Source organism: Mobula birostris, chromosome 13 (assembly GCF_030028105.1).
Source record: "Mobula birostris isolate sMobBir1 chromosome 13, sMobBir1.hap1, whole genome shotgun sequence".
Taxonomy (NCBI): Eukaryota; Metazoa; Chordata; class Chondrichthyes; order Myliobatiformes; family Myliobatidae; genus Mobula; species Mobula birostris.
In genome coordinates this window covers 46,374,063-46,518,241 of record NC_092382.1, presented here as the reverse complement: position 1 = coordinate 46,518,241, position 144,179 = coordinate 46,374,063, and the positions used below count along the sequence as shown (strand labels likewise).

The 144,179-nt window shown below is 45.3% G+C and overlaps 1 protein-coding gene, 2 non-coding genes and 1 pseudogene across 3 annotated transcripts; 2 read left to right on the top strand and 2 right to left on the bottom strand.

The window, feature by feature from the left end:
- Positions 1-5,621: 5,621 nt before the first annotated feature.
- On the top strand, positions 5,622-5,703 carry trnas-uga (transfer RNA serine (anticodon UGA)). Its single transcript has one exon. It is a non-coding gene; the product is annotated as a tRNA-Ser (tRNA).
- Positions 5,704-10,940: 5,237 nt separating this feature from the next.
- On the bottom strand, positions 10,941-11,013 carry trnae-cuc (transfer RNA glutamic acid (anticodon CUC)). The gene has a single exon. It is a non-coding gene; the product is annotated as a tRNA-Glu (tRNA).
- Positions 11,014-41,445: 30,432 nt separating this feature from the next.
- LOC140206764 (uncharacterized) lies at positions 41,446-87,122 on the top strand. The gene is given in 2 exon segments (XM_072274969.1): positions 41,446-42,672; positions 85,499-87,122. Coding segments are annotated over 2 exon segments (2,406 nt in total). The 3' UTR covers positions 86,678-87,122.
- On the bottom strand, positions 65,364-133,950 carry LOC140206776 (uncharacterized; annotated as a pseudogene).
- Between the last annotated feature and the right edge of the window lie 10,229 nt (positions 133,951-144,179).

Here is a 144,179-nt window from a genome sequence, read left to right as displayed (position 1 = left end):
CTCCCTGTCCAGCCCTTCTTGCGCATGCCCGGAAAATGCATCGGCAACAGTGTTCCCACTTCCCGGCCGGTACTTCCGGCTGAAATCATAGACAAACAACGCCGTCAACCATCGGAGGCCTGTGGCATCCAATTTCGCCGAGGTCAGAATATAAATTAGAGGATTGTTGTCCGTCTTCATCTCAAACTTGGTACCATATAGATAATGTAAACAACAGGAATTCTGCAGATGCTGTAAATTTAAGCAACACACATCAAAGTTTCTGGTGAACGCAGCAGGCCAGGCAGGCCGGAAACGTCGACTGCACCTCTTCCTAGAGATGCTGCCTGGCCTGCTGCGTTCACCAGCAACTTTGATCTGTGTTGACCATATAGATAATCATAGCTTATCCACCACGGCCCGTTTCAATGCCAGGAACTCCAAACTGTAGGTGGGATAGTTTTGCTCAGAGGGTGACCGACTCCGGGTGACAAACGCGACAGGACTCAACCCTGTGCCCTAACCATGAAACAGAACATCGCCTAAGCCCGAAAAGTTGGCTCTTCGTTTGTCCGGATGCTGCCGACGTGCTGAGTTCCTCCAGCGTGCTGTGCGTGTTGCTTTAAAAACGTACTGTTGGTGGGGTGGGGGTTGTTAGTTGTGGAGGGGTGGCTTAGTGATTGGAGGTGTTGATCAGTCTTACTGCTTGAGGAAAGTAACTGGTTTTAAGTCTGGTGCTCCTGCTGTGGATGGTACGTCACTTCCTCCCTCACGGGAGAGGGGCAAACAGACCACAGGCAGGATTAGTGGGATCTTGATGCTGCTGGCCCTTTTCCGGAGCCTTTCTGTATATACGTCCCTGATGGAAGGTAGGCTGGGGGTGCCGGTGATGCGTTGGGCAGTTTTGATGACCTGTTGTAGAGCCTTCCAGTCTGTCACAGTTATGCAGCATGTTGGCCTGCCCTCTGCAGCACAGCTGTAGAAGGACGGGAGTGTAGATGTGAGTACAGGTTAGACAACGTCTGTGGAAAGGGGAGAAAGGGAAGATGCTACGAGTCTATGACTTCAAATACAAGTTTGAAAACCATGCTGATTGCAGGTCGGGGGGTGAAGAGGAAAGAAGAGACCGAGTAATTTCAGTAGCAGGTGGTACAAGATTTCAACTGTCACCGGATCTGCTTAGAACACAGAACGGCACAAAAATAGGATCCTCAGCCCACAACGTTATATTTTTTTTTTATTTTGACTGAATCAAGTAACGATTACTCTCGTACTCTCAAAGGAATACGGGCCCACCATATTTCGACATCAGGCCCTCCTCTCAACAACAGAAAGTGCAATGGGTTTTCCAACAATTAACTTTAAATAGCATCGGAGTTCAGTTGTGACACAATCTACGAATGTGGGCTCGTTGGTCCAGTTGTGTGGTTCTTGTTTCCAGTGAGAAAGCATATGCAAGAGGTCTCCGGTACAAATCTCGCACGAACCCCTTTACAGGATATTATCAACATTCGTTCCACGATTTTTGCATCGACGCACAGGATAATTCGCTATTTCAACAAAAACATGGAAGAAGCAACTGAAAATGTATTTCAATGCAGATAAGTTTGAGGTCGCGTACTTCTGAATGTCAAACCAGCGGAGTATATATACATTGGATGTTAGATTACCGGGGAGTGGAAGGGCATAGTTCGTTGAAAGCCGTGTGATATGCAGAGAAACTGTGGGAAAGCTGTTCCGCAACTCTGGCCTTCAGCGGTTAGGGCATTGCGTGTAGGAGTTGGGAGATTGTGTTGATGTTACAGTCTATTATAGAAAGACGTGTAAAATGGAAAGAGCACAGTAACTCTAGGGAAAACGATGGGTTTGTTTGTTGATGAGCGCTGTAGACATTACTGTGGAAGAACAACAAACTGGCAAGCGAACTTATATATCCTAAACTCTTCCCTCTTTCTGACCAGGGCAGAAGTGGCTCGACATTTCATGGAATTTCAAACCGGCGCGGACCGAAATTGGATTACAAACCTGAAACAAATGACATCGCTCACTTCGTTCACAAGGTGGTGTTCTACTTCGAGGCTACGGTTGTGATCATTAATTATATGCCGACTCTGTGAAGGATACCAGTAATATCTGACAACGTAACGAGCCAACACCCTCAGGCTATATTCTCGTGAAAGTAGCTAACTCAGTCCAGCTTGCTTGTGCAAGGAAATGTGCAAACTCTTTATGAAACGTGTCATTTCTCGTGACGCCGCACTTTACTCCATTCTGTAGATACTGAACCATTTCCGCAACGACCAAGGACTGATTACTCACAGTCACTCACATCGGGTAGTCCAGAGGAACAGCCAATGCGTTGATTGGACTGCTAAACAATGACTGGGACGGGTAGCGCTGAGGTGGCTGTGACTTTCCATGCTAACCAGACTGCACTCAGAACTTGAAGGAACACATGATTTTCGTGCACTGTGCAGGGAACCTCATGCCTAATGGAGCCGGTAGGCGTACAAGCATCAGATAGATATGCTGGTTGGGTGGAATCGCAGCAACAATTTTGCAATCAATGTCAGTAAGACAAAGGAATTGATTGTGTACTCCAGGAAAATACGTCAGATGAACAAACATCAATCCTTATTGAGGGTTCAGAAGTGTGAACATCTTCAGGTTCCTGTGCCTCAACATCCCAAAGGATACATACTGGTTCCAAGATGTTGACGTAGTCACGGAACAGTTGCGATAAGTGCTCATTGACTAGATTTAGTGCCGGCAAGTTATTCAATTAATTTCTATGGACCTATGTGGAGCACTTTATGAGTGGTTGCTTCACAGGCTGCTGTGGGGCGGGTATCCAATGCAGAGCATCGAAAGAGGCTGCTGAGTGGTGTAGCCGTCGTCACTTCAACCACGGGCACACGCTTCGCCACCATCGAGGATATGATGCTCAGAATACGATGCCAAAAGCAGGCTGAGTGCATCATTCAGGACCTACACCAGACCAAACTGCTCAGACACGTCTCAACACATTAACACTAAAGATTCCGTTTTAAATATCTATTTAATTTGTTGTATTGTAACTTATAGTGATATATAGAAAAGAAATCAAGTTCTTAGAGAGAGGTATTATAGAATCAGAGGAAGGGAGTTATATACAGGCCTCCAGCAGTATACTGTGAGTACAAATAACAACGGGAGATACACGGACATGTGAAAACGGCAGTATTGCCATGGTCATTGTAGCATTTCAATATGAAGATAGTTTGGGAAAGTCTAGTTGGCGCTGGATCATCAGAGAGGGAATCTGGACAAGCCTACTAGATGGCTTCTTAGAAAACGCTTTGGTTGAGCCCATTAGGAAAGAAAAAAACAATTGTGAATTGCGGGTTGTGTTGTGATTTGTCTAGGAAGTTTAAGATACTGGAATGCTTATGATATGATCGAATTCACTCTGTAGTTTGAGAGTGAGAGGCTAAAATCACACATGAGAATTACGTACAATAAGTAGAACTGCAGAGGCAGGAGAGAGGAAAATGACAAGGTTCACAAGGTTAATGTTATTGTCGAAGTCTGCATGTACAATACAACTCTAATATTTGTCTACTCCAGATAGCTATTAAATAGAGAGAGACCATGTTGTAGATGTAAAGGCAGACATCAACCCCGGCCCGAAAAAAAGAAAATAAACAAATCTCGCAGACCCCAAAAAACCTCCTCCTCTGCAGCAAAATAAATACCGAAAGTAACAGTCCCCGATCACGTCAATCGCAAAAATAAAATCACTGACGATAACTGTCCTCGACGCTTTCACTCGCAGAAGCGAACAGCGACCAAAGTCTGGAGATGGCCAAGTGGATTGGAGCAGGGATAACGGCAGATCCACAATGACTGGTGTTCCTGGGGGCAATTGCGATACATCCCAAATAAGAATAAATGTTCGAAAGGGAGGATGAGGCAACCGTGGCCGAAAATGGAAAGTAAAGTTAGCATAAAGGCAAAAGTGAGGGCTCATAATACGGCAAGCAGTAGTGGGAAGCTGGAGGTTTGAGACACTTTCAAAAACCAATGGAAAGAAATTAAAAATTGATAGAAAATAATAGAGATGAAAATACAAATTTTTCAGACATATGAATAAACGGGAGGCGAGAGTGGATATCAGAAAGCTGGAAAATGAGGCGGGAGAAGTAGTAATGGGCGAAAAATAAAAGATGGGCTAACTGAATGAATATTTTGCGTCAGTCTGCGCTGTGGAAGATAAAAGCATAATGGCACCAATACACGTGTGGGAGAGGACATAAGGGAGAGTGGATGTTAAGACAACGGAGAAGGTGCTGGTGAAGCTAATAGTACTGAAGATAGATGTCACCTGGACCTGACGACTACACCCCAGGGTTCTGAAAGAGGTAGCTGAAGAGATTCTGGAGGCATTAGTAGTACTCCTTCAAGTATCACTACATTCCGGAATGGTTCCTGATGACTGGAAAATTGCAATTGTCACTGCACTCTGAAAGAAGGGAGGGAAGCTAAAGAATGGAAATAATATGCTGGGTAGCCTGACTTCAACCTGTTCCAAGATTCAAGGGACTGTTGAGGAGAATGGGCGAAGATTTGTCAATAGATCATCGTGTAGTACGGTGATGCTCCTTGGAAAAAAGATAACAAACGTCTCTATGTGAGGATAGTTTTCCGAAACCAGAGGTGCAAGGAGACCTTGTGCAGTATTCTCTACTTGCCTACTTCTAGGCTTAGTCATAGGTAAAGGAATTTTAACATGCAATTTTAACATTCAGTTCAAGAGTAGAATATAAAAGCAACAATGCAATGTTGACAGATATAAAACGTTGGTCAGAAGACACTCGGAGGGTCCAGAGGAGGTTCACTGGAATGACACCGGGAACGCATGGGTTATCGTGTTCAAACGAGGGGAGTCTGATAGTTCCGTGCCTGTGCTCACTGCAGGGGCATCTCATTGAAATCTATGAAATATTGAAATCACTATTTAAAGTAGTACGGAGGGTGTTTCCTATAGTGGGACAGTCTAGGATTAGAGAGCGGGGCCTCAGAATAGAAAGATAATAGCTTAGAACAGGGATGAGGCAGAATATATTTATATAAAGGGTGGCGCATCTGAGGAATTAGATGTCACAGACGGCTATGGAAGCCAAGTCATTGGGTGTATTTGAAGCAGTGGTTGATAATTTCTTGTTTGTTAAGGACGTCAATGTCCATGCCCAGTAGAATGGGGTTGAGGGGATCATAAATCAGCGCTGCTACATTGGTGAAACAGACTCAATGGGGCGAATTCCTGTTCCTGTTCCTTTGTTTTATGGACCTATGGATCTTATATTATTATTCTATATGTGTTACACGGTACAGCTGCCATAAAACAACAAAAATACATATATCCGTCATTATAACTCTGATTCTAATCCTGACCTTTATCCCCAGCAGTGGAAATCTCCTTCATTGACGATACTGACGCCAGTGTTATCCCTCTACACTCACGTTCTGACCTACCTGTCCTGAAACAAATTCCCACATTGTCCAATCATACTATTTGTATTGGAATGGTGATTTATCATTTCCATCACTGAAAATAAATCACTTCAGGTGCAATGCTACGGTGAGTGATTAACATAGATGGAGCTGCGATGGCCGAGTGGTTAAGGCGTTGGATTTGAAATCCAATGGGGATTCCCCGCGCAGGTTCGAGCCCTGCTCGCAGCGGTCACTCTACAGGCACGAGGGACCAGAACTCCACCTGCCTGTCAATAACTCCCTGGCTGCTGTCTGAACGCTACATTCTCTGCCAAACCCAGGCGGCAAATGTTAAGATTCTTACACTCTTCAATACTCTTCCATTCTCAGTGCCAAGAGTTCATTTTCACTCCGACTCTGATCAATCTCGGTGAGGAATCTTAAACAACCCCTTCTCGCGGAGTTTACTTAGCGACGACATTGTTATTTTGCAACCGAGTATCTAACAATAGATTTCGGGTAGAAACAGAGCGATTGATGTCGGCGAGTTCTACAGCTGTATGGATACAGAGCACCTCACTTCGTTCACCAGTCTACTTCCTTCAGCTAGACTGGGGACGATTTATCGCACTGAACAGAATTCCTGCATCCAAATCAGCAGTAACTCTGGAATTTTAAGAATTAATGGCACCAATTTAAAGTTAATTGTCTTTATAATTGAAGAAACTGGGAGAAGTAACATCAATAAGTATAACGTAGCGCCGTCTCTTGCTCCCTCTGTTGGAAGATCATGTGTAAACGCATGAAGTATTTCCCTCCTCCGTCCGAACGGTGACAATACTTACGAGACCTCCAGCTTCCGAGTTTAAATGAAGGGACGGAAAGAGCCATTTCGTTTTCTCGCTGGGGTGAAATACTCTGATGGTCAAGAAAACACTATGAGGAAAACGATGGCCCAAAGTGAACATGAAATTGGTAAATCGCTGTGTAACTCTCTCTCTTCCACTGCCTTTCAAACTCCCCCGCTTATCTCTCTTGCCCTGTCCACGATGTGATTCTCTCCCCTGCTTCACTTCCATGTCTCACTCTTTCTCTATCTCTCTCTGTAACATACACAAACTCACACACATTCTCTCTCCCCCTCTCTCTTCTCTCTCTCTCTCTCTCTGTATCCCCTTTCTTCTCTGCACATACTTCTTTCCTCCTAAGTCCCGTACTCTCCTCTCAAGGCTGAAGCAAGCGTTTAGCAATCAATAATCAATGTTTGTGTTCAGTGAAAGGACTGCGTATTTGGGGTGGGAAGTTTATAGATATTCCTTTACAACACAGCTGGGGTGTAGGGTAGGAGACGTGAACTGTTGCGGCAACGTAGGGGCGAACAGGTAACAAGACATGCAGGAGCAGCGATTTTCCAATAAATCTATTCCCGGAACTTTGGTTCAGTTCTCCGTTAAGACACGACCACTATGTGAATTTTATCTAAAAAATAATTGCAATTTGAACCAATAAAATATTTTACTATTTCAATAAGAAATATTGTTCAGCCGAGGGTGGGAGGGGATTGAGATTATGACTCAGTCGCTGAACAGGGCCGACGGGTCCATGAAAGGGAAAAGCTTTCGCAGTTTCATGTCACTGGCTCTACAGACTCCCCATTGCACTCTTGACCAGCGAGCGACCGTACATGCCGTACATAAGCAGGTTGGCTGATTTTCCGTCAATATCACCCTCGCCGGTTGTGACTAATGTGGTGTAACGACTGTGCACACTCCCGTCATCAGCCAACAACCCACAAACCAACCCTCGTCAAAGACATGCTACATATCTGGCTCCCATTGGTGTGTGCAGATGTCAATCTAATATGTTAACCAATGGCGGAAAACGGTTTCACCCAGGGCTTGTTCTCTCCCACAGACCCTGACTGGCTCTGCTTCCCCAAAGTCCTCTCAATCCTGAGCAAAATCTGAGAACAATGTCCCGTTTTTAAACATTTATATCCATATGCTTCTATCGGAAGCTGGGGCCGTTGTCAGGGCGTAGAAATAAAGGCAGGCGACAGAAGTTTATCTCCTCTCACCTATGGAGAAGGAAGAAGATTTGGTGGAGAACCTTTGACCGGCAAGTGTGGCATGGGGAGTAGGATTGAGAGCAAGTTTGGACCAGCCTGATCTTATTGAATGTCATGGCTGGCTGGAGAGGATTAAAGTCTAGCCCTTCTTCCAGTTGTCTGTGTGTTTAAAGAAAAGGAATACACAGGCATTTCTTGGGCCGGCATGCTAACTCGGTGGATATAATCGGGACCGATGGGAGATCAGTCGTTCCCAATCTATATCATCAGTTTGCCCGAGGAATCATTTCCAAGTCTGAAAATCGCACAAGATTTATATCTAGCTTTTGTTAATGATGCAGAGCTGTATGATTTATGTTTGCGGGCTCTCTGTCTCTTCGAGCCCGCAATGATGCTGCAAGTTTTTCATTGTTCCTGTACCTCACCGTCCCGAATCACACGGCAGTAAACTCGGCTGGACCTGGCAATACTCACTGAGATTTGAGCAGTGATGCACACGTCCAGATGAGTCAAGGTGATGTAGTCAAACTGAGTGATTACGACTGGAGTCCAATATGGGAAATACATGGTCACCTTCTTCTACAGAGAGACAGCATCACTGAGTGTGTTTAATAGGCGAGGGATTGAGGTTCAGTGAGTCGTGATGAAGATCAAATTATACATTGTATTTATTGTAAGTTAATGTCTGTAAGACCTCACACAGTTATTTCGGGCTTTATTGAGACTGCATCTGCGATATTTTTTTTTCAAAGTCATGTTCTCCTTGTCTAACAAATGTCATACAGAACAAATAAGGAATCGCTGCAGGGATAGTGGACAGCGGGTCAGGTAACATCTCTGGACGATAGGAGATAGTACACAATTCCGACCCACACACTGCCGCTGAACTGAAGGTAGAGAGTTGATGACTGAAGTGGGGAGCTAAGAATGGGGAAGGAGTTGGGAAGGATCTGAAGGGCGCAAGTGAGGATGTGTGGTGGTCAGCTCGATGTGTCACTGTTGTTCGTTAATCCTTATTTATGTCGCTAATTTTGATGCAAAGTCGCGTCCTGATCAGGACGTTTCTGCATGACACAACATTAGGCGTTGCTGTTGATACTGAGGGAGATTACTCTTGATTACAAGCGTACCTGGTTCAGTTAAAGAACTGGCGGATGTGTTGTAAATGGATTCCAACGCAGATAATTATAACGTCGTACAGTTTGGAAATAAAACTTGCAAAGCACGTGTGCTGTAAATGGCAGGGCATTCCGCAGTACAGTTGATACGAGGGACCCAGAGGCACAGGCTCACTGTTCGCTGATTTCGGAAGTATAGTGAAAAGCCTTTTCTCATTCCGGCCTTCCTCATTCAGGGCAACAGGAAGGAATGAAAAGTAAGACATTATGATAGGTCGTTGTTGAGTTTGTGGATGGAGTGCCATATAGAGTTTCGGACGCTCCATTATAGAAAATAGGCCAATAAAATGGAAACAGTGCAAGTAAATTATACAATGACGTTTTCAGGACAAGAACTGGGTTATATAAAGAATTTGTCCAAGCCTGTCATTTTTTCATTCCAAGACGAGGAGAATGAGATTTAAAACAGAGATAAAATGAATGTTAACAGCCTTTTTTTTCTGTGCAAAAGAGACCAAATTATTTGAAATTGGAATATTTGAAAGGAACTTGGGCAGCAACGTTTCCATGAAGAGTTCAGTGAATATGTGGAATGAGCTGCCAGAAGTAGATCAGGCAGGTAGAACAGTTTCACAGAAGGGCGGGCCCTAGAGGAATATGGTCCGCACGCAGGAAACTGGGACTTACTCTGGTGGGAAGGTGGTCGGAATGGATCTTTGAGTCAAAGAGCCTGTATCAAGTCATATTACCTTCACGACTCGTATCAGTGGGTTATGTCAGATATCACTGGACAGACATGATATGAAGGCAAAGGCAAAGAAGAATGCATGGTTACTAAGCCGACTACCGCTATGACCAGGCGGTGGAGATACAGTCACATTGCTGAACAACCATATTGTCTCTGACTCACTTTTCACTTCTTACGGGCAATGCGGAACAATGTCATCCCGTGATGCGTTCACTGCCGGGACGAATGTGTAAACAAGAAGAGTTCGATCAACCACCAACAGTCAGAATCAGAGTAGACACTGGTGCGTTGACTGTCCTCTTTCTAATTAAACGTGTCCTGCTGGTGCACAGGCAGACAGATGACAAATAAATTAGATGAAGAAACTTACACGAGCGCTAAATGGGCACAGAATATTGTCATGAAACGGTTTTTGATCTCACCGGTAAAGCAGATGAAATTAATGAAACATTCCAACAGTTCCATTGCAGGGACCTGGAACCTGGAATAGTCGAATCACTCCACTCACCATGTACAGATTCTTCAGAGCGAAACGAGCAGGATGTCCTTCTCGGAGGTAGAGAGGGTACAGACGAACTTAGGCTGGGAGAATGGACAAAGAAGTGGCAGGTGGGATGCAGTGCAGGGAGATACATGGTCGAACACTTTGCTATCAAAAATGAAGGAGCACACTTTCTAAAAGGAGAGAAAATGCAAGGAATAAAACTAAGGCGCTAAGAGTCTTGGGAGTCCTTGTACAGACCTCCCATTGCGACGTACACAACCGCACCATAATGTCCCAAAGGCTAATTTGTAGGTTCAATCTGTGGTGATAAAGACACATGCGATGTTCGCTTTCATTTCAAGAGGACTAGAATATAAAGCAAGGATGTGATTCAGAGACTTTACAAAGCACTGGTGAGGCCTCGCTTGCAGTATTGTCAGCACTTTTAGTTCCTTTACCTGAGGAAGTATTGCTGAAACTGGAGAGGGTTCCAAGGAGATTCAGAGAAATGATGCTAGGATGGATTGGCTAGTGATATGAAGAGCGTTTGCCGGCGCCGGGCCCGCATTCACTGGAATTCAGTAGGTTGCGCGGTGACCTCATTGAAACCTATCGAATGGTGAAAGGCCTTGATAGGGCGGATGTTGAGAGGATGTTTCCTATGGTGGGAGAAAACAAGACCAAAGGACGCAGCCTCGCGATAGGGGACCATCCTTTTAGAACAGAGATGAGGAGTGAGTTCTTTAGCCATAGAGCGGTAAATCTGTTGGATTCGTTGCCACGGGCCCCTGTGGAGTGCAAGTCTTTTTGTATAATTGTCAGAGGTCGATAGGTTGATTGATCAGGGCATGAAATGATACAAAAGCAGGAGAATGGGGCACAGGGGAAATGTCGAAGCAAACCCGATGTGCCCGAGGGTCGAATTCTGCTCCTATATTTTGTGGTTTTATGGTGCTGAATCAGGCCAATGCAGGTTAAGCATAGACAGGAATGGGGTTATAGTGGAAGCAGGGTAATCCACACCATAATATAAAATTAGCACATTAAATTACAGCAGCAATATGTTAATTCCCTAACCGGGAATCGAACACCGGGCCGCGGCGGTGAGAGCGCCGAATCCTAACCACTAGACCACCAGGGAAGCTGATAAAGCGCTGCACACAGCAATAGACAACTATCAAATGGGCAAAATACTTTATACTTCATACTTTATTGTTGCCAAACCATTCATACTAGAACATACAATCATCACAGCGATGTTTGATTCTGCACTTCCCGCTCCCTGGATTACAAATCAATAGTAAATATTAAAAAAATAAATTATAAATCATAAATAGAAAATAGAAAAATGGAAAGTAAGGTAGCGCAAAAAAACTGAGAGGCAGGTACGGATATTTGGAGGGTACGACCCAGACGCGGGTCAATATGGAAACAAATCTTCAGGGAGCGGTGTCCCAGAAAGGCAGCGTCCGTTATTAAGGACATCCAGCACCCAAGACAAGCCATTTTTCCACTGTCACCATCCAGGAGCTACAGAAGCCTAAAAACACACGCTCGGTGATTCAGGAACATCTTCCTCCCCTCTGTCATCCGATTCGTAAATGGGCATTGAACCCGTAAACACAACCCACTTTTTAATATCTTATTTCTCTTTTTTGCACGATTTTTAACCTATTCAATATGCGTATACTGTAACTGATGTACTTACTGCTGCGTTCACCAGCAACTTTGATGTGTGTTGCTTGAATTTCCAGCATCTGCAGAATTCCTGTTGTTTACCTACGCCTTTGTTGCTATTGTTATAATTTATTATATTCGTTATATATTGCATTGAAGTGCTGTTGCTACTTTAACAAATTTCACGACACATGCTGGTATAACGGCCTTTGCCCCAATTGGCTCCCGTTGCCTGGGGTGAATAGCCGTCGACCCCACCAACAGTGCAATTGCTTTGGTGCGGATACGGTGTGAGGTACCCAATGATCAGCCACGACACAAATATCAAACAATATACCAAGTGCGAGTAAAGATTTATACGTTATAGCAAGTTTTGGTGATGGGTTAGTGGCAACAACTAGAAGAAAAGGTGCCACGTAAGTAACATATCAGTCCTGTGCGCATAATATTTTAATACTTTGGAGCTCACGCCTTCGATTCCATCCACAACGTCTTTCCGAGACTCCGGCCACCATCCGAACCCCCGAGGTCCGGTATCTGCCGCCCTGGAACCGCTATCCGTTCCCCGCACGTCTGTCCTCTCGGCTCGCCTCCCGAAAAAGACCGCGCTCCTCAACTCAGCACAGATATACAAGATAACATAATATGACTTGTATTGGCAAGCAAATGAATACAATTTCCATTATCACTAAGTATATTCCAAACACGCTGTACAGAGAACGCCTTGCTCAGCAGTTAACAGTACGATAAGCAATTAACAGTTAACAGTCAATCTAGTATACTGAGAACCGTACATTCTCCCCCGACCGAAATAAGTCATGCCGTCATGACATTCAGATAGTTCGCCACGCCTTCCTGCAAAACAAACAGCCCAATCCACGTGCAGAAAGCAGTGAAATAACTTTCCAAATCAGTAGAGATCACACCCTGCTCCCCGGGTGCAACATAGGCCAACTTCTCCGGGGGGTCCCGACTTTTATGAGACCTACGTATCCCCGCTTCTGACTCTTCCGCCTCGGAGACTACAGGGGACCTTTTGAAACTGCGAGGCGAACCCACCCCCGAGCGGTCACCCAAACCCCTCTGCGCCTTGGAACCCTCTATCTCTGGTTCAAACCCTACATACTCTCCTTCAGCGCCCCGCGGTACCACGGACTGCCTATCACTAGCCCCCCTTACCCCGTCTAGCGCAGTGGACGAAAGGCCAGGACTCTCTTCCTCGATCACGGGAGCATCAGCGAATGGCAGAAGGTATCAACCATCCCAGTCATCATCCTCCGAGTCAGTATCCCTGACAGGGTCTGGCCCCGGGCCCGTCTCTCCCGGGGTAGGCACTTCTTCCACCCTGCGGGATACTGGGTGCAGCCGCCCCGTCAGGCTCCCGCTCTACCTGTACGTCTTGCCCCAGGGACAAAAGGTGATTCTGATGGAGAATCTTGACAGGCCCCTTTCTATCCTCAGGCCGCACTCGGAAAACCAGAAGGTTTGGCATCTCACATCAAAGTTGCTGGTGAACGCAGCAGGCCAGGCAGCATCTCTAGGAAGAGGTGCAGTCGGCGTTTCAGGCCGAGACCCTTCGTCAGGACTAACTGAAGGAAGAGTGAGTAAGGGATATGAAAGTTGGAGGGGGAGGGGGAGATCCAAAATGATAGGAGAAGACAGGAGGGGGAGGGATAGAGCCAAGAGCTGGACAGGTGATAGGCAAAAGGGGATACGAGAGCATCATGGGACAGGAGGTCCGGGAAGAAAGACAAGGGTGGGGGAGACCCAGAGGATGGGCAAGAGGTATATTCAGATGGACAGAGGGAGAAAAAGGAGCGTGAGAGAAAGAATGTGAGCATAAAAATAAGTAACAGATGGGGTACGAGGGGGAGGTGGGGCCTTAGCGGAAGTTAGAGAAGTCGATGTTCATGCCATCAGGTTGGAGGCTACCCAGACGGAATATAAGGTGTTGTTCCTCCAACCTGAGTGTGGCTTCATCTTTACAGTAGAGGAGGCCGTGGATAGACATGTCAGAATGGGAATGCGATGTGGAATTAAAATGTGTGGCCACTGGGAGATCCTGCTTTCTCTGGCGGACAGAGCGTAGATGTTCAGCAAAGCGGTCTCCCAGTCTGCGTCGGGTCTCGCCAATATATAAAAGGCCACATCGGGAGCACCGGACGCGGTATATCACCCTAGTAGACTCACAGGTGAAGTGTTGCCTCACCTGGAAGGACTGTTTGGGGCCCTGAATGGTAATAAGGGAGGAAGTGTAAGGGCATGTGTAGCACTTGTTACGCTTACACGGATAAGTGCCAGGAGGGAGATCAGTGGGGAGAGATGGCGGGGACGAATGGACAAGGGAGTTGTGTAGGGAGCGATCCCTGTGGAATGCAGAGAGAGGTGGGGAGGGAAAGATGTGCTTAGTGGTGGGATCCCGTTGGAGGTGGCGGAAGTTACGGAGAATAATATGTTGGACCCGGAGGCTGGTGGGGTGGTAGGTGAGGACCAGTGGAACCCTATTCCTAGTGGGGCGGGAGGATGGAGTGAGAGCAGATGTACGTGAAATGGGGGAGATGCGTTTAAGAGCAGAATTGATAGTGGAGGAAGGGAAGCCCCTTTCTTTACAAAAGGAAGACATCTCCCTCGTCCTAGAATGAAAAGCCTCATCCTGAGAGCAGATGCGGCGGAGACGGAGGAATTGCGAGAAGGGGATGGCGTTTTTGCAAGAGACAGGGTGAGAAGAGGAATAGTCCAGGTTTGGCATCTGATTCTCCACCACATAGGGCGTAGCTGCCCAGCCATCAGCCAGTTGGTGATTTCCCGGTAATCCCAGATTCCTGATGAGAACTCGGTCTCCAGGCAGGAGTTGAGAGAACTTTACTTTCGTGTCATATCTCCTCTTATTTCCCCGATTCTGCCGGGCGGCCGCCTCCCCGGCTAACTCGTAAGCCCATTTCAGCTCTTTGCTCATATCAGACACATACTTCAAGTAAGGCTTTGGCGATACCTCACCCGCATCAGTCCCGAAACAGAGATCAATGGGCAACCTGGCTTCGCCCCCAAACATAAGATAATAGGGGCAGTAACCAGTAGCTTCATCCCGTGTACAGTTGTAACAGCGAACCATTTGCCTAATATGTCAACTCCAGCGGTTCTTTTTGCTGATCTCCAGAGTCCCGAGCATGTCTAGTAGCGTCCGATTAAACCTTTCTTGCTGTGGACTGCCCTGCGGATGATAGTGCGTGGTCCTTGATTTCTCAACCCCCAGCATACCCAGTCACTCATAGATGTGCTTACTCTGAAAGTCCCGTCCCTGGCCACTATGTATCCGCCGATGAAAAATACTTCTCTCATAGCATTTTCGCCACTGTAGTCGCTCTTTGATCCTTGGTAGGAAAAGCTTGAGCATACCTCGTGTTTTGGACCGTGGTGAACAGGACATTCGTCGTGTTGCTGGCATCGGGTTCTATGGCCAGGAAATACATGCACACCAGGTCCAACGGCCCCGCAATCTGCAAGTGGGAGAAAGGGGCGGCCTGCCCAGGCAGCGAATTCCGCCGTATGCAACAAATGCAGGATTAGCAGTACTCTTCAACCTCCGCCCTCATTCGGGGCCAGTAAAACCGGTCCTTGGGCAATCCTTAGGTCTTTTCCACCCCCACATGTCCAGAGCCACCATGGAGGGACTTCAAGACAACCTTCCGATACTTCTCAGGCAGGACCAGCCGCTAACACCGAGGTCGGTCCGAGAGTGACCTTACCCGCTATAAATTTTTGTTCTTCAAATTCAACCGTAGCTATTCGCTCAATAACAGAGACACTGAAACGTGTTCAGTCTTCTCCGCCTGTGTCACATCCCCCTCTTCCACGGCGTGCCAGACAGGGCCAATGCCTGGGTCATCTCGCTGAGCAGCGGCCACTTCCCCAGGGTTTAACTCCGGCAACTGCGTGGTCTTCAGAGCAGTCAGATCACTGTAAACTAGGGGCACGGCGTCATTGGACGCCCCGAATGAGTCCACTGCTCGATCTGGCCTCTCCTCCTCAGCCTGCACCGTGATAGCAAACTGGCACGTGGCCTTCATCCCGGATGCAGGAAGACTCTCCCACTCCTCGTACTTCTTCAGTTCCTCATGCCTCCGTCGGGACAGAGCATCCGTATCGACATTCCAGCTCCCGGAGCGGTACTTCAGGCTGAAATCATATACAGACAAGGCTGCCAGCCACCGATGGTCTGTGACATCCAGTTTATCCACCACCGCCCATTTCAACACCAGCAACTCCAACTTTTGAGTGGGATAGTTCCTCTCCAAAGGTGACAAACTCTGGCTGACAAATGCCACAGGCCTCAGGCCAGCTCCCTGATTCTGATATAGAACGGCCCCTAACCCTCATGACTGGCGTCAGTGTGTAGCACGTAGGGCAATCGGGGGTCTGCAAAAGCCAGCACCGGCGCCTGAGTCAGCATCTCCTTCTGTGACTGGAAAGCCGCTTAACATTTGTCATCCCATCTCTGTCCGAAGGGCTCTGACGGGTTCAAATATTCTCCCACCTCCCGTCCTTTCCTCCCCTTCCCCCTTTGTCCCAGGGGAGGGTAGCCACGCAGAAGCTGGTTCAAGAGATGACTCACCTGGGCGTAAGCTTTCACGAATCTCCGATAATACCCACAGAACCGCAGACACGAGCGCAGAGCACTTACGGTCTGGGGCCTTGGCCAGGTGGTCACTGCTTCGATCTTAGCCGGGTCAGTCTCTACACCAATCCGCGAGACAATGTGCCCAACATAGCTAACAGATCTGGCATTTGTCCAGGGAAAACTTCAACCCTTCCTGCTTCAGCCGGTTGAGCACCTTCATTAGCCTCGCTTCGTGTTCTTCCAAGATGGATCCAAATACTATGAGTCAACCAAATATACTAACATTTTGAGCAGGTTCCTATCCCCTACTGTCTTCTCCATAACCCTCTAGAAGGTACCAGGGGCCCTCTATATGCCCTGGGGCATCCTTTCGAACTGGTAAAATCCCAGAGGGCACATGAAGGCCGTCTTATCCTTATCGGCCTCACTCATCGGGAGCTGGTAATATCCACTTCTCAAATCCAACACGCCAAACCACTCCACCCCACTCAGACAGGCCAGCGCGTCTTCGACCCGGGGAAATGTGTACTGATCAGGGACCGTGCGCCTCTTCAGTGTTCTATAGTCCACACACATACGAACCTTCCCATTCTTCTTCCGGGCCACTACGATAGGAGACACATAAGGGCTTCAGGACTCTGTAATGATCCCAGCCTCCTTCAACTTCCCCAAATGCTGCCGCACGTCTTCCACATCTGCAGCAGCCAGTCGCCGCGCTCTTTCACTAAACGGAGTATCCTCAGTTACCCGTATGGTGTGGTGAATGCTCTTGGAACAGCCCACATCAAACTAGTCAGTGGAAAAAACACCTGTCAGCGTCAATATCTTCTGCACCAGCCTCCGCTTCCAACCTTCCGGGACAAGTGATGCCCCAAAGTTAAAAGCTTTCAGCGGTCAACTTAGGCCCTTGTCCCAACAGCAATCTCCCAACTGGCCTCACGGTGGCGCGATGCATCACCATCATGGAGAACAAATGTTCCAGAGGCATCTCTCGCTTAAAGGTGACATCCCGTTTCGTAGTGTTCCTGACGATCACTACCAGCCTGCGTGCCTGCACCACCGAGGGCTTCTGCAACTCTGGTCGCATCAGCACGCCAGCCGGGAATCTTGACTCCTCCTTGAGATCTTCCGGGATGTCCACTAAAAGGTCTTCACCCTCAGGCACTCCCGGGAATCTAAGGATCCCCTTCACTCTCGCTACTTCACCTGGAGTACCACCCTGGGCTTCGACTTGGCACACCACACAGCGCATCGTTCACACACCGCGTCCAGTCTAGAGCGACCCCACGCTTCCTCAAAAGCAGCTCGGAACACTGGGTGCACTGACAGGGTCTCCAAAAAGTCTTCACCCGCCTTCTCCTTACAGGCTCCCAGGAGTCTCCGCACAGTAGGGGTGCTGGTCCCCACCAGAACTAACGCACCCCCAGTCTCACCGGTGTCTGTGCAAACCAGTACCAGGGCCTCATGAGCCTCAGTCACCCCCGCCTCAGCTTCCAGGAACTCCAGTTTCACGGACAAATAACCATCGTACGGGTAATCACCAGCACTGATACCCCAAATTTCCAGTGCACTGAAAGGAGTCAAGGGTAAATGCGCCAGCTCCTGATCGTAGAACGAACGGTACAGTAATGCGACCTGAGACCCGGTGTCGAGTATGGCTTTTACATCTATCACCTCTATCCGTATCGACACGCCGGATCGGAATTCCAACAATCCTTCTGGGATAGGGACTTTTCCTCTCCAGGGTCCCGCCGCACATTGTTGGGAACGCATTTTCCCAAAGACTCCCGTCCGTTCCCTCATTGAGTCTCTTCTAACTTTCCCGACACCCCCTTCCTGCTGGGACACCGGTGGGCTCTCCCTCCGAGGGGCTCCCTGCCGTTCACAGTCCCGCCTGAAGTACCCCTGTTCCCCGCAGTTATAGCACACGCCTCGCCTCGCAGGACGCCGGCTTCCGCCTGGCCTCAGTACTGTCCGTCCCTTCAGGGAGGGGCCTTCTCCACTAGTCCCCTCCTGCGACCCCTTTATATGTCTCCCGCGTGGAGCTGGTCCCGGTCATTTCACCACCTAGAGCTACTAATGAGGACTGCACCGTACTAACAGAGCCCTCTTCCGCTCCCAATGCGTCCTCCTCCTCCATTACCTCTCTGAGCATCTGAACAAAAGATGGAGGCGGGGAAGGGACACGCTCTACGGGACTGCCGGAGACTCTCAGCGATCACATCATGTCTCTGCGCGCCCCTGGGTACCTGGTCGATTCTTATCCGATCCATCTCATTCCCTTGAATGACCACCCCCGCCCCCGGGGCCTCAAGCAATTTAGCCTTCGCTCCAGCCGGAAAGGATACTCAGAAAACTTTTCCCCTTTCTCCTGACGCAGATTCTGAATCCCACCTAAAAGCTCCACCGTGCGCCCCGTTAGCCCAAACGCCTCCTCTAATGCTTCTAGGCACTCCATTCAAGAATCCAAAGGCTGGCTAACTTCCACGCCTTTTAACACCTCAGCTGCCGCCCCTCTCAAACTTTCTCCCAATCTGTGCCGCTTCTCCTCCTCAGGACACTGCCACTCACCGAGCAGCTGAGAGGTATGTTCTATCCAGGTCTCATAATCATCTTCCCCTTCGGGGATGTGGGTCCTTCCTGAGGAAATTCTTAACTGCTGACGCGGACCCACCGCCTTGTTCACCAGGGAGTTAATGGCTGAGGCCAACTCAGAGCCTTCCCCTTTCCGTGGGGAATGAGAACCAATTACATTCTCCAAATCTGACCACTCCCTTCCTTCATCCTTCAGAAACGATTGGACCCGCTCGCTGAAATCCCCGCCCCGGCTTCGGGCAACTCCTCTGGTGTCCCTTCAAACCCTTCCCCCGCGACAGTGTGCACGCCCCATGGCCCCGCCTCACCCACGTCACCGACACACGGCTGCAGTCCCACCCCCTTGACGTCAGCACCCGTCTGTACCAGCACCAACGCTGAGTCCCCTGTTTAACCAACCTTTCTGCTTACAATCTCAACCTTACCGATAGCTCTGACCGTACTCAAACATCGAATTAACTCATCGTCCGGCGTACGCATATCCACCCCACTTAATAAGCAGGCATGATTAACCGGTACTTCCTCGATCTCACACCAAAGTTCAATCTTATCCGAGTCTATCTGACAGAATTCAAACCGCAGACGAGCAACTGGCAATGTAACGCCTGCGACCCCAACTGAGTCCCGTTGCCTAGGGTGAATAGCCGTCGAATTCGCCAAAAAGTGCAAATGCTTTGGTGCGGATGCGGTGTGAGGCACCCAATAATCAGCCCCGACACAAATATCAAACAATATACAAAGTGCCAGTAAATAAAAATACTTTACAGTAATTTTTGGTGATGCCTTTGTAGAAACAACTAAAAGAAAAGGCCCCACGTAGTTAAACTTAACAGTCTTGTGCACATAATATTTTAATACGTTGCAGCTCACGCCTCCGATTCCATCCACAACTTCCTTCCGAGACTCCGGCCACCATCCGAACCGCCGAGGCCCAGTATCCGCCGCTCTGGGACCGCTGTCCTTTCCCCGCACGTCCGTCCTCTCCGCTCGCCTCCCGAGAAACCCCGCGAGCCCCAGCTCAGCACATACACACAAGACAGCATAACATAGCTTCCATTGGTTAGTTCCTCCGTTATCTATAACTATAACCCACACATTTCAGCTACAGCTAACATGACTTCATAGTTAGCATTACAAAGAAGTCATTTAGTTATAAAACATCAGAGAAGGTATTTTATAATAAGCGGTTAACAGTTAAATGTCCAGTTAATATTACTCAGAACCCTATACTCATCTACGAATTCAATTAAATTCGTGAAGCACATTGAAGTTTCCAGGAATTTGATTATTGACAGCACTGACCATATCTGAGGGAACGCAATAAACTGAGTTCTCTGCTACATATACCAGATGTTTGCTCGCCATGATTGGCACAATGATATTACAACTTGTTACACATCAAGTAACAATTTGGGTATCAGATTAAGCAGTCTTGTGTGATATTAGAAATCTTACACTAATGAACAGAGTACTGGCTACATGTGATGATAGTAAAGGAAGGTTTTATGTCGTATGGTATTTTATTTTCCCCGGCATGGAAATAATTGAGCCTGCAATTTGAGAAGAGTTTGCATTGCGGGCAAATATCATGAAGAGACTTGTATTCTAAACTAACCCACCAACAGACGTTATTTTTATGAATGGTACCAACTAAGAAATAGATTCACGCAGAAGTCATAAAAGGAGAAAAACACTAGGCTTGTCCAGAAGTGATATCAAGACATAGACTTCTGGATTATGCTTTCAATGCTTATGAGAATTGTTTATTGTCTGTTCTGCCGATAACTAATGAGTTCTTCTTACGATGTCCTCTGGTGGAATAGTCATATCATAGCCACAGCAAAATCGAGTTACACCAACGGGTGGAAAGAGCGTCCTTTGGAAAGTTACAATGTTGTAATTGGGAGCATGACTTCAAAATTGGGGATAGGAGGACGAGACTTGCCTCATCCAGCAGGAAACAGAGCAATGAAGGGGAGCTTCAAGTTCCAACGCACTTACACACTGATACAGCCGATATTTCTGGGACAAGGTTCTTCCAGAGTTGCCAGCGATTACGTTTTTGATTGCAGATTGGACACGAGTTGTGGAGGAGGCAAAGGAGATAATCCATCAATGGACTAAGCACAATAACATAATTCATTTTAATTAATTATTAATAAGCAAATGATCGGGAGCAGGATTTGTGGAGTCCTCTCATGTGAGTTGATTGTTGCGGTAAGTTAAATTATCCCCTCTACTGGAGGAGCCTGATCATTTACGAGTAGAGGTATTGCTGAACCTGTTGCTATGGGACCTGACGCTCCTGTCACTCCTTCCGGACAGCAGCATGGAGAAGTGAGCATCACCTGGGTGATGGGCGTCCCTGGTGATGATGCTGCTTTCCGGTGATTTCACTCCTTGTCGATGTTTTCAGCGGTGGGTAGGGATACACATCTGATGGACTGGCTGCATCCACAACTTCTCGTTGTTTATTCTAATCAAGGAACTTGGTGTTTCCATACCAGACAATGAAGCAACGAGTCAGGGTAATCTCCACTGTACTACTCTAGAATTTGGCCTAAGTTTCAGATGACATGCTAAGTTTGTACAGACTGACGTAGTACAGACGGTGAATATCGCTCAGTCTTTCCAGAATTATGGCGAACAAATTCTTCTCCTCTGAGCCTCTACACTAAGGATCCCAGTTAATTTGAGGGATATTATAGTTACAGATGAAAACATACTCTAAGATCAGGCCTTTGTGTCAGAACCGGGAAGCAGGGGTAACAGATTCACCACAAGCTTCAATTTAATCGTGGTGTGTTTACAATGTTTACAATGTATAAAATGCCTTGGGATTCCCGTTAATACTCTTCGCTCTAGTCATTTCGTCGTAACTATTCACTCTGCTGATTCGCAATTTGACTTGCTTGTTGATTCCTCATGCTCCTCCGAGACCCAGTACAATTTTAGCATCCCAAACTTTCCTATAGTTTGAGAAAGAGGAGAAAACGAGGGTGAAAGAAAGGACGGGTTATGACGGGATCAGGAGTGGTTATTACCGACGAAAGTATACCCCATGATCAGGCAGTTCTGTTAGGACCGGGAAGCAGGGACAAATGATTTGCCACAACGTTCAATGTAATTGGGGCGTGAGGTAAGGTGCAAAGTGGATTTCACTGGGACGCCGAAGCCAGTGATACCGTCGGAATCAGCTGTAAACAGCTGGTTTGTTACTCTAAGGCAACACACACAAAATATGATGGAACTCAGCAGACCAGACAGCAATTAGAGAAAAGAGAAAATTATAATAATGTGTGCTGTTTTCTATTTCGAGCATCAGCAGATTTTCTCTCGATTTAGTTCTATAAGTCTGTTCATCACATTGTTTCCATTTATACACAGTGGGTTTACATAATAGGGATCATGAAGGCAGCTTGATTGTAATAATTTACAGTGTTTGTTTCTAACTTTTAATGAGTTTCAAAATCCGATTCAATGGGTTTTTCAATATATTCTTAATTTCTTCTCGGAATTTGCTCTGGGTCAGGGCGTAAATAAAAGTGTTGGTGCAGGAACCGAGAATCTGCAGCATTCCCGATATTTCTTCAGTGAGGTAGCGGGGATCTGTCACAGAATAATAAACAAAACTCATTGAAATCCGTTGATACATATAAAATGCCTGCCGTGTTACCCAGCACAGTATGAAACTACCGGTTATGCTGAAGAGCAAAACGATGGATTTGCGTCGATTCTCCATCTCCCGGTCCTTATCATTCTCTCCATCCCTTCGTCCCCGGAGCCCCCGGCGGGCTCGGCTGGCTGCTAGAATCTTCCTAACAGTTCGAATATTGAGCAGCAAAATCAGAAAGAATGGGACACAAGGGGTTAAAATGCGGTGAAACATTGCAAATGCCGCCCATGAGGGAGAACTTTTGTAACTCGGTGTATAAACACAATACCAGGGAACACCATCAATTACTACCAAAGGATCGTGTACAAATCCCCAGGGGACACACTCCAAACAGGCCAACACACTCACTGTCCCGATAACCACAGCCGCCGTTCTCTCGGTACAATATTTTGTTTTCAGCTTCTCACAGCAAATAGCCACAAATCGATCGACGGTGAAAGCGACAGTCAGCCAGACAGAGGCCGCGGTGCTCGAAAAAATTAACCATGTACCGAGTCTGCACACAGGAGTGATGAACCGGAATGATCGGCGAAAATAAATCCAAGCAGTCCAGGTCAGCAGCGGATAGGAGATAACCAGCAAGAGATCGGCGGCGGCCATTCCCACCATGTAACGATTGACGCATTTGGACAGACCGCACCTTCCCCGGGACACAATCACAATGGCTAGCAGGTTCGCTGAAAGAGAGACAGGGAACAGCAAGCTGAAAAAGTACTGACCGGGGCCAATGCAGCAGTGTGAGGGGATGCTCTAATAACTCAATGATATTGTTGCGCTTAGTCGTGGAAGGGTCCAAAGAGTGCGCAGATCTGGACGAGAGAGAGAAGGATTTTACACTGTAAAATAAAATCAATATAATTTATATACGGATTCATTACTGATGACCGAAATATGAAGTGGCAGTGGAACGTTAAAACGGGGTTATTACCTCCTCAGAGTCCATACTGGATGGAACATTTTCTAACGGCGCCTCCGCGTTTCGTGTCATAAACTGAATAAATCCGCACCCTGACTGCGGGATACTTCCGTGAGACAATCATCAACTTCCATGGCTCTCCCTGTCAGGACAACCGAAGGACGGTACAAAAATATACGAGAAATGCAGAAACACGCGACCAGACAAAACGGAATATGTGGAATAAACTGTTAAATTGTATCTCCTCATAAACGTTCTCAGAGGGGACCCTGAAAAACCTCTTAAAATTTCTCTTTCCATTCAAGCAGATTGGGGTTTAGTGTTTAAAGTATTGCCCAGTCTCTTTCTTAATCCAGCATTTGCCACCTCAGTGACTTTGCAACAGAATATTGACTATTACCACAATTACAACGCAATCTGAGACAACGTGAGAGAGAGATAGGACACCTCCCATTGAAACCATCACAGGGAAGCAGGGGAGAGGAATTTATCGTCCAGTATCCAACTCAGTGTCGCTTTTAGATAACTGTATCGGTGTCAAAAGTAGATAATATATAATACGTTTTAGAGTATTGATAACTATGAAGCCACACGTCTCTTGTGATAATTGTCTCAACAACGACTTCATTGTGTTGTCCATGAACTGCTTCACAGTCAGTCACAGCGCACACATTTACTAAAAATCCACAAGTTTCACGCTACAACGTGGAACTCCTCACATTTACGGAAGTGTTACTACTAGTCGAAGCTTTGGTTATTGCACCTCACACGACCGCTGACATACAAATGCAGACAATCAATCGCATAAACACTGGATGCAGCGTAAACACAATTTCTGCGATTTCAGTGCAGCCACTACCGGACCAAAAGCACAGAAACCCGAACATCACACTGTTGAACCGAAGCAGCTGGGAGAACTCTGCCTGATCCGTTGAATTCCAGTATCGCTGAATTCCAGCATCGGTTTGTTTTTAGATCCAGACCCCTAAATACACATTCCTGGTGTTCATTACATTCCTGAAATGTGGAAGACTGGGACTGGACATGTAGCAGTGGAATCCAGCGACAGAAACAATCACAACATTGGAATTCAACTTCAGTTCCCACCGACAGAGGCTGAAACGGCGGCTTACCGGGAATTCCAACGGCTGAAATAAAAGGATAGTAAACTTCCCCTATTCTCAAGATGACTGGATAACCCATTTCAGTGAGAACCTGACCTGTCGCTCCTGAATTCACAGCTCCGGCAGAAACTCTGCGCTGATGCATTCAAGACGTCCCTGATTTATACAAAGGATCAGTCTCCAGAGATACCTCTGACTAACTTCATTAGTTAAAATTACTTGAACAAACACTTTAAATCAACACCATTGACTCTGATGTAAATATTGGACAGTTGGAAGAGAAATATATCAAAATTCTTGGGTGTTACGTCAGCTGTGACTCATTTGGTGGAAATAATGTCGATGTCTGAGTTTTCTCTCAGAGCAGCCAATTTACAGCGTTCATGCTTTTGTTCATCAGCAAACAGATTTCACCGACACCGTGCTTCTGTCCCTTCGGTTTCCCATTTTCAACTGTCCTATTGTGCTTCAATTTCCTCCTGCCCCTACCCCCCCCCCACACACACACACACAGACACACACACACACACACACACACACACACACACACACACACACACAACACACACACACACACACACACACACACACACACACACACACAGGGATACCGACAGCTCATCAGTTCCACTGTCTCGGACAGAAGGCATTCAGTTTCACACTGAGCATAAGCCAAATACACATTCCACTGTTACACTGAACCACACACGTTCATTATTTTAATTGCATTCTGTATCACTGTGTCGTACAGGTGGAGAGACTGAACCAGATCCCAGATCCCCACAAACTAATCCATCCACCTGCATGTTGTCTATATCCCTTCGTTCCCTGTGCGTTTCTTTGCCGGTCTAAGAGCCTCATGAACGCCACTGTTTCACCTACCCCCAGCACCACCCCAGAAATGCATTACAGACACCCACAACTCTTTGTTTGCTTTCTTTTAACGACGTGTCCTTTGAACGTTTTTCCCTCTCACCGAACTGCATGCCTCCTGGTATTCGGTATTTTGATGCTGTGAGAATGATACCAGCTTCCTACTCTATTTACGAATGGTATAAACATTTCAGTCTCGGTTTCTCTTCTGGCACTCTGCGAAGAACAATACAAAATTGTGCAACTCCTCCTTCCCAAAGTTTCGGCATCCTTCCTATAGCGGGGCGACCGAAACTAAATGCAATATTACGGATGTAACCTGACCGAAGTTTTATAACGCTGCAGCATTGCTTCCTGACTCTTGAACTGAAACCCTTTATTAAAAAGGCAAAAATGTCACACACCTGGGGAATGAAGGAGAGTAATATATCGGTGTGATGCTGCAGAACTGGAAATGAAGAAAGAGAAAAAATAACGAGGGGCACGGAGATGGCAGATGAACCAAGTGAATATTTTGCCCAAGACTTCACTGTGGAAAGCCGGATGTTAAAGGCTGTGAGGGGGACAGACGTGAGTGCAGAGACTATAACAAGGAGAGTGTGCAGTAAAAGCTCAAAGACCCGAGGGTGCATATGTCAGCCGGATCAGATATTTTATACTTTATACTTCATTGTCGCCAAACTAATGATACCGGAACATACAATCATCACAGCGACATTTGATTCTGCTCTTCCCGCTCCCTGGAGTACAAATCGATAGTAAATATTAAAAATTTAAATTATAAACCATAAATAGAAAATAGAAAATGGAAAGTAAGGTAGTGCAAAAAAAAAACAAAAAAAAAAAACAAACAACCAAACAAGAGGCAGGTCCGGATATTTGGAGGGTCCGGCCCAGATCCGGGTCCGGATCCGTTCAGCAGTCTTATCACAGTTGAAAAGGAGCTGTTCCCAAATCGGGCCGGACGAGTCTTCAAGCTCCTGAGCCTTCTCCCGGAGGGAAGAGGGACGAAAAGTGTGTTGGCTGTGTGGATCGTGTCCTTGATTATCCTGGCAGCACTGCTCCGACAACGCGCGGTGTAAAGTGAGTCCACGGACGGAAGATTGGTTTGAGTGATGTGCTGCGCTGTGTTCACGATCTTCTGCAGCTTCTTTCGGTCTTGGACAGGACAACTTCCATACCAGGTTGTGATGCACCCTAGAAGAATACTTTCTGCGGTCATCAAAAAAATTAGTGAAGATTTTAGGGGACAGGCCAAATTTCTTTAGTTTTTGTTTCAGGAAGTAATGGCGCTGGTGGGGCTTCTTGCCAGTGGACTCTGCTTGGTTGGACCAAGTCAGGTCACTTGTGATATTGACCCCGAGGAACTTAAAGCTTTTGACCTGTTCCACTTGCGCACCACCGATGTAAATGGGGTCGTGTTGTCCACTGCTCTTTCTGAAGTCAACAACCAATTCCTTCGTCTTTCTGACGTTGAGGGATAGGTTATTGTCTTCGCACCATGCCACCAGATTCTTTATTTCCTCTCTGTACTCAAACTCATCATTACCCGAGATACGGCCTATAATTGTTTTCTGATCAGCAAACTTATATATTGAGTTCGATGGAAACCTGGCGACATAATCATGGGTGTACAGTGAGTACAGCAGGGGTCTGAGTACACAGCCTTGTGGGGCACCGGTGCTCGGAGTGATTGTAGAGGAGAGCTTGTGCCCTAGTTTTACCGCCTGGGTTCTGTCTGTGAAGAAGTTGAACATCCAGCTGCAGATCTGAGTGCTAAGGCCCTGGTTCCGGAGCTTAGGAATCAGTTTATTTGGAATGATTAGATTAAAGGCAGAGCTGTGGTCAATGATAAGGCGCCTTACATACGCGTCTTTATTCTAAAGAGGAATGTAGAGCCGGAGAGATGGCATCTGCCGTTGACCTGTTGCTCCGTTAGGCGAATTGCAAAGCGTCGTGGTTGACTGGTAGGCTGTGGTTGATCTGTGCCAAAACCAATCGCTCGATGCACTTCATAGCAATTAATGTCAGAGTCACGCTAAGGTTCTGAAGCAAGTAGCGCTCAAGATTGTGTAGGCATTAGTAATGATCTTTCAAAAATTAATCAGGCAGAGGACTGAAAATTGCAAATGTCTCTCTACTCTTTAAGAAAGCAGGAAGGCAGCAGAAAAGAAATTATAGATCAATTAGCCTGACAATAGTGATCGCCAAGGTTTTGGAGTCAATTGTCAACGAAGAGGTTGTGAAGTATTTGGACACACAGTTGAGTACAAGACAGGAGAAAGTCGGCATGGTTTCCTAAAGGGAAAATCCTGTCTGAGGAACCTGTTGGAACTTCTTGAGGAAATTCAACATTCGATACTAAAGGGGACATGGACGTCTATAGTTAGACATTCAGAGGGCCTTTGGCAAGGTGCCACACATGAGGCTGCTTACCAAGTTAAGGCGCCATGGTATTACAGGAAAGGACAAGGTGGATGATCTTAAAGGGAGACTCACCTACTGCAGGGAGATGCAGAACTGCTGTGTATTCTGTTTCACCGACACCTGGCTCTCCCCTGCCACCCCCGACTGTGCCATCCGACCGGAGGGATTTTCGATCCATCAGATGGACCACGCGGCGTCTTCGGGCAAGACGAGGGGAGGTGGTGTCTGCCTACTGATCAACACTGTGTGGTGCTCGGACACAGTGGCACTGACAAGCTCCTGAAGCCCGGACCTGGAACACCTGTCGGTGAAGTGTCGTCCCTACTCTCTGCCACGGGAATTCACTTCGGTCATACTGACAGCGGTCTACGTTTTCCCCAGGCGGACGTGGAGTGTGCTCTGAACATACTGTATGCCAACATCAGTGAACTTGAGTCCAGGTATCCGGAGGCCTTGCTCATTGCAGCCGGGGACTTTAACCAGGCCAACCTCAGAAAGGCGCTGCCAAAGTTATACCAACATGTCTCCTGCCCCACTAGAGGCCCGAATATACTTGACCACTGCTACACAGCAGTCAAGGATGCCTACCGTTCCGTCCCACGACCTCACTTCGGAAAATCGGACCATCAGGCCGTACTCCTCCTCCCGGCTTACAAACAGAAACTGAAGCGGGAGGAAACGGTGTCAAAAGTAGTGTCGCGTTGGACGGAGGAAACGGATGAGGTCCTCCGTGACTGCATTGAATCGGTGGACTGGTTAGTATTCAAGGACTCGGCAACTAACCTCGATGAGTATGCCTCAGCTGTCACGGACTTTATTTGGAAATGCACGGAGGACCGTGTGTCTCGCAAGACGATCCGGGTATTCCCTAACCGGAAACCTTGGATGAATTATGAGGTCAAGTCCCTTTTAAAGGCTAGAGCTGCTGCTTTTAGGTCCGGGGATACCAGTCACTACACGGAATCCAGGCGTGAACTCCGGAAAGCCATTAAGGGCGCCAAGAGGCAATATCGAACCAAGTTGGAAGCCCAGGCTAACCAAAGGGATGCAGGGTCTAAATGAGATTACTGGGCGCAAAGAAAAGGTTGGGAATATCAATAACTGTGGCGCTTCTCTTCCTGACGAACTTAACGTATTCTACGCAAGATTCGAACAGAAGAGGAGCGTCCCGCTCCCTCCGGATGATCCGGACCTGGTGGCATCGAGATTCATCGTCGCCGAGGAGGACGATAAAAGGGCCTTCATGAAGATAAATCCAAAGAAGGCGACGGGCCCAGATGGCGTCCGCGGACGGGTTCTCCGGGGCTGTGCAAGCGAGCTAGCTGGGGTGTTTGCTGACATCTACAACTGCTCCTTGCTTCAGTCTAAGATCCCCTCGTGTCTTAAGAAGGCAACGGTAATCCCAGTGCCGAAGAAGAGCAAGGTGGCATGCCTGAATGACTATCGACCTGTGGCTCTGACATCAATTGCTATCAAATGATTCGAGAGATTGGTTATGGCACACATCAACCACAGCCTACCGGTCAACCTCGACGCTTTGCAATTCGCCTACCGGAGCAACAGGTCAACGTCAGATGCCATCTCTCTGGCCCTACCTTCCTCCTGAGGACACCTGGAGAATAAAGACGCATCCGTAAGGCTCTTTTTTCATTGACTACAGCTCTGCCTTTAATAACATCATTCCAAATAAACTGGTTCCTAAGTTCCGATACTCAGCCCCCTGCTGTACTCACTGTACACCAATGATTGTGTAGCCAAGTTTCCATCGAGCTCAGTATATAAGTTTGCTGATGACACAACAATTGTAGGCCGTATCTCGGGTAATGATAAGTTTGAGTACAGAGAGGAAATTAAGAACCTGGTGGCATGGTGCGAAGACAATAATCTATCCCTCAACGTCAGCAAGACGAAGGAATTGGTTGCTGACTTTAGAAGGAGTAGAGGACCGCACAACCCAATTTATATCTGTGGTGCGCAAGTGGAACAGTCAAAAGCTTTAAGTTCCTCGGGGTCAATATCACAAATGACCTGACTTGGTCCAGCCAAGCAAAGTTCACTGCCAAAAAGACCGACCAGCACCTTTAATTCCTGAGAAAACTAAAGAAACTTGGCCTGTCTCCTAAAACCCTCACTATTTTTTATCGATTCACTGTAGAAAGCATTCTTCTACGGTGCGTCACAACCTGGTATGGAAGTTGTCCTGTCCAAGACCGAAAGAAGCTGCAGAAGATCATGAACACGGCTCAGCACATCACACAAACCAATCTTCCGTCCGTGGACTCACTTTACACCTGATGCTGTCGGAGCAGAGCTGCCAGGATAATCAAGGACACGACCCACCCAGCCAACACACTTTTTGTCCCTCTGCCCTCCGGGAGAAGGCTCAGGAGCTTGAAGACTCGTCCGGCCCGATTTGGGAACAGCTTCTTTCCAACTGTGATAAAACTGCTGAACGGATCCTGACCCGGATCTGGCCCATACCCTCCAAATATCCGGACCTACCTCTCGTTTTTTTTAGCACTACTTTGCTTTCCATTTTTCTAATTTATATTTATGATTTATAATTTAAATTTTTAATGTTTACTGATTTTACTATTTTTAATATTTAATATTTGTAATCCAGGGAGTGGGAAGCGCAGAATCAAATATCGTTGTGATGATTATACATTCTGTTATCAATTGTTTGGCGACAATAAAGTATAAACTATAAGTACTATTCATACAGTATCTGTGTATTGCTGGAGAGCCATCAATGATTGTCCTTGATCCCTTCTCCCACCTGGTTCTATCTGCTCATTTCTGCCCATCTTGTTCAAACTCTGTCCAGTCTCCTCACCCCACCTTCCTCCACTCCCCCCACCCCGCTTCAGTGATATACATCAACCTCGGTCCACCCTCGGTCCACCCTGCACCCCACCTCCTCAGCAGTCTTTCTTCTAACCTTTGTCTTCATTGTGAACTGTTCTTTTGCACCTTTTGCCTCGCTGAGTTATTTCCAAAATCGTTTTTTGGAATGCCTGAGGGTCATCAGGTACCAGTTCTGTTGTACATTGGTGTGGAGGAGCTAGTTTTTGACTGTGACTGGCTGACACACTGTAGCATTTTACTGGCAGCAAAGAGTACTGGGAGAGTTGGTGCTTGGGCTATAATCCTGTGATCTACATTCCAAGCATAATGGAATGTCGGTGTTTTGGCTTTGACTTTGGTTAGTGCTTCTACAGATGGGGCTGGATGGTTGTCCTTCTGCAGTGAAGCAGAAATTTCGAGCAGCTGGACATTGGTTGTGGGGAAATCCCAGATTGCACTACCCAGTGTGAGACGTGGGGACAATGTGTGAGACTCTCAGGGTCGGTGAGTGGCAGATTCAGCTGCGTGACTCTGTGAGCTTGGGTCCTGGGATATCACTGTTTTTGATCCAGGTCAAATGGACCCAGGGATCGAGCTGCTTGGGCTCATGAGGTGTTGAGCGAGTATTTCTGGTCTGGGTCAGATGTTTGTTTCTGGAGTTCCTTTGGAAGCAATGACTGCTAATCTGAGGAGAGGATGAGCTGCTAATCCATCCTCACAGGGAGAGGCTATGAGTAAATAGGCTGTTCTATAGACCCTTGAGTTTGGCGTTCAAACTGTGTTTGGAAATCCACCCCCTTCACTGTCGCTTGCCTGTCACTCCGTAGAAATCAAGCAGAATCTCAAGCTTATGGAGATCTGCACGAAAAAGTGAACATGTTTGAGGTCTGTTATGTACTCCTAGGAGGTGGACTGTCACTTTAAGATGCCGAGAGAAATGGTCTGACTTTTGGGACACTTTTGGATTTCTACTGTCTGCAGAATTGCTCGGTTGCTATGGAGAGCAGCTCATGTTATGGTTTCTCTGCAGCGTGTTTGTTTTTTTCAAGGGCACTTACAGACACGGAGAGACAGATGCTCAGAGTCAAGTTGGATTCGGTCAATGAAAGACATCAGTGAGTGAGGTCCTGGTTTAAACTTTCAGTAGCCCAAAGGGGTGAGTTGAAATCGATCTGGAGTATTGATAATTGACTCTCACAAGTGCTGCAAATGGAAGTTTGCAGAATAGAGAGGAGAGGAACGTTTGAAACAGAAGAAACCGAGTGACAAAGACGTCACTGTTTGGACTCTCTCTCCAAGTAGCTCGTAAGGGGTGAGTTTGAGTTCAATTCGAATGTGAAGGTGTGACTGTCACGTAGTTAATCCACAGGAGTGGGTTCTCTGGTGAGGGGAAACCTGCCACGTGTGTGTTACCCTTGTCTGGCTGTGGTAGTTCACTGAAGAAAGGCACCCCTGTGGAAAATCACTGTTGGAGGTGTTTCGTAATTCACGGAAATGGATAAGTGGCTATCACGTTGTGGGTAACCTTGTGGAATCTACCGGTGTGTCAACCTTTGCCTGGGTGGTGGTTCCCTAGAACAGAGTTCCCTTTGTGATAAGCTACTACTGGTGATAATCCATACGTGGATTCTGTTTGAGTATCCTGTGACCACCACTTTGGGATGACCCGTAGCTGAATTCTGGTGTGGTACCACTTGTGTTGAAAGGATATTCGTTGAAGATCACTGTCGGTGATACTTCGTGTGTGGGGTGGAACAACTTCGGAGATAAAACCTACTCTGCTGTTGTTATCTTGTATTGTTATTGTGGGATCTGTGGAATGTCGACGTAATTGCCTTCTCACAACATTCGCCTTTTGGGTCACAAATATCTCTCATTAATTAAACTGAGCATTGAACTGAACTGTCTTACCTTCCATCGTAAGACTGTTCCTTTTACCACCTAAGTTTGAAGAAGTTTGGGTTTTATATTTACACACCTGTATATATGCAGAAACTGTGCTAACCTGTTGGCTTTATCTCGTTTTTAAATCACTATATTGCGTAGTTACTAATAAAAATTAGAGTTTTTTCACAGCAGAACCAGTCTCCAACTGTGTTCCATTCCTGCTGGCTCCTTAAACTCATTACGGGGTACGTAAAAAGTCATTATGGCAAAACGTTATTAACCTGAATTGTAAAGTTTATTCCTTTCCCCACAGCTGTTCCTTACCTGCTGAGCGTTTGTGGTAATTCCAGTTTCTTTTTTATTACATTCACCCTGCAATGGTTTATATTTGCTGAAATGGACCTCATTTAACCTGGAAATGGAAATAGCTTGTTCTGTGATAGTCGAACAGTAAAGAAAGCACAGATTTTCCCTGTAAATTATCTTGGTACCAATTTGTTATTCCTGGAACTGTTGCTAACAAAGTTTACAAGGATAATCTCAGGAATGATCGGCATTATGTATGAGGAGCATTTGATGGTTCTGGACCTGTGCTCGATGGAGTTCGGAGGGACGGTGGGATGGTGGAGGGATGTATGGTTAAGAAAACCTACTGAAAACTGAAAAGCCTGGACACAGTGGACATGGAGAGGATGTTTCCATTAGACGGAGAGCCTTTGATCTGACAGCACAGTCTCAGAATAAAGATGCTTCCCTTTAAAACTGAGATAAGAAAATTTTTGGCTAAAAGATGTCTGATCTGTGGAATGTGTTGCCATTTGGGTATATTTGTGACAGAGATTAATATATCCATGATTGCTAAGTAGCTTTAGGGTTACAGGAGGAAGGCAGGAATATGGTGTTGGAATAAAACTCAGCCATGGTTGAGTGGTGGGGCAGACCAGATGGATCGAAACACCTAATTCTGTTCCTGCGTCTTATGTCTTACCATGTCTGAATGATGGCTCCTTCTTATCCCATATCGTTTTGTGACGTGTGAGGGACAATAAAAGATTGCTCACTGAGATAATTATACCTGCCTTCAACATTTAAATTTCAGTGAGTTTTGTTCTTAGCAACATTAAGCAGAAATGTTTGGTTCTCCTTTCTATTGTTAATGTGCTTAATTATCTTTCATGTTAAAGTTAGACCTGCGGTGAGAGATTTATTGGAAGAAAAACCCCAACTGGAAGCAAAGCACAACTGAAGACGAGAGAACAGCAACAAGTGAACCAGCCCGAGGATTGAGAGCCTCAACTAGAGAGAACCCATCTGACTTGGAAATTCCAGTGATTCAGTCAGGATAAAGTTTGGTGAGTCTCATTTACTCAAACACTGGTCCTGTAGACATTACATACCTGTACAAAGGAAGGTAGGAATGTCCCCAGGAGAACCAGCTATGCCTCTGGCAGATCCAGATGCAATCACTCCAGGTCTGGTAATGTGCTTCCAGCAGCACAGCCTTTTAAAACTATTCCCATTCTGTGGAAGTCGAATCCAAATAATGTCACTCAGAGACCGTATAAGTACAAACTCTTTATTCGAAGCACCCAGGACTTACTCAGTTAGTCACTTAAACAGGAACAGTCTATGATTGTTCCCGCCTAATCCACTAAATGACGAACAATTCCCCTTACACCTCAGATATATCTGCCCAGATAACACCACCCCCCCCACCCCCGCCACAACAAGACAGGCTGGAGCCAAAGTAATTTACTACATGACAGACCCTAAAGACAAATTACAAAATATTCATCATGGCTTAAACACAGAGAACAGACTGAAGCTGTCCTATCTCTACTCAGGAGTGCACATGGAGATAAGCATCCTGAAACCCTAGCTAGCGACCCTCAAGAAGAAATATGGCTCAGCATGGCTTTGCACATCTATTGATCCTCAGCAGTTTCATTCAGAAGAACAGGCTGCTATTGTTTAACGAAGTGTTAACTCTTTTACATACTTTATCATGCCCTCCTTTTGATCATTACATGATCAACAAAGCAGTAATTTATTTACAGAAAAAAGCAACCGAGTACAGCATTGGTTTATCAGTGGGTAAAAACAGCCTACAACAGTAATGTTAACAATGATATGTACAACTATTCGGCCATAATGCAATATCTCGCCCCACATATTACCGAACAGGCCTTCGAAGACCACCATTTCGACCCTTCGGTGAACCGGTGTAAATCCTGCCCTACTCTCTTGATGCTGTCAGTCTCCTTGGCAGTGTGCTCGGAGAGGGATGTAATGTTAGTAGATTCATGAGGGATATAGGTGCAGCATTCTGTGTCAATAATAGCACAGGTTCCCCCTTTCTCAGCCAGGATAAAATCTAAAGCCATACGATTCTGTGGGACTGTTTGCCGGATTGCAATCATTTCAGTGGATATTTCTGTTACTTGGGCCTGTGTTTCTGTCAGGGCCTCTGCAGTATTGTGGCCAGCTCCTCAAGTGCTGTTGCCAAATTGATTATCTCTCGTGAATTCCTGGCTACTCCATAGGAGAGAAAAGCGATCATCCAAAATCGCTCAGTCTCAGCTTCTCCGCGGCTGGGCACCTGCAAGTATGGCCAGGATGCATGTTTCCCAGTATAGGAAGTTCTGTTTGAGAGATACCATCCCTCAAAACACTGACAGCCACAGTCATCTCTGACTGGACCACAGTTCCTCACCTCACTTCCCCGGGTGTTATTTGAGAAAGCCCAGGCTGAGAGTTCCTCACTCTGGTTGAGCGGGATTACTGACATTGGACTCACAGTTTCACTATGCTGGGGAATTTCTGCACAAACCCAGCAGGCCCCAGTTCTACCTGTTTGGCATAGGTGTGACAGAGAGACAGAAAGGTGTTAACATGGGGGCCACCCGATGCTGGGGTGAGCCCTCTCAAAGTCATAAACACGTACACCAATACATTTTCCTTTAGTCCGAGAGAGTCCATCCACAATGTTCCTTCAGTAACACGTTTGTTGTCTGTTCGATGTATTCACCAAGATTCCCCCTTCAGTTTCACAGCTGTGGGAGTGGTCAGTAACACCTGATATGGTCCCCTCCACCAAGGTCCGAGTTTCCCTCGATCCCAGTTCTTGATCAGGACAAAATTCCCAGGTTCTATGGTGGGATAGTCACTCCTCTCTGCGGGGTAGTTCTCTTCCTTGTAAGCCTGTTGTACCTGTGAATGTAATGCTTGGAGAATTTTGCTTAGTTGGCATATATATTTCCCCATCTCTTCCCCTAGAGTATGCATATCCAATTCTGCTGGTAGCCTTTCTGGGAACAAGGGTACACAAGGTCTTGGTCCTCAGAGTGTCCTCATGGGCCGTCCATAAAATATTTCAGCTGGTGACAACCCTGTTAAACCCGGTGGGGCAACCCTCATGTGGAATAGGACTAGTGGGGCCTTCAACCAAGTGAGTCCAGTCTCCACCGTTAGAGTGCTGGTTTTTCTGTTGTATCTGGGGCCTGATTCATGATCATTATCATTTCCTGAGGCTTCCAGGGTGCAGACACAGGAATCACTGAGGGCTGTCCCTCCTCCTGCTCATGGATTGGGCAGCATTCGGGTCAGCAATTGTCTTTGTGGAGCCATTAACTCTGGGGTTTTATTGGATTCTTCCCTCCCTGTCTTGGAATAATCCTCAGTATTCCCTTTCTGGATCTCAGGGCACAGAGAGTCTCCCCTTCCCTGATGCCGCTGTTTTACCCGAGCAGCCACCGTATCTGAGTATCCCGAGGATTGGGGTTCACGGGCACTGGGTGCACTTGGCCCCTGGTAAGCTGGGGAGGGTACGGTGGGTGCCCATTCCTCATCACGGTGACTGCCCTCAAACAGGGTCAGTATGCCAGACATGGGTTCGGGATCCTTGTTTCCCTATCAGTTCGAACTTTAGACTGACGTTCCTGCCCTTCTCTCCTATCATGGCCAGCCTTGGTTTGCTTACATTGTTTTTCCTGCTCTCGTTTCCGGTGCCCATCCACCCATTCACACTCCGCTTTTTAGTGTCTCCCAACCTTTGGCGTTCCTTCTGCAGTACATACCTCTATCCCTTTGTCACATGCATTATTCCTCCAACTTGCTAATAATATACTGTTCCTCTTTACATCTGCCTTTTCCTTCCATTCCCTTTTTAACAATTTCCACTTCTTTCCACAGTTCTTTTTCCATATCGAATTTACTGCTTGTTCTCATGAGATAATATCCCACCACAGTCTGCTTGGCACTCCCGATATTGGGATCCTGTTCTTGACTCCAAATGTTAAAGTTGAATCTGAATAAAACTCGGGAGACCAGATCATCACCACAGTTTATTGCACGTTCTCCTGCAGGAGTTTGAGACCCAGTTGTCAAAGGGAAGGCACGTAAGCTCTGTCACCAACTGACAAGTGGAATGACTTAGTCAGGTTACAGCCATGTATTTATACATAGTAGCCCCATACATTACTATTCGAAGATGTTATTTAAACTGGTACGCCCACAAAGTCTGTTGGTGCGAAACTTAATTAACTAGATAAGAGCGTTCGCTAAATCAAGGTTTTAATTACAGATAGATGTACTGTCCAGTCTGTATCAGTCATTCCCTTTGCAAGGCCCTGATTTACTTACAGACAAATGTTCATTCCTGTTTTTATCGGCGAGTCCTCCTCCCTTTACTCAAACGAGCGTACAATACATAATGCTATCATCTAATGAGAATACAATGTATAATGTTATCAGCTCTCAGTCTGTCTCTCTGCAAGCTGCAGAGAACTGGTAATGAGCATGTCTTAGCTAACCGCTGAAGACAGAGTTTACTTCAGTTCAAACATTCCAATTCAGTCCCTAATATTCTTTTACCCAGAGGTTACATAGATTCAAAATGATTTTTTTATATATATCCTCAATTCCTCAGGAGGATTCAGGGGAAATATTTATGTCCAATATAGAAACTGCTGTTACCTGTGTGTATTGTGGCGATGCAAAAGTTTCTGGAGAATCTACAAGTGGGAAGAAGTGGAGTGATATTTGGAAATCTGACTATTTGAAACTTAACTTAGCAGGCAAACTTCATACGGACAGTGTGCAAAAGCTCTGGTGAGAAGATCATTCATTACCCGTTTCAGGCCTGCTACATAGGTTGTGTGAGAGTGCAGATTAACTCCATCGAACCCAGAGGAGATCAAAGTTCTTTTCGACAGTGAATTGCGAGCTGTTAAAATGAATACCACCCTATATAAAATTCACTGTGCACATTATGTCACGGCATAAAAAATACACAGTACAAGATATATGTCCACACTGGTCATTACAAATTAAAGGGGACATTGGTGGGAAGGTGGGGAGACTCCAGTGTCCCTGATGCCCTCACCTACAAGATATGCATCCAGCTGCAGCTTGTAACCCTGTACTTTAAGGAGTTAGAACTTGAAATGGATGAATTCCGGATCATCCAGGAGTTGGAGGGGGTGATAGATATGACATGAAGAGAGGTGAGTTACACCCAAGGTGCAGGACACAGGAAACTAGGTGAGAGTCAGGAAGGGGAATGAGTTTAAACAGCCATCGCAGAGTACTCTTGTTGCTATCCCGCAAAACATCAGGTGAACCACTTTAGAAACTGTTGGAGGGGATTACTGACAGAGGAAAGTCAAAGGGGTGAAATGGGATTTGTTAGTTAGCGGAACAGAACAAGAGGAGACTAATATCCCAGTGGTAAGGTTTGCTGGCGCTAGTGTGGGGGGAGGGGTGGTGATGTGGTTAAAATAAGTTCTTTGGGGAATGGGAGCCAGAATGACAGAACAGATAATGGACAGGGTGAATTGAATTGACTTTATTACAGACATCCTTCATATACACGAGGAGTAGAAATCTTCACGTTACGACTCCATCTAAATGAGCAATGTGGAACTTACATTAATTTATAATAGATAGCTTGTACAAAGAGCAGTGAATATAACATAGAAATCAATTAAACAGTCTGATGTCCTGGTGGAAGATGATGTCCCGAAGCCTGTTTGTCCTTTTGCTGTGGTACCGTTTCCCGGATGGTAGCAGTAGGAACAGTTTGTGGTTGTGGTGATTCAGGTCTCCAATGATCCCTCCGGCACGTTTTTACATACCTGTCTCTGAAAATGTCCTGAATAGTGGGATGTTCATATCTGCAGATGCGCTGGGCTGTCTGCACCACTCTCTGCAGGTTCCTGTGATTATGGGAAGTACAGTTTCCATACCAGGCAGTAATGCAGCCAGTCAGGATGCTCTCAATTGTGTCCCTGTAGGAAGTTCTTAGGATTTGGGACCCCATACCAAACTTCTTCAATCATCTGAGGTGAAAGAGGTGCTGCTGTGCTCCTTTCACAACACAGACGGTATGCACAGACCATGTGAGATCCTTGGTGATGTTTATGCTGAGGAACTTAAAGCTGTTTACCCTCTCAACCTCAGATCTCTTGATGCCAATAGGGGTTAGACTGTCTCCATTCCTCCTGTCGTCCACAATCAGCTCCTTTGTTTTTGTGACAATGAGGGAGGGGTTGGTTTCTTGACACCAGTCAGATGTTGTTCAGACCTCAGACAGAGTCAGCAATCGAATGGCTGAGCATGGTGCGATGAATGTGCTGAGCTGAGTATATCACAATGCAAGAAGCATCGTAGGAAAGCCAGATGAGCCCAGGGCATGGAATTATGATATTGTAGCCATTATTGGGACTTGGTTGCACCCAACAGTCTGAGAGATTTAGAGGAACAAATTTGTAGAGAGATTGCAGACCATGCCAAGAAGCAAAGCCTGATTCAGTAACTGATTTTGACTTTCCATATATTGACTGGGACTTCATACTGTAAAAGGACTAGATGGGGTAGAGTTTGTCAAATGTGCCCTTAAACAGTACGTAGAAGTCCTGACGTAAAAGTGTCCAATAATCTGTTAGGAAATGATCCAGGTCTGGTGACAGAAATTAGTGATCATAATGCCATGAAATTCAAAGTAAATTTGGAAAAAGAGAGGTCTGGACCACGGGTTGAGATTCTAAATTGGAGAAAGGTCAATTTTGATGGTATTAGAAAGGATCTGACAAATGTGGTTTGGGACAGGCTGTTTTCTGGCAAAGGAGTACTTGGTAAGCGGGAGGCCTTCAGAAGTGAAGTTTCGAGGGTGTAGAGTTTGTATGTGCCTGTCAAAATAAAAGTGGAAAGGTAACTGATGCAGGGAACCTTGGTTTTCCAGAAATATTGAGGACCTGGGTACTTTGTTCCTCTAAATACCTCAGAATTTTGAGTGCTACCAAGACTCATTAATGACTACAATATCATAATTCCACCCCCTGAGCTCAACTGACTTTGTTTTAGTCGTCTTCTGTTGGTTTCTAACAGCTTCCCAATAGTTTTTGCTCATTATTTTCCCTCTCTTTGGCTTTTATATTGGATTTGGCTTCTCATTTCAGCCACGGTTGTGTCCTCCTGCCTATCCAATGCTTCCACTTCTTTGGGATGTATCGATCACTCAGCTTCTGAATTGCTCCCAGAAACACCAGCCGTTGCTGCTCCATTGTCACTCCTACCTTATCTCTTCCAAACAAGTTTGGCTAGCTTCTCTGTCATAGAAACATGGAGAAGATCAGTATGGAAACAGGCCATTTGGCCCATCTAGTCAATGCCGAAAAAGCATTTAAGCTGTTTAATGCAACGACCTGCACCGGGACCATTGCCCTCCGTACCCCCACCATCCAGGATCCCATCCAACCTTCTTTTAAATTTTTCAACTGAGCTCACATTCACCACTTGTGCTGGCATTTCATTCCACGCTCTCATGACCATTTCAGTAAAGAGCTTTTCCAAATGTTCCCGTTAAATTTTCAACTTCCCCACTTACCCATGAATCGGGTTGTCATCCCACCCAACCGCAGTGGAAAAAGCTGCTTGCATTTACCCTATCTATACCTGCATAATTTTGTATACTTCTAACAAATCCTCAAAGCTATGTATAATTTCCTCATTTATGTTTAGAGCCTTTTTTTGGTGTATAAGATGTTGAGGAGCATTGTTCGTGTGGACAGCCAGAAGTTTTTTTTTTTTTCACAGGGCTGAAATGGCTAACACGAGGGGCATAATTTTTAGTTGCTTGGAAATAGATACTGAGGGGATGTCAGGGGTAACTTTTTTAGACAGAGAGTGGTGGGTGTGTGGAATTCACTGCTGGCTGTTCGTGTGAGAGTGTTTCAGTTACTGTGGGGCCAGGCACCCATGCCGTTCAGTGGGAACAGGGAATAATACCAATGGAGAGAGTCAAACTGAGCCAGGTCACAGATTGGAGATGGCAGAAATGCCCCATTCTCATAGAGACAGGAAGAGCATCAGAGAGTTTGATGGCCATTCCAGAAACCAGCACTGTGCCCAGTTAGAAGATGATATCTCTCTCCAACTTGGGTTAAACTTCACTGTAACAATGTGATGCCAGATCAGACCTTGGCAACTCAAGTGATCGCATCTGAAATATTGTCCTACAACCATTGATGGATTTTGTAAATCTTTTTACAGGTTAAAAATGACAAGGAATTTATCTACGGGAACCTCGAACAAAACACACCAGTTTTGCTGTCTCTGTCCAGATATTTAAGAAGTGGAGCAAGGGATTCACTCGATCATCCTTCCTGCTCAGACTGTGCGGAGGGATTACTCAATCATCTGACCGACTGGCATGCCTGTCATTTGACACAGCGGGGGACTCATTCATCTGTTCAGACATTGGGAATAGATTCAATCAGCAAGTTCACTCTGGGACAAGGCCATTCACCTGTTCTGTGTGTGAGAAGGGATTCAGTCAGTCTTCCCACCTGTGGACGCACCAGTCAGTTCACGGTGGGTAGAGGCTGGTTGTCTGCTGAATTTGTGGTGAAGGATTCACTTGGTCATCTGACCTAATGGCTCACCAGCGAGTTCACACTGGACAGAGGCCATTCACCTGCTCAGACTGTGGGAAGGGATTCACTTCGTCACCTCAGTTACTGAGACACCAGTCAGTTCACACCGGAGAGAGGCCGTTCACCTGCTCAGACTGTGGGAAGGTATTCACTCAGTCATCTCAGTTACTGAGACACCAGTCAGTTCACACCGGAGAGAGGCCATTCACCTGCTCAGACTGTGGGAAGGGATTCACTTGCTCAACCAAACTGAAGTTACATCAGCGAATTCACACTGGAGAGAGGCCATTCTCCTGCTCATTGTGTGGGAAGGGATTCACACAGTTAGCTAGCCTACAAGCACACCAGTCAGTTCACACTGGGGACAGGCCGTTCACCTGCTCAGACTGTGGGAAGGGATTCACTTTGTCATCTCAGTTACTGAGACACCAGTCAGTTCACACTGGGGACAGGCCGTTCACCTGCTCAGACTGTGGGAAGGGATTCACTCGGTCATCTCAACTGAAGGTACATCAGCGAGTTCACACAGGGGAGAGGCCGTTCACCTGCTCAGACTGTGGGAAGGGATTTGCTGAATCATCTCAACTGAAGGTACATCAGCGAATTCACACTGGAGAGAGGCCATTCTCCTGCCCAGACTGTGGGAAGGGATTTGCACAGTTATCTGGCCTACAAGTACACCAGTCAGTTCACACTGGGGAGAGGCCGTTCATCTGCTCAGACTGTGCGAAAGGATTCACTTGGTCATCTCAACTGAAGGTACATCAACGAGTTCACACTGGAGAAAAGCCTTTCACCTGCTCAGACTGTGGGAAGGGATTCACTTCATCATCTCAACTGAAGGTACATCAGCGAGTTCACACAGGGGAGAGGCCGTTCACCTGCTCAGTCTGTAGGAAGGGATTTATTAGGTCATTTAATCTGAAGCTGCATCAACGAGTTCACACTGGAGAGAGGCCATTCACCTGCTCAGACTGTGGTAAGGGATTCACTCAGTCATCTCAACTGATGGTACATCAGCGAGTTCACACAGGGGAGAGGCCGTTCGCCTGCTCATTCTGTGGGAAGGGATTCATTAGGTCATTTAATCTGAAGCTACATCATCGAGTTCACACTGGTGAAAAGCCTTTCACCTGCTCAGTCTGCGGGAAAGCATTCACTCAGTCATCTCATCTACTGAGACACCAGAGAATTCACACTGGAGAGAGGCCGATCACCTGCTCAGACATTGGGAAGAGATTCTCTCAACCAAATCAACCAAATGTGCATCATTAAGTTCACACTGAGGAGAGGCCGTTCACCTGCTGTGAATGTGGGAAGGGATTCATTCAGTTATCTATCGGTTGGCTAGCAGGTTAATATAGGGGGTAATTGCACCCCAGCCCAGCCAAACTTAAGAAATCTCGTTTGGGTGTATGCTGCGCGATGTGTCCCCTGTTACAAATCAGTACCCCGAAATAACAAACAGTACACAATATGTGATTAAATGATTGAGCCTTATAATTCTTACTTTGACTATAGGGTTAGTAAAGAAAATAAAACAAAAAAAAAGCAAAAGGGTCCATTCTCTCTGTTCGCATCTTTTTATCTACCCCTGGCAAAAGACCGAACTCCAAAACCCTGTTATCTCTAGTCATAACCTAAGCATTGCTGCTACAGAGAAACCATTATCTCAGCAGTGAAACATTGCTGAGAGGCCGTTACTTTAACAGTGAAACCCTACTACGTGTTACACTTGTGACACACTACCGGGTTCACACCGGGGAGAAAGTTTCAATAAGCTGCATGCTGAATATTTGTCCATCACCGTTGCTGAATGCAATTTCGAGAGTGACTGTTGGAGCTGAGCTCTGCAATTATTGCTGGTGTTCAACACACCCAGTTCTGCACCCTGGTCACTGGGTATGGGAGGAGTTTCTTCTGCTGCATATTCACCTTTAATGGGACTGGAGTTTAATATTCTGGATCTGACACAAACAAATCAGTTCTATTTTAAACACTGTCTTTGGTACTAGTGAATTTATAACACACCCAGTGTACAATAGAGAGTCAACTCAGGACGGCTGGACCCTGCCAGTGATTCTGTTCCACAACGGTCCTTTTAAATCCTCCCCTGCTGTTCCCCTCTCACTCTCCCTGTGGTGATGAGTTCCAAACAGTCACCACTCTGTGGGTGAAGAGGTTTCCCTTGAATTTTCTGCAGACTGAATAAGTCAATCTGACTGCAGTTCTGTCTGAGATGTTCTTCGTCCCTCTAATCTCTCTGCTGAGGAAGAATAACATTGGTAGTTAACCTCCTTAATCATGGCTCATTTCCACATCATGGGTCATTTTCCCTGCTTCTAAAGGGTTGTTAGAAAACACCACTGTCCTCTAAAGTTTGAAAGCAGAATGGGAAACCATTGGTTGGATGTTCAACAAAGCAGGGTCAGAAACCAGAGGCGGGTCTGCACAGGGCAGAGTTTGGGGCTCTAGACGATGGTCGGGGTAAGAACGTATGATGAGGAGAAGGGAATCAGCAGCGGGGCGTGGCGACGTATGTCAGAGGAGCAACATTTGGAAGCTGATTGACAGAGAAAACAATTTGGTTGTCTGACTGATGACACAAGCAATGCCTGTTGTGAGGTGCTCCTTTGTTCGAGGAACATGTGTGTGCTGGGATGGTTATATCTATTGAGGGAGTTGTTCCTGCTTGTTTATCCTGTAATATTATATCCGGGTGGTTATTATGGATTGTCCTATATGTAACAATGTATTTATTATCATAAAATTTGTAAGATTTTGACTCTAAGGCTGAACCAGGCTTGAATTTATGGTGCCTTAATGAAGTTTAGGTGGTCATTCATGAGTTTGTATTTTAAAGCAAGACTTTGGTGAATGATGTTTGCCACTTGATTTTACCTTTGTAAGTAATCAGATTGAGTTAAACTGCTGCAGGATTCTGGAATGTGTCGGATTGTGTCTGGTTTCTCTTGGCATTTTCTGCATTTATTGCCTTGTCTGTTTGTCTTTTATGTAGTTTTGATATATATGTGGTACATGGCATGGTGGTTAAGGCATCGGTCTAGTGATCTGAAGGTGGCTAGTTCGAGCCTCATATGGGCAGCGTGTTGTGTCCTTGAGCAAGGCACTTAACCACACATTGCTCTGCGGCGACACTGGTGCCAAGCTGTATGAGTCCTCGTGCCCTTCCCTTAGACAACATCAGGGGCGTGGAGAGGGGAGACTTGCAGCATGGGCAACTGCCGGTCTTCCATACAACCTTGCCCATGCGGCAGTCATAATCGAAAATTAATGGACAGCCGAAGATTTTTTTTTAATGTTTGAGAATGTTAACCACCTTGACCTGTATTTCCCCAAGGAAACCCTGTTTCTGGGAAGAGGTCTCCAACTCTGAGTCGGGCTCTCTATACTTCCTTGTCACCAGCTAATCTGCTGAGATCATTGAGATGCCTCCCATGGAGGGTCATACTCATTCCACCGGTTAACGTGCTCTTCCATAGTGATGATTCATTTTTCTGAGTTGGCCTCTCATTTAAGTTTTCTGGTCTGTATTTCTTCTCAGAATTGCATATACCTGCATGGAGTGCTGAATCCTTTTTATTTTGTATGAAAATATATACTTTAGAAATATTATCAGGTAGTTGGTTGATTTTTTTAAATGTCTGTTACAGCTCTTCCTCCTTCTGATCTACTACTGTACAGAGTCTTGTCATCTTCAGAAGTTTTCGGATGACTCTGCCATAGTTGGATGCAACAGCAAGGGAGATGAGGCTGAGTACAGGGCTACGGTAGAAAGATTTGTCACACGGTGTGAGCAGAATTATCTGCAGCTTAATGTGAAAAAGACTAAGGAGCTGGTGGTAGACCTGAGGAGAGCTAAGGCACCGGTGACCCCTGTTTCCATCCAGGGGGTCAGTGTGGACATGGTGGAGGATTACAAATACCTGGGGATATGAATTGACAATAAACTGGACTGGTCAAAGAACACTGAGGCTGTCTACAAGAAGGGTCAGAGCCGCCTCTATTTCCTGAGGAGACTGAGGTCCTTTAACATCTGCCGGACGATGCTGAGGATGTTCTACGAGTCTGTGGTGGCCAGTGCTAACATGTTTGCTGTTGTGTGCTGGGGCAGCAGGCTGAGGGTAGCAGACACCAACAGAATCAACAAACTCATCCGTAAGGCCAGTGATGTTGTGGGGATGGAACTGGACTCTCTCACGGTGGTGTCTGAAAGGAGGATGCTGTGCAAGTTGCATTTCATCTTGGTCAATGTCTCCCATCCACTACATAATGGACTGGGTGGGCACAGGAGTGCATTCAGCCAGAGACTCATTCCACCGAGATGCAACACAGAGCTCCATAGGAAGTCATTCCTGCCTGTGGTCATCAAACTTCACAACTCCTCCCTTGGAGGGTCAGACACTCTGAGCCAATAGGCTGGTCCTGGACTTATTTCCTGGCATAATTTAAATATTACTATTTAATTATTTACGGTTTTATATTGCTGTATTTATACTCTATTCTTGGTTGGGGCAACTGTAACGAAAATCAATTTCCCTCAGGATCAATAAAGTATGACTATGACTATGACTATGATCTCAGTGGTATTAATCTAAATGTGTTTGAGTGTGAATAGTCTTTTCTAAATATGTCATTTAAGTTCTTATTTTTATTTGTGAAGTTTCCAGATTGGAATGGGACCAAGATATTTTGCTGAAAGAAAACGCTAATAATGGGTATAACAAAGATGTATATTGCCTTTGTTATATTTGCTATGCCATGGAGATCAACTTGGGAAATCTTATTAAGCCCTGAAGTTAATTTTGTCTTTTTTTTCGTTTTCGCGGTATTTTCTATTTTCTTTGCCTGTTAATATTCCGGATACCTGGACCAAAACGGTGATTCCCATCGATAGATGCTGCCTGACCTGCTGAGCTCCTCCAGCACATTGTGAGTATGGCTTAAGACTTCCAGCATCTGCAGTATCTCTTGTGTCCCATATTCTTGTATGTTTCCGAAAAAGACATGCAGGTAGGCAGAGAGGGTGCTGTGGCTCTGTTGGTAAAAAAGTTAAATCAAATCATCAGAAAGTTGACATGGTGTTGGAAGGTGTTGAGCCATCGTGGATAGAACTAAGGAACAGCAAGGGTGAAAAGATCTTGATTTTTTTTGGAGACCCCCAAACAGTAGTAAGTATATTGTCTGCAACTTAGAACGGGAGAAAGAAAGTGCATGCCAAAACAGCAATGTTACAAGAGTGATGGGGATAGTCATGCAGATATATTGGGAAAATCAGGTCGGCGCAGGATCCCAAGAGGGGGTTTCCTAGAATGCCCACAAGATGGCTTTTTAGAGCAGCTCCTGATTGAGCCCAGCTGGGGATCAGCTATTCTCAACTGGGTGTTGTGCAATGAACGAGAATTAATTAGCACACTTTAGGCGAAGAACCACAGGGGCAAGTGATCCTAAAATATGGGAATTCATCCTGAAATGTGAGAAGGAGAAGCTAAAGTGAGATGTGTCAGTATAACCGTAGAATAAAGAGAATTACAGAGAGAAGAATTGTCCTTTTTTTTTTAGAAAACAACACTGGCCGGGATGACGACAGAATGGCTGGAATTTCTGGAAGCAATCCGGAAGGCACAGGATAAACCATATGTACCAAAGAGGAAGAAGTATTCTAAAGACAAAATGATACAATTGTGGCCAAAGAGAAGGCATAGCTGACATAAGAGCCAAAAAGAGGGCATATAACAGACCAAGCAATGGTGGGAAGTTAGTTACCACACTCCATTTCTGTAAACCCCCCGACCCCTACAGCACTCGCCATCTCTGCAAAACCCTCCACCATCCACCCGGGTGCATTCAGGTGACAGCTGACCGAGAAAGACACTGCCCGTGGCGGATGGCAGGGCTCATAAAACACCCTCACGTTGTTTGTTTATAAACCTACCGATTTGCACGGATATCTTGACTAAACCTCCTTCCACCTTGACACCTGTAAAAAAGCTATTTCTTTTCCTCAGTTCCTTTGTCTCCGCCACATTTGTTGACAGGATGAGGTTTTCCTTTCCAGGTTGTCAGAGATGTCCTCCTTCTTCAAAGAATACATTTTCCCTTCCACCACCATTGATGCCGATCTCACACCCAATTGCTCTATTTCCTGAAAATCCACCTTCACTCCATATTCCAGTCACCTCCACAACTTTTCTTATCTTCAATCATCAAACACATCTTTTCCTACACCCCGCCACAACTCTCTGCCTTCCTTGTCCATTCGTCTCCCCCCCACTAATCTATTTCCTGGAATGTATCCTTGCAAAGCGAGGGAAGTGCTACACGCTCCTAGTTACCCCTTCCTTCAGCACCATTCAGGATCACCAACAGTCTGTCCAGGTGAGGAACACTTCGCCTGTGGGTCTGCCAGGTTCATCTACTGTATCCAGCACTCCCAGTGTAGCCTTCTGTACCTCAGTGGAAAACCTCCTTGTCAAGCACATTCGTTCTGTCTTCAATAAAACATATTTCCCGGTGGCTAGTCCACTCTCGCTTCCCATTCCAACATGCCGGATCATTGTTGGACTGACGCGATGACAGCACTCCCAGGTTGGAGGAGCAGCACCTCATAATACATCTGTGTAGCTTCCAAGCTGACGGCATGAACATCGATATCCTTAACTTCTACCTCCACTTTTACTTCCACCCACACCCTGCCCTCTCGGTTCTGTCTCCCCTCTTACCTCCTCTCTTGCCCACTGCCGATCATCTCCCTATGATGCCTCCTTTCCATCCTTTTCTCCCATAGTCCGCTCTCGCCTCCTCTCAGATTCCTTATTTTCAGCCTTTTGCGTATTCTGCCTACCACCTCACTCCTTCTCACTTCATCTCCCCGTTTCCCCACCCACTCACCTTCACTCTTATCTGGCTTCACCTATCATCTGCCAGTTTGTTCTCCTTCTCCTCCGCCCAACGTCTTATTCTGCACACCCCCACCCCTTCCCTTCCATTTCCCAGGAAGAGTCTTCGCAAGAAATGTCTGCTATGCTTCCCCCTCCTTCTATGGATGCTACCTGACCTCCTCAGTTCCTCCAACAATTTGTGTATGTTACTCTGCATTTCCAGCATTTGCAGAATCTCATCGGGACAGAGTGGAGAGTGCAGAAACTACATCGGGTCTCACTAATGTAGAGGAGGCCACACCGGGAGAACAGAAAACAGTAGATGACCCCAACAGGCACAAAGCTGAAGAGTTGCCTCACACGGAAGGACTGTTTGGGACCCTGACTAGTGGTGAGGAGAGCGGTTTGGGGCAGGTGTAGCATTTCAGCCACTTGCAGGGTTGGCTTCCAGCCCCCTACAACCCTTCTTATCGCTGTAAACCTCTCCCTTTTGTGGACAACACTGCCACTTGGTGGTGATTTGCTACAATAACAGGCCCTCGTGATTTCTGGACACCGCTGTCACCAGCTTCTGCTCTGCCATATTAATGCTGAGAGAGAGAAATGTGATATTGCAGCCTGCTGAAATGTCCTTTCTTTTCAAATCTTTTTATTGTTATATTATACAAAAGAAATAACACCAGTACATCGAAGTAACAACACTTACAATGTCTCAAAGAAAAAAGACATTATTTTAAAGATTGAAAACAAAACGTTATAATAAAAAAACACTACTAAACAGAAAAAGTGGGGGGGGGGGGACCCATTAGGTGTACAACCCGGAGTCATGCGTCATACAAAAAGTTTCTAAAAATAAACATCAAACCGCAAGCAAGAAAGAAAAATATACCAGAAAATTTACAATTTGACCGTGGAGAAAATCTATCAATCAGCTCAAATGATAATAACGAGCAAATGAGCCCCACCTTTTCTCAAAATCAAATAAAGGTTCAAAGGTTCAACTTCTAATTTTCTCCAAACTAAGACATAGCATCACTTGAGAGAACCATTGTGACAAAGTGGGAGCTGATGTATCCTTCCACTTCAACAAAATGGCCCTCCTAGCTATCAATGTAACAAATGCAATAGCATGTTGGTCAGGCACAGAAATACCATGACTATTTTGAGGAATTACTCCGAAAAGCACAATTAATTTATTACGTTGTAGATTAATTTTAAGTGCTTTAGAAATTGTTGAAAAAACTGACTTCCAGAACTGTTCTAATATATAACAAGACCAAAGCATATGTGTCAGTGTAACTATCTCAGATTTACATCTGTCACAATAACAATCAAGATTAGAAAATATTTCAGAGAGTCTCTCCTTCGTCAAATGGTAATGATGTACAATATTAAATTGAATCAATGAATGACTTGCACTAATCGAAGAAGAGTTAACCAACTTCAAAATTCGCGTCCAATCGTCCATCATAAAAGTCAAATTGTGTTCTTTTTCCCAATCCTGTTTAATCTTAGATAAAGGACGCTTATCCCATTGTAATAATAAGTCATAAATTATTTCAATAAAACCCTTCGTCGAAGGGTTCATACTCATAATAGTATCTAACAGGTCAGTCTCCAATATATAAGGAAATGTTTATTCAAGATTCGAGGTTGTTTAATGTTATTTCCAGCAAACAAGTGTAAATTAGATCAGAATAATTATTACTCTGGCTCCGGTGCAGCAAAATAAAACACAATAATAAAAATATATATCTACAGCTTATACACTGCATATGGACTGTATGTCCATAAAGTGACACGAGGCACACGATGCCTGTCCATAAGAGGACTGACAGGAAATGATAAACTAGCGGTTTAGCGGTATGGAAGGGTGTATCAGTGGGTGGAGTTGTTGATCAGCGTTATTGCTTGGGGAAATTAGGTGTTTCAGAGTTGGTAGTCCTGGTGTTCATGCTATGTAGTCTCCTCCCTGATGGTCGCGGGACAAGCTGTCCATGAGCTGGGAGGGTGGAGGTAGATTGTGGAAATCAGGCTGGTGTTTGTTCTTGAGGGGGAATTTGGAGAATACCAATGAGATGGCTTTTTAGGACAGCCTGTGGTTGTGCCACGATGGAAAATGTAATTTTGGTTTGGGTGTTGTGCAATGAATCAAATTTGATTTGGGAGCGTAAGGTAAGGGAACACTGAGGAGTCAGTCATCTCAATATGATAGAATTCACCCTGCAGTATGAGAGGCAAAGCTACAAAAAGATTCATCATGATTAGTGGGGTAAGATGAACTGCAGATTCACGAGAGAGGAGCTCACCAAAGTTGATTGGAAGGAGACACCAACGGTAGAATCCCCTTATCTCAGAACAGATGTGCTCGATTTGAAGAGGGTCCAGAAGACGTTCATGCGAGTGATTCCAGGACTGACAGAGTTAAACCACAAGGAGTATTTGATGTCTCTGGGCCTGTTCCCGCTGGAGTTTAATGAGGTGGGGTGGGGGGGCTGGGGGGTGGTTCTCGAATATTGAAAAGCAGAGACAGAATGGATGTGGAGAGGATATTTCCTATGGTGGGGGAGTCTAGGACCAGAGGACACAGATAGAGTGGATGTGGAGAGGATGTTTCCTGTAGTGGGGGAGTCTAGGACCAGAGGACACAGATAGAGTGGATGTGGAGAGGATGTTTCCTGTAGAGGGGGAGTCTAGGACCAGAGGACACAGATAGAGTGGATGTGGAGAGGATGTTTCCTATGGTGGGGGAGTCTAGGACCAGAGGACACAGACAGAGTGGATGTGGAGAGGATGTTTCCTGTAGTGGGGGATCTAGGACCAGAGGACACAGATAGAGTGGATGTGGAGAGTATGTTTCCTGTAGTGGGGGAGTCTAGGACCAGAGGACACAGATAGAGTGGATATGGAGAGGATATTTCCTATGGTGGGGGAGTCTAGGACCAGAGGACACAGATAGAGTGGATGTGGAGAGGATGTTTCCTATAGTGGGGGAGTCTAGGACCAGAGGACACAGATAGAGTGGATGTGGAGAGGATGTTTCCTGTAGTAGGGGAGTCTAGGACCAGAGGACACAGATAGAGTGGATATGGAGAGGATATTTCCTGTAGTGGGGGAGTCTCGGACCAGAGGACACAGATAGAGTGGATGTGGAGAGGATGTTTCCTATGGTGGGGGAGTCTCGGACCAGAGGACACAGATAGAGTGGATGTGGAGAGGATGTTTCCTGCAGTGGGGGGAGTCTAGGACCAGAGGACACAGATAGAGTGGATATGGAGAGGATATTTCCTATGATGGGGGAGTCTAGGACCAGAGGACACAAACAGAGTGGATGAGGAGAGGATGTTTCCTACAGTGCAGAGTCCAGGATCAGGGGGACCACCTTCAGAATAGAGGGACCTCAATTTAGAACATGAAGAGGAATTCTCCTGCTGAATCTAATGATCGTGGTTGCTCTATTCTCCTTTGCCCATTCCCCCAGCTATCTGAAATGATTACTTATCTCCACCTTAAATATACCCAGCCAAGTGTCCTTCACACCCTGGGGGCAAAAAACCCCAAAGATTGTATACTCAGCTAGATAGATAGATAGACACATCACTGATCCCAAAACAAGTTATATGGAAGATGTAGAATTTCTGAAATTTCCATTCACCTCCAGTTAAAATGAGCGGCCCTTATCGATTCCTGTGGTGGCTCTCTCACCAAGAGAGATGTCAAACCTCTTTCCCTCATTTATCCTCCCCGTCTCCATCCCTGGTTTCTATCCCAGTTTAACTCCCCCCTTCCTCTCCCTCCACTATTCCTTCCCCCCTCTCCTTCGTCACTCTCTTTCTCCCACGTCTCTTTTTCCCCGTCTCTTGCTCCCCGTTCATTTCTCACTCGTGTCCACCTCATTTCCCGCTGTTCTCTTCCCTCCCTGTCGTCCCACCTCTCTCCTATCCCTGTTTCTCACCTCCGCCTCTCCACTCCCATCTCTCCTCAGTCTCTGCCGCTGACCTAGTCGCTCTCTCCCCAAGTCTCTCTCTCCCTCCCTAGTCTCCCAATCTTCCTCTACCACCACTCATCCTGTCTTTCTGTGGTTCCGCTATCCTCTCTCTCACTCCTCTCTCCCCCTCCTTAAGGATATATTTTCATCAAGGAAAACGGCAATCAACACTCAGTGTGGCCATGTGCTATTCTGTTAAGAAATACACACCACTGAACAGAAATGAAAGATCAGTCCAGAAATATGAAAAAAAACATCACCATTAGGCAGTGATTCGCATTCTGGGCGGTTACGTGTCCCGAGGGGGCTTTAGGGGCAAAAAACAGTGGTCGGGAGGGTTCGAGATTCACTGCAGGAAGAATGTGGATACAATAGAGAGAGTGCAGAGGAGATTTACAAGGTCATTGCCTTGACTGGAGAGCGTGCCGAATGAAAATAGTTTTAGTGTACTTGGCCTTTTCTCCTTGGAGTGACGGAGGATGAGAGGTGACCTGATAGAGGTGTATAAGATGATGAGAGGCATTGATCGTGTGGATAGCCAGAGGCTTTTTCTCAAGGCTGAAATGGCTAACACAAGGGCGCATAGTTTTAAGGTGCTTCGAAATAGATTTCGAGGGGTTGTCAGCGGTAAGTTTGTCACGCAGAGAGTGGTGTGTCTGTGTAATGCACTGCCGGCGGCGGTGGTGGAAGCAGATACAATAGGGTCTTTTAAGAGCCTCTTAGATAAGTACATAGAGCTCAGAAAAAGTACAGCGCTATGAACTAGGGAAATTCCAGGCAAATTCTAGAGTAAGACACATGGGCGCCCCAACATTGTGGGCTGAAGGGATAGAGCTAAGAGCTGGAAAATTAATTGGGAAAACGGTTACAAGGCTGGAGAAGGGATAGTATTATGGGATGGGAAGCCTGGGGAGAAAGAAAGAAAAGTGGGGGAGGGGAGCCTGGAGGGTGGAGAGCAGGTAAGGAGTTATAGTGAGAGGGACAGAGGGAGAAAAAAGGGGAGGGAATAAAAATTAAAATATATATTCTTCCGTTACATTTTTGTCTAATGCGACGCACAAGTGCAAGGTTTACTGTAAGTCCTGAGTTAGTCCTGACGAAGGGTCTCGGCCTGAAACGCCGACTGTACCTCTTCCTAGAGATGCTGCCTGGCCTGCTGCATTCACCAGCAACTTTGATGTGTGTTGCTATTTATCTCAGCAGACTGAACAGCAGCTGTCCATCAAGTAACACCGCCCTTGGTCACCATGGCAACCGACGAGCTGCTCTCTCTCCCTCTCTCTCTCCCTCTCTCTCTCTCCCTCTCTCCCTCTCTCCCTCTCTGTTTCCATGGCAACCCACAAGCTGACAGCAGTAGTCGGTGTCGTTGTAAAAGTGTAAACAGGAGCTAAAAGGCAGTTCCGCCCCCTCTCTCTCAGCAGAAATCCAAAAGTTAGTCTCAGTTCTCTCCTGTGCCTTAAAGTGACAGTCCACGGCAAAAAGGCACCCTGAGGGTACATAACAGAAAAAACCGCGGCGGAGAGTAGAGGAAGGTTTGAAACAGAAGAAACCTAGTGACAAAGAGGTCACTGTTTGGACTCTCTCTCGCTCTCTAAGTAGGCCATGAGGATGAGTTTGAGTTCCATTCGAATACGAAGGTGTGACTGTCACGTAGTTAATCCACAGGAGTGGGTTCTGTGGTGAGGGGGAAACCTTTGTGACTACCACTTGTGTGTTACCCTTGTCTGGGTGTGGTAGTTCACTGGAGAAAGACACCCCTGTGGCAAATCACTGTTGGAGTTATTTCATATGTCGTGGAACTGGATAAGTGGCTATCACATTGTGTGTTTGGGGCAACCTTGTGGAATCTACTGGTGTGTCGACCCTTGCCTGGGTGGTGGTTCCCCAGAACAGAGTTCCCTTTGTGATAAGCTACTGTTGGTGATAATCCATACGCGGATTCTGTTTCAGTATCCTGTGGCCACCACTTTGGGATGACCCGTAGCTGAATCCGGGTGTGGTACCACTTTCGTTGAAAGGATATTTGTTGAAGATCACTGACGGTGATACTTCGTGTGTGGAGTGGAACAACTTCGGAGATAAAACCTATTACTATTGTTATCTTGTATTGTTGTCCTGGAATCTGTGGTATATCGACATAATTGCCTTCTCACAACATTCTCACAAACATCTTGCATTAATTAACCTGACATTGAACTGAACTATCTTACATTCCATCATAAGGCTGTACCCAATTACCTCCTAAGCTGGAAGAAGCTTGGCTTTTATATATTCCCACACTTATATATGCATGACTTTGCTAACCTGTTTGATTTATCTGGTTATATATTACTGATATTACTATTTTGCGTAGTTACTAAGCTTGGCTTTTATATATTCCCACACTTATATATGCATGACTTTGCTAACCTGTTTGATTTATCTGGTTATATATTACTGATATTACTATTTTGCGTAGTTACTAATAATAATATATATATATATATGTGTGTGTGTATATATATATATATATATAAGGCATCCATTAGTCTTGCAAGACCATGGATCTGCGCCTGGAAAGTCTTCACTCTCCAGGGCGCAGGCCTGGGCAAGGTTGTATGAAAGACTGACAGTTGCCAATGCTGCAAGTCTCCCCTTTTCACAACACCGATGTTGTCCAAGGGAAGGGCATTAGCACCCATACAGCTCGGCACCAGTGTCGTCACAGAGCTCTGTGTGATTAAGTGCCTTGCTCAACGACACAACATGCTGCCTCGGCTGGGGCTCGAACTCGTGACCTTCAGGTTGCTAGTCCAATGCCTTAACCACTTGGCCACGTGCCCACACTAATAGAAGTAGCATTAGTTAAAAGCAATACCAGACTCCAGGAGTTTTTGCATTGCTGCTGGTTCTTTAACCCGTTACGGGGACATAACAGAATTCGGAGACTAAAGATAAATTAAGTCAAAGGCAGGATAGCTCCTTACAGGGAAATCTTGCTTGACAAATCTGTTAGAGTTCTTCGAGGAAGTCATAAGCAGGATGGACAAAGAGAGGCAGTGGATATCATTCACTTGGATTTTCAGAAGGCATCTGATAAGGTGTCACACATGAGACTGCTTAACAGGATAATAATCAGAAGAAATACTGGCATGGATAGAGGAATGGCTGACAGCCAAGAGTGGGAATAAAAGGAGCCTTTTCTAGTTGGCTAGCAGTGACTAGTGGTCTTCAGGGGTCAGTATTCAGTCCGCTACTTTTCACATTGTTTGTCAGTAATTCGGATAATGGAATTGATGGCTTTGTGGCAAGGTTTGCAGATGATACAGAGATAGGTGGAGGCGTCGGTAGTGCTGAGGAAGTTTGTGATTGCAGCAGAGCACAGACAAATTTGAAGAATGGGCAAAAAGGTGGCAGATGAAATACAATATTGGATAATGCATTTTGGCAAAGGGAACAATAGTGAACTATTATCTGATTGGGGAGAAGGTTCAAACAACAGAAGTACAGAAGGAAATATGAGTCCTCGGTCAAGACTCCCAGAAGGTTAATTTACAGGTGGAGTCTGTGGTAAAGAAGGCAAATGCAATGCTGGCATTTATTGAAAGTGAAGTAGAAAATATAAGCAAGGAGATAATGCTGGTACATTACCAGACACTACTTAGGCTGCACTTAGAATATCTGGGACCCATATCTCGGAAAAGGTGTGTTGTCATTGGAGAGAGTCCAGTGGATGTTCAAGAAGATGATTCTGGGAATGAAGTGGTTAAGATATGAGGAGCGTTTGTCAGCCTTGGGCCTGTATTCCTGCACTGACACATGTTTAATAAATGCGGGTGGTGGGGTGTTAAATCTCACTGAAACCCACCGAATGTGGGAAGGTCTAGATAGGGTGGATGAGGAGAGGACTTTTCGTATGGTGGGTGTAGCCATAACAGAGGGCACAGCCTCAAAACTGAGGAGTGAACTTTTAGAGTAGTTAAGGAGGATTTTATTTAGTCAGAGAGCAGTGAATCTGTGGAATTCTCTGACACAGCTGGCAGTGGGGGCCAAGTCTGTGGGTACATTTAAAGCAGAAGCTATTAGTTTGCTGATCAGTCACGGCATTACACGATATGCCGAGGAGGCAGGTGCATGGGGTTGAGTGAGAACCGGGATCAGCCGTGATAGAACAGCAGAGCAGACTCGGTGGGGCTGAATGGCCTAATTCTGCTCCTATGTCTTATGGTCTTATTCTGCTAGTGTCTTACAGAGTGAAGATTGACACAAAATACTTACTACATTCAGCCGCTATTACTTTGCTCTATTACTGACTCGCCAGCATCACCTTCCAGCAGCACAATATCAACTCTTGCCTCTCTTTCACTCTTTATATATCTGAACAACTTTTGATACTTGATTATTATTGGCTCACTTACCTTAATTTTGCATCTTGTCTCTCCTGTGTGTTTTTTTTTTAGTTGTCTCCTGTTGGTTATGTAAAAGCTTCCCAATCCTCTAACTTCCCACTATATTCTTGCTATATTATATGACCCCACTTTTGCTTTTACCAAAAACAGGAGAAAATCTGTAGATGCTGGAAATCCAAGCAACACATACACAAAATACTGGAGAAACCTCGGAGGCCATTAATAATATTTCAGGATAAACAGACAGGAACAACTCCCTCAATAGATAAAACCATTCCCAACACACACATGTCTCTCGACCAGTGGAGCACCTCACCACAGGTATTATTTGTGTCATCAGTCAGACAAACAAAAGATTTTCTCTGTCAATCAGCTTCCAAATGTGGTGATGGGTTCCAAACGGTCACTCACAGGGTGGTGACCGTTTGGAACCCATCACCACAGGGAGAGTGAGAGATGAACAACAGTGGAGGATTTAAAAGGACTGTTGTGGAACAGAATCACTGGCAGGGTCCAGCCGGCCTGAGTTGACTCTCTACTGTACACTAGGTGTGTTATAAATTCACTAAGTACTGGAGACAGAGTTTAAAATAGAACTGATTTATTTGGCTCAGATCCAGAATGTTAAACTCCAGTCCCAATAAAGGTGAATATGCAGCAGAAGAAACTCCTCCCATGTCCAGTGACCAGGGTGCAGAACTGGGTGTGGTGAGCAGCAGCAATAATTGCAGAGTTCAGCACTGACAGTCACTCTCAAAATTGCATTTAGCAATGGGGATGGACAAATATCCAGTATGTAGCCTATTGAAACTTTCTGCCCAGTGTGAACCCAGTAGTGTGTCACAAGGTTAGATGACTGAGTGAATCCCTTCCCACATTCACAGCAGGTGAACATCCTCTCCCCAGTGTGAACTCAATGATGCACATTTGGTGGAGATGGCTGAGAGAACCTCTTCCCAATGTCTGAGCAGGTGATCGGCCTCTCCCCAGTGTGAACTCGCTGGTGCCTCTGTAGGGTGGAAGAGTGAGGGAATCTCATCCCACAATCTGAGCAGGTGAAATCCCTCTCTGCAGTGTGAACTGACTGATGTCTCAGCAGGTGAGATGCCTGAGTGAATCCCTTCCCACAGTCCAAGCAGGTGAATGGCCTCTCCCCTGTGTAAAATGATGGGCGTGCCAGTCAGTCAGATGACCGAGTGAATCCCTCCCCACTGTCTGAGCAGGAAGGATGATCGAGTGAATCCTTTGCTCCACTTCTTAAATATCTGGACAGAGACAGCAAACCAGGTGTGTTGTGTTCGAGATTCCCGGTGACAAATTCCTTGTCATTTTTAACCTGTAAAAAGATTTACAAAATCCATCAATGGGTGAAGGACAACATTTCAGTTGAGATCACTTTAGAAACATAGAAACATAGAAAATAGGTGCAGAAGTAGGCCATTCGGCCCCTCGAGCCTGCACCGCCATTCAGTACGATCATGGCTGATCATCCAACTCAGAACCCTGCACCAGCCTTCCCTCCATACCCCCTGATCCGTTTAGTTGCCAGGTTGGAGAGATAAATTATCTTTTAACTGGGCACAGTGCTGGTATCTGGAATGACCATCAAACTCTCTGATGCTCTTCCTGTCTCTATGAGAATGGGGCATTTCTGCCATCTCCAGTCTGTGACCTGGCTCAGTTTAACTCTCTCCATTGGTATTATTCCCTGTTCCCACAGAGCTGCATGGGTGCCTGGCCCCACAGTAACTGAAACACTCTCACACAAACAGCCTTTGTTGACGTGCAGCTGGGATTTTCTTTTACGTACTGTTAATTTAAAGTGCCACAGTTTTAACGCCATGTAAATATTCCCCTACTCAGATGTATGGTTGGTCTGCACAGCTGTTAAAAGGAATAGGAGTGAATATTAGTATTATTTCAGTTTCCTGTCAGAGTCATAGAAAAGTACAACACAGAAACAGGCCCTTTGGCCCATATAATTGGTGCCAAGCTATTTAAACTTTCTACTCCCATACCCCTACCATCCAGGTACCAATACGAACCTCTTAAATGTTGAAATCGAGCTTGCATTAACCACTTACGCTGGCTGCTCATTCCATACCCAGGTGATCATCTGTGTGAAGAAGCTTCCCATCATGTTCTCCTATCATCTCACCGTTCACCCTTAACCCACAGACTCTGGTTGTAGTCCCACCCCATCTCAGTGGCAAAAGCCAGTTTGCATTTACCCCATCTATGCCCCTCATAATTGTTGTATACCTCCATCAAATCTCTCCTTAATCTTCTACATTCCAAGGAATGAAGTCCAGACCTGTTCAATCTTTCCTTATAACCCAAGTCCTCCAGACCTGGCAACATCCTTGTGAATTTTCTCTAAACTCTTTCAACCTCTTTCACATCTTTCCTGTAGGTTGGTGACCAAAACTGCACACAATACTCCAAATTAGATCTCACCAATGCCTTGTACTATGTCAACATAACATCCATCTCCTGTACTCAGTACTTTGGTTTATGAAAGCCAATGTGCCAAAATATTTCTTTCTGTCCCTATCTAACTGTGATACCACTTTCAGTGAACTATAGACCTGTATTCCCAGATCCCTTTCTTCTACAGCTCTCCTCAGTGCCCGACCAGTCACTGTGTAAGACCCGGGTCCTACCAAAGTGCAACACCTCACATTTGTCTCCATTAAGTTCCATTTTCCATTTCTGAAACCATTTCTCCAGCTGGTCCAGATCGCACTGCAAGCCATGATAGTCTTCCTCACTGTCCACTACACCCCCAATCCTGGTGTCTAACCATGTTACCATCCAGATGACAAAGAACAACAGATCCAGCACTGATCCCTGCGGCACACCACGACTCACAGGCAACCATCTGCTACCACACACTGGTTTCTCCCAAAGACAGTGTCTCATCCAATTTACTATCTCATCCTGAATGCTGAGTGACTGAACCTTCTTGACCAACCTCCCATATGAGACTCCGTCAAGTGCTTTGCCACAGTACATGTAGACAACATCCACTGCATTGTCTTCATCCACTTTCCAGATAACTTCCTCAAGAAACTGTTTAAGGTTGGTTAGACATGACCGACCATGCACAAAGCCATGCTGTCTATCCTTAATCAATCCACATCTATCCAAATACTTATATATCCGGTTCGCGCACATACGTTCCAATAACTTTCCCTCTACTGATGTATTACTCCCTAGTTTATTTTTAGAGCCTTTCTTGAACAGCGGAATAACATTGGCTAGCCTCCAATCCTCCAGCACCTCACCTGTCACTAAGGATGATTTAAATATCTGTTCTTGGGCCCCGACAATTTCTGAACTTGTCTTCCGCAGGGTCCGAGGGAACATCTTGTCAGGACCTGGGGATTTATCCATGGTAATGTTTCTTACAACAGCAAACACCACCACCTCTGTAATCTGTACAGGGTCCATGAAGTTGATGTTGCTTTGCCTCACTTCTATAGACTCTGTGTCCATCTCCTGTGTAAATACGGATGCAAAACAAATATTTAAAATCTCCCCCATCTATTTTGTCTCCTTGTATGGATTATCATTCTAATCTTCCAAGTAACAATTTTGCTCCCTGTAATCTTTTTGCTCTTAACATATCTGCAGAATCCCTGAGGATTCTCCTTCACCTTGTCTGCTGGGACAACCTCATGCGTTCTTGTATTTCTTTCATAAATGTTCACTTGAATTTCCTGCACTTCATAACTACCCCATTTTTCCCTATCTGCCTGTACCTGCTATGCACCTCCTTGTTTGTGAAAAGGCTTGTAAATTTAGTCAGTTCCATCTTGGGTACTAGCCTACAAAGTAGCCTGGACATCTTCAAGGAGTGTTGTCTCAAAAAGGCAGCGTCGATTATTAAGGACCTCCAGCACCCAGGGCTGTTACCATCAGGTAGGAGGTACAGGAGCCTGAAGGCTCACACTCAGCGATTCAGGAACAGCTTCTTCCCCTCTGCCATCCGACTTCAAAATGGTCATTGAACCCATGAACACTATTTCACTTTTTAAATATAAATTATTTTTGTTTTTGCACATTTTTAATCTATTCAATATATGTATAATGTATAAAGTATACTGCATAAAGTATACTGCATAAGGTTTACTTATTTTTTATTATTATTATTTTTCTATATTATGTATTGGATTGAACTGCTGCTGCTAAGTTAACAAATTTCACGCTACGTGCCGGTGATAATAAACTTGATTCTGACCCTGGTTGTTTTTTGTTCTGGGAGAGGAAAGCCAAAGGGTGACATAGAGGATTCGTTAGTCTAGGGATCAAAACAAGATTGTGTCTAATATCCCAGGGGTAAGGCTTCCTCGTGCTGCACGGTGGGGGTGGGTGAGTGGTAAACTAAGGTTGCAGGGGGAATGGGAGCCTGACTAACAGAACAGGGAGTGGAGAGGTTGTGGAGACAGACAGGTGGATGTGTTCAGGGCATGGATCAACACCTGGAAATTATCACACTAAGATCTGGCAACTGTGGACTGGGACAGGCTGCTTTATGGCAAAGGTGTGCTTGGTAAGCAGGAGACCATCAAAATGAAATTTTGAAAGTACAAAGTGTGCATGTGCTTGTCAGAATAAAAGGTTTAATCATTTCATTCCAAGAACAGAGTGATGTTATGTATCCCTAGGGTTCATATTTTCTGTGGACTGTCACTTTAAAACGTCGGGAGAACGAGACTGACTTTTGGACACTGTTTGGGCTGATTTAGAGAGAGAGAGAGAGAGAGAGAGACACTGAGCAGCTTGTGAGTTGCCATGGTGACACAGGGTGGAGTTATTTGATGGACAATCGATGTTATGGTTTCTCTGCAGCTTGTTTTGAATATACAAGGACACTCAGACACACACAGTTAGAGTCAAGATGGATTTGGTCAATGGAAGACACCAGTGAGTCAGCTGCCGGTTTAAACTTTCAGTAGCCCAAAAGGGCTGAGTTGAGATCAATGCTCAGTATTGATAAATGACTCTCACAAGTTTTCTGCAACTAGAACAAGTTTGGAGGAAGAGAAGAGAGGGGAGATAGGTTTGAAACAGAAGAAACCTAGTGACAAAGAGATCACTGTTTGGACTCTCTCCCTAAGTAGCCCATGAGGGTGAGTTTGAGTTCCATGCGAATGCAAAAGTGTGATTGTCACGTAGTTAGTCCACAGGAGTGGGTTCTCTGGTGAGGGGAGTACCTTTGTGAATACCACGTGTGTGTTACCCTTGTTTGGGTGTGGTAGTTCACTGAAGAAAGACACGCCTGTGGCAAATCACTGTTGGATTTATTTCGTATGTCTTGGAAATGGATAAGTGGTTATCACGTCGTGTGTTTTTAGATTATGAAGACACGTAGTCCTCTTTTATTGTCATTTAGTAATGCATGCATTAAGAAATGATACATTATTTCCTCCGGTGTGATATCACAAAACTCAGGACAAACCAAAACTGAAAAAACTGACAAAACCACATAATTATAACATATAGTTACAAAAGTGCAACAATACCATAACTTGATGAAGAAGTCCATGAGCACAGTAAAAGTTCAAATTTTCTCAAATGTCCCACATCTCACGCAGACAGCAGAGGGAAGAAAAACTCTCCCTGCCATACCCGACCACATTCCGACTCTGAGTCATCTGAAAACTTCAAGCCTCCTATCAGCTCTCCGACACCGAGTACTGAGCGCCATCTCTGTCCGAGCGATTCGACCTCTTTCTCGGTCACCAAAAGCAGGCAAGGCCGAGGATTTTGAGGCCTACCCCCCAAAAAATTTCCGACCACACAGTAACGACAGCAGCGGACGGGCGTTTCAGAAATTTCTCCAGATGTTCCTCTGTGCTTTCACCTCTGTCTCCATCAAATCAGAAATTGTTTGGGGTAACCTTATGGAATCTACCGGTGTGTTGACCCTTGCCTGGGTGGTGGTTCCCTTGAAGAGTGTCCCCTTTGTGATAAGCTACTGTTGGTGATAAACCATATGTGGATTCTGTTGGAGTACCCTGTGGCCACCACTTTGAGATGTCCCATAGCTGAATTTGGGTGTGGTACCACTTGTGTTGAAAGGATATTCGTTGAAGATCACTGTCAGTGATATTTCTTGTGTGGAGTGGAACAACTTCGGAGGTGAAACCTACTACTATTGTTATTTTGTATTGCTGTCATGGAATCTGTGGAATATCGATGTAATTGCCTTCTCAACATTCACCTTTGGATTGCCAGCATCTTGCATTAATTAACCTGTGCATCTGAACGGAACTTTTTTTTTAACCTACCATTGTAAGACTGTATCACGTCTCACCTAAGCTTGAAGAAGCTTGTTTTTTTTTATATTTCCACACTTATATATGCATAATATTTGCATATATAATTTATCTGGTTTCATGTTACTTTATTACATAGTTACTAATAAAATAGCATTTTGTTAACAGCAAAACCAGACTCCAGGTGTGTCCCATTTCTGCTGGTTCTTTAACCAGTTACGGGGTACATGACAATAGAAACTGGCAGACCTTGGTTTTCAAGAGATATCGTTGAACCAGCAGAAATGGAAAACAGCTGGAGTCTGGTATTGCTGTTAACTAATCCTATTTTTTATTAGTAACTATGCAAAATAGTAATATATAACCAGATAAATCAAACAGGTTAGCAGAACTTATGCATATACAGGTGTGTAAATATAGCTCACAAACTATTGAGCTCGGGGGAAGCAAGGCTTAGAGACTTGAGATGCTAAAGTACGAAAGTTCAGTTCATCCATGGAATAGGTGATGAGAGAGATATTTGTAATCCAGGCTAAATGTCGAGAGAAGGCAATTACGTCGATATTCCACAGATTCCACGACAGCAATACAAAATAACAATTGTAGTAGGTTTTATCTCCAAAGTTGTTCCACTCCACACATGAAATATCACCAACAGTGATCTTCAATGAAAACACGAGGAATTCTGCAGATGCTGGAAATTCAAGCAACACACATCAAAGTTGCTGGTGAACACAGCAGGCCAGGCAGCATCTCTAGGAAGAGGTACAGTCGACATTTTGGGCCGTTACATGGTCATCAAAACATTGTGGGCCAAAGGGTCTGTAATGTGCTGTAGATTTCTATGATTCTCTGAAATTCAAGGGAAATCTCCTATCCCACGGAGTGGTGACTAGTTGCAACCTGTCATCACAGGGAGAGTGAGAGGGGAACGGCAGGGATAGATTTTGATATACTGATAGGGAACAGAAACATGGGCAGGGACCAGATGGGCCGAGTGGCCTCTCTAGTGTACATTGTGAGTGTGGTAGAGACAGGAAGTACCTGAGACACGGGATTTGATACAGAACTGATTGATCTTTCACAGATCCACAATATTAAACACCAGTCTAGTTTAAGGCTAACATCAGCTGAACGGACTCCTCCAATGCTCAGTGACCAGGATTCAGTCCTGGGTGCGATGAGCAGCCGCAAGAACTGCAGATTCTGACAGTAACAGTCTCTCATGAACCTGCAGGTGCCTTCTGTCACCATGTTGGTTAAACATTTAACACAGAGCATTCATATGAGAATTTAGCCTTTTCTATTTTTCTGAGCTTCTCATAAATGTGTACAGTTTAGTTAAGCTTTGCTCCAGAATTTCCACACAATTAAAAGAGTTTATTACATTTTATTTATTTTTTAGTTTTGGACCACTGAAGTAATTTAACTATTTAATATATATTATTATAATTCATAGTTGTTAAAATCAATTGTTATGAATTAGGTTCTACTGCTGCCGCAGAGACAACGAATTTCATGACATATGCTGGTGCTATTAAACCTGATTCTGATATTGATATGGGAGACCCACCACCGGTCACCTGATCCTAGTTACCACAGATTGTAATGCGAGATTGAAGCCTTTTCGATTTATCTGCATTCCTCAGAAATGACAACAGTTCAGTTAAGTTTCCTTCTGAGGTCGCACAGCAGAATCTCAGTCTGTCCAATATTTCCACACCATTAAAATGGGGAATTTGTTTATCTTTATCACGTACCGAGCTACAGTGAAAATCTTGCCTGACGTACCATCCACACAGATCAATACATTACAACAGTACATTGAGCTGATATACGACAAAACAATAACTGTAACAAAGCATTATGGCTGCAGAGAAAGTGCAGTGCAGATAGACATATGGTGCAGGGTCACATCCAGTTACATTGTGAAGTTGAGTCCATCTTATCGTACTGGAGACCACTCATTTGGCTTATAACCGCAGACAGGAAGCCGTCCTTAAGCCTGGTGGTACGCGCTTTAAGGCTTTTGTATCTCTTCCCTGATGGGGGAGCGGGTTTGCAGCAAGAATGTACGGGTTGTGAGGATCTTTGAGTACATGGCCTGCTTTTCCGACGCAGGGGAAGTGTAGGAAGAGTCCATGGAGGGGAGGCTTGTTTCTCTGATGTTCTCTACTCTCCAAAGTTCTCTGCAGTTCCTTGCAGTCATGGGCAGAGCAGTAGCCATACGAAGGCGTGAAGTATCGACAAGAAGCTCAGAGACCTCGGCCCTCACCCTGCCTTGTGTAGCTGGATCCTGGACATCCTGTCAGATCGCCGGCAGGTGGTAAGAGTGGGCTCCCTCACCTCTGTCTCTCTGACCCTCAGCACTCATACCCCACAGGGTTGTCTCCTTGGCCCCCTCCTTTACTCTCTGTACACCCATGACTTGTGTCGCCACCCACAGCTCCAATCTGCTAATTACATTTGCTGAAGACACTACATTGATTGGCCTAATCTGAAATAATAACTTTCAATCGATGAAATGCCTCCAAACAAGGCTCGGTCCAAACAAACTTTTCACCCTTCTTCAGGAGATTAGTCAGAGGAAGAGTGATATCAGCATTCTTCCAAAACTTACAATAATATCCAACCATTTCCGGAAACCTTCTAAGAGGCTTCTTACCAGTTGGAATAGGAACTTCAGAAATTGCCTGAACAGGAGCTAACTTGCCTTGACCTACTACATAGCCAAGATAGGTCACAGTGGCATGGTCAAATTCACTCTTAGCTAAAGTTAACTGTAAGGTTGGCCTGGGAAAGCCTGTCAAACAGCTTTTCTACTGCAGAGATATGCTCTTCCCAAATGTCACTCCCTGTGACTAAGTCACCAATATAGGCAACTGTGTGTTCTAACCCTCGAATTACAGAATCAATCATTCTCTGGAATGTTCCTGAAGCATTTTTCATTCCAAACAGCAGAACATTGTATTCATACTACCCAGTAGGTGTCAGAAATGCAGAAATTTCTCTACCTCTGTCCGTCAATGGAATACACCAATATCCTTTCAACAGATCAATCTTTGTAAGAAATTTACCTTTTCCAAACTTATCGATGCAATCATCCACCCTAGAGAAAGAATAGGCAACTATTTATGTTACTGCATTTACCTTCCTATAATCAGTGGAAAGTCTAACACTACCATCAGGTTTGGGCACAATAACGCAGGGTGAGCTCCAATCTGATTTTGAAGGCCTAATAACAGCCCAATTTCTTGCTCAGCCAATTTACGCTTTTCTACATTCATGCGATATGACTGCTGTTTAATCGGTTTGGCTTGACCAATATCTACGTCATGTACTGTGACTGTGGTTTGCTTGGGAACGTCGGGAAATAAATCTTTAAACTTCAGAATTAATTCCTCAGCTGTTGTTGTTGCTTTGGCTGCAGATGAGCCAACTTGTTATCAATGTTTTCTAGAACAACCAAGTTCATCAGCCTATCTGGGACCATGTTTGGCTTGTGAAAAGTCTCAGGCTACATCGACACTAGACCGGATAATTTTGAAAATGCCAGTTTGGTGTAAAAACGATAGGCGTCCACACTAGGTGATTTTCAAAATACCTCCGTTCACATTAGAATGGATATTTGGGTGAATCTCCTCCTACTGGGCATGCGCAAGACACACGGAAAACAAGCGAAGAGGAAACGGTGTACTTGGTGCGCGTTTGTCCAGTTGGACTAGGGAAAATTAAAAGGAAATTGTCAAACAAAAGACTTGGTGCGCGTTTGTCCAGAAACGTTTTCTACAGCCATAGTCTCTTCACCGATGAAAGGGATGACAGCTACAACTAAATGCAATAAAGCTTGTTACTGGGCAAAAGTGAAATTTGCTGTTACCTCATTTGTTTACCTTTACTTTTGCCATGTCTTTGTGTATTATTTTGCTGTATTTAACATGTGCAATGAAACGAGTTACTGGGCAAAGGTGACAATTGCATCTATTGAATGTTTGCACAAGCAATACATTAATACATTACTTGCACAAGCGTGGCAGTGGACCAACGCAAATGCAGAACACGGGCGCGGGGACAGAATCGGGAGGCGTTATCACCGTAGCAAGCATGGAATCGGTTTCCAGAAGAGTATATACCTGAAGTCTTGGGTTTGGAGAGAATCCAGGAGCGATGCTAGACTTAGAACTAATGTCCCTAAGAACCATGAAACAAGGTTACTCACACCGGAGTTGACCAACGAACTGACAGCTCCTTGTTGTGATCACAGGGTCTTTATCCTGCATTTTCTGCTGGAAAGCAGGTGTGTGTAGTTGGTGGAACCTGGGAATGATTAGAAATTAAACGAGGGGATTGAAGCCCAATTGCTGAGGTAAATAGTAAGGTGGGGGATTGCCAGAAGGGTCTGTGACAAATAAAGTGCCTTGTTAAATGTATAAAACATGTCTGCATCAGTGTTATCTTGTATCTCCATACGACGTTACATTAGGCTGTTACACATCTATTGTCAAAGAAGTACTTGCTGTTCACACAAGCAAGGACAGAAAACAGGGCAAAGTTAGTATACTTATTTATTCAGTAAGCTATGGGTCAAAGTATTTGGTAAGTACATTTCTAACTCTTCTGGCTTCAGTATTGTTTCTGTCTGTTCTGAAATTGTTAGGTTGTGTGGGGGGAGTTGCGTTCAAGAAAACAATGAAATGCCATGCTTCCGCCATCTGTTCCGGCACGTCATGACAGCGTTTTTAAAAATATCCGTTGATGCTGTCCACACTGCTCTGCACAATTGGCGTTTTCAAATTTACACACTCTGGAGGATGTTGAAGAAAATCTCTGTTTTTGGGGGAGGAAAACGCCATTTCAGTGTGGACAGAAGGACAAAATGAAGAGCAAAAGCTTTGGTTATGGATTTATCCGGTCTAGTGTGGACGTAGCCTTAGATGAGTCAATTGTTTCATTCTCAGGGTTGCCAGATTCATATATTTTGACAACAACACTCACAGATGCTGCCTGCTTGTCAAAATAAGGCTTTATCATATTTATGTGTACCACCTATGTTAGCTTATGTCGGTCGGGTGTTTTAGTAACATAATTCACATCATTACTTTGAGAGACTATTTCATACGGTCCACTGAATTTCCCCTGAAGTGGATTCATCAACATTGGAAATAGGAGAAGCACCTTATCCCCCACCTGGTATTTTCTTTCGCAAGTCCACTCATCAAACCAACACTTCATTTTGTTTTGAGAAATCATTAAGTTTTGTCTCACTAGACTACAAGCTTGGTGTAGTTTATTTTTGAACTTCAAAACAGTCTAACAGGTTAACATGTACATCCCCATCAAACCACTGTTCCTTTAACAAGGCCAAAGTTCCTCTCACTCTATGACCAAATACAAGTACAAAAGGACTAAAGCCCAGTAATTCCTGTACCGACTCTCTTACTGCGAACAAAAGCAAATGTTTCCTTCATCCCAGTCGTTTCCATTTTCAACACGGTATGTCTTAATCATTGTTTAGAGGGTAGAATGAAATCTTTCTAAAGCCCCTTGTGATTCCGGATGGTACTCAGACGAAGTAATTTGTTTAGCTCCCAGTTCATAAACCACCTGCTGGAACAATCCAGATGTAAAATTACTTCTTTGATCAGACTGGATTTCTTTAGGTAAACCAAATAAGGTAAAAAACTTGGTAAGAGCCTTCGCCACAGTTTTAGCTTTAATATTTCTGAGAGGTATTGCCTCTGGGAATCCGGATGCAGTACCAATAATAGTGAGCAAATACTGATGGCCAGATTCAGTCTTTGGCAATGGGCCAACACAATCCACTATAAATTTAGAAACGGGTTTACCGAATACAGGTATAGGCCGGAGTGGGGCCACTGGGGTGACCTGATTAGGTTTACCGACAAATTGATAAGTGTGACAGGTTCTGCAAAAGGTCACAACATCTTTCCTCAAATTAGGCCAGTAAAATTGTTTCATAATCCTGTTTACAGTTTTATTCACTCTGAAATGGCCACCTCAGGGCATACTGTGGGCCAAAGCTAAAATTTTAGTCCTATAAACTTTAGGGACTACAACTTGGTGAACAATTGCCCATTCCTCACTCACAGGTATAGCAGGTGGCCTCCACTTCCTCATTAACACTCCATCCTTGAGATAATACCCTACTGGCACTTTCTTAATCTCATTATCTGAGAGAGCTGTTTCTTTTAAAGCTTCAATCTCAGGGTCTCGGTTCTGTTCTGCTATAAACTCCTTCCTAGGCAGGGATAAATCTATTCCATCAGACTTACTACCTGAATCTTGTTGAAACAATGAAGGCAGAAAAGTCCCTGACAAGTTATCATAACCTGAATCCCGATTTTGGCTGTCATGGGTATCAGAATCATGCTGTCCCGAACCGTCTGCATTGGCAGACTTTTTAGCCATACTTTGAGTTACTGCGCAGGAAGGATAAATGTTAAAATCCATCTGTGGGTCGTCAGTGGTTGGCTTAGTTGTCAACTGCACTGCAGGAACAACTTTACCATCTGCCCGGTCATTCCCTAACAGCAAAGTAACAACTTCCACCTGTAAACCGGAGCATAATCCAATCTTATCAGGTCCCGAAACCAACCCTGACTGTAAAGTTACCCTGTGCAATGGCACAGAAACCATGCCACCCCCAATGCCTTTAATAAGATTTATCTCACCGATGTTAGTCTCATCACCAAACTTTAGAACGCTGTCTAATATAAGTGACTGAGAAGCCCCAGTATCTCGAAGAATTTTCACTGGTACCAGGGCTGACCCTTCCTTCACTAATACAAACCCATCTGACATAAAACGATCGAATCCCTCTCAACTCGGTCAGACCTCTCAGTCCTTAACTGAGCCTCAACAGAATGTTCAGAACCCTGTGGGTTTATAGGTGTTTCAACATACTGATTCACAGGCATTTGGGACTGCCTCCTTTTCCTTTCTCTTCTTCAGGATGGAACAATTAGCCATCATATGACCAGCTTTCTTACAATAATAACAAGTAAGACCAGAATATTTCTCCTTCAACTGCTGCCCTTTATCCTTACTCTTGTTACTAGTCCCAGCTTTAATTTCTGGTTTACACTGGTTATCCCTGCTACTCTTCTGGAAACTCTTATTCATCGTAAACTTAACCTTATGAGTTAAAACAAACTCATCTGCTAATCTAGCAGTTTTCTGCTAAATACATCTTTATATCACCAGGGATACACCTTTTGAATTCTTCCATTAAAACCAACTCTTTCAAGCTGTTAAAATCATCATTTACATTTTTATATGTGTACCAGCGGTCAAAACACACAAATTTCTCATAAGCAAATTCCATATAACAGATTTCCTCAAATTTCTAAACTTTTGCTTCTGGGACCAACCCGTAAGCTTTGAGCACAGCCTGTTTCACTATGTCCAAAACAGCTGCTTCATCAACTGTCAAAGTAGAATAGTCTTGCTGAGCCTTCCCCTTAATTACACTTTGTAAGAGGATAGGCCAACCCTCTTTTGGCCACTTTACACTTTGAGCAAACTTCTCAAATGCAAAGTATTTATCAGCTTCTGCCTCGTCAAATGGAGGTACCAATTTAACTTCCTGACTGGCCTCAAACTTATCACCAGAGTCTAATGCTAGATGCCTTTGCTGCAATCTCTCCATCTTTTCCAGCTCAATCAGCCCGTCTTTGTGCTTCCTCCCTCTGTTTTTCTGCCTCTTCTCTGTTTTTCTGCTTCTCTGTGCCCTCCTCATTGTCAATTTCACCTTAGCAAATTTTAACCTTTTAGCAATACTCAACAACCCAATCCTTCTGGCATCCTCTCATGCCTCAGAGACTGGCGCTTCCAGAAATCTATCAACATCCATTGCTGCTGATTTTTCACACGCAAATAAATCAAAAGGGATTTCCCCAATGAAATTGATAATTAATCAATAAATATGCCCCCGAATTTGTTCATATCCCGAACGCAGGTCTCAATTTTGTTGCGCTTTAGAAATGAACCAGCAGCAATAGACTACACCTGGAGTCTGGTTCTGATGTTAAAACCACTGTCATTACGAGTATCTACTTATAATATAGTAACTTAAGCAAGATAAACAAAAGTGAACAGTATTATGTGTATATATGTGTTTAAATACAACTCCAAAATATTGAGCTCTGGGGAAACCAGGCTTAGAGTCTTGAGATGGTGAAGTATGAAAGTTCAGTTCATCTATGGAATAGGTGATGAGAGAGAGATATTTGTAATCCAGGGTAAATGTCAAGAGAAGGCAATTATGTCGAATTCCACAGGTCCCGTGTTGGTAAAACAAGAGAATAGTCACTGTAGATTTTATTCGTCGTCATTCCAAATCCATATACGAATTATCACCGAAAGTGACTTTTCACAAGGGGTATCATCTTCAAGTGAATTACCACACCGCACCCAGGCACATAAGACATAAGTGGTCTTCACAGGATACCACAAATCCGATCCACTCCAATGGATCAAACGAGGTGACAACCACACATGCAATGTACGCTGTTTCGATAATTAACCCACCCTTCTGGGCAAAGTATAGTTCTAAACAGTGACCCTTGCCACTAGTTCCCTGGTTTTGATCCTTCCATTTTTCTTCCTTTGACTCTTAGTGTTTGTGCCATTGGTTAAAACTGAACAAGCTGTGAGCGATATAAACAAGCTGCAAATCAGACTGATTAGCCTTCTTAATCTCTCTCTCTCTCTCTTAAAATGACAGTCCACAGCAAACGAAACCAAGGGATTCATTAACAACGGCCACTCCCCACTGTGAACTGACTGGTGTGCCCGTAGTTGAGATGACTGAGTGAATCCTTTCCCACATTCTTAGCAGGTGAACGGCTTCTCCCCAGTGTGAACTCGCTGATGTCTCTGTAGGTAGGATGACCGAGTGTATCCCTTCCCACAAACTGAGCAGGTGAACGGCTTCCCCTGTGTGTGAACTGACTGGTGTGCCAGTCGGTGGGATGACTGAGTAAATCCTTTCCCACATTCTGAGCAGGTGAACGGCTTCTCCCCAGTGTGAACTCGCTGGTGACTCCGTAGGGTGGATGAATCAGTGAATTTCTTCCCACATTCTGAGCAGGTGAACGGCTTCTCCCCAGTGTGAACTCGCTGGTGACTCCGTAGGCTGGATGAATGAGTGAATCTCTTCCCACAGACTGAGCAGGTGAACGGCTTCTCCTCAGTGTGAACTCGCTGATGATTCTGTAGGTGGGATGACAGAGTGAATTTATTCCCACAATCTGAGCAGGTGAACGGCTTCTCCCCAGTGTGAACTGACTGATGTACCAGTAGGTGGGATGACTGAGTGAATCCCTTCCCACATTCTAAGCAGGTGAACGGCTTCTCCCCAGTGTGAACTCGCTGATGATTCTGTAGGGTGGATGAATGAGTGAATCTCTTCCCACAGTCTGAGCAGGTGAACGGCCTCTCCCCAGTGTGAACTCGCTGATGTACCTTAAGTTGAGATGACTGAGTGAATCTCTTCCCACAGTCTGAGCAGGTGAATGGCCTCTCTCCAGTGTGAACTCGCTGATGTATCTTCAGTTCAGATGAGCGAGTGAATCCCTTCCCACAGTCTGAGCAGATGAATGGCCACTCCCCAGTGTGAACTGACTTGTGTACCAGTAGGGCGGATGACCGAGTGAATCCCCTCCCGCAGTCTGAGCAGGTGAACGGCCTCTCTCCAGTGTGAACTCGCTGATGTAATTTCAGTCTAGATGAGTGAGTGAATCCTTTCCCACAGTCCGAGCACGTGAATGGTCGCTCCCTGGTGTGAACTCGCTGGTGAGCCATTAGGTCAGATGACTGAGTGAATTCTTCCCCACAAATTCAGCAGATGACCAGCCACTGCCCAGTGTGAACTGACTGGTGTGTCCACAGGCGAGAAGACCGACAGAATCCGTTCTCACACACAGAAGAGGTGAATGGCCTTGTCCCAGTGTGAACTTGCTGATGTACCTTCAGTTGAAATGACCGACTGAATCCATTCCCACTGTCTGAGCAGATGAACGGGTTCCCCCCCGTGTAAAATGACAGGCATGTCAGTCGGTCAGATGATCGAGTGAATCCCTCCCCACATCTGAGCAGGAAGGATGATCGAGTGAATCCCTTGCTCCACTTCTTAAATATCTGGACAGAGACAGAAAACCTGATGTGTTGTGTTCGAGATTCTCATAGACAAATTCCTCGTCATTCTTAACCTGTAAAAAGGTTTACAAAATCCATCAATGGGTGAAGCACAAGATTTCAGATGAGATCACTTGAGTTGTCAAGGTGTGATCTGACATCACACTGTTACAGTGAAGTTCAACTCAAGTTGGAGAGAGAAATCATCTTCTAACTGGGCACAGTGCTGGTATCTGGAATGACCATCAAACTCTCTGATGCTCTTTCTGTCTCTGTAAGAATGGGCCATTTCTGTCATCTCCAATCTGTGACCTGGCTCAGTTTGACTCTCTCCATTGGTATTATTCCCTGTTCCCACTGAGCTGCATGGGTTCCTGGTCCCACAGTAACTGAAACATTCTCACGCAAATAGCCGGCAGTGCATCCCACGCACCCACCACTCTCTGTGTAAAAAAACTTACCCCTGACATCCACTCGGTATCTATTTCCAAGCAGCTTACAACTATGCCCCCTCGTGTTAGCCATCTCAGCCCTGGGGAAAAAACCTCTGGCTATCCACATGATCAATGCCCCTCATCATCTTATACACCTGAAAAAGGCTCCAAACATAAACAAGGAAATTATACATTGCTTTGAGGATTTGTTAGAAGTATACAAAATTATGAGAATATAGATAAGGTAAATGCAAGCAGGCTTTTTCCATTGAGGTTGGGTGGGATGCCAACCAGAAGTCATGGGTAAATGGGAAAGGTGAAAATTTAATGGGAACATGTGGAAAAGCTCTTTATTGAAATGGTTGTGAGAGTGTGGAATGAGATGCCAGCACAAGTGGTGAATATGAGCTCAGTTTCACCATTTCGAAGAAGTTTGATAGGTACCTGGATGGTAGGGGTATGGAGGGCGATGGTCCCGGTGGATTAGACAGCTTAAATGTTTTTTTAGCATTGACTAGATGGGCCAATTGGCCTGTTTCCATACTGAAATTCTCCATGTTTCTATGACAGAGAAGCTGGCCAAACTTGTTTGGAAGGGAAAAGGTAGGAGTGACAATGGAGCAGCAATGGCTGGAGTTTCCGGTAGCAATTCAGGAGCTGAGTGATCGATACATCCCAAAGAAGCAGAAGCATTGGAAAGGCAGGAGGACACAACCGTGGCTGAAATGAGAAGCCAAAGCCAACATAAAAGCCAAAGAGAGGGCAAAAAAAAGAGCAAATACTATTTGGAAGCTTTTAGAAAAAAAACAGAAGACAACTAAAATAAAAGTCAGATGAGCTCAGGGCATTGATTTATGATATTGCAGTCATTAATGAGTCTTGGTAGCTCCCAACAGTCTGAGGCATTTAGAGGAACAAAATACCCGGGGCCTCAATATCTCTTGAAAACCAAGGTTCCCTGCACCAGTTACCTTTCAACTTTTATTTTGGCAGGCACATACAAATTAGACACCCTCAAAATTTCACTTCTGAAGGCCTCCCACATACCAAGTACTCCTTTGCCAGAAAACAGCCTGTCCCAAACCACACTTGTCAGATCCTTTGATACCATCAAAATTGACCTTTCTCCAATTTAGAATCTCAACCCATGGTCCAGACCTATCTGTTTCCATATTTGCTTTGAATTTCATGGCATTAAGATCACTGATTTCTGCCACCAGCCCTGGATCATTTCCTAACAGCTTATCACACACTTCTATGTCGGGTATTCTACGTACTGATTAAGGGCACATTTGACAAACTCAAACCCATCTAGTCCTTTTACAGTATGGGAGTCCCAGTCAAAATATAGCAAGTTAAAATCAGTTACTGAATCAACCTTTGTTTCTTGGCATGGTCTGCGATCTCTCTACAAATTTGTTCCTCTCAATCCCTCAGACTGTTGGGTGCAACCAAATCCCAATAATGGCGACAATATCATAATTCCCTGTCCTGAGCTCATCTGGCTTTCCTACGATGCTTCTTGCATTGTGATATCCTCAGCTCAGCACATTCATCACACCATGCTCAACCATTTCATTGCTCGCTCTATCTGAGGTCTGAACAACTTCTGACAGATGTCAAGAAAACAACCTCTCCCTGATTGTCACAAAAACAAAGGAGGTGATTGTGGACGACAGGAGGAATGGAGACAGGCTAACCCCTATTGACATCAATGGATCTGGGGTTGAGAGGGTGAACAACTTTAAGTTCCTCGGCATAAACATCACCGAGGATCTCACATGGTTGTGTTTTGATAAGAGCACAGCAGCACCTCCTTCACATCAGATGGTTGAAGAAGTCTGGGATGGGGCCCCAAATCCTAAGAACCTTCCAAAGGGATACAGTTGAGAGTATCCTGTCTGGCTGCATCACTGCCTGGTATGGGAACTGTACTTCCCTAAATCGTAGGACCCTGCAGAGAGTGGTGCAGATAGCCCAGCGAATCTGTTGGTGTGAACTTTCCACTATTCAGGACATTTACAGAGACAGGTGTGTAAAAAGGATATTGGGGACCCAATTCACCACCACTACAACCTGTTCCTGCTGCTACCATCCAGGAAACGGTACCCCAGCAAAAGGACCAACAGGCTCTGGGACATCATCTTCTACCAGGCCATCAGTCTGATTAATTCATGCTGATACAATTGACTTCTATGTCTTATGTACAAACTATTTATTATAAATGACTCTAAGTTACACATTTAGATGGAGACGTAAAGATTTCTACTCCTCATGTATATGAAGGATGTATGTAATAAAGTCAATTGAATTCACCCTCTCCACTATCTGTTCTGTCATTCTGGCTCCCATTCCCCCCTACAACTATTTTAACCACATCACCCCCTCCCCCACATGAGCACTAGCAAGCCTTACCACTAGGATATTAGTTCCCTCTCATTCTATTCCCCTAAGTAATGAATCCCCTGTCATCCCTTTGAATTTTTTCTGCTAGGTAATCTCCCCAACAGTTTCTAAAGTGGTCCACCTGTTGTTGTGTGGGATAGCAACAAGAGTACTCTGCGATGGCTATTTAACCTCATTCCCCTTCCTGACTCTCACCCAGTTTCCCATGTCCTGCACCTTGGGTGCAACTCACCTCTCCTCATGTCATATCTATCACTCCCTCCATCTCCTGGATGACCTGGAATTCACTCATTTCAAGTTCCAGCTCCTTAAAGTGCAGGGTTACAAGCTGCAGCTGGATGCACATCTTGTAGCTGAGGGCATCAGGGACGCTGGAGATCTCCCCACCTTCCCACCAATGTGCCCTCTAATTTGTAATGACCAGCGTATACATAAATCTTGTACCGTGCATTTTTTTACCCAGTGACAACATGTGCACAGTGAATTTTATATAGAGAGAGGTATTCATTTTAACAGCTAGCAAATCACTGTCGATAGGAACTTTGATCTCCTCTGTGTTCGATCAAGTTCACCTGCACTCTCACACAAACTATGCAGCAGGCCTGTAACGGGTAATGAAGTATTTTCTCACCAGAGCTTTTGCACATTGTCCATCTGTGGTTTGCTTGCTAAATTACACTTTAAAAACTCAGGTGTCCAAATATCACTCCACTTCGTTCCACTTGCGAATTCTCCAGCAACTTTTGTATCACCACAATACACACAGGTAACACCAGTTTCTGTATTGGACATAAATATTTTCCCTGAATCCTCCCGAGGAATTGAGGATATATTAAAAAATCATTTCGAACCTATGTAACCTCTGGCTAAAAGAATAATTGGGACTGAACAGGAATGTTGAACTGAAGTAAACTCTGTCATCAGCAGTTAGCTAAGACAGGCTCATTACCAGTTCTCTGCAGCTTGCAGAGAGACAGACTGAGAGCTGATAACATTGTACATTGTACCTTCGTTAGTTGATAACATTATACATTGTACCCTCGTTTGAGTAAAGAGAGGAGGACTCACTGATAAGGACAGGAATGAACATCTGTCTGTAATTAAGTCAGGGCCTTACAAAGGGAACAATGGATAAGGACTGGATGGTACATCCTTCTGTAACTAAAACCTTATGAACTCTCTTATCTAATTAATTAAGTTTTACACCAACAGACATGGTGGCTGTACCAGTTCAAATAACATCTACCAACAGTAAGGTATGCGGCTTACTATGTATAAATATACGGCTGTAACCTGACTAACTCATTCCACTTGTCAGTTGATGGCAGTGCTTACGTGCCTTCCCTTTGACAACTGGGTCTCAAACTCCTGCAGCAGAATACGCAATAAACTGTGGTGATGATAAGAAGCTGGTCTCTCAAGTTTTATTCAGATTTAACTTCAACATTCGGCGTCACAAACAGGATCCCAATATCGGGAGTGCCAAGCAGACTGTGGTGGGATATTACCTCATGAGAAAAAGCAGTAAATTTGATATGGAAAAAGAACTGTGGAAAGAAGTGGAAGTTGTTGAAAAGGGAATGGAAGGAAAAGGCAGATGTAAAGAGGAACAGTATATTATTAGCAAGTTGGAGGAATAATGCATGTGACAAACGGACAAAGGTATGTACTGCAGAAGGAATGCCAAAGGTTGGGAGAGGCTAAAACCGGAGTGTGAATGGTGGATGGGCGTTGAAAACGAGAGCAGGAAAAACAACGTAAGCAAACCAAGGCTGGCTTACATAGGAGGGAAGGGCAGGAACGTCAGTCTAAAGTTCTAACTGATAGGGAAACAAGGGATCCCGAACACATGTCTGGCATACCAACCCGTGCACCCGTGCTCCCGAACCCCAATTCTCCCAGTACTCAGATACGGTGGCGGCTCAGGTAAAACAGCGGCATCAGGGGAGGGGAGGTCCCTATACCCTGAGATCCAGAAAGGGAATACCGAGGATTATACTGAGACAGGGAGGGAAGAATCCAATAAAACCCCAGAGTTAATGGCTCCACAAAGACAATTGCCGACCCGAATGATGCCCAGTCCACGAGCAGGAGGAGGGACAGCCCTCAGTGATTCCTGTGTATGCACCCTGGAAGCCTTAAGAAATGATAATGATCATGAATCAGGCCCCACATAGAAAAGAAAGACCAGCACAGTTTGCTCAGTATGTCTGCAGTACTCTACAAATGCTTAAAGTGACCCCGCAAGATTTATTCGGTCTCTGCTGCACGATTCTCTCAGCTGATGAGGGGCGGAAATAGAAGGCAGAATTGAGATACCAAACCTATCAGGAGTTACAAGCGGGAAACCATAATGAGAATGAACGGACAGACCAGATAATTCAAGCATTGGAAAGGGCTCTCCACCAACCTGTAGATATCACTAAGGTACTTTAATAAAAACCTAAGCCTGGGGAATCGGGACCAGACTATTGGGAGCAATTTGTGGCCTGCTACAGCACTTTCGCAGGAGACCAAGCCTTTAATGATGGAAACATAATTGTACACACCTGGGAAAGGAGGGAATGGTTGGTAACCTGAAACCCGCACACACATCAGACAGCTTTTTGCCAAAAAAAATCTCTCACCTCAGTTTTAAAGGGAAACATCTTTATTCTGAGACTGTGCTGTCAGATTAATATCTAATGGAAACATCCTCTCCGTGTCCACTGTATCCAGGCTTTTCAGCATTCGGTAGGTTTACTTAACCGTACATCTCCCCAGCACCCCCACAGTCCCTCTGAACTCCATTGAGCACAGGCCCAGAACCATCAAATGCTCCTCATACTGTGACGGGGGTCCTGAATTACCCCTATGAACTGTGCTTTTGAAAAGAGAGATAGAGGTGTATTCAACACCAGACACCTTGTTAAAAGAGAGAGAAAGAAGGAGAGAGAGAGACAAAGACTGCTTTGAGATGATGTTATGGTTTTTCAGCAGTATGTTTACACTTTTGCAGGGACACTCTCAGCTTCTGTATTCTTACAAGAGAAGGGAGGAGCTACTTGATAGGCAGTTGGTATTCAGTGCGGTGAGATAAATAGAAGGTCAGATGATAGACCTACAGACACAATGGTTTTGGACACTGAATGAGCTTTGTTGTGCCCACAGAAAAGGTGGGTTTTGGAGAATCGATCAGCGGCTCTTGCAGTGTGAAAAGGGTGTGACCGGTGGGGAGCTATTTGTGTGTCCAACCCTCGCGTGGGTTGATAATTCCACCACAGAAGAACGGCCCCCTTTGTTGTGGTCACAGTCAGTGACTTCAAAAGGATTTCAGAGGACAACAGGAAGATCGACAGCATCAGCTCACCTGAAGACTCAAATCTCTCCCTCTCTCTCTCTATCACTACTCAACTCAATACCACGAACTGAACTGAACTTTACTCATCATTGTAAGACGATCTATTTACCCCTAGACTTGAAGAAGCTTGGTTTTTATATATTCCTATATATATATATTCATTGCTAACCTGTTTGACATATCTGCATTTATATTACTGTATTGCATAGTTACTAATAAATAATATTAGTTAATAACAATACTGGACTTCAAAGTGTTTTCCATTCTGCCGGTTCTTTAGCCCGTCACGGAGTACGTGACAATACATAAAGCCGATCATTCCTGAGATTATTCTTGTAAACCTTGTCAGCAACCAATGTACAGAACACATTTCCAGGAATAACAGACATATCAGTACCAGGGAAAAGTTGTGCTTTCTTTCATGTTCTACTATCACAGACTGAGCCAATTGCATTCCCAGGTTAAAACAGGTTCATTTCAGGAAATATAAACCAGACCAGGGTGAGTGACATTAAAAAAAACTGGAATTACCAGAAACACTCAGCAGGTAAGGAACAGCTGTGGGGAGAGGAACAAACTTAACGATTCAGGTTAATAACGTTTTATCAGAATGGCCTCACACATTTTCAGTTTTTAGTGCCGATCTCCTGCATCTTGGGTTTATGTTTTATTTCCACTGCCTGATAGACAGGTGACAGTGAGGGGGAATTTCCAAACACAGTTTGAACACTGGTCTATTTTATTTCTACTGATGCAAACACAGAGCAGCCACTACCTGTGAGGATGGAATGGGAACGCATCCTCTCCTCAGGTTACAAGCAACACACATAAAAGTTGCTGGTGAACGCAACAGGTCAGGCAGCATCTCTAGGAAGAGGTACAGTCGACGTTTCGGGCCGAGACCCTTGTCCTAACTGTACCTCTTTCCAGAGATGCTGCCTGACCTGCTGTGTTCACCAGCAACTTTTATGTGTGTTGCTTGAAATTCCAGCATCTGCAGGTTTCCTCGAGTCTCTCCTCAGATCAGCAGTCATTGTTTCCAAAGGAACTCCAGAAACAAAGATCTGATCCCAGAACTCAGCGCCTCATAAACTCGGGCAGCTCGAAGCCCCGGTCCATTTTACTTGGATCAAAAACTGTGATGCACCAGGACCCAGCCTCACAGAGTCAACAGCTGAATCTGCCACTCACACACCAACCCCACGGCTGGCACACCACGTGATCCTACGTCACAAAGCGGAGGGCGGGGCAGATCTGCGGTAAACAGCCTCACGTGACCGGCTGACGGGACTCCCATTTCAATTCTGTGGAAATAGACAGCCTGGGCTCCTGGTTTGAATCGTTCAATGCAGATTCAGTGAAGTCGACACATTTCTGACGAGCCCAGATAACTGGGTACTGAATGAGTAACTGGCCCTCAGTTCGGGGATCACGGCCCACATCAGATCTCCCCGCTCGGGATCGGTCTCAATACTCACCGATGGGAAAGTGAAAACTTCGGCCCGCGGACAGTGATCCCGACCTTTCCCGATCCCGCTGCCGCAGATGAATCGGCTTCAGCACTGAGCGGAAAGGAAAACACCACCCATCTGGATGCAGTGAGCATGCGCGGCGTCAGTGTTACATCATCCGGAGGGCGGGGCCTCGGAAACACGCGCAGATGCTGCCCATCCGCGGTCAAATGGGAGGGGCAAATGAGATCACGTGACTGGTGGGGTTTCCCACCGCAGGGAGAGACTCCAGTTGCCCGCCACTCTGTCTTTGTAAGAGGGTTGTACTTTGGTATTAGATACACGGAATACCAGTTGCTATAGAGTATGTTGTTTATGGGAGCCGCTTTCTGTGTTAAAATAGCTGCTGAGTTTTCTATACACACAAAAAAAACTGAGGTATGGACATGGAAGCGGTGCTTGCGGAAACTTTTAATGGTGCCCTGGTTACCCATAAAGCCGGGAGTTGGAAATTTAGCCGTCGCTGAAGCACCGATCAAATTCGCAGCCGTCAGGATTGCGCATTTTCCCGAATATCACTCATGCGCGCGATATACAAAGGCCTCGGGAGGATCGGCAAGAGGTAAGAGAGAATCTCCGGGCGGGATTTTAATACCGATTTCGGGACAATTGATGTGAGATGCGGATACCGTGACCCGCAATCCCGGGACAGTCCTGCTCTCGTCCCTCTCTCTCAGCCCCACGATCTGCACACGGGCCCCAGGGAGCTTCCGGCTGATGAGGGAATGGGAACCGCTGGATCTCTCAGACAGAGCTGAGCTCCAGCTATCTAAATGCAAGGATTGGGAACTCGGGGAAAGGGAACATAATCTTTTACATCACCAGGTGTGTTCTACTTCCAATCACAAACAAGAGAAAATCTGCAGATGCTGGAAATGCAAGCAACGCACACAAATTGTTGGAGGAACTCAGCATTAGTACTCTTTTCCATAGATGCTGCCTGCCCTGCTGAGTTCCTCCAGCATTTTGTGTGTTTTGCTTGTTCTACCTCCTCTTGTTCTGGACTTTTCCACCCGTGAGAACATGTTTTGACCCACTCTGTCTGGGTACATAATGATATCAAACACCTTTGCACTGGGCAACAAGTAGCTTTCACATCACAAATGTGCCAGACTCCAATGGGACAGACTACTGCCCTTCCTTTCATATTCATTGACATTGCCATCAATGAGTTTACCACTGTCAGTCACCTGGGGGAGGGTTCAGGGGAAATATTTATGTACAAAACAGAAACTGGTGTTACCTGTGTGTATTGTGGTGACGCAAAAGTTGCTGGAGAATTTGCAAGTGGGAAGAAGTGGAGCGATATTTGAAAAAATGACTTTTCATAGCATCAGTTAGCAAGCAAGTCACGTATGGACGGTGTTCAAATGCTCTGTCGATAAAATCCTTCATTATCCACTACAGGCCTGCTACATAGGTTGTGTGAGAGTGCAGATGAAGTCAATCAAACCCAGAGCAGATAAAAATTATTATTGACAGTGATATTGGAGTTGGAGCTGGGAATGAATGAATTCTGGATTAATCAGGAGTCGGAGGGGTGATTGATATGACATTGAACAGAGGTGAGTTACACCCAAGGTGTAGGACACATGAAACTGGGTGAGAGTCAGGAAGGGGAATGAGGTTAAGTAGCCATCGCAGAGTACAGTACTCTTGTGGCCATCCCCCACAACAACAGGTAGACCATAGAAAGGGTGCAGAGGAAATTTACAAGGACTTTGTGTCAATTAGGGAGCATGGTTTATGAGTATAAGTTGAGTGATCTCAGCCTTTTATCCTTGGAGCGATGGAGGATGAGAGGTGACCTGATGGAGGTGTACGAGATAATGAGAGGCATTGATCATGTGGATAGTCAGATGCTTTTTCCCAGTGCTGAAATGGCAAGCACGAGAGGGCATAGTTCTAAGGTGCTTGGAAGTGGGTACAGAGGAGACGTCAGGGGTAAGTTTTTTTTTATGCAGAGAGTGGTGAGTGCATGGGATGGGCTGCTGGCGGTGGTGGTGGAGGCAGAAACAATAGGGTCTTTTAAGAGACTCCTGGATGGCTACATGGAGCTTAGAAAAATAGAGGGCTATGGGTAAGCCCAGGTAGTCCTAAACCAGGGTCATGTTCAGCACAGCTTTGTGGGCAGAGGGGCCTGTATTGTGCTGTAGGTTTTCTGTGGTCTATATATTCTACCACTTTAGAAACTGTTGGAGGTGGGGGGGGGGGGTTACCTGGCAGAGGAAAGTCAAAGGGGTGATGTGGGTTCAGTAGTTAGGGTACCAGAACTAGAAGGGGACTAATGTCGTAGTGGTAAGGCTTGCTGGTGCTAGTGTGGTGGAGACAGGCTGGGTTAAACTGAAGTTGTAGTGGGAATGGGAGCCAGAATGACAGAACAGATAGTGGAGAGGGTGAATTGAATTGAATTGACTTTATTACTTACATCCTTCACATACATGAGGAGTAAAAATCTTTATGTCACATCTCCGTCTGAATGTGCAACGTGCAATTTTTAGTAAGTTATAATAGAACACGACAGTCACTATAACTTAGAAATGCAATTGTATCAGCATGAATTAAGCAGTCTGATGGCCTGGTGGAAGAAGCTGTCCCGGATCCTGTTGGTTCTGGCTTTAATGCTGCGGTACTGTTTCCCAAATGGTAGCAGCTGGAACAGTTTGTGGTTGGGGTGACTCGGGTCCCCAATGATCCTTCGGGCCCTTTTTACACTCCTGTCTTTGTAAATGTCCTGAATCATGGGAAGTTCACAACTGCAGATGTGCTGGGCTGTACACACCACTCTACAAAGTCTGTGATTGAGGGAAGTACAGTTCCCATGCCAGGCAGTGATGCAGCCAGTCAGGATGCTCTCAATTGTGTCCCTGCAGAAAGTTCTTCGGATTGTGGGCTGCATTTCAAACTTCTTACAACCGTCTGAGGTGAAAGAGGCACTGTTGTACAGACCACATGAGATCCTCTGTGATGTGTCTGACGAGGAACTTAAAGCTGTTCACCCTCTCAACCCCAGATCCATTGGTGCAAATATGGGTTAGCCTGTCTCCATTCTTCCTGTAGTCCACAATCAGCTCCTTTGTTTTTGTGACAATGAGAGAGAGGTTGTTTTCTTGGCACCAGAGACCTCAGGGCATGGAATGTGATATTGTAGCTATTGCTGGGACTTGTTTGCACCCAACAATCTGAGGAATTCAGAGAAATAAATTTGTGGAGAGATCACAGACTATGCCAAGAAAGAATGCTTCATATAGTGAACGATTTTAAATTCCCAAAGATTACTGGGGCTCCCATATATAAAAGGACTGGATAGGTAGAGTTTGTCAAATGTGCCTGAAGTCAGCACGTAGAACTCCCGACATAGAAGTGTGCAATAAGCTATTAGAAAATAATCCAGGGCTAGTAACAGAAATTAGTGTATCGGAACACTTTGTATGTAGTGATCATAATGTCATGAGATTCCAAGTTAATATAGAAAAAATGAGGACTGAACCATGGGTTCAATTCTCAATTGGAGAAAGGTCAATTTTGATGGTATCAGAAAGGATCTGACAAGTGTGGATTGGCACAGGCTGTTTTCTGACAAAGGAGTACTTGGTAACTGGGAGGCCTTCAGAAGTGAAGTTTTGAGGGTTAGGGTTTGTATGTGCCTGTCAAAGTAAAAGTTGAAAGGTAGCTGGTGCAGGGAACCTTGGTTTTCAAGAGATATCGAGGCCCCAGATATTTTGTTCCTCTAAATGCCTCAGACTGTTGGGTGCTACAAAGACTCATTAATGACTACAATAATCATAATTCCACGCCCTGGGATCATCTGACATTTTTTTTTAGTCAGCTTCTGTTGCTTTCTAAAAGCTTCCTAGCAGTTTTTGCTCTTTTGTTTGGCCTCTCTTTGGTTCTTATGTTGGCTTAGGCTTCTCACTTTAGCCTCCGTTGTGTCCTCCTGCCTTTACAATGCTTCCACTTCTTTGGGATGTATCAATCACTCAGCTCCTGAATTGCTCCCAGAAACTCCAGCCATTGCTGCTCCATTGTCACTCCTACCGTATCCCTTCCAAACAAGTTTGGCCAGCTTCTCTGCCACAGAAACATGGAGAATGTCAATACAGAACCATGCCCACTCTGGACGATCAGAACGGTAATCTATATGAGGAGACAAAATAGATGGGGGAGATTTAAAATTTTTTTTTTGCATCTCTATTTTTCAGGAGTTGGACACAGAGTCTATAGAAGTGAGGCAAAGCAGCATCAACTTCATGGACCCTGTACAGATTACACAGGTGGAGGTGTTTCCTGTCTTAAGGCAAATTACCATGAATAAATCCCCAGGGCCTGACAAGTTGTTCCCTGGGACCCTGCGGAAGACAAGTGCAGAAATCGTCAGGGCCCAAGCACAGTGTGATGTCAGATCACATCTTGGTGACTAAAGTGATCTCATCTGAAATGTTGCCTTCACCCACTGATGTATTTTGTAAATCTTTTCACAGGTTAAGCACGGCAAGGAATTTGTCTCCCAGAATCTCAGAGACAACACGCCAGTGTTGCCCTTCTTGTCCATTAAGAAGTGGATCGAGGGATTCACTCAGTCATCTGAACTGAAAGTCCATCAGCAATTCCACACTGGGACACGGCCACTCACTGTTCTGTATGTGGGAAGGGAATTAGTCAGTCATCCCACCTGCGGACACATCAGTCAGTTCACGCTGGGCAGAGGCTGGCCACCTGCTGAATTTGTGGGGAAGGATTCACTCGATCATCTGACCTAATGGCTCATCAGCGAATTCACACCGGGGAACGGCCATTCACCTGCTCGAACTGTGGGAAGGGATTCACTCGCTCATCAAACCTACTAGCTCACCAAACAGTTCACACTGGGGAGAGGCCGTTCACCTGCTCAGAATGTGGGAAGGGATTCGCTCGCTCATCCAACCTGCAGGCACACCAGGCAGTTCACACAGCGGAGAGGCCGTTTACCTGCTCAGACTGTGGGAAAGGATTTATTCTGTCATCTCAACTGAAGGTACATCAGCGAGTTCACACTGGGGAGAGGCCATTCACCTGCTCAGACTGTGGGAAGGGATTCACACAGTTAGCTAGCCTACAAGCACATCAGTCAGTTCACTCTGGGGAGAAGCCATTTACCTGCTCGGATTGTGGGAAGAGATTCACTCAGTCATCTCAACTGAAGGCACATCAGCAAGTTCACACTGGGGAGAGGCTGTTCACCTGCTCAGACTGTGGGAAGGGATTCACTTTGTCATCTCACCTGCTGACACATCAGTCAGTTCACACTGGGGAGAGGCTGTTCACCTGCTCAGATTGTGGGAAGAGATTCACTCAGTTATCCAGCCTGCAGACACACCTGGCATCCCACACAGGGAAATGGCTGTTCAACTGCCCAGACTGCGGGAAAGGATTCAATCACTCATCCACCCTCCAGAGACACCAGTCAGTCCACACTGGAGTATGGCCGTTCACATGCTCAGACTGTGGGAAGGGATTCACCCGGTCATTTCAACTGAAGGTACATCAGAGAGTTCACACTGGGGAGAGGCCATTCACCTGTTCGTTGTGTGGGAAGGGATTCACACAGTTAGCTAGCCTACAAGCACACCAGTCAGTTCACACTGGGGAGAAGCCATTTACCTGCTTAGACTGTGGGAAAGGATTCACTCAATCATGCCACCTGAAGCTGCATCAGCGAGTTCACACTGGGGAGAGGCCATTCATCTGCTCAGTGTGTGGGAAGGGATTCACTCGGTCATCCGACCTATTGGCACACCAGGCAGTACACATTGGAAAGAGGCCATTCACCTGCTCAGACTGAAGGAAGGGTTTCACCCATCTATTTGGTCTAAGGGACACCAGTAAGTTCACACAGCGGAGATGCTGTTCACCTGCTGTGACTGTGGAAGGTGTTCAGTCATGTATGTAACTTTATGACACACTACTGTAGTCAGAAAAGTTTTAAGTTTATGAATTCTGCAATTATTGCTGCTGCTCACCACACCCAGTTCTGCACCCTGGTCACTGGGCATGGGAGAAGTTTCTTCTACTGCATATTCACCTTTAATGGGACTGGAGTTTAATATTCTGGATCTGTGACAAATAAATCAGTTCTGTTTTAAACTCTGTCTCCGGTACTTAGTGAAACAACACCATAAGATACCACGTAACGTGTGTTCTACTGCTGCTGATACTTTTACTGGGTTGTGTGTACGTGACACTGGGAAGAGTTCTCCAACTCTCAGTCAGGTGCTCCACGCTTCTTTGTCACTATCTTGTCTGCTCAGATCATTGGGATGTCTCCCATGGAGGGTCATACTCATTCAACTGGTTAACGTTTTCTTCCATTGTGATGATTCCTTTTTCTGAGTTGGCCTCTCATTTAAGTTTTCTGGTCTGTATTTCTTATCACGATGGCATACACACACCTGGAGTGCTGAATTCTGTTCATTTTTGATGAAAGTAGATACTTAGAAGTTTTATCTGACTGTTGTGTGATTTTTTTTTTTTTTCGTGTGTGTTACTTCTCTTCCTCCTGTCCAAGGTAATGTTAATCTAAGTGGGTTTGAGTGTAAATAGTCTATTCTAAACTTTTCTAAAGTTCTTATTTATCTTTGTAAATTTGACTGATTGAAATGGGACCAAGATATTTTTTTTATTTCAAAAAAAAGTCAATTGATGAAGATGTTTATTGCCTTTGTTGAATTTGTTAACTATTGAGCTCTGTTTGGCAGTTTTTTAAAAAATTTTGAACTAAATTTTGTTAAAGGTTTTCCCTATTTTGCACTACTTTCTATTTTCTTTGCTTGTTGATATTCCAGATATGTGGGTGTCAAGAGTCCCAATGAAGGGTCTTGGCCCGAAATGTTGATTCCCATCCATAGATGCTGCCTGACATGCTGAGCTCCTCCAGCACTTTGTGTGTAGTTCACTGGATTTCTAGCATCTGCAGGTCCTCTTGTTTCCCAGATACTTACATGTTTCTTAAAAGAACAAGCTGGTAGTGGGGTTGTGTGGATCTGTTGGTAAAATATTAAACAAAATCATTAGAAAGAAGTGGCATAAGGTCGGAAGGTGTAGAATCTGTGGGTAGATTTAAGGAGTAGCAAATGTAAAAAAAAAAAAAAATCCCTGATGGGAATTGTATAGAGACCTACAAACAGCAGTGAGTATGTGGTCCACAAAATAAAATGGGAGATAGAAAATGCGTGCCAAAAGGGCAATGTTACAATAGTCATGGCGGATTGTCATGCAGGTGATTAGGAAAATTAGGATGGTGTTGGTCTCAAGAGGAGAAATTCGTAGAGATCCTACAAGATGCTTTTTTAGAGCAGTTCATGGTTGAGACCACTTGGGGATCAGCTATTCTGGATTGGGTGTTGTAATGAAGCGGAATTAATTAGGTCACTTAAGTTCAAAGAACCGTTAGGGGCAAGTGATATTAATATGATCAAATTCACCCTGACATTAGAGAAGGAAGAAGCTAAAGTCTGATGTGGAATAAAGAGAATTACAGAGGCATGAGAGCAGAATTGGTCAAACTGGTTTGAAAAGAACATGGGCAGGGATGAAAACAGAGCAGAGATAGCTGCAATTTCTGGAAGCAATTTGAAAGGCACAGGATACACAAATCACAAAGAGGAAGCAGTATTCTGAAGGTGAGGTGACAAAACCGTGGCTGATAAGAGAAATCAAAGACAACATGAAAACCAAAGAGAGAGCATGGAGCAAAAATTTCTAGGAAGTTAGAGGATTGGGAAGCTTTTAAAAACCAACAGAATGCAACTGAAGTAATTAAGTAGGAAAAGATGGAATACATAGGTGAGCTAGCCAGTAATATTAAAGAGGATACCAAATTTTTCTTCAGGTACATATGGTGTAAAAGAGAGGTGGAAACCACTGGGAAATGATGCTGGAGAGGTATTAATGGGGTGGGGGTGCAAGGTGATGGCTGATGAACTGAATAAGTATTGTACATCACTCTTATCTGTCGGAGACACTGGCAGGAATATGAAAGTCCCAGAAGTCAGTGGTCAGAATGTGTAAAGTTACGTTACTCGGGAGAAGTTTCTTGGGAAACAGAGATGGTCTGAAGGTAAATAGATCACCTGGACCAGATGGTGAACACGGCAGAGATCTGAAAGAGGTGGCTGAAGGGATGTGGAGGCATTAGCAATGATCTTTCGAGATCTTACCCCCACTATCCGAAATCTCCTCTCCTCACCCACCCTCCCAACTCCAGTCCTGTCCCCGCTTGCAGGGCAACAGTCTGCCGGTGTTTGCCCCCCAATGTGGTGAATCGCCACCACCGTGGGCTCAGACATTTCCACAGATGAGCCCCTCCTGTCCCCACCGGGACAAACATCCTGTCCGCCCCCTCTCTCACCGTCTTCATCCTCTCCCTCCCCGGGGAACCGGCATCAAACCGACGGGCCGAGCGGTCTCCTCCTACCTCTCAGCGATACATCAGACTCCGGCCGCAGGAGACGCTTCACAAACGCCCCAACTTCCCTCGGAGGGAAATGGAAATAAATCAGAAAGCGGACATTTACTTTGGGATTTGTTCCTCTTGAGATGTCAGCGGGGTAACGCCCTCTCGGCTGGTCCGCCTCCGCTATTGGGCGGAAACAATGATTGACATCGCCTCGGGCCAATGACTACTGCGCAGCGGAGGTGAGGGGTGGAGGGGTCTCGTGGTCGGTAGCTCAGCTGTTAAACTGTTTCAGCGCGAGCACAGCAGCGCGTGTGTGACGTCAGGTACGCGCGATGGGAAACCATGTGTGACGTCAGGCGCGTGAGCGTGGACGTATTTAAAAGCACCTGAATGGACGTTTCTTATGATTTCAGTGGGACAACAACATTAATCACGGGTTTCATCACTGAATCCAGTGTTGTGAGATGTAAAGTCCCTGTTATGTGTCCGGCTGTGCCGTGTTGTTGGTGGAGTGGGCAGCGTGGTGTTTGTCTCGATTCGGGTCACAACACCAGAATTGCCAGCGGGGTCCACACACAGTGTATTAGTGACCAGAAAACCTCCCGTCCCTGCAGTCTTTGTCTCCTGGTAAACTCAACACCCTGACAATGTGGACCATAGACACCCCTTCCTCTCAGAGTCAGGGGATCATTCAGACAGTGATCAAAGAGAGGAATTATATTTATTGGTCATTAAAGTTCGCCCAGATTCGATGTTATTGTTCCCGTTTGTGGGAGGGGTGGGTTTTGGGGGGTTGATGATCGGGATGCCGTTCCTTTTTATACGGGGGTGGGATGGGAGTCCGATTTTTTTCGCTCTGAAAGCCTTTTTCTTTCTTTCTTTCGTGACTCTCTGGAGGAGAAAAAAAAACTCAGAGTTGTTTATGGATACCTGCTTTGATAATAAATTAACCTTTGAACTATCCGTCCCGAGCGGGACTTCCCGTGTCCAAACATTTTCATTCCCATTTCCATTCCGACGTGTCAACCCATCGTCTCCTCTTGTGCCAAGATGAGGCCACCCTCAGGGTCCAGGATCAGCACCTTATATTCTGTCTGGGTTCGTTTTCTCTTTCTTCTCTCTCTCTCTCTCTCTCTCTCTCTCCCCCCCCCCCGACTTTTCAGCTCAGTGCTTCAACTAATAAAGACAACCACGCCATTTGCCTTCTTAACCACCCGATCAATCTGTGCAGTCTCTTTCAGAGAGCATTGAACTTGGAGTCTAAGATCCCTCTGATCATCAACACTGTTCAGGGTTTTGCATTTAACAGTGTACTGTCTCATACATTCGACCTACCGAGCTGCCAAGATGATCATCACTAATCAAAACTCACGGAGATTTCTCAGGTCCTGTTGAATTTATTGCCAAGTGCACAAGTACGGGAAGGTGCAGGTACAGAGAAACACTGACTTGTGGCAGCATCACAGGCAAATACATTCAGATAACACACGGAGCACAAATTATACGATTCTCTGTCAGTAACAATCTATAAATACGTTTTATGTCATTAACAATATATAAAATACATTGTGTTGTGATCAATATTAAAATGTGCATTTTGTGTCAATAACAGACTTGGAAATGTTGAAATTGGTCCCTGTCTCCTTTCCTCCTGTAGTCCACAACCAGCTCCTTTGTTTTTGTCACCATGAGGGAGAGGTTGTTTTCTTGACACCACTGTGTCGGGGTGATGACTTCTTCTCTGTAGGCTGCCTCGTTATTATTTGAGATTAGGCCAAACAATGTCGTGTCGTAAGCAAATTTAATTAGCAGATTGGGTCTGTGGGTGGCGACACAAATCATGGGAATACAGAGAGTAATGGAGGGGACCAAGGAGACAACCCTGCGTGTATGAGTGCTGAGGGTCAGAGAGACAGAGGTGAGGGAGTCCACTCTTACCACCTGCCGGCGATCTGACAGGAAGTCCAGGATCCAACTACACAAGGCAGGGTGAAGGCCGAGGTCTCTGAGCTTCTTGTCGATACTTCACGCCTTCGTATGGTTACTGCTCTGCCCATGACTGTAAGGAACTGCAGAGAACTTTGGAGAGCAGAGAACATCAGAGAAACAAGCCTCCCCTCCATGGACTCTTCCTACACTTCCCCTGTCTCGGAAAAGCAGGCCATGTAGTCAAAGATCCTCACAACCCGGACATTCTTGCTGCAAACCCGCTCCCCCATCGGGGTAGAGATACAAAAGCCTTAAAGCCCGTACCACCAGGCTCAAGGACGGCTTCCGGTCTGCGGTTATAAGCCGAATGAATGGTCTCTAGTTCGATAAAATGGACTCGACCTCACAATGTAACTCGACGTGACCCTACACCATATGTCTCTCTGCACTGCACTTTCTCTGCAGCCATAATGCTTTGTTACAGTTATTGTTTTGTCGTATATCAGCTCAATGTACTGTAGTAATGTATTGATCTGTGTGGATGGTACGTCAGGCAAGATTTTCACTGTAGCTCAGTACGTGATAAAAATAAACAAATTCCCCATTTTAATTTTGTGGAAATATTAGACAGACTGAGCTTCTGCTTTGGAACCTCAGAAGGAAACTTAACTGAACTGTTGTCATTTCTGAGGAATGCAGATAAATAGAAAAGGCTTCAATCTCGCATTACCATCTGCGGTAACTGGGATCAGGTGACCGTTGTGGGTCTCCAATACCAATTTTCAGAATCAGGTTTAATAGCACCGGCATATCTCATGAAATCTGTTGTCTCTGCGGCAGCAGTAGAACCTAATTCTTAACAATAGATTTTAACAACTATGAATTACAATAATATACATATTAAATAGTTAAATTACATAAGTGGTGCAAAAATAAAAATAAAAAAAATGTAATAAGCTCTTTTAATTGTGTGGAAATTCTGGAGCAAGGCTTAACAAAACTGTACACATTTGTGAGAAGCTCAGAAACATAGAAAAGGCTGAATTCTCAAATGAATGGCTCTGTGTTAAATATTCAACCATCACACTGATTGAAGGCAGCTGCAGATTCATGAGGGACTGTTACTGTCAGATTCCGCAGTTCTTGCGGCTGCTCATCGCACCCAGGACTGGACCCTGGTCATTGAGCATTGGAGGAGTCTGTTCTGCTGACTTTAGCCTTAAAGTAGTCTGGTGTTTAATATTGCGGATCTGTGAAAGATAAATCAGTTCTATATCAAATCCCGTGTCTCAGGTACTTACTGTCTCTACCACACTCACAATGTACACTAGAGAGGCCACTCGGCCCATCTGGTCCCTGCCCATGTTTCTGTTCCATATCAGTATATCAAAATCTATCCCTGCCGTTCCCCTCTCACTCTCCCTGTGATGACAGGTTGCAACTAGTTACTACTCCGTGGGATAGGAGATTTTCTTTGAATTTCATGGAATCATAGAAATCTACAGCACATTACAGACCCTTCGGCCCACAATGTTGTGTCGACCATGTAACCTACTCTAGAAACTGCCTAGAATTACCCTACTGCATAACCCTCTATTTTCCTAATCTCCATGTATCTATCTAAGAGTCTCTTAAAAGACCCGATTGTATCCACCTCTACCACCGTCGCTGGCTGTGCTTTCCACACACACACACACACACACACACACCACACTTTGTTTATAAAACTTAGCTCTTCCACCTTCTCTGCACCTATTTCTAGGCAGCTTAAACCTATGCCCCCTCGTGTTAGCCGTTTCAGCCCTGGGAAAAAGCCTCTGACTATCCACACGACCAATGCCTCTCATCATCCTATACACCTGCATGAATTTCCTGCATGCTTCTCTCCAGGCTGAATAACACGATGAGCTCACTGTGGTTTTGACGTTCTTCAGGGCTCTGGACTAAGGTGGTTAAGCTCCTTCTTCCCTGCTCTTTTCAAAGTTTTGTGTCATTTTCACTCATTTCAAAGGTCTGTGCCTCAGACAGCTGGATTGTTGCAATGCGCCTCTAAAGTCTGACAGCAGACTAGCGAGTGAATCTTCGATGGTGCAGAGTCAGAAACCAAAGAGTTACCACCCTGAATCAGGCTTTGGGGCGCCAGAAAGGAAATGGGGTCTAGAATTTACAAGGACGAGGAGGGAGAGGAATCAGACCACCAGGATGTGGCCACAAATGAAAGATCAGAAACATTTTGAAACTGTTCGATTGAAAAAAAAAGGTGGTTAACCTGTGCAAAAAACTGTAGGAAATCAACAGATCGGGCCGCAAATGTGGAGAGGAATAAATAGACAACGTTTAGGCCGAGCCCCTTCAGTATGCCTAGACTGTGTACTCCTCTGCTTAGTTGCTGCCTGAACTGCAGAGTTCCTCCAGCATTTTATGTGCATGTGTCTACAGTTCCAGCAGCAGCAGAATCTCTTGTGTTTCATATCTGCATTTGTAAGAAGATTCTACTTCGGCATTAAACACGCGGAAAGTTTGCTGATATTAAGTGCATTGTTTACGAAAGCTGCTTTCTCCATTAAAAGAGCTGCTGAATTCCGCCCCCCCCCCAAAAAAAAACAAGCTGAGGTATGAACATGGAACCGGTGTTTGCAGAAATGTTTAATGGCATCGTGATTACCCAGAAAGCTCTGCGTAGGAGTGGTCGCTGTCGCTGAAACGCCGATCGAATGCGCATGCGTCAGGGTTGCGGTTGTCCCGAATATCGCTCATGCGCGCAGTATATAAAGGCCTCGGAAAATCAGCTCCAGGGAAGAGATATTCCCCGGTTGCCGGATTCGGAACAATTGCTGTGAGCTCCGAATACCGTGGCCCGCAATTCCGGGACAGTCGTGCTCTCTTCCCTCTCTCTCAGCCCCACGATCCGTACATGGGCCCGGGGAGCTTCCGGCTGATGAGGGAATGGGAGCCGATGGATCTCTCAGACAGAGCTGAGCTCCAGCTGTCTAAATGCAAGGATTAGGAACTCGGAGAAAGGGAACAAAATCTTTTCCATCAGCTGTTAAGAAATTCACCTTTGTTCTGCCTCCAATCACAAATAAGATAAAATCTGCAGATATTGAAAATCCAAGCAACACACGCAAAATGCTGGAGGAATTCAGCATTAGTACTGTTTTCCATAATGCTGCCTGGCCTGCTGAGTTCCTCCAGCATTTTGTGTGTGTTGGTTGTTCTACCTCCTCTTGTTCTGGACCTTTCTACCCGTGGGGACATGTTTTGACCCATTCTCTCTGAGGAAATAATGATATCAAGCACCTTTGTCCTTGGCAACAAGTGCCAGACTCCAATGAGACAGACTACTGCCCTTCCCTTCATATTCATTGGCCGCCAGTCACCTGGGGGAGGGTTCAGGGGAAATATTTATGTACAATACAGAAACTGGTGTTACCTGTGTATTGTGACGATGCAAAAATTGCTGGAGAATTTGCAAATGGGAGGAAGTGGAGTGATACTTGGAAATCTGCCTTTTTAAAGTGTCATTTAGCAAGCAAATCAGATATGGACGGTGTGCAAAAGCTGGAGTGAGAAAATCCTTCATAACCCTCTACAGGCCTGCTACATAGATTGTGTGAGAGTGCAGATGAACTTGATCAAACCCGGAGGATAACAGTGTTCTGCTAGCTGTTAAAATAAATACCTCTCTATTTAAAATTCAGTGTGCACATGTTGTTGTTACTGGGTAAAAATTGCACAGCGCAAGATTTTTCGGCACACTGGTCATTACAAATTAGAGAGGATATTGGTGGGAAGGTGGGGAGACCTCCAGTGGCCCTGATGCCCTCACCTACAAGATGTGCATCCAGCTGCAGCTTGTAATCCTGCACTTTAAGGAGCTGGATCTGGAAATGGATGAATTCCATATCATCCAGGAGCTGGAGAGGGTGATAGATATGGCATGAAGAGAGGTGATTTAAACCGAAATGTAGGACATAAGAAACTGAGTGAGAGTCAGGAAGGGGAATGAGGTTAAATAGCCATTGCAGAGTACTCCTGTGGCCATCCCACACAACAGCAGGTGTACCACTTTAGACACTGTTAGGGAGGATTACCTAGCAGAGGAATTTCAAAGGGTTGATAGGGGATTTGTTAGTTAGGGAATTAAAACTATCAGAGATCCAATATCCTAGTGGTAAGGCTTGCTAGTGCTAGTGTGTGGTGTGGGAGGGTGGAAGTTAAACTCAAGTTGCAGGGGGGATTGGAGTCAGAATGCCAGAACAGATAGGAAGGAGGTCCCAGTGCAGGAAGTTGCATTAGACAGCCTGAATATTTTTTCACCATTGACTAGGTGGGCCCCTGTTTCTGTACTGAACTTCTCTAAGTTTGGATACTGTTGATGGGGACGACCTACCAGAGACAAGTTGTAGTGGTCGTGTCTCTGGCACTGAGACTGGACCCTTACCTCAGAAAGGAAGGAGTGAAAAGAGGAGAGTAGTAGTGATTAGGGATTAGAAAGTTAGGGGGAGAAGTAAGAGATTCCGTGGGAGAGATCGAGAATCCCGGATGGTCTGTTGCCTCCCTGGTGCCAGGGTCCACGATATCTCAGATCGAGTTCTCGGTATTCTCAGGAGAGAGGGTGAGCAGCCAGATGTCATGGTCCACGTGGGGACCAATGACATAGACAGCAGTAGGTATGAGGTTTTAAAGAAGGAATATAGGGAGTTAGGAAAAAAGTTAAAGAGCAGGACCTCAAGGGTGGTAATCTCAGGATTGCTGCCTGTGCCACGAGGCAGAGAGAGTAGGAACAGGAAGTCATGGCAGTTGAATGCGTGGCTGAAGAGTTGGTGCAGGGGGCAGGGGTTCAGATTTCTGGGACATTGGGATCTCTTCTGGGGATGGTCTGACCTGTACAAAAAGGACGGGCTGCACCTGAACTGGAAAGGGACCAATATCCGGGCATGGCAGGTTTGCTAGAGCTGTTGGGGAGGGTTTAAACTAGTTTGGCAGGGGGGTGGGAATCAGAATGTGAGTGCAGAGATTAGGGTAGAAGGACAAGAGCATGATGCTATGTGTTCTGAGTTGCTGAGGAAGGACAGGCAGGGGACAAAACACAAATGTAGCCAGTTAAAGTGGTTGATGTGTGTCTATTTCAATGCTAGGAGTGTTAGGCATAAAGGGGATGAACTTGGAACATGGATCAGTACATGGAATGATGACGTTGTGGCCATTACTGAAACCTGGCTGGAGGAAGGGCAGCATTGGCTGATGCAGGTACCGGGGTTCAGGTGTTTTATAAGGAATAGGATGGGAGGTAGAAAAGGCGGGGGAGTAGCATTACTGGTCAGGGATAGTATCACGGCTATAGAAAGGGAGGATGCTGCAGAGTGAGTGTCCACTGAGTTGGTATGGGTGGAAGTCAGAAATAGGAAGGGATCAATCACTGTGCTGGGAGTAGTCTATAGGCCCCCAAATAGCCCTCGGGACACTGAGGAGCAGATAAGCAGACAGAGTTTAGAATGGTGCAGATTTGTAGTTTTGGGTGATTTCAACTTCCCTCGTATTGACTGGCACCTCCTGACTGCAAGGGGGAGAGGTGGGACTGAATTTGTCAGGTGCATTCAAGAAGGATTCCTGACACAGTATGTGGACCGGCCGATGAGAGGAGAGGCCATACTAGATCTAGTTCTGGGTAATGAACCTGGTCAGGTGGCAGACCTCTTGGTGGGGGAGCATTTTAGTGAGAGTGACCACAACTCCCTTAGCTTCAGCATAGCTATGGAAAAGGATAAAAGCAGACAAAATGGGAAAGTGCTTAACTAGGGAAGGGCTAACTATGAAGGGATGAGGCAGGAACTAGCGAGAGTAAATTGGAAACAGATGTTCAAGGGTGCAAGCACAGAAGTAATGTGGAGGAAGTTTAGGGACCACTTGTGCTGGGTTCAGGATAGGTTTGGTCCCTCTGAGACAAGGAAAAAATGGTAGGAAAAGGGAATCGTGGCTGACGAAACACGTGAGGCAACTCGTCAAGAGGAAGAAGGAAGCATATGTTAGATGTAAGAAGCAGGAAGCAGGACGGGCTTATGAGAAATATAGGGTAGCCAGGAAGGAGCTTAAGAAAGGACTTAGGAGAGCTCGAAGGGGGCATGATGAGAAGGCCTTGGCATGTCGGATTAAGGAGAACCCCAAGGCGTTCTATGTGAATGTGAAGAACAGAAGGATGGCAAGAATGAAGGTGGGGCTGCTCAAGGATGAAGAAGACAACATGTGCCCGGAGGTGGGGGAGGTTGGGGAGGTCCTAAATGAATACTTTGCTTCAGTATTTACAATTGAAAAGGATCTTGATCAGGGTGAGGTCAAGATAGAACAGGCCTGTGTGCTGGACAAGGTGGAGATTAAGGAAGAAGAAGTGTTGGATCTTCTTAAAAACATCAGTAAAGAGCTTTACCAAATGTTCCCTTTAAATTTGCACTTCCCCACTTACCCATGACCTCTGGTTGTCATCCCACCCAACCTCAGTGGAAAAAGCTGCTTGCATTTACCCTATCTATACCCTCATAATTTTGTGTACTTCTAACAAATCCTCAAAGCAATGTATAATTTCCTTGTTTATGTTTAGAATCTTTTTTAGATGTATAAGATGATGAGGGGCATTGATAGTGTAGATAGCCAGAGGTCTTTTTTTTCCCCCAGGGCTGAAGTGGCTAAGACAAGGGGGCAGAGTTTTAAGGTGCTTTGAAATACTTTATACTTCTTCATACTTTATTGTTGCCAAACAATTGGTACTAGAACGTACAATCATCACAGCGATATTTGATTCTGCGCTTCACTGTCCCTGGATTACAAATATTAAATATTAAATATAATTAAAATTAGTAAATATTAAAAATTTAAATTATAAATCATAAATAGAAAATAGAAAAATGGAAAGTAACGTAGTGCAAAAAAACCGAGGGGTGGGTCCAGATATCTGGAGGGTACGGCCCAGATCCGGGTCAGGATCTGTTCGGCAGTCTTATCATAATTGGAAAGAAGCGGCTCCCAAACCTGGCCATACAAGTCTTCAAACTCCTGAATCTTCTCCTGGAGGGAAGAGAGACAAGAAGTCTACCGAGGGGATGTCAGGGGTAAGTTTTTTACATAGAGAGTGGTGGGTGCGTGGAATGCACTGCCGGCTATTTGCGTGAGAGTGTTTCAGTTACTGTGGGGCCAGGAACCCATGCAGCTCAGTGGGAACAGGGAATAATACCAATGGAGCGAGTCAAACTGAGCCAGGTCACAGATTGGAGATGGCAGAAATGTCCCATTCTTATACAGACAGGAAGAGCATCAGAGAATTTGATGGTCATTCCAGATACCAGCACTGTGCCCAGTTAGAAGATGATTTCTCTCTCCAACTTGGGTTGAAGTTCACTGTAACAGTGTGTTGTCAGATCACACCTTGACAACTCAAGTGATCTCATCTGAAATGTTGTCCTACACCCATTGATGGATTTTGTAACTCTTTTTACAGGTTAAAAATGACAAGTAATTTGTCTACGGGAATCTAGAATACAACACACCAGTTTTGCTGTCTCTGTCCAGATATTTAAGAAGTGGAGCAAGGGATTCACTCGATCATCCTTCCTGCTCAGACAGTGGGAATGGATTCAGTCTGTTCTGTGTGTGAGAAGGGATTCAGTCAGTCTTCCCACCTGTGGACACACTAGTCAGTTCTCACTGGGCAGAGGCTGGTCAACTGCTGAATTTGTGGGGTAGGATTCACTCGGTCATCTGACCTAATGGCTCACCAGCGAGTTCACACCAGGGAGCAGCCGTTCACCTGCTCAGACTGTGGGAAGGGATTCACTCGGTCATCTTACCTAATGGTACACCAGCGAATTCACACAGGACAGTGGCCGTTCTCCTGCTCAGATTGTGGGAAGGGATTCACTTGGTCATCTCAACTGAAGGTACATCATCGACTTCACACTGGTGAGAGGCCATTCACCTGCTCAGCCTGTGGGAAGGGATTCACTCAGTCATCTGAACTAATGGCTCACCAGCGAGTTCACACTGGGGAGCGGCCATTCACCTGCTTGGACTGTGGGAAGAGATTCACTTGCTCATCTCACCTGAAGGTACATCAACGAGTTCACACCGGGGAGCGGCCATTCACCTGCTCAGACTGTGGGAAGGGATTCACTTTGTCATCTGATCTACTGAAACACCAGTCAGTTCACACCAGAGAGAAGCCATTCACCTGCTCAGACTGCGGGAAGAGATTCACTATGTCATCTGATCTACTGAAACACCAGTCAGTTCACACCAGAGAGAGGCCATTCACCTGCTCAGACTGTGGGAAGGGATTCACTCGGTCATCTTACCTAATGGTACACCAGCGAATTCACACTGGACAGTGGCCGTTCTCCTGCTCAGATTGTGGAAAGGGATTCACTTGGTCATCTCAACTGAAGGTACATCAGCGACTTCACACTGGCGAGAGGCCATTCACCTGCTCAGACTGTGGGAAGGGATTTACTTCCTCATCTCAACTGAAGGTACATCAGCACGTTCACACTGGAGAGAGGCCATTCACTTGCTCAGACTGTGGGAAGGGATTCACTCTATCATCTCATCTGAAGGAACATCAGCGAGTTCATACTGGAGAGAGGCCATTCACCTGCTCAGACTGCGGGAAGAGATTCGCTTCGTCATCTCCACTGAAGGTACATCAGCGACTTCACACTGGCGAGAGGCCATTCACCTGCTCAGTGTGTGGGAAGAGATTCACTTTGTCAACTGATCTACTGAGACACCAGTCAGTTCACACCGGAGAGTGGCCATTCAGCTGCTCAGACTGTGGGAAGGGATTCACTTCATCATCTAATCTGAAGGTACACCAGCGAGTTCACACTGGGGAGAGGCATTTTTCTGCTCAGACTGTGAGAAGGGATTCATATCGACATCTAAAGTGAAGGTACATCAGTGAGGTCACACAGGGGAGAGGCCTTTCATCTGCTCAGTGTGTGGGAAGGGATTCACTCGGTCATCCCACCTACAGAAACACCAGCGAGTTCACACCGGGTAGAGACCGTTCACCTGCTCAGACATTGGGAAGAGATTCTCTCAGCCAAATCAACCAAGTGTGTATCACTGAGTTCACACTGGGGAGAGGATGTTCACCTGCTGTGAATGTGGGAAGCAATTCACTCAGTCATCTATCCTTATGTAAATCTCACTTCGGCTAGCAACTTAATATAGGGGGTGATAGCCCCCCAACCCGGGAAAACTTAAGATATCTCATTTGGATGGATGCTGCGTGATGTGTCCCCTGTTAAAAATCAGCACCCCAAAATAACAAACAGTACACAATATGTGATTAAACAATTCAAATTTATAATTCTTACTTTGACTATAGGGTTAGTGAAGAAAACAAAGAAAAAGATAAGGGGCCACTCTCTCCATTCGCGTCTTCTCATTTCTCCCCAGCAAAAGACTGTGAAAATCTCTCTTCCTGACTCACAAGAAAGAACAACATTTCTCTCACTGGATAACCCCGCACTCCAAAACCCTGTTATCTCTAGTCATAACCTAAACTTTGCTGCTACAGAGAAACCATTACCTCAGCGGTGAAACATTGCTGAGAGGCCGTTACATTAGCAGTGAAACCTTACAGTGTGTTACACTTGTGACACACCACCGGGTTCACACTGGGGAGAAAGTTTCAATAAGCTGCTTGCTGGATATTCGTCCATCACCATTGCTGAATACAATTTTGAGAGTGACTGTCAGTGCTGAATTCTGCAATTATTGCTGCTGCTCACCACACCCAGTTCTGCACCCTGGTCACTGGGCATGGGAGGAGTTTCTTCTGCTGCATATTCACCTTTAATGGGACTGGAGTTTAATCTTCTGGATTTGAGACAAATAAATCAGTTCTATTTTAAATTCTGTCTCTGGTGCTTATTGAATTTTTAACACACCTAGTGTACAGTAGAGAGTCAACTCAGGCGAGCTGGACACTGCCAGTGTTTCGGTTCCACAACAGTCCTTTTAAATCCTCCCCTGTTGTTCCCCTCTTGCTCTCCCTGTGGTGATGGGTTCCAAACAGTCACCACTCTGTGGGTGAAGAGGTTTCCCTTGAATTTTCTGCAGACTGAAGATGTCGAGCTGACTGCAGTTCTGTCTGATATGTTCTTCGCCCCTCTAATCTCTGGGCTGAGGAAGAATGACATTGGTAGTTAACGTCCTTAATCATGACTCATTTCCACATTATGGGTCATTTTCCTTGCTTTGTAAGGGTTCTTAGAAAACACTCCTGTCCTCCAAAGACTGAAAGCAGAATGGGAAACCATCAGTTGGACGTCAACGAAGCAGGGTCAGAAATCAGAGGTGGGCACGTGACAGAGTTTGGGACTCTGGACGACGGTCGGGGTAAGAACGTATGATGAGGAGAAGGGAATCATCAGTGGGGCGTGGCAACGAATGACAGAGTAGCAACATTTGGAAGCTGATTGACTGGGAAAATCTTTCGTTTGTCTGACTGATGACACAACCAATACCTGTGGTGAGGTGCTCCACTGGTTGAGGAACATGTATGTGTTGGGAATGGTTTTATGTATAGAAGAAGTTGTTCCTGCTTGTTTATCCAGTAATATTATATCCAGATGGTTATTATGGATTGTCCTATCTGAAATAATATATTGATTATCATATAATTTGTAAGATTTTGACTCTAAAACTGGATCAGGCTTGAATTTATGGTGCCTTTATGAAGTGATGGAGGGCATTCATGAGTCTGTATTTTAAATCAAGATTTTGGTGAATGATATTTGCCACTTGATTGTAACTTTGTAAGTAATCAGATTGAGTTAAACTGCTGCAGAATCCTGGAATGTGTTTGATTGTGTCTGGTTTCCGCTAATATTTTCTGCAATTACTGCCTTATTTGTTTGTATTTCATGTACTTTTGATTTTTTTTTCCTTTTGTTAACCACCTTGTCCTGTATTTCTGCAAGGACCCCCTCTGTTTCTGGGAAGAGGTCTCCAACTCTCAGTCAGGTGCTCGATGCTTCCTTGTCATCATCTCGTCTGCTCAGATCATTGGGATGTCTCCCATGGAGGGTCATACTTATTCCACTGGTTAATGTTTTCTTCCATAGTGATGATTCATTTTTCTGAGTTGGCCTCTCATTTAAGTTTTCTGGTCTGTATTTCCTGTCATGATTCCATATACACACATGGAGCATTGCATACTGTTCATTTTTCATAAAAAAATATATACTTAGAAATTTTATCTGACTGTTGTGTGATTTTTTTTCATGTGTGTTATCTCTCTTCCTCCTTCTGTCCAAGGTAGTGTTAATCTAAGTGGGTTTGAGCGTAAATAGTCTTTTCTAAAGTTCTTATTTATCTTTGTAAATTTTACTGATTGAAATGGGACCAAGATATTTTTATTTAAAAAAAGTCAATGTCGGTATTGATGAAAGTGTTTATTGTCTTTGTTGTATTTGTTAACTGTTGAGCTCTGTTTGGCAGGTCTTTTTAGGCCTTGAACTAAATTTTGTCAAAGGTTTTCCCTATTTTGCACTACCTTCTATTTTCTTTGCTTGTTGATATTCCAGGTATGTGGGTATCAAGAGTTCTGATGAAGGGTCTTGGCCCAAAATGATGATTCCCATCCATAGATGCTGCCTGACATGCTGAGCTCCTCCAGCACTTTGTGTGTAGTTCTCTAGATTTCTAGCATCTGCAGGTCCTCCTGTTTCCCAGATACTTATATGTTTCTTGAAAGAACAAGCAGGTAGTGGGGTTGTGTGGCTCTGTTTGATAAAATGGAAAGAGGTGGCATAGGGTTGCAAGGTGTAGAATCTGTGGCTAGAATTAAGGAACAGCAAATGTAAAACAAAATCCCTGATGGGAATTGTATGGAGACCTCCAAACAGTAGTGAGTATGTGGTCCACAAATTACAATGGGAGATAGAAAGTGCGTGCCAAAAGGGCAACGTTACAATAGTCATGGGGGATTGTCATGCAGGTGATTAGGAAAATTAGGACAGTGTTGGTCTCAAGAGGAGGAATTCCTAGAATGCCTACAAGATGCTTTTTTAGAACAGTTCATGGTTGAGCCCGCTTGGGGATCAACTATTCTGGATTGGGTGTTGTAATGAACCAGAATTAATTAGGTCACTTAAGTTCAAAGAACCCTGAGGGGCAAGTGTTCTTAATATGATCAAATTCACCCTGACATTAGAGAAGGAGAAGCTAAAGTCAGATGTGAAATAAAGAGAATTAGAGAGGCATGAAAGAAAAATTGGTCAAAATTGATTTGGAAAGAACACGGGCAGGAATTTCTGGAAGCAATTCGGAAGGCACAGGATACATACAGTGGCATGCAAATATTTGGGCACCCCTGGTCAAAATTTCTGTTACTGTGAATAGCCAAGTGAGTAAAAGATGACCTGATTTACAAAAGGCATAAAGTTTAACATGACACATTTCTTTAATATTTTAAGCAAGATTACATTTTTATTTCCATCTTTTACAGTTAATCCTATGGATTATACGAAGTGATAGCCACAAACATTCGTTGTGGTTCCGGGTACCGATGATCAACCCACTCTTGTGGGCATAGGAGAGTTCCAAGCCTCAGCTGTGACAAACTGAATCTATCAGCTTTTCCAGTCCCTCTCTCTCTCTCTTTGGACTGGCCGACTGCCTGTCTGCAGATCGCTCTCTCTCTTTTATGGTTAAATCCACAGTTAGCGCCGTCCGCCTGTGACTGACGTCATAGTCCCGCCTCCTCACTCCGGCGCTCTTAAAGACACAGTCACAGTCCGACCGCAGGCTCGCAACAGCCGCAACACAACTTCCCGACTTTTCAACTCAGTGCTTCAACTAATAAAGACAACCACGCCATTTGCCTTCTTAACCACTCGATCAATCTGTGCAGTCTCTTTCAGGAAGCGATGAACTTGGAGTCTAAGATCCCTCTGATCATCAACACTGACATCTCGGCAGCCGCGTTGAACTCCCCGTCCAAGAAGAACAAATCCCGAAGTAAATGTCCCGCTTTCTGATTTATTTCCATTTCCCTCCGAGGGAAGTTTGGGGAGTTTGTGAAGCGTCTCCTGCGGCCGGAGTCTGATGTATCGCTGAGAGGTAGGAGGAGACCGCTCGGCCCGTCGGTTTGATGCCGGTTCCCCGGGGTGGGAGGGGTGGATTTTATTGAAATTATGAAGATGGTGGGAGAGGGGACGGGCAGGATGATTGTCCCGGAGGGGACAGGAGGGGCTCATCTGTGGAAATGTCTGAGCCCACGGTGGAGGCGAGCAGAGGGATTCACCACATTGGGGGCAAACACCGGCAGACTGTTGATCTGCAAGTGGGGCCAATGGTCCGGTCAAAGTGGGGATGGGAGTGGTATTGGGGCCCAGTATCTTACTGAATGACAGGACGTGTTAGAGGGGCCGAATGGCCGGCTGCTGTTCCTGGTGTCTGTTTGTTTAAATACAAGGAATAACCAGACCCTTCCCGGGCCTGCAGGATGTCCCAGTCGGTGTTGTAGGGACCAGTGTTCGGAGCCCAGTTGTTCGCAAATTGTGTCAACAATTTGGCTGAGGGACCAAATCAACATTCCCAAGTCTGTTATTAAAAAAAAATCTACATTTATGGTCCTGGAGGAACGTGGTTTCGTTTTTACTGTGTACTGCACTAGCAGTTATGGTTGAAATAACAATAAAAAGCTACTTGACTTGACTTGAAAATGAAACCAACTGTACATTTATATATTTTATGTGTGTTGCTTGAATTTCCGGCATCTGCAGAATTCCTGTTGTTTGTATATTTATGTGTTAGATCCCGAGAGTTTCGGGAGTTTGGAAAAATTAAATAAGGGTGTCTGTGAGTTTTCGTTTCCCGGGGTTTGTTTCCACGCCCTGATATCGATGTAGTGAAGCGGGAGTTCAGAGCCGACACAGCGGGGTCCGATACAGGTCAGACGGGGTAAGTTACAGGCGACACTCCGCTCCGGAACAATCAGCACTAAAGCATTTAGAGTAACGCCGCAGTAATTCGGAGCAGGTCAAGGAGAATATTAAATAAAACCAACACGGGAACTTTCTGATCCGATCCCCTGACAGAGTGTGAAGGAACCGCGGCGAAGTGTAGTTGCAGAATGTAAAATAAGCGAGCCGAGCCGGGCCCGTGTGGGCGGAAGCCGAGGAGGAGATCGATACCTGCTAACGGGGGAAGTAAATCTGCAACGAGCTTTGAAAACTGTCCGTGGACAAAGTCGGAGACAGCGGGGCTGAGCGGGACCGGACAGTGTGAACAGATGTGACCGGATCGCGGGAATCACTGTCGCTGAGAAAGTTGCCGAGGCTTTCTCGGCTTTGCATATCAGTCAGAATCCTGATGGACAGAGATTTACACTAATTTTCCAAAGGTTTCCCGGCCTCATTTCTAATACTCCTGTGTTAATACTACTGTTCAACGCTCTGACAGTCAGACACATTTTAGTGACCAGTCGCGTCCGTAAGGGGCTGAGGGGTCAGAGCAAGACGGAGAACCGCAGTGACCCGGAGATGGAAAGCAGGAGGAGGTCTGTGATCTTACTTCTCACCATCTCCGGGAGGTTCGTCATCCTGTGGTCGGTGAGTGTTGCCGAATTCCTTTATAACACCATTGCCTGATTGGATCAAAATAATTACAACGATTCTGAATACATCTTTCAACACACCGGAGACATGCTGATGATATGAAGTTGCTGCACAAACACGTTTATTTATGGGGTAACTCAGTGCAAGTTCAGAGAACATTTCATCAGCGCGGCGAAATGTCCGCTCACGTCGATTATTCAACTAACAAACAACATATCTAAGCTCGTCTCGGCGGTGGTCGCAATGTTTTTGATCTTGACTCAACAGAACCAATGAACGTGGCAGCGGGGGGAGTAAATCTGGTTTCGAGCCCGAGAGAAACACAGCCCAGGAACAGAGTCTCCGACACCCGCACCCCGCGACTCCACTCCTACCGATTATTAAACTCATCCTACCTTTTATTTTCAGCTTTCCACCATATTCCCGCTCTCGTCACCGCCAGACCCTTCTCAGTCTGAGAAAGCGAGACAGGTTCTGGGGACATTCAAGACCAAATCGGCAAAAATGCAACTCATTCGTTACTTTAGTCTTTCGCATAAGAATGAATGAAAAAAAAAGAAAGTCAACAGGAACTTACAGTGAAGCCTGGACATGTCCGTCGCATTAGACAAAGAAGTTACAGAGAAATATTTAACACCACAGAACTCATTCATAATTGTGCAAATTGTTACAGAAATCTCCGGTGCCTACTCTGCTTCAAGGAAAATAATGTCATCCAACTTCGTGATTTTTAATAAATGCCCGTCCGATCAAATTTCGTGTTGACGCTCCTTTACATTCACTCCATAGAATCGCATGTTTATTATTTTTACTTTTTATCTCAGCTAAATCTGATAAAAATTGCGTCATGGACATAGACGAGCACTTATTTCTCAATCGCTTGGAACTTTTGGACTATTCTAATGCGTTTTAGTATTGTGCCTTTCTGGAGATTTGAATAAATATTGCCGTGCAGGTCGAAATGTTTAGAGCTATTGTGTAGTGATTTTGGGAAGATGCCAGTCGTGTATATTACAACGGGACAATGTATACCCTCTTCATGTACCATAGTCGTTCATTTCCCTCTTTCGTCAGCTTATTTCTGGTGTTTTACACTGACTGATTTCCGTGGGCTGTGTGTGTTCGGAGTATTATTACCGCATATTTATCCTGTAATATTATATTCGGGCGGGTACCAGGTATTATCCCATCTCCAATAATGTATCGGTGGTAATATAATAGTAGGGTCCTGACATTAAAACTGGATCAGGATTGTATTTATAATAATGCATGGTATGTTTCATGATTTTGTAACTTAAAGCAAGAATTTGGTGAAAGATGTTTGTCGCCTGATGGTTCCTGTGTAAGTAATCGGATTGAATTAGATTGTTGCAGGATACTGTAATTGTGGGATTTTTTTTTCCGGTTTCACATGGCATATTCTGCTTTTATCGTCTTGAATTTGTTAGCCTTTTATTGCGCATCTTTGATGTTTTTGTCTTAACCACCTGGACCAGTATTGCCAGTATCTGGGAAGAATTCTCCAACTTTGAGCCTGTCGTCGGACACGTTCTCGTTGACACCTAGTCTGCCATGATCGTGGGGATCCCATCCATGGACGGTTATGCTTACCCATTGGCTAACTCTTTCTTCCAGAGCAGTGTTTGCCAACCCAACGCCCACATACTTGCCAATGCCCTCCTGAAGACCTTCATAGTCGCCATACTCCCCCTCTGAGACCGAATATACTTTCCAGCGCTCCCATCGTGTAAAAACATGGCTATCATATGCCAGCATGAAAGAAATATTCTGCTTTAACTTTTTATTTATCTTTAAACCTAGTTTTCACAGTACCTGTGCCCCGCACAGTAGCTGCGGGGTGTTGACAATGAATGACACCACGGACTTGCAATTTAATTTTCATAAATTCCACTAAACCAGCATGGCGACCTGTCCTATATGCCGCTCTATCCATTACACAAGAAATCCTGTTCCTAATCAAAATAATTTTGTCATCAATATACATGTTGAGCTCTCATAGATTTATTCCACGTTAATATCTGTTTTGAGCTATTTACAATAGGAAATCTCGTCATCAACGTTTCCATTTTTGATTAACCATACATATGCCATTAGCAAGGCCTCGTTGTCCCGCATAATTGACTCATACAGTTGGCTCCCAAATTCTGTTGTTTTTTTTTGTAGTTCTGTGCATAGTGATACTTAATGTCCTTACTCATGTCATCAGTACGACGAGACACAGAGTTATTACTCAGGGGAATTGGTTTTAAAATACTGGTATCTATTTTGAGAACAGTGGCGAGCACTTCTGATACAACAGGCATTAATAATCTTTCACTAATTGCATGAGATTTTTCACACTTTGCTATCATTTTGGAAATGATATGAGAAGCAATGAGATCGCGATCAAAGATATTTTTAGCTTTCCTGGCAAATGACTCGAGTATGCAACGCCTTTCAAACGCTTCTTTCATCCTCTGGATCTGAGTAATAACATAGGCCGCCTTTTCAGGGTGTCTTTTACGGAAGTGTTCCTGCAATCTTGATAGTTTCAGTGTTTCTTTAGACAGTACAGTATCACGAATAAGGCACATGGGGCGTCGCTGATCTGACAGAAATAGAATAAGTCCATACTCCATGTACGTAAAGTAGACGCACTTTTTGTAGTTTATGATTCTTAGCAGAATTAGAATTCAGGTCCTCATCGCCTTCAGATTCACAGAGATCCTGCCGTATGTATTAATCCATCATTATCGGGATTAGACTGTTAAATTGAATAAACTCTTTCCGTGCCGCGAGTCAAGGGGAATTGTTGAGCACTCTGGTTGCTAATTTATGCTTCCCCAATAATGTCTGTTAGGCTGGTAAGGTGGGAAGAGGTTGCCGAGTTTCAGACGGTTGAGACGACGAGCGTTTGCTGTCTGCGGAGCTACGGCTCTTTCTGTGTTCCAGGGCCTGCTCTACTAACAGTCGGTAAGGTCCGGTGCCTCAAGTTATAGAACATAGAAATATACAGCGCATTACAGGCCCTTCGGCCCACAATGTTGTCCCACCCATCTGGCTTACTCTAGAAATTGCCTGGAATTTCCCCAGCGCACAACCCTCTATTTTTCTAAGCTCCATGTACATATCTAAGAAGCTCTTAAAAGACCCTTTTGTATCGGCGTCCAACACTGCCGCCGGCAGTGTATTACATGCACCCACCACCCACTGCATGACAAACTTACCCCTGCCACCCTTCGATAAGTTCGTGGCCTAAGGTAGAAGGAGATGAGTTATACAGCTCTCGTTGCATGCACATGCAGTCCAACTCTTTGAGTGGTTATGCAGAAAGTTTGAAGTTAATAACTCATCTCCTTCTACCTTAGGCCACGAACTTATCGATCATCCCTGCTGTCTGCAGGTCCAAGACGCCGGCTTCTATAAAGAAGGGATCCGTACGCTCCACGACCGCTGAACTAAGTGTGTAAATGTAGGAGGGGACTATGTTGAAAAATAAATGTGCTGGGTTTTCTAAAATTGACTCCTTCTACCTTAGGCCACGAACTTAACAATCATCACTCGTATCACGGGCTCATAACTTGTTAAGCAGACCCATGTGTGCCATCTTGTCAAGTACTTTCTGAAAGTCCGGGTGCACATCATCAACTGATTCTCCTCTGTCTGTCTTGCTTGTTACTTTTTCAATGAATTCAAGGAATTTCAACATGCTTGTCAGACAAGATTTTCCCTTGAAGACAACATGCTGAAAATGGCTAATTTTATCATATGCCCCAGACACCCTGGAAACACGTCCTCAATGTCCGACTCCAATATCTTTCCAACCAGTGAGGTCAGACTAACTGGCCCATAATTTTGTATCTTCTACCTCTCTACCTCCTTGAAGAGTGGAGTGGTATTTCCAAATTTCCAGTCTCCCAGAACCATACCAGAACCCACTGATTCTTGAAGCATCATTACTGATCCCTCCTCAATCTTTTCAGCCACCACTTTCAGATGTACACCATCTGGTCCAGGTGACCTATTTACCTTCAGACCATTCTATTTCCAAGAACCTTCTCCTGAGTAATGTAAATTTGCACAATTCAGACCACTGACATTTAGACATCCACCATCCTGCTAGTGCCTTCCAGAGTGAAGACTGATGCAAAATACTTATTCAGTTCATCCGCCAGTTCCATGTCCCCCAATACTACTCTTCCAGCATCGGTGTCCAGTTGTCCGATATCCACACTTTCCTCTCCTCAACACTTAATGTATCTGAAGAAACATTAGGCATCCTCTTTAATATCACTGTCTAAATCTCTCCTTTTTCTCTCATCGCAACCAGTGGGGCGGAGTTTCTCTATTTAACACAGCGAGTCCCAGGCTGCCGATTTGATCCAGTCCGGGTTCTGGGAGGGTCTGAGTTCCGCCCTCTGTGCAAACGGGACTGCCCGGCGTAGGTATTGTTAAGGGCGACAGCCACAGGGGTGCTCTCTAGCCTCTGACTGCCGCCGCTCCCTCTCCTGACTGTTACCGTCTTATCTGCCTCCCGAGACCCCGGTGTGACTACCTGCCTCTAGCTGCTCCCTATCACCTCCTCACTCTCCCTGACCAGACGAAGGTCATCGGGCTGCATCTCCAGCTCCCTAACGCGGTCCCTCTGGAGCTGCAGTTCGACGCACCTGGTGCAGAAGCGGCCGTCCGGGAGGCTGGGAGTCTCCAGGACCTCCCACATTTGACACCGAGCTCAGAACGCCAGCCTCACACACATAATTTCTGTCAGCATTGTACACAAGTAACGTACCTCGCCTTGACCCCTTCCCTCCCAAGCCCCGTTGAGCCAAAGCCTTCCTACTCTGTCTCGCTCCACTCTTTCGCCCGCTGTAGAAAGCTGTCTTCTTTTTAAACTCTTCTCGCTGTTCTCACTGGACGACCTCAATGAGGTTTTGCAGTCGTGCCCGTTCAAACCGCTGAAGAAATAACTAGCAAACCCCACTCTGTTGCGTCTGAAACAGCGGAACCCCCGAATATTGAGCTGCCAGTCCTGCCTCTCTAACCAAGTCTAACAGCTACAATGGGTTACCTGCCTTTGCTTCAGTACTTCCTGCTTTGTAATTTACCAAACTCAGAACATTAGTCACAGCATGATTAACCTTTTGATTCATGACTTTGTCTGCGGTCTTAACAATATCTATTAAAGAAATTTGGATAAGTACATGGATGGGAGGGGAAGGGGGCGTGTCAATGGGACTCGGCTGATTAAAAGCTCGACACAGAGACCGGGAATCGAGCAGAGTAAAACTCCTGGTGTGGGACAGGGAGACAGGGAATCGTGCGCCGTAAAACACCTAACGTGAAATAGGGAGACTGGGAATGGGAACCGTGTGCTATGGATTTGTTCGGAGAGTTGTGATGAGCCATGACTGGCATCCTTGGCACTGTGAGGGAATAAGTAGTTAGTCTAATAACTTTGACCAGTCACAGCACCTCTCTTCACTCATCCATGTCTCCTCGCCACGGATCTCCTTCACCCTGCTCTCTTCACCATCCCTCTCCCTGTCTCCGCATAAACCTTCCATAAGACCATAAGATATAGGAGTAGAAGTAGGCCATTCGGCCCATCAAGTCTGCTCCGCCATTCAATCATGGGCTGATCCAATTCTTCCAGTCATCCCCACTCCCCTGCTTTTACCCCATTCCCTTTTGATTATACATTTCCTGGATAATCCTCTCTACTCGCCACCCATCACACTCATCCCTCCTTTCTTGCCACCTCCTCATGCTCACCCCACCCTTCGCATCCCACAGCTTCACTAGTTCTACCTCAAGCCTGTCTCCTTAACCCTTCTCTCATTCCCACTCACCAGCCCTTTCTCGCTGCACAAAGTCGCTCACCCCTCCCTTCTCAAAAAAAGAAAGCTTCCTGCAACAGAAAATACGACAAGTCGTACATAAAACACGGATTATGCTGGCGATGATCTGAATTACACAAATAAAGCAGAGTGAGTCAGTTGCTGTCCCCTTCAATTTTAAAACACTCCTGTAAGGTTGCTGCTCCGTCTCCTACATTCCAGGGAATAAAGACATTCCAGGGAGTAAAGAAATCCTCTCTCCAGATTGTGGCCATCCTCTCCTTCTGGCCTTTACAGCATGCTCGCAAATCTTCTCTGCACTCTTTCCTCTTTAACCAAGTCTTTTCAAACATATAGCGTCAAGAACTATACTTTGTACTGCTAACACTGTCTCACCAACGACTTATACAACGGCCCTATAGCGGCTAACACAACTCTTTACAGTTCGAACGACCCGGCTTCCATTTCCGCCGCTGTCTGTGAGAGTTTGCAGGTTCTCACTGTGATCGCATGGGTTTTCCCCGAGTGATCCGGTTTTCCCCACAGTCTCAAGACGTACCGCTGGGCAGGTTAATTGGTGATTGTAAATTGTTCTGTGATAATACTAGGATTGAATCTTGGGACTCAATGGGTAGCGCGGCTCGCTGTATCTCAATATTGAATAAATAAAATGATGTCCCAGCTCCTGCACTCAGTACCCAGACTGTTGAAGGACGACTTGATAAACACGTCTTCACCACCCCGTGTCGCCGCATTGAGCGAACTGTGCACTTATTGTCCTCGGTCTCTCTGTTCTCCGACAATCTCAGACCATGAGCTGCTTGTTGCCGCGAAGGTGAGGAACAGACTCAGTGGATTAAACCTGGTAGAGATGAAGCCAAAAGAACTGTGGATAGAAGTAAAGAGCATTATACAAGAGGTAGAGACAAAAAAATATCACACCCTTGCTTTGAAGCAGGCGGCCATTGTTCTTAATTTTTAGTTAACCTGTCAATCTTGCAAATAGGTAACAGTAGCAACACACAAGTCACCGGGGCCAGAAGTGACTTAAAAATAAAAACAAATATCTCCTTGATCGCTGTTCCAATGCACAGACAACTGGTTGTTTGAAAATAAAAAATCCGAAATAAATATCAGAAGCTGAATTATTCCCACCTTCATTCCCCGAGAGTGTCAGTTTCTGAGAGTGTGGATACGGTGTATCGTTTTGTTACAAATAGCCCCGCCCACCGCCCCACACGGAGCTCTCGTAACCATGGCAACACACAATGCTGGAGGAACTCAGCAGGTCAGGCAGCTCTCTGGATGGGTGTAAATAGTCGACGTTGCGGACCGAGTCCCTTCATCAGGACTGGACTGGAAAGGGGAAGAGGGCAGATGATGGACTGATTTGGAAGGTGCGGCTTGTTATTCTGTGAGACTCGGTGCTCAGGGTCTGCGAGCAAGCAGCTGCCTGTCCTGTCCGTGCACATTCCTCAGAACAGGGAGCGGCCTTTCTGCTGAAATCAAATCGAAACCGTTCGACAAAACAATGTCATTCAAACGTGAAGGAAGTTTAATATTGTAATTAACCCTTTCTGCTACAGGGAAGAGCGATAGAACCAGTGAAGCGATGTAAGGACATTACCCGGGGTCTCGAACCCGCAAAGTTACCAGTTACTTCGCTCCCCTGTTTGCTGCGAGCTTCCAGTATTTTGTTTTTATCTCAGACTCCTGTCATCTGTAGATGCGCTAAAAATAATTTTCAAGCTTCCTTCAAATAAATCAAACCGACGCATTCCGAAAAGCAACGTTTCGTAATATAACCGGGATTTGCCCTGTCATTCTGAGTAGTTGCGTTTTAATGAGGGACAGAGAGATCGGTGACAGATCACTGCCCCGTGGGATTTCACATGTTGCTACCGGTGTGAAAGATGCCTTCAGCTCTCACTCAGTAGAAACCGCCCTGGAGAATATTTCTGGTTGACGGTAGCAACGTCGTTTCTCTTAATCCATTTGGACAATGATTGACCCGTTAACATGAATATGTCAGGACTGCCCTCTGCCACTAAATTCACTCCCGATCCCGATCAAAGCCGAGTTTCGCTGTGAACGCTGAATACTTGTACAGACTCATACACAACACTTACCTCTGATGCTGTAACCGGACGGCGTTCAGTGTGGTCCCGGGAAATCACAGACTGACTTCCCGGGTGACCGACAATGGTCCTGCACCGGTGGGCTCACCCTGTACGGAGAGTTGAGTCTGAGCTGCTGCTCCCGAGTCCGTCGGTCATTACAGATGGACAGGGCCGGGTGAGCCAGGGTAGAGCGGGACTGCCGCGGTCCGGGTCACACTAACTCTCACCGGCTCAGGACGGGTCCGACAGCGGGAGGAGGCGGGAGTGGGATCAATGTAGCAACCTTAGAGAGGAAAACAAACAGGCTGCGCTAACCATTCTGTCCGGATTTCCGTGTAAATCTCTCCTTTTTCTCTCATGCAACCAGTGGGGCGGAGTTTCTCTATTTAACACAGCGAGTCCCAGGCTGCCGATTTAATCCAGCCCGGGTTCTGGGAGGGTCTGAGTTCCGCCCTCTGTGCAAACGGGACTGCCTGGCGTAGGTATTGTTAAGGGGGACAGCCACAGGGGTGCTCTCTAGCCTCTGACTGCCGCCGCTCCCTCTCCTGACTGTTACCGTCTTATCTGCCTCCCGAGACCCCGGTGTGACTACCTGCCTCTAGCTGCTCCCTATCACCTCCTCACTCTCCCTGACCAGACGAAGGTCATCGGGCTGCATCTCCAGCTCCCTAACGCGGTCCCGCTGGAGCTGCAGTTCGACGCACCTGGTGCAGAAGTGGCCGTCCGGGAGGCTGGGAGTCTCCAGGACCTCCCACATTTGACACCGAGCTCAGAACGCCGGCCTCACACACATAATTTCTGTCAGCATTGTACACAAGTAACGTACCTCGCCTTGACCCCTTCCCTCCCAAGCCCCGTTGAGCCAAAGCCTTCCTACTCTGTCTCGCTCCACTCTTTCGCCCGCTGTAGAAAGCTGTCTTCTTTTTAAACTCTTCTCGCTGTTCTCACTGGATGACCTCAATGAGGTTTTGCAGTCGTGCCCGTTCAAACCGCTGAAGAAATAACTAGCAAACCCCACTCTGAAACAGCGGAACCCCCGAATATTGAGCTGCCAGTCCCGCCTCTCTGCAACTAAGTCTAACAGCTACAATGGGTTACCTGCCTTTTCTTCAATACTTCCTGCTTTGTAATTTACCAAACTCAGAACATTAGTCACAGCATGATTAACCTTTTGATTCATGACTTTGTCTGCGGTCTTAACAATATCTATTAAAGAAACTTGGATAAGTACATGGATGGGAGGGGGAAGGGGGCGTGTCAATGAGACTCGGCTGATTAAAAGCTCGACACAGAGACCGGGAATCGAGCGGGAACTCCTGGTGTGGGACAGGGAGACAGGGAATCGTGCGCCGTAAAACACCTAACGTGAAATAGGGAGACTGGGAATGGGAACCGTGTGCTGTGGATTTGTTCAGAGACTTGTGATGAGCCATGACTGGCATCCTTGGCACTGTGAGGGAATAAGTAGTTAGTCTAATAACTTTGACCAGTCACAGCACCTCTCTTCACTCATCCATGTCTCCTCGCCACGGATCTCCTTCACCCTGCTCTCTTCACCATCCCTCTCCCTCTCCGCGCATAAGCCTTCCATAAGACCATAAGATATAGGAGTAGAAGTAGGCCATTCGGCCCATCAAGTCTGCTCCGCCATTCAATCATGGGCTGATCCAATTCTTCCAGTCATCCCCACTCCCCTGCTTTTACCCCATTCCCTTTGGATTATACATTTGCTGGATAATCCTCTCTACTCGCCACCCATCACACTCATCCCTCCTTTCTTGCCACCTCCTCATGCTCACCCCACCCTTCGCATCCCACAGCTTCACTAGTTCTACCTCAAGCCTGTCTCCTTAACCCTTCTCTCATTCCCACTCACCAGCCCTTTCTCGCTGCACAAAGTCGCTCACCCCTCCCTTCTCAAAAAAAGAAAGCTTCCTGCAACAGAAAATACGACAAGTCGTACATAAAACACGGATTTATTGCGACCGGTGACTCGCACGCTCCAAGCCCCCTGTGTGTGGTATGTGGAGACAAGCTGTCTAATGAGGCAATGAAGCCCTCAAAACTGCTTCGGCACCTTGAGACCAAGCACCCTGCACTTAAAGACAAACCCGTTGAGTTTTTTGTGCGGAAAAAATGTGAGCAAGCGGGACAGGAGCAAGTGGGACAGAAGGAAGTGCTGAGAGCCACCACCTCCACAAATGCTGCCGCTCTGAGAGTGTCGTACTTAGTGGCTAGCCGGATTGCTAAGACTAAAAAGCCTTTCACCGTTGGTGAAGAATTGATTCTGCCTGCTGCCAAGGTCATGTGCCGTGAACTGTTGGGAGAAGCTGCAGCTAACAAGATGGCACAGGTTTCTCTTTCAGCTACCACAGTTTCAAGGAGAATCGATGCCATAGCGGAGGACATCGAAGCACAACTGTTGGAACGGCTTAACGAGTCACCATGGTATGCTATCCAGGTCGACGAGTCTACCGATGTCGATAACAAGGCAATACTACTGGTTTATGTGCGATATATATTTCAAGACGATGTGCACGAGGATATGTTGTGTGCACTGCCGTTGCCAACTAACACAACTGGGGCAGAACTATTCAAGTCTTTGAATGACTGCATGTCAGGCTAACTGGACTGATCATTCTGTGTTGGAATATGCACAGACGGGGCTGCAGCTGTGACTGGACGGCTGTCTGGTTTCACTACCCGAGTCAAAGAGGTTGCTCCTGAATGCCAGTCTACACACTGTATCATACACAGCGAAATGCTGGCTAGCCGAAAAATGTCACCTGATCTTAACAGCGTATTGAGTGACGTTGTTGAAGTTATCAATCACATCAAAGCAAAAGCCCGTAACTCGCGTCTGTTTGAGCAGCTTTGCGAGGAAATGGATGCAGAACACAAACGCTTTCTCTTACACACTGAAGTCAGGTGGCTATCAAGGAGGAGAGCCCTGGCCAGGGTTTTTGAGTTAAGAGAGCCGCTACAGAGATTTCTTTCAGGAAAAAAGTCACCACTGGCAGCACACTTCAGTGACGAGGAGTGGAGAGCAAAACTCGCTTATCTGTGTGACATCTCCAACCTGCTCAATGAACTCAATTTGTCACTTCAGGGGAGAATGACAACTGTCTTCAAGTTGGCAGATAAAGTGTCTGCTTTCAAAGCCAAACTGGAACTGTGGGGACGGTGAGTAGACAGGGGCATATTTGACATGTTCCCAACATTAGCTGGGATGTTGGGAGAGACTGAGGCTGCACCATCCCTCTCACAGCTGGTGCGCGATCACCTGTCTTCGCTGGCGACAGAATTCGAGTGTTACTTCCCAACCGCAAATGACCCGAGACGTGCAAAGGAATGGATCCGTGTCCCACTTGTGAATGTTCCCAGTGAATCATCCATGTCAGCGCGGGAAGAAGATCAACTCCTCGAGCTTGCAAGTGACAGTGGGCTGAAAAGTATGTTTGACATAACATCTCTGCCGGCATTCTGGATCAAAGTCAAGGCTGAATATCCTGAGATAGCCACGAAAGCACTGAAAACGTTGCTTCCATTTCCGACATCATGTCTCTGTGAAGCGGGGTTTTCTGCAATGAATGCAACGAAAACTAAATTGCAGAATAGACTGGACATAAGGAACTCCCTTCGAGTATCGCTGTCCCCCATCACCCCTCGATGGGACAGTCTTGTTGCAGGGAAACAAGCCCAGGGCTCCCACTGATTCAGTGATATTGGTGTGTTGCAATGATTTTATATGTTCATACGAGGAAAATATGTGCTGTGTGTTTAATATCCAAACGTTACTTAAAATGTTATGAAGCTATTGACTTAGAAGTGACTTATAGTTGAGTTATCACTATATTCATGCAAGGAAAATATGTGCTGTGTGTTTAAAAATAAATTCATTACATAAACCCTTTTAGAAACGAAATTGAATGTATTAGCCACTTATAAGTGACTTATAGTTGACTTATCACCTGTATTCTGGTCGTGATTAACACCACCCAACCCCACCCTCGTCGGCCGGTCTGCAAGAATATTGTTAATATTAAACCGGTCCGCAATGTGAAAAAGATTGGTGACCCCTGGTTTAAAATGAGAGAAAGTCAACATGATTTGAGAGGAACGTGCATATTTCAAAATTAAAGGATAAGAACAAATGTAAAAAAATCATTGTATTTCAGTCAGAGGGCTGGATCTATGGAACAGTTGTAGTGAGAATTTAAAAACATGCGCCACACTTAAAAAAGTTTTTAAAAATATATCAGAATAATTTAATGAACAAATATAAAACACATGATTTAAAATAAACGGGAGTAATGTAAATTAATGATACTTGGAACTGGATTTTGTGTTAAAAGATTATCAATGTTTTGATTTTGATGTGAAGATTGACACCAAATATGTTTTTGTATAAGTAAGAGGGGTAGGTGTAATAAGCTGTAGCTTCAGCTTCACCTTTCGGTTTGTGTTAAAGAATATCTATGGTTTTGTTGTTTTATGAAATCATCGTTGAGAATGATGTTTTTTGTTGTTTGTACTGACCAAAAAATAAAATTTCATTCATATCCTTCCCACCATTCAGCCCACAACCGTACACGTAGTCAGATCCCCTTCACCCACATCCACCCTTCCAGCTTGGGGACCCACAACTAACTGATTCCACAATCCCAGCTCAGCACAAAATAAAACCGGGGCTGCAAGACCGCAGAGCCCGGAGCCTCTGGCTGTCCGGCAGAGCTCGTACTCGAACATTTCCCACTGCGACCGGCCCTCGATTGACACAAACCCGAGATCAGCCCCTTCCTCACGGCCGCTCGTACAGGAGGAACACCGGCGACGGCTGGGGTCTGCACCGAGTCTGCGTTTTGCAGGAGGTTCGCCGCGGCACCACCAGTCTGCAGATGCTGGAAATCCGAAGCAACACAAACAAAATGCTGGCGGAACTCGGCAGGCCGGGCAGCATCTATGGACATTCAATGTTTCCAGCTGAACCCTCCTTCAGGAATGAGAAGGAAGAGGGGAAATATCGGAACAAAAACGGGGCGGGTGAGGAAGGGGTATCGATAATCCACAATGAACTTTAATGACCAATAAATATAATTCCTCTCTTTGATCACTGTCTGAATGATCCCCTGACTCTGAGAGGAAGGGGTGTCTATGATCCACATTGTCAGGGTGTTGAGTTTATCAGGAGACAAAGACTGCAGGGACGGGAGGTTTTCTGGTCACTAATACACTGTGTGTGGACCCCGCTGGCAATTCTGGTGTTGTGACCCGAATCGAGACAAACACCACGCTGCCCACTCCACCAACAACACGGCACAGCTGGACACATAACAGGGGACTTTATATCTCACAACACTGGATTCAGTGATGAAACCCGTGATTAATGTTGTTGTCCCACTGAAATCATAAGAAACGTCCATTAAGGTGCTTTTGAATAAGAGCGATCCCCCACAGGTGACCAGCCTCTTCCTCCCCCCCCCCCCGCCCTTCCACCGCTGTCAACAGAGGATTCAGAAGCTGCCTAAATCCCACTGGTGCACAGCGATGTCAATCACGGGTTATAACCAATAGCGGAGGCGAACCAGCCGAGAGGGCGTTACCCTCGCTGACCCGGCTGCCGCACAAGCTCGAAATCACCTTCAAAGCGGAGCAAATCCCAAAGTAAATGTCCGCTTTCTGATTTATTTCCATTTCTCTCCGAGGGAAGTTGGGGCGTTTGTGAAGCGTCTCCTGCGGCCGGAGTCTGATGTATCGCTGAGAGGTAGGAGGAGACCGCTCGGCCCGTCGGTTTGATGCCGGTTCCCCGGGGAGGGAGAGGATGAAGACGGTGAGAGAGGGGGCGGACAGGATGTTTGTCCCGGTGGGGACAGGAGGGGCTCATCTGTGGAAATGTCTGAGCCCACGGTGGTGGCGATTCACCACATTGGGGGGCAAACACCGGCAGACTGTTGCCCTGCGAGCGGGGCCAATGGTCCGGGAAAAGTGGGGATGGGAGTGGCGTTGGGTGGGTGAGGAGAGGACTTTTCGTATGGTGTTTGTAGACATAACAGCGGGCTCAGACTCGAAACTGGAGAGACCTTTTAGAGTAGTTAGGGAGGATTTTACTCAGTCAGAGAGCAGTGAATCTGTGGACCTCTTGAAAAATCTCCTTAAGCCCACCAACCGTCCCCTCCCCCCCCCCCACCTCCAGTTTAAATCCATGCGGAATACTTCGAAGGATCAAGAACCAGGAACCAGGAATTCTCTGACACAGACGGCGGTGGGGACCAAGTCTGTGGGTACATTTAAGGTAGAAGCTAATAGTTTGCTGATCAGTCAGGGCATTACAGGATATACCGAGGAGACAGGTGCATGGGGCTGAGTGAGAACCGGGATCAGACATGATAGAATGGCAGAGCAGACTCGATGGGGCTGAATGGCCTAATTCTGCTCCTATGTCTTATGGTCTTATAATGCTAGTGTCTTACACAGTGAAAATTGACACAAAATACTCATTACACTCAGCCGCTATTTCTTAACTATTACTGACTCAGCAGCATCATCTTCCAGCGGTACAATATCAACTCATCAACTCCTGCCTCCCTTGAACTCTTTATATATCTGAACTTTGATATCATTGGCTCACGTACCTTAATTATTCATCTTGTCTCTCCTGTGTTTTTCTAAAGTTGTCTCCTGTTGGTTATGTAAAAGTTTTCCAATTCTCCAACTTCCCACCATTTTCTTGTTATATTATGTCAGCCCGCTTTTGCTTTTATCAAGAACAGGAGAAAATCTGTGGATGCTGGGAATCCAAGCAACACATACTCAAAATGCTGGAGGAATCTAGGAGGCCAGGCAGCATATGTTGGAAATAGCAAACAGTCGACGTTTCAGGCCGAGACCCTTCATCAGGAGTGGGGGAAGAAAAATATGAGACGTCAGATGAAGAAGTGTGGGGGTGAGAGGGGTGGAAGAAGTGGTAGGTGATAGGTGAAATTGGGAGGGGGGAGTAGTGAGGGAAAAGACTTCTGAGGATATAATTTCCTTAACGATTCTCAAAAGATCATTGCTAATGGCTCCTCATCTCTTCAGTCACCTCTTTCAGATATCTGGGGTGTACACCATCTGTTCCAGGTGACCTATTAACCTTCAGTTTCCCAAGAACCTTCTCCCGAGTAACGTAACTTTACATATTCTGACCACTGACAGCTGGGACTTTCATATTCCTGCCAGTGTCTCCGACAGATAAGAGTGATGTACAATACTTATTCAGTTCACCTGCCATCACCTTGCACCCCCACCTCATTACTACCTCTCCAGCATCATTTTTCAGTGGTTTGATATCCACTTCCGCCTCTCTTTTACACTATATGTACCTGAAGAAAAATTTGGTATCCTCTTTAATATTACTGGCTAGCTCACCTATGTATTCCATCTTTTCCTTCTTATTTATTTTAGTTGCATTCTGTTGGTTTTTAAAAGCTTCCCAATCCTCTAACTTCCTAGTCATTTTTGTTCTGTGCCCTCTCTTTCGTTTTTATGTTGTCTTTGGTTTCTCTTATCAGCCATTGCTGCTCTGTTTTCATCCCTGCCCATGTTCTTTTCAAATCAATTTTGACCAGATTTTCTCTCATGCCTCCCTAGTCCTTTTTTGTTTCGACATCGGACTTTAGCTTCTCCTTCTCCAATGTCAGGGTGAATTTGTTCATATTATGATCACTTGTCCCTGAGGGTTCTTTGAACTTAAGTGACCCAATTAATTCCGCTTCATTACAACACACAATCCAGAATAGCTGATCACCAAGTGGTCTCAACCACCAGCTACTCTAAAGAGCATCTTGTAGACATTCTAGGAATTCCTCGTCTTGACACCAACACCATCCTAATTTTCCTAATCACCTGCATGACAATCCCCCATGACTATTGTAACATTGCCCTTTTGTCACGCACTTTCTATCTCCCATTGTAACTTGTGGACCACATACTCACTACTGTTTGGGGGTCTCTATACAATTCCCATCAGGGATTTTTTTTTACATTTGCTGTTCGTTAATTCTACCCACAGGTTCTAGACCTTCCAACCCTATGCCAGCTCTTTCTAATGATTTTATTTACTATTTTACCAACAGATCCACACAACCCCACCACCAGCTTGTTCTTTCAAAAAACATATGTATCCGGGAAACAAGAGGACCTGCAGATGCTAGAAATCTATAGAACTACACACAAAGTGCTGGAGGAGCTCAGCATGTCAGGCAGCATCTATGGATGGGAATCAACATTTCAGGCCAAGACCCTTCATCGGGACTCTTGATACCCACATACCTGGAATATCAACAAGCAAAGAAAATAGAAAGTAGTGTGAAATAGGGAAAACCTTTGACAAAATTTAGTTCAAGGCTTAAAAAAACCTGCCAAACAGAGCTCAATAGTTAACAAATACAACAAAGGCAATAAACACTTTCATCAATATCGACATTGACTTTCTTTTATATAAAAATATCTTGGTCGCATTTCAATCGGGAAAATTAACAAAGATAAAGAACTGAAATGAAAGCTTTAGAAAAGACTATTTACACTCAGATCCACTTAGATTAACACTACCTTGGACAGAAGGAGGAAGAGAATTAACACACATGAAAAAGAAATCACACAACAGTCAGATAAAACTTCTAAGTATATATTTTCATCAAAAATGAACAGAATTCAGCACTCCATGTGTGTCTATGCAATCGTGATAAGAAATACAGACCAGAAAACTTCAATGAGAGGCCAACTCAGAGAAATGAATCATCACTATGGAAGAAAACATTAACCAGTGGAATGAGTATGACCCTCCATGGGAGACATCCCAATGATCTGAGCAGATGAGATGGTGACAAGGAAGCATCGAGCACCTGACTGAGAGTTGGAGACCTCTTCCCAGAAACAGAGGGGTTCCTTGCAGAAATATAGGACAAGCTGGTTAACAAACGGAAAAAAAAAAATGAAAATACAAACAAACAAGGCAGAAAGTACAGAAAATGCCAAGAGAAACCAGACACAATCCAACACATTCCAGGATCCTGCAGCAGTTTAACTCAATCTGATTAATTACAAAGGTACAGTCAAGTGGTAAATATCATTCACCAAAATCTTGCTCTAAAATACAAACTCATGAATGCCCTCCATCACTTCATAAAGGCACCATAAATTCAAGCCTGATCCCGTTTCATGATCAAAATCTGACAAATTCTGTGATAATCAATACATTATTTCAGATAGGACAATCCATAATAACCATCTGGATATAATATTACAGGATAAACAAGCAGGAACAACTCCCTCAATAAATAAAACCATTTCCAACACACACATCCTCGACCAGTGGAGCACCTCACCACGGGTATTGTTTGTGTCATCGGTCAGAGAAACAAAAGATTTTCTCTGTCAATCAGCTTCCAAATGTTGTTACTCTGCCATTCGTTGCCACGCCCCGCTGCTGATTATATTTAAGTATATATTTTCATCAAAAACTGTAGAAAACTTTAGAAAAGACTATTTACACTCAAACACACTTAGATTAACACTACCTTGGACAGAATAAGGTAGAGAAATAAGACACTTGAAAAAAAAATCACACAACAGAAAGTATATATTTTCATCAAAAATGAACAGGATTCATCACTCCCTGTGTGTCTATGCAATCGTGATAAGAAATACAGACCAGAAAACTTCAATGAGAGGCCAACTCAGAGAAATGAAACATCACTATGGAAGTATGACCCTCCATGGGAGAGATCCCAACGATCTGAGCAGACGGGATGGTGACAAGGAAGCATCGAGCACCTGACTGAGAGTTGGAGACCTCTTCCCAGAAACAGAGGGGTTCCTTGCAGAAATACTGGATAAGGTGGTTAACAAAAGGGAAAAAAAATCAAAAATACAGGAAATACAAACAAACAAGGCAGTAAATGCAGAAAATGCCAAGAGAAACCAGACACAATCCAACACGTCTCAGGATCCTGCAGCAGTTTAACTCAATCTGATTAATTACAAAGGTACAATCAAGTGGTAAATATCATTCACCAAAATCTTGCTTTAAAATACAAACTCATCAATGCCCTCCATCACTTCATTAAGGCACCATAAATTCAAGCCTGATCCAGTTTTAGAGTCAAATCTTACAAATTATATGATAATCAATACATTATTTCAGATAGGACAATCCATAATAACCATTCAAATATAATATTACAGGATAAACAAGCAGGAATGGCTCCCACACTAGATATAACCATTCCCAACACATGTTTTCCTCGACCAGTGGAGCACCTCACCACAGATATTGTTTGTGTCATCAGTCAGAAAACAGAAAAATTTTCTCTGTCAATCAGCTTCCAAATGTTGCTACTCTTGACATTTGTTGCCATGTCCTGCTGCTGATTCCCTTCTCCTCATCATACGTTCTTACCCCAACTATCGTCCACAGACCCAAACTCTGCCCTGTGCAGACCTGCCTCTGGTTTCTGACCCTGCTCCATTGAACATCCAACTGATGGTTTCCCATTCTGCTTTCAGTCTTTAGAGGCCAGGGGTGTTTCCTAACAACCCTTTAGAAGCAGAGAAAATGACCCGTAATGTGGAAGTGAGTCATGATTAAGGAGGTTAACTACCAATGTCATTCTTCCTCAGTCCAGAGATTAGAGGGGCGAAGAACATCTCAGACAGAACTGCAGTCAGCTCGACTTCTTCAGTCTGCAGAGAATTCAAGAGAAACCTCTTCACCCACAGAGTGGTGACTGATTGGAACCCATCAGCACAGGGAGAGCGAGAGGGGAACAACAGGGGAGGATTGAAAAGGACTGTCGTGGAACAGAATCACTGGTCAGGTCGAGCCAGCCTGAGTCGACTCTCTACTGTACACTAGGTGTGTCATAAATTCACTGGAGACAGAGTTTAAAATAGAACTGATTTATATGTCACAAATCCAGAATATTAAACTCCAGTCCCATTAAAGGTGAATATGCAGCAGAAGAAACTCCTCCCATGCCCAGTGACCAGGGTGCAGAACTGGGTGTGCTGAGCAGCAGCAATAATTGCAGAGTTCAGCACCGACAGTCACTCTCAAAATTGCATTCAGCAACGGTGATGGACAAATATCCAGCATGAAGCTTATTGAAATTTTCTCCTAGTGTGAACCCGGTAGTGTGTCACAAGGTTAGATGACTGAGTGAATCCCTTCCCACACTGAGAGCAGGTGAACGGCTTCTCCCCAGTGTGAACTCTCTGGTGACTCTGTAGGTCGGATGACTGGGCGAATGTCTTCCCACAGACTGAGCAGGTGAACAGCCTCTCCCCGGTGTGAACTGACTGGTGTCTCCATAGATCAGGTAATAAAGTGAATCCTTTCCCACAGTCTGGGCAGGTGATTGGCTTCTCCCCAGTGTGAAATCGCCCATGATCGACTGAATCCCTTCCCACAGTCTGAGCAGGTGAACGGTCTCTCCCCTGTGTGAACTCGCTGGTGTGCCAGCAGATCAGATGAACGAGTGAATCCCTTCCCACAGTCTGAGCAGGTGAACGGCTTCTCCCCAGTGTGAACTCGCTGGTGTGCCAGCAGTCCCGATGACTGAGTGAATCCCTTCCCACAGTCTGAGCAGGTGAACGGCCTCTTTCCAGTATGAACTCGCTGGTGACTCTGTAGGTGATGTAATAAAGTGAATCCCTTCCCACAGTCTGAGCAGGTGAACAGCTTCTCCCCAGTGTGAAATCGCTGGTGTCTATGAAGGTCGGATGATCCATGGAATCCCTTCCCACAGTCCGAGCAGGTGAACGGTCTCTCACCAGTGTGTACTCGCTGGTGTACCAATAGTCCGGATGACTGAGTGAATCCCTTCCCACAGTCCGAGCAGGTGAATGGTCTCTCCCCAGTGTGAACTCGCTGGTGTGCCAATAGTCCGGATGACTGAATGAATCCCTTTCCACAGTCCGAGCAGATGAACGGTCTCTCCCCAGTGTGAACTCGCTGGTGTACCAATAGTCCGGATGACTGAGTGAATCCCTTCCCACAGTCTGAGCAGGTAAACGGCTTCTCTCCAGTGTGAACTCGCTGATGACTCTGTAGGGTGGATGACTTAGTGAATCCCTTTCCACAGTCCGAGCAGGTGAACGGCCGCTCCCCGGTGTGAACTCGCTCGTGTGCCATTAGGTCAGATGACCGAGTGAATCCTTCCCCACAAATTCAGCAGATGACCTGCCTTTGCCCAGTTAGAACTGACTGGTGTGTCCACAGGTTGGAAGACCGACTGAATCCCTTCTCACGCACATAACAGGCAAATGGCCTTGCCCAGTGTGAACTTACTGATGTACCTTCAGTTGAGATGAACGAGTGAATCCATTCCCACAGTCTGAGCAGGAAGGATGACTGAGTGAATCCCTTGCTCCACTTCTTAAATATCTGGCCAAAGACAGCAAAACTGGCGTGCTGTGTTCGAGATTCCCAGAGACAAATTTCTTCTCATTTTTAACCTGTAAAAAGATTTACAAAATCCATCAATGGCTGAAGGACAACATTTCAGATGAGATCACTTCAGTCGCTAAGACGTGAACTGACATCACATTGTTACAGTGAGGTTCAACCAAAGTTGGAGAGAGAACTCTTCTTCTAACTGAGCACAGTGCTGGTATCTGAAATGACCATCAAACTCCCTGATGATCTTCCTGTCTCGATAGGAATGGGGCATTTCTGCCATCTCCAATCTGTCACCTGTCTCAGCTTGACTCTCTCCCTTGGTATTATTCCCTGTTCCCACTGAGCTGCATGGGTTCCTGGCCCCACAGTAACTGAAACACTCTCACACAAATAGCCTTTGTTGACGTGCAGCTGGGATTTTCTTGTATGTACTGTTAATTTAAAGTGCCACAGTTTTAGCAAATATTTTAGTAAATATCTCCTACTCAGATGTATGGTTAGTCTGCACAGCTGTTAAAAGGAATTATAGAGTGAATGTTAGTATTATTTAAGGTTCTTGTCAGAGTCATAGAAAAGTACAACACAGAAGCAGACCCTTTGGCCCATCTAGTTGCTGTCGAGCTATTTAAACTTTCTACTCCCATACCCCTACCATCCAGGTACCTATACAAACCCCTAACATGTTGCAATCGAGCTCGCATACACCATTTGTGCTGGCTGCTCACTCCACACCCAGATGACCGTCTGTGTTAAGAAGTTTCCCCTCATTTTCCCCTTAGCATTTCACCTTTCATCCTTAACCCATGGCCTCTGGTTATAGTCCCACCCAATCTCAGTGGTAAAAGCCAGCTTGCATTTACCCTATCTATACCCCTCTCAATTGTGGTATACCTCCATCAAATCTCTCCTCAATCTTCTATGTTCCAAGGAATAAAGTCCTAACCTGTTCACTCTTTCCTTATAACCCAAGTCCTTCAGATGTGGCAACATCCTTCTGAATTTTCTCTGAACTCTTTCAACCTCTTTTACATCTTCCCTGTAGGTTGGTGACCAAAACTGCACACAATACTCCAAATTAGGCTGCAACATTGTCTTGTACAATGTCAACATAACATCCATCTCCTGTACTCAGTACTTTGATTTATGAAGGCCAATGTGTCAAAATCTTTCTTTCCATCCCTATTCAACTCTGACAACACTTTCAGTGAATTATAGACCTGTATTCCCAGATCCATTGCTTCTACAACACTCCTCACTGCCCGACCAGTCACTGTGTAATTCTAGGTCCTACCAAAGTGCAACACCTCGCACTTGTCTCATTAAATTCCATTTCCCATTTCTCAAACCATTTTCCCAGCTGGTCCAGATCCCACTGCAAGCCATGATAGTCTTCCTTGCTGTCCACTACACCACCAATCTTGGTGTCAGCCAGAAACTTGCTGATCCAGTTAACCACGCTATCATCCAGATTACTGATATAGATGACAAAAAACAACAGATCCAACACTGATCCCTGTGACACACCACTAGTCACAGGTCTCCAGTCAGAGAGGCAACCATCTGCTACCACAGTCTGGCTTCTCCCAAAGACAGTGTCTCATCCAATTTACTATCTCATCTTGAATGCTGAGTGACTGAACCTTCTTGACCAAACTCCCATATGAGACTTTGTCAAGTGCTTTGAGTTCATCCACTTTCCTGATAACTTCCTCGTGAGACTCGATAAGATTGGCTAGACATGACCAACCATGCACAGAGCCATGCTGTCTATCCTTAATCAGTCCACATCCATCCAAATACTTATATATCTGGTTCCTGCACATACGTTCCAATAACTTTCCCACTGCAGGTGTCAAGCTCACCAACGTACAATTTCTGAGTTTATTTTTAGAGCCTTTCTTGAACAGCGGAATAACATTGGCTGTCCTCCAATCCTCCAGTCCCTCACCTGTCACTGAGGATGACTTAAGTATCTGTGCTTGGGCCCTGACAATTTCTGCACTTGTCTTCCACAGGGTCCCGGGGCCTTGTCAGGCCCTGGGGATTTATCCACGGTAATTTGCAAACACCTCCACCTCTGTAATCTGTACAGGGTCCATGAAGTTGATGCTGCTTTGCCTCACTTCTGTAGACTCTGTGTCCATCTCCTGTGTAAGTATGGATGCAAAAAAATATCTCCCCCATCTATTTTGTCTCCTCATATGGATTATCATTCTGATCTTCCAGAGGATTAATATTTTCCCTTGCAACCTTTTTGCTCTTAACATGTCTGCAGAATCCCTGAGGAGTCTTCTAAACCTTGTCTGCTGGGGTAACCATGCCTTCTTTTATTTCTTTCATAAGTGTTCACTTGAATTTCCTGTACTTCATAGGAAGGAAGGAAAGAACATCGACTCAGGCCATGAGAGGCCCGCGTCGGGCATTTTCATGCCTTACAAGGTGCAGGTTGGAAGTCTGTCTGGGGCGCCACTCCTCGCACAGACACTAGAGCAATGTGTGGCTAAGTGCCTTGCTCAAAGACACAAACACGCTGCCACAGCTGAGGCTCAAACTTCATAAGTACCCCATTTGTTCCTATTTTCCTGAACCTGGTATGCACCTCCTTTTTATTGATCTGGGAGATGAAAGCCAAAGGGGTGATAGAGCTGCATGTCGAGAGGTGGGGGTAGTGGGGGGGGGGGGGACATTTAAACTAAAGTTGCAGGGTGAATGGGAGCCTGAATAACAGAACAGATAGTAGAGAGGTTGTGGAGACAGATGTTGTTCTGTCCTCAAACAAAGTCAGGAATGAAAACGTTGAGCATGGTGCAGTGAATATGCTCAATTCTGTATATTTCAATACAAGCAGCAGCGTAGGAAAGGCGGATGTGTTCAGGGCATGGATCAACACCTGGAATTATGACACTAGGACCTGGCAACTGTGGACTGGGACAGGCTGCTTTGTGGCAAAGGTGTGCTTGGTAAATGGGAGGCCTTCAAAGTGAAGTTTTGGAAGTACAAAGCAGGTATGTGCTTGTCAGAATAAAAGGTAAAGATAGAAACTGTATTTCAAGAGATATTGAGACCCTGGTGAAGCACAAAACGGAGTTGCATAACAGGGATAGGCAGGCAGGTTCTCCTGGAGTATAAGAAATGCAAGAGAACAAATAAGAAATAAATCAGAATGGCTAAAAGAAGGCATGAGATTGCCCTCACAGAAAAAATGAAGGATAATCCTAAGGGATTCTAGAGATACATTAAGATCAAAAGTATTGCAAGGGACAAAGTTGGTCCTCTGAAAGACCAGAATGGTAATCCGTGTTTGGAACCAAAGTAGATGGGGAAGATCATCTCTATTTACTCAGGAGATGGGCACAGAGTCTATGGAAGTGTGGGAAAGCAGCATTAACATTGTGGACCCTGTACAGATTAAAGAAGAGAGGATGTTTGCTATCCTGAGGCAGATTAGGGTGGATAAATCTCCAGGGCATGACAAGGCGCTCCCTCGGACCCTACGGGAGATAAGTACAGAAATTGTCAGGGCCCCTAGCAGAGATAATTAAATCATCCTTGGTGACAGGGGGAGGTACCAGAGGATTGGAGAACAGCCAATGTTGTTTCGCTGTTTGACATAGAACATAGAAATCTACAACATATTACAGAGCCTTCAGGCCACAAAGTTGTGCCGACCATGTAACCTACTCTAGAAACTGCCTAGAATTTCCATAACGCATAGCCCTCTGTTTTCCTAAGCTCCATGTACCTATCGAAGAGTCTCTTAAAAGACCCTATTGTATCCGTCTCTACCACCATTGCTGGCAGTGCATTCCACTTACCCACCACTCTCTGTGTGGAAAAACTTACCTCTGACATCCCCTTGATACACATTTTCAAGCACCTTAAAACTGCCCCCTCGTGTTAGCCATTTCAGCCCTGGGAAAAAGTCTCTGGCTATCCACACGATCAATGCTCCTCATCATCTTATACACGTAAAAAAGGCTCTGAACATAAACAAGGAAATTATACATTGCTTTGAGGATTTGTTCAAAGTATACACAATTATGAGGGTAAGTGCAAGCAGGCTTTTTCCACTGAGGTTGGGTGGGACTATAACCAGAGGTCATGGGTAAGTGGTGAAGGTGAAAATTTAAGGGGAATATGTGGGAAAACTCTTCACTGAAATGGTTGTGACAGTGTGGAATGAGATGCCAGCACAAGTGGTTCATGCCAGCTGAATTTCACCATTTAAGTGAAGCTGGGATAGGTACTTTGATGGTAGGGGTATGGAGGGCGATGGTCCTGGTGCAGGTGGTTGCATTAGACATCTTAAATGTTATCATCATTGTCTAGAGGGGACAAACGGCCTGTTTCTGCACAGAATTTCTCCATGCTTCTTTGACAGAGAAGCTGGCCAAACTTGACTGGAAGGGGAAACTGGTAGGAATAACGATGGAGCAGCAATGGCTGGAGTTTCTGGGAGCAATTCGGGAGCTGAGTGATAGATACATCCCAAAGAAGTGGAAGCATTGGAAAGGCAGGAGGACAGAACCATGGCTGAAATGAGAAGACAAAGCCAACGTCAACATAAAGGCCAAAGAGAGGGCAAATAATACAATAAAAACTACTGGAAAGTTTTTAAACCAACAGAAGACAACTAAAAAGAAAATCAGATATGCTCAGGACATTGATTTATGATTTGCAGTCATTAATGAGTCTTGGTAGCACCCAACAGTCTGAGGAATTTAGAGGAACAAGATCTCCGGGGCCTCAATATCTCTTGAAAACCAAGGATCCCTGCACCAGTTACCTTTCAACTTTCAATTTGGCATGCTCATATAAACTCTACACATTCAATATTCCACTTCTGAAGGCCTCCCACTTACCAAGTACACCTTTGATAGAAAACAGCCTTTCCCAAAACACACTTGTCAGATCCTTTCTGATTCCATCAAAATTGACCTTTCCCCAATTTAGAATCTCAACCTGTGGTTCAGACCTCTCTTTTTCCATATTTACTTGGAGTCTCATGGTATTATGATCACCGGATACAAAGTGTTCCCATACACTAATTTCTGTCACTAGCCCTGGATCATTCCCGAATAGCTTTTTGCACAGTTCTACATTGGGAATTCTACATATTGATGAAGGACACATTTGACAAACTCTACCTCAGCTAGTCCTTTTTCAGTATGGGAGGCCCAGTCAATATTTGGAAAGTTAAAAATCACTTACGATATCAACATATGTTTCTTGGCATAGTCTGCAATCTCTCTACAAATTTGTTCCTCTAAATCCCTCAGACTGTTGGATGCAACCAAGTCGCAGTAATGGCTACAATATCATGATTCCATGACCTGTACTCATCTGGCTTTCCTACGATGCTTCTTGCATTGTGAAAAACACAGCTCTGCACATTCATCATACCATGCTCAACCTTTTGATTGCTGACTTTGTCTGAACAACATCTGTCTGGGTGTCAAGAAAGCAACCTCTCCCTCAATGTCACAAAAACAAAGGAACTGGTTGTGGACTACAGAAGGAATGGAGACATCAATGGATCTGGAGTTGAGAGAGGAAACAGCTTTAAGTTCCTCGGCATGAACATCACCGAGAATCTCATCTGGTCTGTGCACACCGGCTGTGTGGTATGTGGCTGTGTACCTCTTCCACCTCAGAAGCTTGAAGAAGTTTGGGATGGGGCCCCAAATCCTAAGAACTTTCTACAGGGACACAATTGAGAGCATCCTGACTGGCTGCATCACTGCCTGGTATGGGAACTGTACTTCCCTCAATCGCAGGGCTCTGCAGAGAGTGGTGCAGACAGCCCAGCGCATCTGTAGATGCGAACTTTCCACTATTTAGGACATTTACAAAGACAGGTGCGTATAAAGGCCCGAAGGATCATTGGGGATCTGATTTACCCCAACCACAAACTGTTCCAGCTGCTACCCTCCAGGAAATGGTACTGCAGCATAAAAGCCAGGCCCAACAGGCTCCTGGACTGCTACTTCCACCAGGCCATCAGACTGATTAATTCATACTGATGCAATTGTATTTCTATGTTATAATGACTGTACTATTTATTATAGATTACTAGAAATTACACATTGCACATTTAGATGGAGAAGTAATGTAAAGATTTCTACTCTTCATGTATATTAAGGATAGAAGTAATTTCAATTCACCCTTTCCACCCATCTGTTCTGCCATTCTGGCTCCAATCCCGCCTGCAACTTTAATTTAACCACCAACCCCTGCCACACACTAGCACTAGCTAGCAAGCCTCACCACTAGGATATTAGACCTCTGCTAGTTTTAATTCCCTAACTAACAAAGCCCCTATCAGCCCTTTGAAATTCCTCTGCTAGGTAATCCCCCCTAACAGTTCCGAAAGTGGTCCACCTGTTGTTGTGTGGGATAGCAACAAGAGTACTCTGCGATGGCTATTTAACCTCATTCCCCTTCCTGACTCTCACCCAGTTTCCTGTGTCCTGCACCTTGGGTGTAACTCACCTCTCCTCATGTCATATCCATCACGCCCTCCAACTCCCAAATGATCTGGAATTCATCCATTTCCAGCTCAAACTCCCTAACGTGCAGGGTTACAAGCTGCAGCTGGATGCACACCTAGCAGGTGAGGGTGTCAAGGACACTTGAAGTCTCCCCACCTTCCCACCAATGTCCCATCTAATTTGTAATGAGCGGTGTGCCAAAAAATCTTGTGCTGTGCAATTTTTACCCAGTGACAACAATATGTGCACACTGAACTTTAAATAGAGGTACTCATTTTAACAGCTAGTAAATCACTGTCAATAAGAACTTTGATATCCTCTGGGTTTGATCAAGTTCATCTGCATTCTCACACAACCTACATAGCAGGCCTGTAGAGGGTTAGGAAGAATTTTCTCACTCCAGCTTTTGCACACCATCCATATCTGATTTGCTTGCTAAATGACACTTTTAAAAGTCAGATTTCCAAATATCACTCCACTTCCTCCCACTTGCAAATTCTCCAGCAACTTTTGCATCACCACAATACACACAGTTTCTGTATCATACATAAATATTTCCCCTGAACCCTCCCCCCAGGTGACTGTCGGTGCTGAGCTTATTGATGGCAATGCCAATGAATATGAAGGAAAGGACAGTAATCTGTCCGGCACATTTGTGATGTGAAAGCTACTTGTGGCCCAGGACAAAAGTGTTTGATATAATTATGTACCCAGAGAGAGTGGGTCAAAACGTGTTCTCACGAGTAGAAAAGTCCAGAACAAGAGCAGGTAGAAGAAACAACACACACACAAAATGCTGGAGGAACTCAGCAGGCCAGGCAGCATCTAAGGAAGAGTACTAATGCTGAATTCCTCCAGCAATTCGTGTGTGTTGCTTGGATTTTCAACATCTGCAGATTTTCTCTCGTTTGTGATAGGAGGTAGAACAAAGGTGATTTAAAAGATTTGTTCCCTTTCTCCGAGTTCCCAATCCTTGCATTTAGACAGCTGGAGCTCAGCTCTGTCTGAGAGATCCATCGGTTCCCATTCCCTCACCAGCCGGAAGCTCCCCGGGGCCCGTGTACGGATCGTGGGGCTGAGAGAGAGAGGGAAGAGAACAGGACTGTCCCGGGATTGCGGGTCACGGTGTCCAGAGCTCACAGTAATTATCCCGAATTCGGTGTTGAAAACCCCACCAGCAAACTGTCTCTTACCTGGAGCCGATTTTCCGAGGCCTTTACTGCACTGCGCGCATGCGCGATATTCGGGAACAAACATCAACCCTGACGCCTGCGCATTTGATCGGTGCTTCCGCGACGGCGAAAATTGTTATGCAGAGCTTTCTGGGTAATCACGGTGCCATTAAAAGTTCCGGCAAGCTTCGGTTCCATGTCCAGACCTCAGTTTTTTTTTGTGTAGAGTACTCAGTAGCTGTTTTAACACAGAAAGCGGATCCCATAAACGATTTGCTCAATATCAACAGGTATTCCGTGTATCTAATGCCAAACTACAATCCTCTTACAAATGTAAGAGATTCTGCAGTTGCTGGAAATACAGAGACCCACACACACACAATGCTGGAGGAACTCTGCAGTTCAGGCAGCAAATAAGCAGCGGAGTTCAGAGGCTAAGCATATTGAAGGAGCTCGGCCTAAACATTGTGTATTTATTCCTCTCCACATTTGCTGCCTGATCTGTTGATTTCCACCAGTAATTTGCAGAAATTAACCACCTTTTTTTTCATTCAACCAGTTTCCGAATGTTTCTGATCTTTAATTTGTAGCCATATCCTGCTGGTCTGATTTCTCCGCCTCCTCGTAAACTCTAGACCCCATAATTCTCTGGAGCCCTAAAGCCCTGAATCATACTGCCAACTCTTTCTGACTCCGCTCTGTCGAAAATTCATTCGCTAGTCTGCTGTCAGGCTTGAGACGCGCATTGCAACAACCCAGCTGTCTGAAGCACAGTCCTTTGAAATTAGTGGAAATGACACAAAACGTTGGAAAGAGCAGGGAAGGAGTTTAACCACCTTCGTCCGGAGCCTTGAAGAACGTCAAAACCACAGTGAGCACGTCGTCTTATTCAGCCTGGAGACAATCATGCAGGAAATTCATGCAGGTGTATAGGATGATGAGAGGCATTGGTTGTGTGGATAGCCAGAGGCTTTTCCCGGGGCTGAAACGGCTAACACGAGGGGGCATATGTTTAAGCTGCTTGAAAGTAGGCACAGAGGAGAGGTCAGAGCTAAGTTTTTTTCTAAACAAGGAGTGGTGTGTGTGTGGAATGCACTGCCAGTGACGGTGGTAGAGGCGGATACAATAGTTTTTTTTTTAAGAGACTAGATACATGGGGCTCGGGAAAATAGAGGGCTATGCGGTAGGGTAATTCTAGGCAGTTTCCAGAGTAAGTTACATGGTCGACACAACACTATGGGTCAAAGGGTCTGTAATGTGCTGTAGATTTCTATGATTCTCTGAAATTCTTCTCCCACGGAGTGGTGACTGGTTGCAACCTGTCATCACAGGGAGAGTGAGAGGGGAACGGCAGGGATAGATTTTGATATACTGATATGGAACGGAAATATGGGCAGGGATCAAATAGTCTGAGTGGCCAAATAGTCTAGTTTACATTGTGAGTGTGGCAGAGACAGTAAGTACCTGAGACACGGGATTTGATACAGAACTGATTTATCTTTCATAGATCCACAATATTAAACATCAGTCCAGTTTAAGGCTAACATCAGCAGAATGGACTCCTCCAGTGCTCAGTGACCAGGGTTCAGTCATGGGTGCGATGAGCAGCCGCAAGAACTGCAGAATCTGACAGTAACAGTCCCTCATGAACCTGCAGCTGCCTTCAGTCACCGTGATGGTTAAACATTTAACACAGAGCTGATTTGAACTTCCTCCCTGATGTGAAGTTGCTGGTGTTACAGCAGCTGGGATGATTGAGTAAAACTCTTTGCTCACTCCGGACAGAAATGTGGCCTCTATTTATAGTGAACTCAGTGGAGCATCACAAGGTGGGTTAACTGAATGAGTCTCTTCGCTCACACCGAGCAGGTGAACGGCCGCTTCCCAGTGTGAAGCTATTGGTGTATCTGCAAACACGAAGAAATCTGCAGATGCTGGAATTTCAAGCAACACACGTAAAAGTTGCTGGTGAACACAGCAGGCCAGGTAACATCTTAGGGAAGAGGTACCGTCGACGTTTCGGGCCGAGACCCTTCATCATGACTAACTGAAAGAAGCGCTAATAAGAGATTTGGAAGTGGGAGGGGGGGAGGTGGAGGGGAGATCAGAAATGATAGGAAAAGACAGAAGGGGGAAGGATGGAGCCAAGAGCTGCAGAGGTGATTAGCAAAAGGGATATGAGAGGATCATGGATCTGGATTCAGAGGGACAGTGGGAGAAAAAGGAGAGTGAGAGAAAGAATGTGTGCATAAAAATAAGTAACAGATGGGGTACGAGGGGGAGGTGGGGCCTAGCGGAAGTTAGAGAAGTCGATGTTCATGCCATCAGGTTGGAGGCTACCCAGACGGAATGTAAGGTGTTGTTCCTCCAACCTGAGTGTGGCTTCTTCTTGACAGTAGAGGAGACCGTGGATAGACATATCAGAATGGGAATGGGACATGGAACTAAAATGTGTGGCCACTGGGAGACCTGCTTTCTCTGGGGGACAGTGGGTAGTTGTTCATTGAAACCGTCTTCCAGTCTGCTTCGGGTCTCGCCAATATATAGAAGGCTATATCGGGAGCACCGGACGCAGTATATCACCCCAGCCGACTCACAGGTGAAGTGTTGCCTCACCTGGAAGGACTGTCTGGGGCCCTGAATGGTAGTGAGGGAGGAAGTGTAAGGGCATGTATAGCACTTGTTCCGCTTACAAGGATAAGTGCCAGGAGGGAGATCGGTGGGGAGGGAAGTGGGGGACGGGGGTACGAATGGACAAGGAAGTCGCGTAGGGAGCGATCCCTGCGGAAAGCAGAGAGAGGGGGGAGGGAAAGATGTGCTTAGTGGTGGGATCCCGTTGGAGGTGGCGGAACTTAAGGAGAATTATATTTTGGACCCGGAGGCTGGTGGGGTGGTAGGTAAGGACAAGGAGAACCCTATTCCTAATTGGGTGGCGGGAGGATGGATCTGCGATGGCCGACTGAATCCCTTTCAAAATGAGAGCCAGTGAATGACGTCACACTGCTATCAACGTCATGGCAACGTATCCAATCAGATCACGGACATGGACACGTGATCGGGCTCTCCTTGTAGCGAGTGGGGCGCTGTCTTCTCCAGCATCTCCACCTCCACATTCAAGGATCGGCGGCATTCAAGCGCTGGTGAACTGACAGAAACAGCAGAACTAACGTGATTGAGATTCGCGTACACAAATCCTTCGCCTTTCCAGCCTGTTAAAAGTTTGCAAAGCATGGCCAGTTGGTCAAGGACAACACTTCAGCTGAGATAATTTTGGTCTCCATGGTGATGTCTGATACAAACTTTGTCACAGCTTCAAATAACTTAGAGGAACAACACCCATCTTCTAACTGGCCATAGTTCAGGCATTCGGGCACAATATCAAACTCTCTGCAAAGCAAAGAAAAAAAGACAATCATACACCAAATTTGCAGAGAGAAAAATATCGTGCAAACAGCTACAGTGTACGAGCGTCCACAGCCACAAGACAGTCATCACTGTTGTCTTAGTTCAGCGCAGAAACGAGGAAACTGGAGAGGGGTTCAGGGGAGCGAGAGAGTGACGAACGCACGAAGGCGTGCCAGGAGGGGACGAGATGACGGAGAGTGGGAACTGTTTAGGGGAAGGAGGGAGTTCTCGGAGACGGTGTGGCGTAGGGGAGGATGAGGGTGACCGAGATGGGGAGGTTTGTGGAGGCGGGTAGAGGATATGGGAAGTCGAGTAGGGGTGATAGAAATGGTGAGGACCGACGAAGGAATGTCCATCTCTCACCGACTCTCCTCCCCTCTCTGCTCCAGAGGTCGATATCACACACTGACACAAGTACTTCCAACTTGAAATGTTTGTTCCGCTTTGTGGAGACCCGCTGTTGATCGCATTGAAAGGAAACTACATGGGGAACGATTGTCTGGTTCCCCTCGTCTGGAGAGAGTGAGGACTCACCACACACTCCCCAACACTTCCGCCTCGCTCTGCTTCCACCCACCCAGTTCCCAACGAACCTTTGAACCTTTTTTGAACATTTGAACCGGTTTCCCAGGTACCTCGATTATTTAAAGGGGTCTCTGCATTGATTAATTGCGCTGCAGCGGGATCCTTGTATTTGGGAGAATTTTTTTCCTCGCGCTGCCTCTTAGTCCTGCCTCCGCTGTCTGCTTGTACTCCCTTGACTTCTGGTTTCTGTCTCTACAGAGGAATCTGCCATTACCCCGCTCCTGCGTTGAGTCGTTGTCCCCGCTCGCCGTGACAAAGTCTGTCATTTCTCCAATGTCCTCCCAGCGACCACAGTGACGCTACCTGCCTTTCACCCTGCACTCTTCAATTCCCCGCTATGCAGAAATCTGCCCGTGTCTAAAATACACACAGCCTTTGGTACACCTGTATACCTGTTCGTTAATGCAAATATCGAATCAGTCAATCATCCGGCAGCACCTTAACACATTACAGTTCTGCAGACATGATCAAGATGTTCCTGTTGGGACCAAACGTCAGACAAGGGAAGAAATGTGATTGAACTGACGTTGAGCATGGGATAGTTATTGCTGCCAGACGGAATGACTTGAGAATTTCTCAAGCGACTAATCTGCTGGGATTTTCACTCACATCAGTGAATCAAATAAACGCTCGTTGCCACAGCGGCGGCCGGAAGAGCATCTCTGAACGCACAGCACGTCCAACCTTGTAGTGGCTGGGCTGCAGCGGCAAAAGGCCGCACGGGCTTCCACTCCTGTACCTGACAACCCGGCCACTGACTGCGTATTTACTGAAGTAGCCTCAACTACAGAGGAGTCAACAGGTTCATTTGATACATTTCCGACCGATCCCCTCTCTTTCTTCTGGATTGCAGTCAGTTTACTCCCAGGAGATTCATAGGGTTAACCCCGTCATCTCCACAATCAACTCCTCGGCACTATCTCCAGAGCCAGTCCATTTCCCGTGACGTAACGCTGCAGGTCTACACAACAATTGTGAGAGAGCACACTTACAGTAATGTGCTCAGTCCTGAACGTAGCACATTGAACATAAAACAATGCAGCAAAGCAACCGGCCACTCCAGTGGGGGCGAATTCACAGAGAATAATGATTATTAGGAATTTGATAGCAAACTCTATCCTCATTATTATAAAATTAATTCTTAAAAAAGCACATTTTAATGACGACGTTCAATGAATCGTAGAATTAGAGAATAAGATATATCGTGTGGCAACTGCGGGCGCTAATGTTACCAGCATGAAAAACTCTTATTCATAACCAACCCCGTGACTAATGTTGTTGGAGTGGCAAAGTTACAACAATGAAACAATTTATTCCATTTGGTTAGAGTGTTTTTTTCCTTCAATACTGTGAATCCTCTCAATATACATTACTAGATTTATGGAACGCTTACAAAATCAATGAAGTCTTTGGGATATTTATTTGCAATTTCCACCATGTTCCAGTCGGATGTTATTTCTGTTATTTACATAGCAACCCATTTAATGTCAACACATATTTCACTCCATTGCTCAGCTCGTCTCTGAACTTCCTCTGCGTCAGCCCATAGATGCAAGTGTTGGTGCAGGTACTGAGAGACGTCAGCATAATAGCACATGTTTGAAAGATGAACATCGGAGTATTCAGATATTTGTCTGTGAAGGAATAATTCACCGCTTGCCAGTTCATAGAGTGTATTATGTAGGGCATCCACAGTAAAATGAAATTACCTGACAGAGCAAACAACAAAATAATAGACTTTCTCCGGTTCTCCACTTCCAGATCTTTTTGATTTTCACTGTTACTCCGGAGTCCCTTGCGGACTCTATTTGCCGCTATAATGTGTCTCGCTGTTAAACCGTTACACAGAAGGATTAAACAAATTGGTAATAACGGTGTGGTGATGCTGTCAACCAACTCGTAGGCCTTCCACACTGGAGAAGTGAAGTATTCAGGTATGGGGACACAAAGCCACGGTACTTTGTTAATTATTACATGAGGCTCCACTACAAAGTAAAACGGGATGCACCGCGCAAGGCCCACAAACGCTACTATTACTGTGACGACGGTCGCTACTCTCTCTGTACAGTATCGTTTCCGAAAACTTTGACAGCAGATCGCAACGAAGCGATCGAATGTGAAAGCCACTGTGAGCCAAACGGAGAAATCCAAGCTTGCAACTGTAAGCACAAGCGTCAGAGCGCAAACCGGAGTGACCAGCAAGAAGTTGGCGTACATGTAGAGATTAGTGATATCCTTCACAATAACTACAATGACAACGACAGTGAGATCTGCCGCAGCCATTCCCACCAGGTAGCGAGTGACACATCTAGAGAGTCCACATTTTCCACGGGACAGGATCACAACCGCAATTAAATTCACTGCAATATAAAGAGAAAGCAGAGGTTAACTTTAGAGAAGTTCAGACGAACCGTTCCCCGCTGATTAACAAATAAGAAAGATGCTGATTGCACTGAGCACACGCCAGTACCCGTATCGTCATCTGCTTTATCGGCGAACTTGTGCTCAAGAATTCAGGATGCGAATATCAGACTTGACTAATGCTTCGTAAGGTGGAGATGTAATGCACGCGGAGGAATATGCCGGGGTGCATCGGACACGAAAATGTTGCAGATGTCCGATAAGAAATATTGAAAAAAAGAAGCAAAAAGCTTAAACGGTCACGCGAAAGCTGTGGAAATAAATAGTTAATGATGCAAGTCGATGAATCCTTCAGTAAAATTAGAAATGAAGGAAAACGCGCTGTTGTTGTACCGGGAATGGGGTGAGATAAAGAGAGGAAATAGACCGTGTTAAACACCCTGACTCCTACGGTGCAGTAGCGATGAACAACTTTGTCTGGTGCATTCAATGGTCTGTCAATTGAATCCGAAGAACAAGTTGTTTTGATCCCAATGTGTTAAAACGCTGTGAATACTAAATTCTGAAAATGCAGACTGCCAGAGCTTCACGGCGTAGAGCCTGTTGCCGACTTTGTGCTGATAGGTAAAGAAAATAAAAACGGGTTCATTGTCGTAGGACGGGGAGGTGAGGTACAGTCCGAAGTGCGAAATACCGGGAATTGGAGGCTGGATATTAATGATTGAAGTCTGCAGTGTGTCTCGTGTGGAGGAGTTGGTGTGGTTTAGGTTCGTGCTGAGCTTCGCTCAGAAGGGCCAAGGCACCACAGATGGAGATTTTCAAAAATGGAATGGGACCGAATATAATACCGAAAAGGTTATTACTATGCAGCTTATTCTCGAAACGCTCATCCAAATTTCTTTGGTTACTACTCCGCAGCGAGTTGTCTCATTCTCCATCTGATCACAATGCCAAGTCATCTACCTGTAACACTGACCCAGTCATCCGCTCCGGTCTGACAGGGGCATATGATGCAGCTCTGCATCTCACAATCTTTACATTCATCTAACAGTGCTCTCGCTCTCTAACTGTACAATGTGCTTGCTGATATGTAATTAAATCGAAGTTACCCGCTCTCTCGAAGATACGATGAAAACAGTCTTAATTACACTCGTCCCGGTGTCTTCCGAATGCGGATATACAATTTGATATATCTTCATCTCCAGGAAACAAGTTTCTCGCTTGACCAGTGCCGATGAAAAATTTACGATCCCAAAAGCTATGTCTGCTTTTCTTTTTACAGAAGTCGTGTACGCTGATTTCTCCTTCATAAATCATTGGTTTCCTCAATTGTTCTCCCGCTTCATTGTGTTTGCATTCGCACTGTTCTGACTGTCATTTATAAACCCACGGAGTGTCTCTCTCCACTCTGATCACCCAAAATGAGAACCAACATTGAGCTATCGCTTTGGCCACCTTCATGCTTGTGGAAGACTGCAACTTCGTGCAGGTCAAAGCAATCTTTTACTCCGGCTTTCCAGGGAAGAAGAACATCCTGTTTTGTGTCCAGAGCAGTCCACATCTCAGTTGTTTCATCACGAACAGAGCAGAGACCCGGAATGTGTCTGATGGTTGGGCACATGGACCATGATTCTTCTGAGCCCACAATGGGGTAGTTTGGAAGAAAAGTGTCAATTTAACAGAAATATAGTTCGTTCTTACGTAGTTGTGTGACGGTGATGAAATAAGGAATAATTCGTTGTGTTATGGATCATAGTCATAGTCATAGTCACACTTTATTAATCCCGGGGGAAATTGGTTTTCGTTACAGTTGTCCATAAATAATAAATAGTAATAGAACCATAATTAGTTAAATAGTAATATGTAAGTTATGCCAGTAAATTATGAAATAAGTCCAGGACCATCCTATTGGCTCAGGGTGTCTGCCTCTCCAAGGGAGGAGTTGTAAAGTTTGATGGCCACAGGTAGGAATGACTTCCTATGACGCTCTGTGCTGCATCTCGGTGGATGTTAAATCCAGTCCTCTGCGATTCACTGCAGATCAGTTTGGAAGAGCTGTTGCGACTCCCAATGAAGGATTTGTCCCTATAACAACAATTGCTTCGAAGTAAATGCGGACTTGGGCAGAAAAAAAAATGCATCCCAAAAATTCCCCGATTTTCAAGTAGTGTTAGCAGTTGGGAAAAAAAAAAGAAAATAAAATCAGCATCACCACCAAATAAAGTGGTGAAATTGGTGACTAGACAGCAGCCAGCTCAGTTTGCTGTAATTGCCACAAGCAATAGGAAGACGAAGCCACTCAAATAACAACCGATGTGTGCCCTACCCGGAATTCCGGCCGCTGCAAGGATCGGATAACAGATGCGGGCTACGTGGTAAATAGTTACGTATGCCATCTTCAGTAACGCGCTGCGAGCAGTTGTTCAAAGTTGTTCCAAATGCCCCGCGTACTGGCAAAATGCTTATGCTGCTTTTATATAGTAGAAGGGTGATCCACTGGGACAATCAGGGAGCGACTCGTCACTCCAATCAGTCACAACCCACTGAACGAACACAATTAACTTCGTTTTTGCTCGTTGTGTCATTGTGAAATACATCTTATTGCTAAATGAGTATGGACACTTCTTTGTGAAACTTGTTCAATGTCGGATTGCAAGGTTTGTCATAGACATGAGGTCTATGTTGCTTGAATAAAGTTCTTCTGTTCATCAATATTACTTGGAAATCGCCCCATGTGACCATAATCATTATAGCAGAGCAACACGTGGACTTGTAAACTGAGGGAACGGCTTTAATTCAGAATCTGATCGATTCACGCCATGGACTCGCTATTTCAGTCCTGAATGTCATTACTGCGGATGTTTTGTAAAATGGAAACATTTCTCAGGAACTTACCTGTCTCTTCTGGCATAAATCCACCAAAATCGTTAATTCTAGAAATATCACTACTCCTCACCCACAAGTGACGGAAACTGCACCAGAGCCTAAATGTAGCACAATACAAAACAGGGTAGGATTAGTGTTAGAGGATACAGGGGAATTTGTCACTTTGGTACTGGGGTACCAGCATGTGCAGGTAATCTTTAATCTAACTGAAATAACGGCGGCCGAATGGTGCTCACCTGCAACAACAAAAAAAAATTACTCACCTTCTAGGAAGACAATTAAGCAGGAGCGAGTTTAAGCCAGTTGAAAATAGAAGGAAAAGAGGACCACTGGAATTAGTGGGAGCACGTTATGCATCAGGGGTAGCAACGGTTAACACTCTAGGTATAGCAGAATTAGAAACCCAGATACAGTCTCTCCAGCAGAAAATACGGGATATTACTGGAGAAAATTACCAGAATCAGGCACAAATTTATCAGATCAGTGGAGATGCATCCCAGGTAACTCTGAATGCAGTAAAATTTCTGAAGCCGCTTCAAGATATAACAAATCTGATTATTGACCGCATGGACCTCATGTCTAAGGAAATACATAAAGCTGCAATCTGTGCTACATATGCTAGTTGGTTGCTTACCATGATTGGCACTAATTTATTAAACTTGATGCACATCAGATGCCAAATTGGGTCTCAGATGAGCAGCTAAAAGAATGGGTTAGAGAAAGGGCGCCAATGTCTCATATTAGAAGCCTCACAATAACCGACAGAGTACTGGGTACCTGTGATGATGGAAAAGGAAGGTTTTATGCATTGCTCATGTTGTTCCATTGTTTAAAAAGGGTTCTACGAGTAAACCTAGCAATTATTGGCCTGTAAGTATGATGTCAGTTGTGGGTAAATTAATGGAAAGTATTCTCAGAAATGGTATATGTCATTAGATGGATAGACAAGGTCCGATTAGGAACAATCAACATGGATTTGTGCGTGGAAGGTCATGTTTGACAAATCTTATCGGTTTTTTTGAGAAGTTGCTTGTAAAGTTGAC